The sequence below is a fragment of the Symphalangus syndactylus genome, chromosome 18 (genome assembly GCF_028878055.3).
Source record: "Symphalangus syndactylus isolate Jambi chromosome 18, NHGRI_mSymSyn1-v2.1_pri, whole genome shotgun sequence".
In the NCBI taxonomy this organism is placed as follows: domain Eukaryota; kingdom Metazoa; phylum Chordata; class Mammalia; order Primates; family Hylobatidae; genus Symphalangus; species Symphalangus syndactylus.
In genome coordinates, this window is record NC_072440.2 from 76,413,502 (window position 1) to 76,547,385 (window position 133,884).

General features: G+C 42.1%; 2 long non-coding RNA genes across 2 annotated transcripts; one reads left to right on the forward strand and one right to left on the reverse strand.

Annotated features, from left to right (window-relative positions):
* The first annotated feature begins 50,412 nt into the window (after positions 1 to 50,412).
* On the forward strand, positions 50,413 to 101,062 carry LOC134733598 (uncharacterized). The gene is made up of 3 exons (XR_010117228.1): positions 50,413 to 50,499; positions 100,642 to 100,756; positions 101,042 to 101,062. It is a non-coding gene; the product is annotated as an uncharacterized lncRNA (long non-coding RNA).
* LOC134733599 (uncharacterized) lies at positions 86,085 to 100,674 on the reverse strand. Its single transcript, XR_010117229.1, has 2 exons — positions 99,768 to 100,674; positions 86,085 to 86,392 (listed from the first exon to the last, which is right to left on the reverse strand). It is a non-coding gene; the product is annotated as an uncharacterized lncRNA (long non-coding RNA).
* Positions 101,063 to 133,884: the final 32,822 nt, after the last annotated feature.

The window sequence follows — 133,884 nt, forward strand, 5'->3', positions numbered from 1 at the left end:
AGCCTCATTGCAGCGAACAAGGAATTCTGATCTCCTTTCCAGGAACTGTCCCTGGGCAGTTTGGAAATCTCTCTTGCTCATTTCACTGAACACTTAATGATCCCACGTGACCGCAAGAGTTCTTTATTTCTTCTTGCTGAGCTGTACTACAACTTTTAAAAGACATATGCAAAATAGTCATTAAGTCCTGATTATGTAGATATGCAATTGTTTTTCCAGATATATTCTGTTTCCCTCTGTCTTGGCTTCTGTTTGTCTCTGGCCTCTGTGTATCTTTGTCTTTATTTCTGACTCCTGTCTATTTCTGTCTTTATTTTTATTTTATTTTATTTTATTTTTTTTTGAGATGGAGTCTCTCTGTTTCGCCCAGGCTGGACTGCGGTGGCGCTGTCTCGGCTCACTGCAAGCTCCGCCTCCCGAGTTCACGCCATTCTCCCGCGTCAGCCTCCGGAGTAGCTGGGACTACAGGCGGCCACCGCCGAGCCCGGGTAAATTTTGTATTTTTAGTAGAGATAGGGTTTCACCGTGGTAGCCAGGATGGTCTCGATCTCCTGACCTGGTGATCCGCCTGCCTAGGCCTCCCAATTCTGTCTTTATTCCTTGCTTCTTTGTCTGCCTCTTTTGTCTCTCTCTCTGTCTCTCATATACATAAAAACAATACACATGGGGGGGTGTATACATAAGTATTTTTTTAGACATGACTTGGCTTCTTGTTATACCAACACTCCTCCCCCTATGGTTTTTTTTTTTTTTTTTTGAGATGTAATCCCGCTCTGTCGCCCAGACTGGAGGGCAGTGGCGCAATCTCGGCTCACTGCAAGCTCCGCCTCCCGGGTTCACGCCATTCTCCTGCCTCAGCCTCTCCGAGTAGCTGGGACTACAGGCGCCCGCCACCACGCCCGGCTAATTTTTTTTTTTTTGTATTTTTAGTAGAGACGGGGTTTCACCGTGGCCTCGATCTCCTGACCTCGTGATCCGCCCGCCTCGGCCTCCCAAAGTGCTGGGATTACAAGCGTGAGCCAGCCACCGCACCTGGCCTCCTCCCCCTATGTTATGAGGAACTGGGATTTGATCACACACACACACACACACTTACCTGTTCACGTAAGCCTCCCTTGAATTGGGTCTAGTGGAAGATGCAGGGCCCCCAAATCACTCCTTGCCGGTAAGTAAGCACTGTAAAAATGCCAGTGTTTATTTGTAAAAGTGTTCCATTTGGGAGGATTTTTCCCCCTTGAAAACCTACTTAAAATTACCCATTTGTGTTTCACCCTTGGTCTCCTTCTGCAACTCAGCCCTACCCAGGGTTAGTCACCTTTCGTTTCTGGTTTTCAATTATCTTTGGTGGTTTCATTCCCATCCACAACTTTAGCTGCTACCTAGCAATTTAAATCAGGGTGTTTGGCTTCTGAGATTTTCGAGAGAATAGTACGACTGATAATAAGCATTGGTTGACAGGCCCCATCTTCTGTCTACATTGTTTAATGGTGGGAAGGATGAAATATAAACAGCAAGCTAAATCATAGTATCTTCTTTCAGGTAATTCTTCCGTTAATTCCACTGAGAGGGGAAAACCTGTGGTCTTCATCTGAGGAAAGGACATTTGATGCCAGTATTTTTTATCAAATTTGTCCAAAGTAGATTCGAAGCTGATTTTCAAGATATCAAACCAATATACAAGAAACTGTCATGGTTGGGTTTTTTTTTGTGGGTTAAAAAAAAAATAGCCGAACAACTCTTTGACCTATACAATCTGTCTTTGAAAAATGGTTTCCACATGTGTGACATATTTGGACTGCCTTGTAAAAACACAATTTTTATTTGACAGTTTTAATATTTCGAACACTCCATGTTGACGTTTTTATCAGATGCGTTGTTTTTGTTGGCAGTGGGAGTTTGCAAACTGATGAAGAAAATCAGGAAGGAAATTAACTTGAAGCTGCTGAATATTTGCGACCAGAAGGTAAACGAAGGAGGTACCAAGTCTAGAAATAATTACCATCACTGCCACAATCTTCCATTAGTGCTGGCAAAAGACCCAGGGTCTGACAGTTAAATTAAAGCTTGCAACCCAGTGACAAATTAGCAGAAGAAAGCTTGAATTCTGGCAACATCACAGTGCATGCCATTTACTGTAGAACCTGACAACTTTGCTCCATTCATAAGATTCACTGGGGGATAAGACCGCTTAAAAAATGTTGAAAACAAATTCATCTATAGCAGGCAGTGTTTACAAAGCAATGGCTCAACCTGTTCGCCATTAGAGTAGAAGCTTGCTCAATGGAATTTTTCTTTTGTTATGCAGCACTGAATGATGACTGGAATCTGGAGTTTGAAGTCAGGCAAACTTGAATGTAAAGCCCAGCTGCAACACATGTTAGCTGTGTGTCCTTGGACTAGTGACTTAACCTTTCTGACACTTAGTTTCCTTACCTTCAAAATATATATAACAATATCACCTACCTAAATCAGGTTATTGACGAGAAAATAAAATAACGCATTTAATGTGCGTAACACGATGCCTGGCACATCACAGTGATAACTGTCTAAGTTGTTCTTACTGCTGTTCAAGCAGATGGTGGAAGAAGAGATTAATTGCAATAGAGGTATTTGGGAGCCATCTTAGAAAACGTAATGGCTCATGCCTGTAATTGCAGCTACTCAGGAGGCTGAGGCAGGAGCATCACTTTAGCCCAGCAGTTCTAGGCTGCAGTAAGCTATGATCATGCCACTGCACTCTGGGCTGGGTGACTGAGTGAGACTCCTTCTCAAATAAATAAATAAATAAATAAATAAATAAATAAATAAAATAAAATAAGCAAGAGTACTAGTACTAGCATGTTTATTGCAATATTATTGAGAATGGCTAAGAAAAGCAAGAAGCAAACCCTATGTTTTTACCTGATCAAGATAGTTGAATGGAGAGGTTTTCTCATTCTGTGGAATATTATACAGCTTTCATAGTAATTATTAATAGTTATAACCTATAATCTGAGCAAGTTGCATTATATTTATATATATATCTGGGCAAGTTGTATACTGTAATGAGACTACTATAGTCCATTTTTTAAAAAAAGTAGGAAAAAAACCCTTTATTTATATGACCATATGTGTTTTCATATAGTTGTATAAACATAGAGAAAGATCACACATAACGGCCTTGTTTCTTTGGTGAATGAGTGTCAGGGATTGAGCAAGGAGGGAGAAACTTGCCTTTTTCTCTGTAAACCTCTGTTTTTGACTTGTTGCCACAAGCATGCATTTTGTAGCTTGGAATAAAAATCTAATAAAGTATATAAAAAAGATACTTTCCTGCTGAAGAAGGATACAGTAAAAGAAGGGGAGAGTGAAACTGAAGGAAAATTGTTGGAGCCTTAAGCATAGAAGAGGAGAATGACAGAAGCTTTTGTTCATTTATGTGCTGTACTGGCTTAAATTCTGCTAAGGGGAAATTTTTCTTCCTTCTTGTGCAGTGAACAGGGGTATTACAAAGTCAGTTTATGTGTCTTAGCTTGGCATAGAAACTCACTTGCACGAGGTGGTCCCTGCCCACAGGTCCAGCCTCATCTACCACCTTCTCCTTACGTATTGGTATTGTTGAGCTGCTTGCCTGGCAACCCTCTCACTGCCCTCCCCACAGGCATGCACACACAGGCACACACGTGCAAGCACGCACACACAGCCATGCACATACAGTCATGCACACACAGGTATGCACACACAACCATGCACACACAGCCATGCACACAGAGTCATATACACACAGGCATGCACACACAGGCACACACACAGGTATGCACACACAGGCACACATAGCCATGCACACACAGGTATTCACACTCAGCCATGCACACAGAGGCATGCACACATAGGCACACACATAGGCATGCACACACAGCCATGCACACACAGGCATGCACACAGATGATGTACATTCACATGTGCACTTTATGCCATTCCTCACCTCTGTGTTCTTCCTTTATTCCACAACACTCTTCCCACTCCTCATTGTCTGATTAATTTTCATTCTCTAACATTCAATTTGGGAAATACTCCCTCACCCAAGACTGGGATAAGCACCCCTTATATATGCTTCCTTAAAATCCTGGGCAGTGTAGCCCAGGCCTTCCATATGGCCTTGAAATAATTTGCACAGGTACTGTCTGCCCCTCAAGATGAATTTCATCTCCATCTCTTGCTGAAATCATTTTAAGTGGGTTTATGTCCCCTACAAGCAAGAGTTGTCATATAATTCCTCCCCAGATGCTGGAATTTCAGTGAATTTTGTTTGACTTTTGTTTCAGAGGAGGAAAGAGAGGCTCAGAACAATTGAGTGAACTGCTCAAGGTCACATGGTGAGGGATGGATAGAATAAAACTTCAAACCCCTATCTTTAACCTCCTACCTTGAGACTTCTCTGCCCATATTGTAAATTGCAGAAATAGACACAATCCTGATGACATTAACTGGCGACTCTGCTACTACTATCTAGGTGTGCTTCGTATTGGAGTACAGGTTGCCTCAAAAGCTCTCAGTTGCTGTATATCCTGATAACTGGATCTCAGTAAGACTATAATATTCTAATGACCATATGAATGAGTGAGGACGTTTTCAGCTGCAATTAACTAGAAAATCTAACGTCAACATATATAGTTATCCCTCGGTATACAGAAGGGACCTTTCAACTGACAAATTTGTCAATACTCCTATCCACCTGGGGCCCAAAAGGCTTTGAAAAAGGAGCCTGATCTGACCTTCTCCCGTGATTGATATTTCTGTAAAATAAAGTCAAAAAATAACACAGTAGAAACCCAAGAGAGGGCTTCCTTAGGGCCCATTTCCCCCTATCAGCCACCTCTCCAAATGCCTGGAGTCCCAACCAACTTGCTCTGACTTATACATTTCTTCTAGAGATACGAGAGCCCAATCAAAATAATTTTTAACAAGAATCATATTAAATTATTGAGTATTATTATGTACGAGGTATTGTGCAAGGCTATGTATCCAAGATCTCATTTAAATTCTCAAAACTGCCTTGTGAGGTAGGTTTTGTTACTAATTCTTGGTATATATATGAGGAAGTTGAGGCTCAGAGAGGAGAAGTAACTTGCCCACAGTCACACAGCCTGTAAGTGGTATAGTCAGACCTGGAAGCTTCTTAGTAAGGATCTGGAGCCATTGAGCCACACTCCCATGAGAGAGCCTATAGGTTGGAGGAAGGACTTTACCGCAGAAGCAATGGGAAGCCACTGAAGGATTTTGAGCAGAGAATACCATGACCATTCTGAAGTGACATTTGAGTCAGATGAGAAGGCTCTAAACTATACAGTGGGTAGGCTTGTCCAGGCTACTACAGGAGTTTCTCTGAGAGCCACCTTGAATGCACCCTTGATGCAACCAAAGAAGCATCCCTTTAATCTGCTTCACACCTTGGATTTCATTTGAATGAATGAAACATTTCATCATTTTTAGAAGAGAAAATTAGGAAACCATTAATCTAATGAGGGTTGAAAAACTACAGTCTATGAGCCACTTTCAGGCTGCTGCCTGTTTTTGTAAATACGGTTTTGTTGAGACACAGCCTCGCCCACTCGTGTATACATTATCCATCGTTCCTTTTGCTGTAAGTAGCAAAACGTGAAATATTTACTCTCTGGCTCTCCCCAGAAAAGGTTTGTAGACCACTGATCTAGATTAGGGTTTCCTCATTCCCAGCATTATTGGTATTTTGGGGTGGATAATTCTTGGTTGTCCGAGTCTGATCTGTGTGTTGTAGGATGTTGTATTAGTCTGTTCTCACACTGCTGTAAAGACATACCTGAGACTGGATAATTTATAAACAAAGGAGGTTTAACTAACAGTTCTGCGGCTTAACAGGAAGCATGACTAGGAGGCCTCAGGAAACTTACAATTGTGGCAGAAGGCGAAGGGGAAGAAAGGCACATCTTCACGAAGTAGCAGGAGAGGGAGAAAGAAGGGAAAAGTGCCAATTATCAAACAACCAGATCTCATGAGAGCTCACTCACTGCTCACGAACAGAGTGGGGGAAACCGTTCCCATGATCCAATCACCTCCCACCAAGTTCCTCCCTTGACATTTGAGGATTACAATTAGAGTTGAGATTTGGGTGGGGACACAGCCAAACCATATCAGATGTTTAGCAGCATCCCTGGCCTCTACCCACTATATGCCAGTAGCACCCTCCCACAGTTGTGACAGCTAACACCCCCAGTTGAGAACCATTGATCTAGACATTTGTGTTCTTTCCACATCCGGTATTCTAGACATTTATGGTTTTTGTACTCATTTTAGTGCGTGTGGTAGTGTTTATTTATTAGTTTTTATTGTGCACCAACTGTGTGCCATTATGGCATTGTCATTTTCTCTGAACAGATCTTGTTTGCTCTTCAAACAACTCCAAATATATCACCTCAGTAATGTGTTTTTAAAACAACCCCCTCTTTTGCCGGGTGCAGTGGCTCACACCTGTAATCCCAGCACTTTGGGAGGCTGAGGCAGGTGGACCACCTGAGGTCAGGAGTTCGAGACCAGCCTGGCCAACATGGCGAAACCCAGTCTCTACTAAAAATACAAAAATATACCAGGTGTGGTGGAGCATGCCTGCAGTTCCAGTTACTCAGGGGACTGAGGCAAGAGAATCACTTGAACCCAGGAGGTGGAGGTTGCAGTGAGCCTAGATTGTGTCAGTGCACTCCAGTGTGGGTAACTCCATCTCAAAACAACAAAAAACAAAAACAATCCCCTCTCATTTTTAGAGAGTACATGCTCATTGCAGAACACATTTTTGGCCTCATTTAAGGTGGTGGACAGTGACCTGGGGCATGGGAAAGAGGAGGAGGCTTGCTATTGAGGTACCAGTTCAGCTGCTTTGACAACTTGGCATTAATTGGGCAAGTCAATTAACTTTCTCTGAACTTTAGTTTTCTCACCTCTAAAATGGGGACAAGAATAGCTCAGTGAGTGGTTGTGACAATCAAATGAGATAACATCATAGTAAGAGTGGAAATATAAAACATTCCATGGATATTATTTTTATATGTACTCCCAAACTGTTTAGCAACATTTGAGCAAAAACATCAACCTGATAGAAATTTGATTGTACATGCAGAATAGGAGACGTATCTCTCTGAAGCACCGAAGTTCTGAGAAAAGTTTATGAAACAAATAACAACATTTTCTCAAGTCTCTTTCTGGTAAAGAAATATCACTATGTGACTAATGCATACAGGGGTATGGAGTAAAAGAAAGTTGAAATTATGCTACATTTTATGACTTGGTTATTACATAAACTCTTGGGAGCTGGAATATTACTGTGAGGTTAGACAAGAAAATGATGCTTGATTATGGTATTTCCAGGCCTGTCGTGTCAGTACAATAATTAAGAAAAAAAGTGCAAGTTGAGACTGTAATACTTTCCATTTTCACAATTTCTTCTGTAAATTCTAAGAATTTAGAGATCTTCTGTACCTGTAACATTATCAAGTACTAAAATCCTTGTCTCAAAATCTATTTTATTGTACTAATAGCTATAGAGTTGTCTACGGTTTAGATATTTCCTTGAGCCCCAAAAATTTCACAATGGTGTAATCAGGGAGGTATGTAAGCTAATTATGTATGGTTGAATTTTGATTCAGAATCAGCTTTCTAGCCGAGCGTGGTAGCAGGCACCTGTAGTCCCAGCTACTCGGGAGGCTGAGGTGGGAAAACAGTTTGAACCTGGGAGGCGGAGGTTGTAGTGAGCGGAGACTGCACCATTGCACTCCAGCCTGGGCGACAGAAGGAGATTCCGTCTCAAATTTTAAAAAAAGAATCAGCTTTTTTTTTTTTTTGAAATGGAGTCTAGCTCCGTCTCCAGGCTGGAGTTCAGTGGCGTGATCTCGGCTCACTGCATCCTCACCTCCCAGGTTCAAGGGATTCTCCTGCCCTAGCCTCCCGAGTAGCTGGGATTACAGGCATACACCGCCACACCCAGCTAATTTTTGTATTTTTAGTGGAGACCGGGTTTCACTGTGTTGGCCAGGCTGGTCTCAATCTCCTGACCTCGTGATTTGTCCGCCTCGGCCTCCCAAAGTGCTGGGATTACAGGCGTGAGCCACCATGCCCAGCCAAGGATCAGCTTTCTAATGAGAGCTTTTACAATGACGTTTTGTGACTCTATGTGGGTAGAACTTTTTCTTATATGTATATTTACGCATGTGCACACATGGAAATGTGAAGGGTGTTATATGTGAGAAGCTTTCCAGGGAAAATGTGAAAGGTCTCCATCTGAATGCTGAAACTAGGCTGGGCGTGGTGGCTCATGCCTGTAATCTCAACACTTTGGGAGGCTGAGGTAGGCAGATCACCTGAGGTCAGGAGTTTGAGACCAGCCTAACCGAAATGGAGAAGCCCCATCTCTACTAAAAATACAAAATTAGCCAGGCATGGTGGTGCAGGGTGGTAATCCCAGCTACTTGGGAGGCTCAGGCAGGAGAATCGCTTGAACCAGGAAGGTAGAGGTTGCGGTGAGCCAAGATTGCGCCATTGCACTCCAGCCTGGGCAACAAGAGCAAAACTCTGTCTCAAAAAAAAAAAAAAAGCTGAAACTATCAAAAACCTTTCTAACCAGTGTGTATATCCTGGCTGGAAGTCAAAAGTCAGGGTTGCAGTCTACTTTTTGCAATCACCCTCTCTATGCCTTTGGGAGAGTTACTCCTCTCTGGGCCTCAGTTTTCCCACCGGTAAAATGAGCACACTGGATAGAACTGAGATCCCTGCTCTTCTCCATCTAGTTCCTCCTTCTCTGACCTCCAGCCCCACTTGAGTTTAGGCCAATTAAACATGTTCAACTCTAAATACTTTCTCTTTTGCTTCTCCCATACTAACCCATCATCTCCTGCTGATTTTGCTTTTAATGGCATCACCGCCGTTATAGGAAAATTTTCCAAAGAAGTCAAATCATGACTCCCATTCTGATATAAAGTAAATATGTGTATACTGGCTTGAAGAGTGGTCCCCCCAAAATTGTGTCCACCTGAAACCTGTGAATGTGACCTTATTTAGGGATAGGGTTGCTGCAGATGTAATCAAATTACAAGACGAGGTCTTACCAGATTATAGTGGGCCTTGAATCCGATATCCTTTTGGAGACAGACACATAGAATGCCATGTGAAGATGGAGGCAGAAATGAGAGAGGTGTGTCTACAAGCCAAAAATTGCTGGAAACCTCCAGAAGCGAGGAAGAGGCAAGGCAGGAGGCTCTGTAGAGCCTTTAGAGAGCATGGTTCTGCAGATACCTGGGTTTCAGACCTGCAGATACCTGGATTTTATCTTCCAGAACTGCAACATTTATACATTTCTATTGTCTTAGGCCACCCACCTTTTAGTAATTTGTTACAGCAGCCTCAGCAAACTAATATGCATGTTAAAGATTTTATTTAACCCATGAATTAAATGAGGAAACCAAGCAATAAACAGTTCAAAGGAAAAGCTAAAGAAACACAGATTTATAAGAAGGAAAGGAAGGTTGAAATGAACATACCAATAGATACACAACTGTTTTTTTCATGGCGAGAGGGAGAAGTTCTTCCTTTATGGATGTAATTCATTTGCATATCTGTGGATCAGAATTACTTCCATTGACATCGGTTATTTACAACTGACACAGTTGAAAAATAACCTCTATAAAATCAAATAACCAGGAAGAAGTGATCTTGAAAGCACGCAGTTTTCCAGTGCAGCACAAGTGTTCCCTTCTCCATTTTCTGGTAATTCAAGCTTAGAAGCTCAGGGTCGTTTTTCACTTCCCTTCTCTGCAGTGCTTCTTTTTTTTTATTTTTTATTATTTATTTTTATTTTTTTAGATGGAGTCTTGCTCTGTCCCCCAGGCTGGAGTGCAGTGGTGCGACCTTGGCTCACTGCAACCTCTGCCTCCCAGGTTCACGCCATTCTCCTGCCTCAGCCTCCTGAGTAGCTGGGACTACAGGCGCCGGCCACCCCCCCACCCCCAGCTAATTTTTTGTATGTTTAGTAGAGACGGGGTTTCACCGTGTTAGCCAGGATGGTCTCGATTTCCTGACCTCGTGAGACTTATTCACTACCACAGAACAGCAACAGGGTAACAGCCCCCAGGGATTCGATTATCTCCCACCAGGTCCCTCCCACAACATGTGGGAATTATGGGAGCTACAATTCAAGATGAGATTTGGGTGGGGACATAGCCAAACTCTATCAATAACTTAATTCAATCTTACCTACTTTTTCTGAGGACCTGCTATGGTGGCTTCTAGTATCATGCCAGGCATTGGAGATACGGTAATTATAGACCAGGAGCTCCATGCCCCATTGATAACACATGGTACGGACCACACTATATGGGCTGATTTGCTTTTTTTTTTCTTTAGGCTTCTAAATAGATCCTTCTTTCCTTTACATTGTTTGGGTTTTATCATTGTATTGGATCCCTCTTGAAGACCACTGTACATCCTCCAAACTCCACTTCTTATTCCAGATGTTCTTTCAGGGACCAATTCAGGGCAAGGCCAACCATATTCAACTGGGCATCCTCCACCCTGGACCCTCGGGTATATCTCCAGCTTCCCAGCTCAGGGCTTCTCTGACACCATGGTGGTAATGGGGGTGGACTGCTGGAACTGACTGACATTCATCTGGGAATGTAGGTGTGTGTGTGTGTGTGTGTGTGTGTGTGTGTGTGTGTTCCATGTACTACTCACGGACAATGGGGCTGAGCAGGTAAATGCCTCAGGCAGAGAGTTCTGAGATGCATTTACTCACATTTGCATTTTCACAAATGCAATTCATTAACATTTGCAAACTGAGCGTCTGTCACCCTGGGCAGTGACCCCTCATTGTACATGTATGGATTGCTTTCTCTTTTCCCTTGTTCTGCTTCCCTGGACCCTCTCACTCTAACTTGCCACAGTCACTTCTTTAACGAACTACTGCATGCAGGCCCTTGTCACGGACACTGCTCTCAGGAGACCCAGGCTAAGCCAATGTGCCACCTCACCCCATAATGCTTTCCTCCATGACATCACCCTTCCATGAAACCTCAGGCCTGACTTGTCTTGTGCAGATTTTTCCTTCTTTGCCTGACTAGTGTTGGAGGATTTGCCTTCTTGGGCTGCTCACACTCTGGGCCAGGCCACGTTTTTATTCTTTTAATAATAATGGATAAGGCCAGGTGCAGTGGCTCACACCTGTAATTCTAGCACGTTGGGAGGCCGAGGCAGGCGGATCACCTGAGGTCAGGAGTTGGAGACCAGCCTGGCCAACATGGCGAAACCCTGTCTCCACTAAACGTATAAAAAATTAGCTGGGCGTGGTTGTGGGTGCCTGTAGTCCCAGCTACTTGGGAGGCTGAGGCAAGAGAATCACTTGAACCCAGGAGGCAGAGTTTGTAGTGAGCCAAAAGTACACCACTGCCCTCCAGCCTGGGCAACAGACAAGACTCCATGTCAAAAAAAAAAAAAATGAATTGAAAATAGAAACCATGAAGAGATTGGAGCTAGTGGAAGGATTTTATCAGACATTTATTTCACAGTTGTATGAAAGGCATTATTAGACATTTATTTCCAATATCTATTAGAAATTATTTATTTGTAATTTCTAATACATAACGATTTCTAATTTCTAATAATTTTTTTGAATTTCTAATAAATTAATAATTATTTCTAATTTCTAATAAATAATTTCTAATGGATAAATAGATATTAGAAATAAACACCTAATAATGCCTTTCTAATAATTTCTGATAATTTATTTCTCTAGACAGTAGAATGAGGTCTTCATTGTTGGTCAGATCCTTCAGGTGCCTCTGGGGACCTGTTCCCACACCAAACAGAGAAGGTCGGGCTGCTTATTCTCATGGCCCAATAATGAGATGCAGATGAACAGGGAAAGGGGGGAGTTTCTATTTCTGTAACCAGTTACAGAGGATAGGCCTGGAAAATACTGCCAGACCAACTCAAAATTACAAAGTTTTCCAGAGCTTATATACCTACTAAGCTGTGTGTCCACGTGTAAGTGTGCATTCACCTAAAGACCTAAGTGATTACCTTCTTCTAGTCTAACTAAGGTCTGAGTCCTGAAGACCCTCTGGAGCCTCAGTAAATTTACTTAATCTAAATGGGTCCAGGTGCTGGGTGATTACACTTATCTTGTCTGCTGCTAAATCATGGAGGTTTGGGGAGTCCCTTCAGACCCTCAGTAAACTTGTTTGTGGAGGCCTGGGGAGTTTCTTCACATCCCCAATAAAACTTGTTCAATCCTAAATGGGTCCTGTTAAGAATTCCTTCGTTATCTTGTCATGCTTCAAGGCTCAGGAAAGGCCCTGGGCACAACTCTGGGTGGGCTTTTGTCACATTACAGCCTTTGTATAAGGGCACTGATTCTCCCAGCTTTTAATATTTAAGTTAATCACTCAGTCAGTGCTGAACAGGCCACTAAGGCTGCCTGTTCAGCCGTTCGGGAAACCTGGCCTGCCACAGGCCTGCCGTAGGAAAGTGGTGGTGGTGGTTGTTGGGGGGCATTTATACCTTTTTATTGTTTCTTTCGGGCAGAAATAAGAGGCCTTAGTGACTCCGATTGTAGGGCTAGGTTAGTTTCCTATTGCTGCTGCAAAGGATGACCACAAGCTAATGACTCAAAACAACACTATGTATTACCTTACAGTTCTGGAGGTCAGGAGCCCTTAAACTGAGATGGCAGGGCTACATTCCTTCTGGAGGCTCTAGAGGAGGGTGGATTTCCTTGTTTTTCCCAGCTTCTAGGAGGCTGCCTGCGCTCCTTGGCTTGGAGCCCCTTCCTCCGTCTGCAAAGTGCATCACTCCAATCTCTGCTCCTGTTGCCACATCTCTTCTGACTCTGGTCTCTACCTCCCTTTTATAAGGACCCTTTTTGCTTACAGTGGGCCAAAATATATAATCCAGGCTAATCTCTGTAATTTAATCCCATCTTAAAAGTACCTTTTGCCAAGTGAAGTAACATATTCACAGGTTCTGGGAATTACGATATGGACACCTTTGGAGGAGGTTATTATTTAGCCCCTCACAAGTGTTCTTTAACCTTATTTTTGAGATTAGTGGTAGATATCTATCTATACGTCTATCTGTCTGTCTGTCTGTCTATCTATCTATCTATCTATCATCTATCTATCATCTATCTATCTATCTATCTATCTATCTATCTATCTATCTATCTATCTATCTTGAGTAGGGTCTGGGTAGAATAAGGCTGAGATCTGCTGGGCTGCATTCCCAGGAAGTTAAGGCATTCTGAGTCACAGGATGAGACAGGAGGTCGGCGCAAGATACAGGTCACAAAGACCTTGCTGAAAAAACTGGTTGCAGTAAAGAAGCCGGCTAAAACCCACGAAACCAAGATGGCAACGAGAGTGACCTCGGTCATCCTCACTGCTACATTCCTACCAGCGCCATGACAGTTTACAAACGCCACGGCAACGTCAGGAGGTTACCCTATATGGTTTTCAAAGGAGAGGCATGAATAATCCATTTCCGGTTTAGCATATCATCAAGAAATTACCATAAAAATGGGCAACCAGGAACCCTCAGTGCTGCTCTGTCTATGGAGTAGCCATTCTTTATTCCTTTACTTTCCTAATCAACTTGCTTTCACTTTACAGACTCACCCTGAATTCTTTCTTTCTCGTGTGAGATCCAAGAACCTTCTCTTGGGGTCTGGATAGGGATCCCTTTCTAGTAACATATCTATTATGAACCCCAAATAGCTGAGGCAAGTCTCAGTCAATTTAGGAAGTTTATTTTGCCAATTTAAGGACATGCCTGTGACACAGCTTCAGGAGGTTCTGATGACATGTGCCCAAGGTGGTTGGTATACGGCTCGCTTTTATACATTTTAGGGAGACATGAGACATCAGTCAATATGTGTAAGGTGTATAATACACATATTGTACAACTCCAAGTGGGGGCTTCCAAGTTAGAAGTAGATAAGAGACAAAAGGTTGCATTCTTTTGAGTCCTTGATCAGCCTTCCACCAAATACACAGTTTAGTGTGGCTCAGTGAATCTGCATTTTTACATAAACAGTAGGGCAGAGGAAGCAATTGGATAGGCATTTGTCTCAGGTGAGTCTCAGGGGGACGACTTTGAGTTCTGTCTGTTGTTTGTCCACAAGGAATTTCCTGTGGGCAAATTGTGAGGGAGGTAGGTAGCTTCATATCTTTGTAGCTATCTTATTTAGGAATAAAATGGGAGGCAGTTTCACGCTAAGCAGTTGCCAGCTTGATTTTTCCCTGTGGCTTAGTGATTTGGGGATCCCAAGATTTATTTTTCCTCTCTCTCTCCATCTATCTATTTATCTACCTACTTACCTATGTCAACTGAGAAAAATGACAAAACAATCTCAATCATTTTAGGAGTTGCCAAAGTTAAGGACATGCGCCCAGGAGACAGGTCTATGCCTTTCTCTGAAGACGATTTTGAGGGCTCCAAATTTAAAGGCGGAAAGGGCAGGATATTGAGAAGTACACAATTTCCATGTAAGAAGAGAGTGGGGAAAAATAGTTACTTACGCCTTTGTCTGGCTCTGTGAATGTGCATTTTTTAAAAAGTAAGATGACATAGACAAAAATGGGGTGGAGGAAAAATACACAATCTACATTTTTTACACAAGATAACATAGACGAAATGGGGCAAGGAAACAATCAGATATGCATTTGTGTCTGGTGGGCAGGGGGTGACTGTCCCTCTAAAGATAAGCTATCAATTTACATTGCCATGGTTAAATTTTAACAGAAACAACTCAGGGTAAAGATCTGGGAGCTCACTAGGTGTTTCCTTGTGGGCAAAATATGGGGAGGCATGTAGCTTTCATCTTGTAGCCGTCTTGTTGAGGAAGCAAAAGGGGAGGCAAGTGACCCAGTTGCCAGCTTGACTTTTCCCTTGAGCTTAGTGATTTTGGGAACCCAAGATTTATTTTCCTTTCACACCTACATACTTACCCATTTTACTGACTAAGATTCTTAAATAATGAGGGACTTTTGTACCTGCAACAATTACCCAGAAAAATGAAACATTAAGCAAAGAACCTTCAGACAATGAAAAATTCTTCCTTATTACAGAGGAGCCAGATAATCTTAGAAATAGCACATAAACTCTGGAACACTCTGTTCAAAAGTAATGCTCTTTCCAGGAGGAAATAGTATTATATGAGGGTCTCAGGGAATCTCTGGGCCTCACATGATCAATTGCTGCTCATCAAATTGGGTCAAACATGAGGCTTCTGTTCAAAGATACTGGCCTCATCTAACTCCTGTTCAGCCGCTAATTGACAAAATTAGGTTGAGATCTTAACATTTAGCCTTTTTCTTTTCCAGTCTTGTGGGTGGGCATTTTCCATTTTTTGTGTGTTTGCCAAAAGCAAAAAGTCACGTTTATAATCACCTGTGACTTAGGAGGAGATTTAGTATTTCCTATCAAAGAACACTTATTCTTACAGAACACCATGCACACCCACTGCATTTTGTGGAAATCTCTGCACACGATCAGATTCCCATCCTACAGTTCCTTTTCTTTCTGTTGAATTGTCCCAATGATTACATGCAAGATGATGATCTCAGTAGCTTGTGTTCTGTAGGTGGTGTGACGTAGGGACCTCAGATTTTCTTCCTATGTTTCAGTGCCATAGAGACCTCAGATTTTCTTCCTATGCTTCAGTGCCATAGTTTCTAGAGATACTGTAAGTTTTTTTATTCTATATGTCCTCTGGCCCTGTGGCCACTTATTTACTAATCAACCTGAGTATGTTATATAATTAATTTTTCAAATGATAGCTAGAAGCAAGTGGATGGTGAAGACAGACAGGGCAACTCTTCTCCAAGCAGGGATAAGGTGGAGATTGCCACGTTCATGGATGTCTTATGGTGATAAGAAAGGCAGGATGTTAAGATTATAGCCAAGAGGCCAGGCATGGTGGCACATGCCTGTAATCCTAGCACTTTGGGAGGCTAAGGTGGGCAGATGGCTTCAGCCCAAGGGTTCAAGACCAGCCTGGCCAACATAGTAAAATCCCTTCTCTACAAAACATAGAAAAATTAGCCAGATGTGGTGGCATGCACCTGAGGTCCCAGGTACTTGGGAGGCTGAGCCTGGGAGGTCGAGGTTGCTGTGAGCTGTAATCATACCACTGCACTCCACCCTGGGCTGTTGCCCAGGAGTGAAACCCTGTCTCAAAAAAAAGATTATAGCCAAGGAACAGAAAATTCTGGAGGGAACTCACTCCTGTCCTCTGGTGTTTGCTGCAACTGTATCTTTTTGGACTTAGTGTACCAGGACAAACCAGGATAAAGGTCAGTTATTAGGGGGAGGAATATTGCAAATGCGTACTCCCAGGACTTAGTCCAGCAGGTGCTAAGGGTTTGTGTCTATGTATGCACATGTCAACTAAGCATTTGAAAAAGGCAATCAATAGAAGCAGAAATTTTGATTTTGGCAACAAGCTGCTTCCAAACCCTAGCTGGTCTTGCACATGCCCCAGCTGTTCTTAATGGCTCATCTTCTCCACCCTGGATATTGTACAGAAAAATGGCCCTGTCTCTTCCCATCTTTCTACTTCCACATCAGATAGATCTACTCTTCGTGTCATCCCTTTGATCCGAAACATTAAATAACTCCTCAATTCTCACATCTCCTATTGAATAAGGCTTAGCCTTCTTAAATAGGACTTTATTTCTTGTCTTTACTCTTACTTTTGCCCTGGAAGTTTCAGCTGTTGAGGACGACTTTTCTTTGCCTGTCTCCACGACTCTGGTTAAACCTCTCCCCACCTTTTTTTTTTTTTTTAACTGAGAACTTGACTTTTCATAATTTGTCTGTAAATTCCTACCTGTTCTATAAAGGACATTTCAGTGCTTTCTGCTTCTAAAAGTCTCCCAGAATTTTTATCAGCCAGACGAAACCTTTTTCTCCTTAAAACTTTTCTTCTTAGACATCGTTTCTGAGAAACGTTTGACTTATCACAGACTGTAACTTTTTAAAAAGTGATTAGTTCACATGTCATAGACTCCTTAAAGGATTGACTTACTATGAATAACTTCAATTTTATAATTTTGTATGTCAGAATCAGCAATTCCTAGTCCACTTAGAACGATTCAATTAGCTACAATGACCTATTTTGTAGAAAAAAAAACTGTAGCAATTCCTAAAAAAAAATTTTTTTTAAAAAAGCTCATTTAAACCATGGACTTGTGCTCCCTGATAAATTAAGAAACAAAACTCCAGAGAATTTTGCCCCATCATATTTCAGAATGTGCTTAGATCTGTGAGGTCCATGTATGGGCTACAGCCCTCATTTGCCCTACATTAAGAACTCTGCTTCAATAGGTTAATCATCTTGCATCTTACATTATTTGAAGTGAATTACATTTAGTATTACCAATAGAAGCCTGCCAATGGAATTAATATGAAACTTGATTCAATAACTGTATTTTTAAATGGATCTGCTGTCAGAAAGAAAAGGGACTATCTGTGAGCCTTGAAAAGGTCAGGATATTATAAATGTCATTTTGCTTGGATGTAAGTGAAATATGCATTTTGGCTCTGTACTGACCAGAAATGCTTAAATCCAAGTCACCCAAGGTTTGAACTATTCTCTTTTGATGGCATGAAAATAACTACCCTGGATCAGTAGTGAACCATTTAGTGTATCAGACTCAGTGCACTGATAAATACCTTCTAGCCTCTTTTGGTCTATTTCTTATTAAACAAGACCAAGCTTGTAGCTACTCAATATCAAATCAACTGTCTGGGGGTTTCTTTGTGGTTGTTTCATAAAGCTGTTAACACAGCCGTGGACCAAGTAACTAATTAATTGACAAAATTAATTGATCTAATTTGTCATTATTACGTGAGAGAAAGCAACCACATGCAAGCAATAGAGGTTTACATAATAGCGGTTCTCAGGACTTTGGTTTATAAAGCTGAACTGACTCTCTCCCTTGGATCTCAATCTGTGGCCTCTGTCTTTTTTCTGCTACGCCACCTTCTGTTGACTCATACACTGTAATTTTCTTTGTCATTTCCGTCTCTAACATTGCTACCCATCGCCTCAAACCTAGAGGATTATAGTATTTTCCAATTAAGCTTCCACCTTCGAGTTTCTCCTCCATGCAAACAAATTTCTTTTAAAAAGATTACTTTTGGTTTACATAAATAATGCATACTCTCGTTATTAAAAGTAAAAACCTTATGGATGTGGTTAAAAATCCCTTTTATAGCCTTCTTATCCTTACAGTACTATTTCTTTCTCCACTTCTCCAAAGGCAGCAGTTGTGTATGTGAACTTCCAGACATGATTCTAATTTTTTTTTTTTTTTTTTTAGCAGAGTCTAACTCTTGTCACCCAGGCTGGAGTGCAAAGGCGCAATCTTGGCTCACTGCAACCTCCGCTTCTCGGGTTCAATCAATTCTCCTGCCTCAGCCTCCAGAGGAGCTGGGATTACAGGCATGTGCCACCACGCCTGACTAATTTTTGTATTTTTAGTAAGAGATGGGGTTTCTCCCTGTTAGCCAGGCTGGTCTCGAACTCCTGACCTCAGGTGACCCACCTGCCTCGGCCTCCCAAAGTGCTGAGATTACAGGCATGAGCCACCATGCCCGGCCGATTCTTTGTATTTGTAAAAACACATGCCAATAGAAAATATGTAGAATAGAAAATGTGTTGAAATGTGTGTGCCTGCATGTGTGTACGTGTAAATAGTATCATGATTTATTTATTTAGCAACATGCTTTTAAAAAAATATTTTACTGTGATAAGAACACTCAACATGAGATCTCTTAAAAAATGTCAAAGCACACAGGATTGTTGGTTGTGTACAGTGTCGTACAGCAGATCTCTAGAACGTATTCATTCCGCTTAACTGAAACTTTACAATTGCTTATTAACAATTCTCCATTTCCCTTTCCCTCAGACCCTGGCAGCCACCATTCCACTTTTTTTTTTTTTTTTTTTTTATTATACTTTAGGGTTTTAGGGTACATGTGCACAATGTGCAGGTTTGTTACATATGTATCCATGTGCCATGTTGATTTCCTGCACCCATTAACTCGTCATTTAGCATTAGGTGTATCTCCTAATGCTGTCCCTCCCCCCTCCCCCCACCCCACAACAGTCCCCAGAGTGTGATGTTCCCCTTCCTGTGTCCATGAGTTCTCATTGTTCAATTCCCACCTATGAGTGAGAACATGCGGTGTTTGGTTTTTTGTCCTTGCGATAGTTTACTGAGAATGATGTTTTCCAGTTTCATCCATGTCCCTACAAAGGACACGAACTCATCATTTTTGATGGCTGCATAGTATTCCATGGTGTATATGTGCCACATTTTCTTAATCCAGTCTATCGTTGTTGGACATTTGGGTTGGTTCCAAGTCTTTGCTATTGTGAATAGTGCCGCAATAAACATACGTGTGCATGTGTCTTTATAGCAGCATGATTTATAGTCCTTTGGGTATATACCCAGTAATGGGATGGCTGGGTCAAATGGTATTTCTAGTTCTAGATCCCTGAGGAATCGCCACACTGACTTCCACAATGGTTGAACTAGTTTACAGTCCCACCAACAGTGTAAAAGTGTTCCTATTTCTCCACATCCTCTCCAGCACCTGTTGTTTCCTGATTTTTTAATGATGGCCATTCTAACTGGTGTGAGATGGTATCTCACTGTGGTTTTGATTTGCATTTCTCTGATGGCCAGTGATGATGAGCATTTCTTCATGTGTTTTTTGGCTGCATAAATGTCTTCTTTTGAGAAGTGTCTGTTCATGTCCTCTGCCCACTTTTTGATGGGGTTGTTTGTTTTTTTCTTGTAAATTTGTTTGAGTTCATTGTAGATTCTGGATATTAGCCCTTTGTCAGATGAGTAGGTTGCAAAAATTTTCTCCCATTCTGTAGGTTGCCTGTTCACTCTGATGATAGTTTCTTTTGCTGTGCAGAAGCTCTTTAGTTTAATGAGATCCCATTTGTCAATTTTGGCTTTTGTTGCCATTGCTTTTGGTGTTTGAGACATGAAGTCCTTGCCCACGCCTATGTCCTGAATGGTATTGCCTAGGTTTTCTTGTAGGATTTTAATGGTTTTAGGTCTAACATATAAGTCTTTAATCCATCTTGAATTAATTTTTGTAAAAGGTGTAAGGAAGGGATCCAGTTTCAGCTTTCTACATATGGCTAGCCAGTTTTCCCAGCACCATTTATTAAATAGGGAATCCTTTCCCCATTTCTTGTTTTTGTCAGGTTTGTCAAAGATCAGATAGTTGTAGCTATGCGGCATCATTTCTGAGGGCTCTGTTCTGTTCCATTGATCTATGTCTCTGTTGTGGTACCAGTACCATGCTGTTTTGGTTACTGTAGCCTTGTAGTAGAGTTTAAAGTCAGGTAGCGTGATGCCTCCAGCTTTGTTCCTTTGGCTTAGGATTGACTTGGCGATGCGGGCTCTTTTTTGGTTCCATATGAACTTTAAAGTAGTTTTTTCCAATTCTGTGAAGAAAGTCATTGGTAGCTTGATGGGGATGGCATTGAATCTATAAATTACCTTGGGCAATATGGCCATTTTCACGATATTGATTCTTCCAACCCATGAGCATGGAATGTTCTTCCATTTGTTTGTATCCTCTTTTATTTCATTGAGCAGTGGTTTGTAGTTCTCCTTGAAGAGGTCTTTCACATCCCTTGTAAGTTGGATTCCTAGGTATTTTATTCTCTTTGAAGCAATTGTGAATGGGAGTTCACTCATGATTTGGCTCTCTGTTTGTCTGTTATTGGTGTACAAGAATACTTGTGATTTTTGTACATTAATTTTGTATCCTGAGACTTTGCTGAAGTTGCTAATCAGCTTAAGGAGATTTTGGGCTGAGACAATGGGGTTTTCTAGATATACAATCATGTCATCTGCAAACTGGGACAATTTGACTTCCTCTTTTCCTAATTGAATACCCTTTATTTCCTTCTCCTGCCTGATTGCTCTGGCCAGAACTTCCAGCACTATGTTGAATAGGAGCGGTGAGAGAGGGCATCCCTGTCTTGTGCCAGTTTTCAGAGGGAATGCTTCCAGTTTTTGCCCATTCAGTATGATATTGGCTGTGGGTTTGTCGTAGATAGCTCTTATTATTTTGAGATACGTCCCATCAATACCTAATTTATTAAGAGTTTTTAGCATGAAGGGTTGTTGAATTTTGTCAAAGGCCTTTTCTGCATCTATTGAGATAATCATGTGGTTTTTGTCTTTGGTTCTGTTTATATGCTGGATTACATTTATTGATTTGCGTATGTTGAACCAGCCTTGCATCCCAGGGATGAAGCCCACTTGATCATGGTGGATAAGCTTTTTGATGTGCTGCTGGATTCGGTTTGCCAGTATTTTATTGAGGATTTTTGCATCAATGTTCATCAAGGATATTGGTCTGAAATTCTCTTTTTTGGTTAAGTCTCTGCCAGGTTTTGGTATCAGGACGATGCTGGCTTCGTAAAATGTGTTAGGGAGGATTCCCTCTTTTTCTATCAATTGGAATAGTTTCAGAAGGAATGGTACCAGTTCCTCCTTGTACCTCTGGTAGAATTCAGCTGTGAATCCATCAGGTCCTGGACTCTTTTTGGTTGGTAAGCTATTGATTATTGCCACAATTTCAGAACCTGTTATTGGTCTATTCAGAGATTCAACTTCTTCCTGGTTTAGTCTTGGGAGGGTGTATTTGTCGAGGAATTTATCCATTTCTTCTAGATTTTCTAGTTTATTTGCATAGAGGTGTTTGTAGTATTCTCTGATGGTAGATTGTATTTCTGTGGGATCGGTGGTGATATCCCCTTTTGCGTTTTTTATTGCATCTATTTGATTCTTCTCTCTTTTCTTCTTTATTAGTCTTGCTAGCGGTCCATCAATTTTGTTGATCTTTTCAAAAAACCAGCTCCTGGATTCATTAATTTTTTGAAGGGTTTTTTGTGTCTCTATTTCCTTCAGTTCTGCTCTGATTTTAGTTATTTCTAGCCTTCTGCTAGCTTTTGAATGTGTTTGCTCTTGCTTTTCTAGTTCTTTTAATTGTGATGTTAGGGTGTCAATTTTGGATCTTTCCTGCTTTCTCTTGTGGGCATTTAGTGCTATAAATTTCCCTCTACACACTGCTTTGAACGTGTCCCAGAGATTCTGGTATGTTGTGTCTTTGTTCTTGTTGGTTTCAAAGAACATCTTTATTTCTGCCTTCATTTCATTATGTACCCAATAGTCATTCAGGAGCAGGTTGTTCAGTTTCCATGTAGTTGAGCGGTTTTGAGTGAGTTTCTTAATCCTGAGTTCTAGTTTGATTGCACTGTGGTCTGAGAGACAGTTTGTTATAATTTCTGTTCTTTTACATTTGCTGAGGAGAGCTTTACTTCCAACTATGTGGTCAATTTTGGAATAGGTGTGGTGTGGTGCTGAAAAAAATGTATATTCTGTTGACTTGGGGTGGAGAGTTCTGTAGATGTCTATTAGGTCCACTTTATGTAGAGCTGAGTTCAATTCCTGGATATCCTTGTTAACTTTCTGTCTCGTTGATCTGTCTAATGCTGACAGTGGGGTGTTAAAATCTCCCATTATTATTGTGTGGGAGTTTAAGTCCCTTTGTAGGTCACTGAGGACTTGCTTTATGAATCTGGGTGCTCCTGTGTTGGGTGCATATATATTTAGGATAGTTAGCTCTTCTTGTTGAATTGATCCCTTTACCATTATGTAATGGCCTTCTTTGTCTCTTTTGATCTTTGTTGGTTTAAAGTCTATTTTATCAGAGACTAGGATTGCAACCCCTGCCTTTTTTTGATTTCCAGTTGCTTGATAGATCTTCCTCCATCCCTTTATTTTGAGTCTATGTGTGTCTCTGCACGTGAGATGGGTTTCCTGAATACAGCACACTGATGGGTCCTGACTCCTTATCCAGTTTGCCAGTCTGTGTCTTTTGATTGGAGCATTTAGCCCATTTACATTTAATGTTAATATTGTTATGTGTGAATCTGATCCTGTCATTATGATGTTAGTTGGTTATTTTGCTCATTAGTTGCTATAGTTTCTTCCTAGCCTCGATGGTCTTTACAATTTGGCATGTTTTTGCAGTGGCTGGTACTGGTTGTTCCTTTCCATGTTTAGTGCTTCCTTCAGGAGCTCTTTTAGGGCAGGCCTGGTGGTAACAAAATCACTCAGCGTTTGCTTGTCTGTAAAGTATTTTATTTCTCCTTCACTTATGAAGCTTAGTTTGGCGGGATAGGAGATTCTGGGTTGAAAATTCTTTTCTTTAAGAATGGTGAATATCGGCCCCCACTCTCTTCTGGCTTGTAGAGTTTCTGCTGAGAGATCAGCTGTTAGTCTGATGGGCTTCCCTTTGTGGGTAACCCGACCTTTCTCTCTGGCTGCCCTTAACATTTTTTCCTTCATTTCAACTTTGGTGAATCTGACAATTATGTGTCTTGGAGTTGCCCTTCTCGAGGAGTATCTTTGTGGCGTTCTCTGTATTTCCTGAATCTGAATGCTGGCCTGCCTTGCTAGATTGGGGAAGTTCTCCTGGATAATATCTTGCAGAGTGTTTTCCAACTTGGTTCCATTCTCCCCATCATTTTCAGGTACACCAATCAGACGTAGGTTTGGTCTTTTCACATAGTCCCAAATTTCTTGGAGGCTTTGTTCATTTCTTTTTATTCTTTTTTCTCTAAACTTCCCTTCTCTCTTCATTTCATTCATTTCATCTTCCATCAGCGATACCCTTTCTTCCAGTTGATCGCATCTGCTACTGAGGCTTCTGCAATCTTCGCGTAGTTCTCGAAACTTGGCTTTCAGCTCCATCAGCTCCTTGAAGCCCTTCTCTCCATTGGTTATTCTAGTTATCCATTCTTCTAATTTTTTTTCAAAGTTTTTAACTTCTTTGCTATTGTTTTGAATTTCCTCTCGTAGCTCAGAGTAGTTTGATCGTCTGAAGCCTTCTTCTCTCAACTCATCAAAGTCATCCTCCATCCAGCTTTGTTCCGTTGCTGGTGAGGAACTGCGTTCTTTTGGAGGACGAGAGGTGCTCTGTTTTTTAGAGTTTCCAGTTTTTGTGCTCTGTTTTTTCCCCATCTTTGTGGTTTTATCTACTTTTTGTCTTTGATGATGGTGATGTACAGATGGGTTTTTGGTGTGGATGTCCTTTCTGTTTGTTAGTTTTCCTTCTACCAGACAGGACCCTCAGCTGCAGGTCTGTTGGAGTTTACTAGAGGTCCACTCCAGACCCTGTTTGGCTGGGTGTCAGCAGCGGTGGCTGCAGAGCAGCGGATTTTCGTGAGACCACAAATTCAGCTGTCTGATAGTTCCTCTGAAAGTTTTGTCTCAGAGGAGTACCCGGTTGAATGAGGTGTCAGTCTGTCCCTACTGGGGGGGTGCCTCCCAGTTAGGCTGCTCAGGGGTGAGGGACCCACTTTAGGAGGTAGTCTGTCCGTTCTCAGATCTCCAGCTGCATGCTGGGGGAACCGCTACTCTCTTCAAAGCTGTCAGTCAGACAGGGACATTTAAGTCTGTGGAGGTTCTTGCTGAGTTTTTGTTTGTCTGTGCCCTGCCCCCAGAGGTGGAGCCTACAGAGGCAGGCAGGCCTCCTTGAGCTGTGGTGGGCTCTACCCAGTTCGAGCTTCCTGGCTGCTTTGTTTACCTAAGCAAGCCTGGGCAATGGCGGGCGCCCCTCCCCCAGCCTCGCTGCCGCCTTGCAGCGTGATCTCAGACTGCTGTGCTAGCAATCAGCGAGACTCCGTGGGCATAGAACCCTCCGAGCCAGGTGCGGGACACAATCTCCTAGTGTGCCATTTTCCAGGCCCGTTGGAAAAGCGCAGTATTAGGATGGGACTGACCCGATATTCCAGGTGCCGTCTGTTTCCCCTTTCTTTGACTAGGAAAGGGAACTCCCTGACCCCTTGCGCTTCCCGAGTGAGGCAATGCCTCGCCCTGCTTCGGCTCACGCACAGTGCGCTTCACCGACTGTCCTGCACCCACTGTTAGGCACTCCCTAGTGAGATGAAACCGGTACCTCAAGCAGAATTGCAGAAATCACCCGTCTTCTGTGTCGCTGGGGCTGGGAGCTGGAGACGGGAGCTCCATTCCACTTTTTAACTCAGTGATTTTACTATTTTATTTTATTATTATTATTATCATTATTTTTAAAATTTTGAGAAGGAGTCTCACTCTGTTGCCCAGGCTGGAGTGCAATGGCGTGATCTCGGCTCACTGAAACCTCTGTGCCTCCCGGGTTCAAGCAATTCTCCTGCTTCAGCCTCCTGAGTAGCTGGGATTACAGGCATGTGCCACCACGCTCGAGTAATTTTTGTATTTTTAGTAGAGATGGGGTTTTGCCATGTTGGCCAGGCTGGTCTTAAACTCCTGACCTCAGGTGATCCTACCCCCTCTGCCTCTCGAAGTGCTGGGATTAGAGGTGTGAGCCACCACGCTTGGCCACTATTTTAAATATTTCATATATATAAGATCTTGCAGTATGTGTCTTTCTGTGACTGGCTTATTTCACTTAGCATAATGTCCTCAAGGTTCAGTTCATGGTGTTACATATTGCAGAATTTCCTTGCCTTTGAAGGCTGAATAATATTTCATTGTTCTGTATCCATTCATCTGCTGATGGACACTTAGGTTGTCTCTATTCATTTTGGCTATTGTGAATAGTGCTGCAATAAACCCGAGAGTGCTAACATCGCTTCAAGTTCCTGATTTCAATTCTTTTGGAAGAAACTCCTGAAAGAATAAGTGGGGGAAAAGCTTCATGACATTGGTCTTGGCAATGATTTTATGGATTTGACAGCAATAGCATAGGCAACAAAAGCAAAAATAGACAAATAAGTCTACAACAATCTAAAAAACTTCTGTACAGCAAAGAAAATTTCAACAGAGTAGAAAAAGCAACTTCAGGAAAGTGAGAAAATATCTGGAGAACATATATCTGATAAAGGGTTGACTTCTGAAATCTATAAGGATCCATAGCAAGAAATAAAAAATTAATAATCCCATTAAAAATGATCTAAAGACCTGAATAGACATTTCTCCAAAGAAAACATAAAAGTGGCCAACACGTATATGAAAAAACGCTCCAAGCCACTAGTCATCAGGGAAATGAAAATCAAAACCACAATGAGATATAACCTAAAACCTGTAAAAATAGCTATTATTAAAAAATTTTTAAAAACAAAAGACAGGCCGGGCATGGTGGCTCATGCCTGTAATCCCAGCACTTTGGGAGGCCAAGGCGGGTGCATCACCTGAGGTCAGGAGTTTAAGACCAGCCTGGCCAACATGGTGAAACCCCGTCTCTATTAAAAATAGAAAAATTAGCCAGGCATGGTGGCCAGCGCCTGTAATCCCAGCTCTTTGGGAGGCTGAGGCAGGAGAATCTCCTGAGCATGGGAGGGGGTGGTTTCAGTGAGCCGAGATCATGCCACCACACTCCAGCCTGGGTGACAGAATGAGACTCTGTCTCCAAAAAAAATAAAAAGAAAACAACCAAACAAACAAAAAAACATCCACCAAAGACAAAAAGTGTTAGTGAAGATTTGGAGAAATAGGAACCCTGGTACACTGTTGGTATAATGATATGTCTTTGCTTTTTTTTTTTTTTTTTTGAGACGGAGTCTCACTCTGTCGCCCAGGCTGGAGTGCAGTGACGCAATCTCGGCTCACTGCTAGCTCCGCCTCCGGGGTTCACGCCATTCTCCTGCCTCAGCCTCTCCGAGTAGCTGGGAGTACAGGCGCCCGCCACCACGCCTGGCTAATTTTTTTTTGTATTTTTAGTAGAGACGGGGTTTCACCGTGGTCTCGATCTCCTGACCTCGTGATCCACCCGCCTCGGCCTCCCACAGTGCTGGGATTACAAGCCTGAGCCACCACGCCCGGCCATGTCTTTGCTTTTTAATGCTTGATTCAGTTCATTCATCTTTCCCTTATGGTACTATGTCTATTGCACCAGGGTAAAAATTTTATCAGCTATACTTTTGTCTAGGTAAATGGTTTGATTAAGATGTTTTGACAATATTTTTAGTGAGGTTTGGAGCTAGAGTTGGCTCAATGAGAAATGGTGTGGTCACTATGGAAAACAGCATGGTGGTTCCTCAGAAAATTAAAAATAAAACTATCATGTGGCAACATGCCTTTTTCACTCAGTATTTTGCCTTGAAGATCTTTCCATATTCTTTCATATAGACTGACTTCATTCTTTTTATCTGCTGCATAGTACTCCATAGTACAAAATTTTCAAAGCTTCTTAGGCCATTTTCCTGTTGATGGGCATTTAAGATATTTCAATTATTAAAAGCAATGTAATTTATTTTGGCATCTTCTAAAACATCCCTCGAGGCACACTCCTTTATAAAATTCTTGGGGGCTTGCACTATGAAGTCCAAATGGCATTTGAGAGGAGGTGTCTCTGATCTGGGCCTCGTCTTTTTTTTTTTTTTTTATTTCTCACTGCCTCCCAACACATCTACCACACTACATGACCACCACCAAGCCAGTGTTTCCAACCTTTAAATACTCCTTGAGCTATGGCTCATTCTACATGAAACTCAGTCTTTTTATGGTGATCCTATCCTTATCATTGTCATCAATTACCTCTAAAGGGTACTTATTACATCCCAGTCTAAGTGTTTTACAAGTATCCAATTTTTCCTACCACTCTATGCTTGTTTCCATTTCACAGATAAGGAAACCAAGGCACAGAGTGGTTACACAACTTGCCCCAAATCATCTACCTTATGAGTGAAGCAGCCAGGATTCAAATTCAGAACCTCTGGTTCTAGAGTCAGTGTTCTTAATCATTCATCCGCACATTCTGTCTTCTAAAAATTGTATGCCGGCTGGGCGCAATAGCTTACGCCTGTAATCCCAGCACTTTGGGAGCCAAAGGCAGGTGAATCAGGAGTTCAAGACCAGCCTGGCCAACATGGCAAAACCCCGTCTCTACTAACAATACAAAAATTAGCTGGGCTTGGTGGCACATGCCTGTAATCCCAGATATGTGGGAGGCTGAGGCAGGAGAATTGCTTGAACCCAGGAGGCAGAGGCTGCAGTGAGCGGAGATTGCACCACTGTACTCTATCCTGGGCAATAGAGTGAGACTCCATCTCAAAATAATAATAATTATAATAATAACAATAAATAAAGACAGATCAGCCTTCCCTGATCACCACTCCAGATCTTTACGTTTATCCTCCAATTCAACAAATATTTTAGGGTCCCCCACTAAGTGTCACACTTTATGTTAGTTTCTGGGGATATATTGATGAATGAAATGGTGTAGTTCATGAAATGGTGTAGTTTGTTAGCCTTGTCAGGCTAATAAATATGAACTTCTGATGCACTGCCACCCGCATCCTTAGAGGCCCCAGATGCATGCTAGTTTATCTTCTTATGCATGTGTTTTGCATCCTCATATAAACTATAGATGCCTTTGGGGGAATTGTTGTTTTTGCTCTTCGGTATCTCTTTTAACCTTTAGCTCATCACAGTTGCTTAATTAGCATTTAATGATGGTGATGCTTAATAGACTTTGTCCTGTGTTGACTGTTTAAGTGTTACCCACGAGAATTTTTTTGAGATATGGTGCCAGGTACAGCTAAGCCTACAGACTTGTCCGTGAATCTAACTCCCACCTCCATGTCCAGAGAACCACTTGATTTACTGCTAATACCCACTTTTTGAAGACTTTGATGTCCGCACTGAGGAAGTAGGACTTCAGTATCTAAAGACCATTTGAAGGACCTCATCTGAGGCCTTAAGTTCTTTCAAAGCAGATGAATGAGTCTTGGGGGGATCAACTGATATAATATGGCTTCAGGGAGCACGAGGGCTTTAGAGAAGTGTGCAGGGCCAGCCAGTCCTGGCTCTTAGACCTGGAGCATCTCACACGAAAAGAAAGGAAGATTAAAAGAGTGCGTGTTCATCAGAGGAGCCATATGTCTATCCACTTTGCCTTCTGTAAGACTGTTCTTGCTAAACTCACATTTCTATTGCCCACATTTAATATTTAATGCCCTCATATATTCTAAGTAAAAATATTTGTATCTTTAGGATGCATGGCTTGGAAGAGCAACATCCCTGGTACCAGTTACCAGGTACTGTATTTTTATTTTCTCTGTTGCACCTAACAGATACTGAGAAGAGAATCAGAGAGAATCAAGTAGAAGTAACAATAACAACATCAAGAACAGAAATGACCAAGGAAGTAGAAAGACTTAAGTTTGAGGTTCGGAATTATATGTTCCACATCTTTTGCCATAAAGGGCAGGAAATATAACATGGGAATGAATTTGTTAAAATTGTGTCTTGTTAGTTTACACACCCGACAATACCTGCATCAGTTTTTTGTTCCTTTTGCCTCAATTCAGTTCCAGCACTGAGACCTAAACACAGCACATTTACTTGTTTTGAAAAGTTTTATTTTTCTTTAACTGGAATATTCTTCTTTTATAGGCTTGTCCTACATCATTACTCACAGAAGATAATCTTCTCTGATTCCAGTATGTTGTATTTGTACAGTATTGAGAGGGTATAAACACATCCTTGTCAGATTTCATAGTCTCTGCTTTACAGATGAAGGAACAGAAAATCAGGAAAACTGATTGCTTAAGTTAGCAATAGAATTAATATTAAAATCTGGGTCTTCAAACCCTTGTGCAATCATCAGTTTTCTGCCACAGTGCTTTCCTTCTCTGCATTGGGGATATCTTTAAAAATTAATATCAACATAACCAGAGAGGTCTGTATATTATTTAATATCATATCCCACCAGTTCCACATAGGCTGGACTTTAATAATTCCAAACGTCTCTTGGTTTCCCCAAACATTCGGTGGTCTTTCTGCCTCCTAGTTTTGCATACGTGGTTCTCTCTTTCCTTCCTACTTAGCCCTACATGTGTGGTGAGAACCTCTTCCTTCCAGACTCAGTTTAAATGTCACTTCCTCTGGGAAGCCTTCCATGCTTTCATTGGCAACTCCAGATTTTTTAGATAATTATGTCCTTTAATATTAATCTAAAATGTATAGATTTTCCAAAATAGTAGATTTTAGATGCTCCTAACACACACACACACACACACACACACACGCACACACACACACACACACACACGCTATTTGTGATGATGGATATATTAATTGGCTTGATGTAGTACCCATTTCACTATGTATATGTACATCAAAACATGTTGTACACCTTTAATACATACAATACAAAAATAAATTTTTTAAAAAGAAAAAAATGTATAGCGCTCCAATCCAGTAGGAGGCTGGAAATCCAATATCTTTATCCTGTATCTCCAGGGATTTTTCCCAGAACCTGGGATGGGAGGAGCTTACACTGTCCTGGTTGTTTCTTGCTTTGTGTCACTCCCTTGGATGAATTTCTTACCTCTTCCTTCCTACCTCCTACAAACTACTCTCTTCTCTCCACTCCCCTGACCCAGACTGGCATGGTATTCAAAGTACTGCTGACTGACACAGGGTGTCCTGTCTAGCAGATATTTATCTACTTATTTAACTAGATAATTTTTGCTAATAGTTGGAGATGACACATGAAGCAAAGTAGGCAAGAACTTGTGATGAAATATTAGACATCGTGATCCCAACAATCCATCAGACATTTCCTGGCATTGGTAATTTCTCACTGGCTCTATCTGTGCTGAGGATTTAGCTTTCTGCATCTTCCCCACCTCCCTGGATGTCTCCTATCCTCTTCATTTGCCAGCCTTGAACTCCTAGCATTCTTGTGCCTTTCAAATGCAGAGTGTTCTAAATTTCCACTCTCCCCAAACTAGTACCCCAAACTAATCCCTACACTACTTTACATATCTAAATATTTCATTCAGGTGGCCTGCTGAAAAAGGGCCCCCCACTCCAGGTCTGTCTCTTTAGCACCACAAGACATCTGATGTGTGGGCATTATTATTATTATTATTTTTTTTTGAGATGGAGTCTCATTCTGTCATCCTGGCTGGAGTGCAGTGGCAGGATCTCAGCTTACTGCAACCTCTGCCCCCCGGGTTCAAGCTATTCTCCTGCCTCAGCCTCCCAAGTAGCTGAGATTACAGGCACCTGCCACCACGCCTGGCTAATTTTTGTATTTTCAGTAGAGACAAGGTTTCACCATGTTGGCCGGGCTAGTCTAGAACTCCTAACCTCAAGTGTTCCACCCGCCTTGGTCTCCCAAAGTGCTGGGATTACAGACGTGAGCCACCACACCCAGTCTGCATTATTGGTTTTTACTAGTAGCGTTGCCAATGGGTGAGAAAATAGGATTGGTAGAAGGGAGACAGTCAAGGATGCTTTTTTCTTTTCTTTCCATATATTTATTTATGGTTTGCATTTTATTTTATGAGTATGTATTGGTTTACTAATTTCTCATAAAATCTGTTAAAGCAAAAAGGTTTAAAGTGCTCTTTATAAACAAATTATATATTTTTTCCCGATTTCTTTGGACAAGAGCCATTCTTTAAATAGGAGTTTCTTTCACAGTGACCTTCTAAGCAGAAGAGGAACAGCACCAGGATTGATTCTCTTCCTGTCCAGAGAAAAGCAGGCCCTTTGTTTACGCCAGTTTTCCCAGCTACCACATGAGAAGTCAGAGACTATATCTTAATTATCTTTCTAGTGAAAGAAAAAAATTGTGCTTCAATGGAAAATTATCCATTGTCTAAAGCATGCTCTTCTAGGTTATTGAATGCTAGCCCTTCAATATGTCAAGCCATTTGACAACTCTGTAAGTCATAGATAACTGATAGCAAAGTAAAATAATTCCTGACTGTAGAAATGAAAAAATTCGGTGGAGTAGAGGTTCAATTCTGTACAGTGGAGGTTTCCCACTGTAGAAGGGGCCAGTTTTGCCCCCAGTTGCATATTCAACTTGTAACTCTCCCAGGGTTCTTCTTGCCCGCTGCCCAGATAGAGCCTATTTTTTGAGACAAGGGAAATGCAATGAAGGGTTTAATATGTGTAGAGTGGAATGAACAGGAGACTGGAGTTTTATTATTACTCAAATCAGCCTCTCTGACAATTTGGAGGCTAGGGTTTTTTTAAAGATAGTTTGGCAGGCAGGGGGCTAGAGAACGTGGAATGCTGTTTGGCTGGGTTGGGGAAGAAACCATACAGGGTCAGCCGGGTGCGGTGGCTCACGCCTGTAATCCCAGCACTTTGGGGGGCCGAGGCGGGCGGATCACGAGGTCAGGAGATCGAGACCATCTTGGCTAACATGGTGAAACCCCATCTCTACTAAAAATACAAAAAATTAGCCGGGCGCAGTGGCGGGCGCCTGTAGTCCCAGCTACTCGGGAGGCTGAGGCAGGAGAATGGCGTGAACCCAGGAGGCAGAGGTTGCAGTGAGCCGAGATAGCGCCACTGCAGTCCGGCCTGGGCAAAGAGCGAGACTCCGTCTCAAAAAAAAAAAAGAAACCATGCAGGGTCAAAGCTGTCCCTCTTGTGCTGAGTCAGTTTCTGGGGTGGGGGTTGGGGGACACAAGACCAGATGAGCCAGTTTATGAGTCTGAGTGGCACCAGCTTGTCCATCAGAACTCAGGGTCTGAAAAATATCTCGAACACCAATCTTAGGTTTTGTAAAGAAATGCTGTCTGGCTGGGAGCAGTGGTTCACACCTATAGTCCCAGCACTTTGGGAGGCCGAGGCGAGTGGATCACCTGAGGTTGGGAGTTCGAGACCAGCCTGACCAACATGGAGAAACTCCATCTCTACTAAAAATACAAAATTAGCTGTGCGTGGTGGCACATGTCTGTTATCCCATCTACTCAGGAGACTGAGGCAGGAGAATTGCTTGAACCCAGGAGGCAGAGGTTGCAGTGAGCCAAGATCGCGCCATTGCACTTCAGCCTGGGCAACAAGAGCAAAACTCCGTCAAAAAAAAAAAAAAATCTTAGGAGGTGTTATTGGACCAAGCACGACCGTGAGAGGCTTTCTCCAGCAGTCTTCTGCTACCAACGCTCTTCCACTCCTTAACTGCCCGGGTGAACACCATCAGGACCACTGGATAAATGCATTTGCAGCCTTCCCTCCTTTATCCAACAGTTTCTCACCCCTCATAATGTCAGACAGATGGAGAGGTTTCCAATTCAGACTTGTTTGGTGGCTATATTCATTTAAATAAACTCTGACCTTCACATCTCTGTCCCAAACCTCTTGAATTTCACATACCTGAAAGTAGTAACACTTGTCTTTCATCTTTCCCTGCCTTTATTTTGTTTCTCCAAAGGCTATGACAGTGTCCAAGGTCTGCAGGCAGATTATTAAATAGGTGAGTCTTAAGATGATGATCCATGAAAGGAAGGACAATTATATGCACCCCATCTCTTCTGAGCCATCTTTCTCTGCAGAACCTGGGCAGAGACTCTGGGGGAGGTGAGAGGTTTGAACTTTTCTGTCCCAATCAACCAGTGATTTCATTTTATTGCTAAACCTCCTGCAGGATTTATATTCCTTTCTCTCTGGGTGTAAGCATATATCTCAACTGCTTGGGAGATTGAGGTGCGAGGATTGCTTGATCCCAGGAATTCGAGGCTACAGTGAGCTATGATTGCACCTGTGATCAGCCACTGCACCCCAGCCTGGATAACACGACAAGATTCCATCTATAAATTAAAAAAAATTATACCACAACTGACTCTAACCCCTTTGTATACAGGGTTTTCCTATGATTTATATAGATTCTTAGGTCTGAGCATGTCATGGTCACTCCATAAATGTATGTTTGTTTTTTGATAGCTGACTATTGGTAGGAATTAGAACATCTCTTTAAGATATCCAGTTGTTTTAAATATACTAGTGCTTGTTATAATAGGATTCAAGCTGCAGTATGTGAAACCCCTTCTTCTAGTTAGGGAGCTCAATCAAGAGATGACAGTTGATGACTGAATTCATTTATTCATTCTGCAAACATTTATTTTCTCCTTGGTTTGAGGGGGACTGTGCTTGTCATGAGAATGAGCTGGGCGTGATAAGAAGAAATACTTCCCTTCAAAGGATACATAGTAAGATACGTGAGCAAAGCCTTTAAAAAAGTGATAAATCTGAAATGAATTGAAGTGCCAAGTTACTGCTCAAACAAGGAAGCAAATAATTGTTCATGACATGAAGAAACACAGGCAGGAAACTCGCCATTCCGGCTGGGTGCAGTGGCTCAAGCCTGTAATCCCAGCACTTTGGGAGAGGCTGAGGCAGGTGGATCACTTGAGATCAGGAGTTCGAGACCGGCCTAGTCAACATGGTGAAACCCTGTCTCTACTAAAAATACAAAAAAAAAAAGAAAGAAAAAGAAATCCAGGTGTGGTGGCGCATGCCTGTAATCCCAGCTACTCAGAAGGCTGAGGCAGGAGATTCGCTTGAATGTGGGAGGGAGAGGTTGCAGTGAGCTGAGATTGTGCCACTGCTCTCCAGCCTGGGCAACAGAGCAAGACTCTGTCTCAAAACAAAACTCATCATTCCTAGCATAGTGATAGCTCAGGCTAGGTTTGTCTGGGAGTAACAGTGTAACTATATCTTAAAACAAGATAGAAGTTCAATTCTTACTTTCATGAAACAGTCCAGTGGCAGGCAGTCTACAGCTGTGAAGGATGCTTCATGAACATAACTCTTTCTGTCTTTCTACACCATCATCCTCAGCAATGGCTTCCACCTCATTATTTAACATGGCTGCTGATGTCCAGCCATCAAGACTGCATTCCAGTTAGCAAGAAGGGGCCCAAATCAGGGAAACACACAGAGAAATCAGGGAAACATGCAGAGCAGAAAACTGATCAGAGAGAAGGAACTGGAGGGAAGAAGGGGCTGAAAGCAGTTAAAGTCAGAGAAAAGATCCAGGAAATCAGAGAGGCAGGAAGCATGGAGCAAATAAGAAATCTTAGTATTAGAAATATCTTTATATAGGCATATTACAAAAAAAAGTTCACTTTGGTCATTATGAGGTGGGGAAGGGCCAATGATAGTTAAAAGAAAAGGACGCCACAAAAATTATTTTCTTTGCAGAAAAAGAAAAACCTGGGCACTATTCCTAAATCATCTCCATCAGCAGCCAGGCCTTTCAAAACAAATTTGGACTATATTATGTCTCCTTCTCCCCGGCTCTGCTGAGCTCACCCTTGTCCAAACCACCATGACGTCTCATTGAGATTATTGCAACAGCCTCCTGAATGATTTCACTACTTTTGCACCCATCTCCTGTAGTATATCCTTCACACACATAGAAGCCGTACTGATTTTTTAAAAGACATAAATCGGCCAGGCGTTGTGGCTCACACTTGTAAACCCAGCACTTTGGGAGGCCGAGGCAGGTGGATCACTAGGTCAGGAGTTCGAGACCAGCCTGACCAACATGGTGAAACCCTGTCTCTACTAAAAATACAAAAATTAGCCGGGTGTAGTGGTGCGCGCCTATAATCCCAGCTACTCAGGAGGCTGAGACAGGAGAATCACTTGAACCTGGGAGGCAGAAGTTACAGTGAGCAGAGATCATGCTCAAATAAAACCCCATAAATCACACCAATATTATCCACTTGCTTAAAACCCTCCTATGGCTTCCTGTATCCCCTAGAAATAAAATGAAAACTCGTTACCATGCCTTGCAAGGTGAATCTCTACCTCCTGACTGTTTTTATTTCTACTCTTCCATTTACTTACTAAGTTTCTAAAATCTAAAGTTCCTACCTCAGGGCCTTTTGCATGAACTGTGCTCTCTTCCTGGAATGCTTTCAGCATTTTGTGTAGCTGGTTTCTTCCTGTCATTCAGATCGTAGATTAAATTTCACTTTCTCATCATTAGCAAGTAACCACTATCTAACTATTTCATTCTATTTTAATATAATTGAAAAAAACCACTCTTCTTTATTTTTTTGTTTTCTCCTTCTTCTTTGTTTATCTTCTGTTTTCCATAAAGATGGCAGTTCCTTGAGAGCAAGGATCTTATCTCTTGTTCGTCTCTATATTCTTGCTTAGAGCCTAGTACTTCCCTTGGTGTATATTAGGTGCTCAATAAATATTTGTGGGTCAAATAGACCTGTGTCCCCTCCACCTTAGATTGGAGGCTAGGTGTGATGGTTAATTTTATGTGTCAACTTGACTGGGTCATGGAATGCCCAGATATCTGGTTAAACATTATTTCTGGATGTTTCTGGGAGGGTGTTTCTGGATGAGATTAACATTTGATTTGGTAGACTGAGTGAAGAAGCTCTGTCATCACCAATGTGGGTGGGTGTTGTCCAATCCAGTGAGGGCTTGAATAGAACAAAAACATGAAGGGCGGATTAGCCATCCCTGCCTGACTGCTTGAGCTGATACTTTGGTCTTCTCTTGCCCTCAGTGCCCCTGGTTCTCAGGCAGACAAACCATGACTGGAATCTATACCATTGGCTTTCTGCCTCTCAGGCATTGGAACTATACCATGGGCTTTCTGGGTCTTCTGTTTACAGATAGCTGGTTATGGGACTTCCCAGCCTCTGTAATCCCCTGAACTACCTTACAATAAATCTTTTTAAAATATATCTTCTATTATTTATCTTTCTCTGAAGAACCCTGACTAATACACCCATCTTCCTTTGGGAAATAAGGGGTGTTTTTGCACAGACTATGGTTCTTTAAAGCTATTGCAAATGGAACGTGGACTGAGGCATGTGACTTATAGAGATACTGGTTCCTAGGGTTACTCACATTCAGCTGTTTCTGCCTAAGTGACAATTATTCCCTCCCAGTCTAGTCAAAGCTATTGATCTCTGAGTGTGAAGCAGGTTCCACAGCCCCAAGGCAGCTGTAATTAACTGCTTGAGCCTTGAAAAGGTTTTCTGAGCTAAATCATAGCAACTAACGTTTGTAAACAGTAGTTAGATGGAAGAAAAGGTAAAATTATATATGTCACCTTGTTTTCTATTGTACACATTTTAAGGTTCAAAGGAATTATATTAAAATGAATATCCCAGTGTTCCCATTCGCACCTGCCTTGAAAAAAGCAAAGAAAAACACTTAAAATATAGTAAGACAAGTGGGTACTTCTCTTTATAAACTAAGACCAGGGATGTTTGAGGAGTAAAATAATCACGCCAGTGAGGCCCATTTTTCACCTGTCAACCATGCTCAAATGAGTACCCAGTGAGACATCCTATAGAAAATAGTATAGAAATCTTATTCTCACGATAATTTGGAAGACACACACTGCCAGCCCTATTTTCCAGAAGAGGGAAAAGTGAAGCTCAGAAGTAACACACAGTCAAGTCATTCATTCATTCATTCACTCATTCATTCATTCATTCAAGAAATATATATTAAGTATCTACTATATAGCAGAGGCTGTGCCAGGCACTGAGTTTTCCATGATGAGTAAAACAGATGACTTTAAAACATTTATTCTTGTCCAGGCGTGATGGCTTACACCTGTAATCCCAGCACTTTGGGAGGCTGAGCCGGGGTGGATCACTTGAGGTCAGAAGTTTGAGACTAGCCTGGCCAACAGAATGAAACCCCATCTCTACGAAAAATATAAACATTATCTGAGTGTGGTGGCTGGTGCCTGTAGTCCCAGCTACTCTGGGGGCTGAGGCATGAGGATCACTTGAACCCAGGAGGCAGAGGTTGCAGTGAGCCGAGATCATGTCACTGCACTCCAGCCTGGGTGACAGAGCGAGACTCTATCTCAAAAAAAAAAAAAAAAAAAAATCTGAATTATCTCAGACATACTAACAAAATGTGAAAAGAAAAAGTATAACTATCCAGGAACCTAATAAATAGGCAAATAAATAAAATATTACTGATACAATTGAAGGCCCTTGGGTATCCCAAGAAAAAGTATAAGTATCCAGGAACCCAGTAAATAGGCAAATAAGTAAAATATTACCAACAAAGTTGAAGTCCCTTGGGTATTCCCATTCCCATTCCCATTCCCTCCCCTTTCCCTTAGGGATAAACATTACTGTAACTTGGGTGTTTATCATCCTTGGGCATTTCTTGGATTATAGTTAATTTTTATCTTCTTTTTGCACGCCTACATCTTTGAAACATCCTGCCGTGAATACGTATTTCTTTCAAGAAATAAAAGCTGTAAGAGTTATTATTTTTTTACACCCAACAGAGATAGTGGAAATCAGCACTGAAAACAAAACAAAAAACAAACAGGCCTTTCAGGAGCTTGCCACCAGTGGCCCTCCTTTGTCCTGTTGGGTCCTTTGACGCCAGCGGCCCCAGCTGTCTCTCCTGACACCTCTCCCAAGACCTAGATAACCCCCGGCCAGAAAGGACTCCTTTTCAGGTCCTCTTGTCTCCTAAAAATATTTAAAACACAATGTTTATTGACGCCTGGAGCTGGGATTGTCAGGTTCCTGATGGGAACTTGTCCTTGATCTCTTGCTACCTCGTGGACACCCATGTTCTTCTGGTCGACACCGACCAAGGGCAAAGAAGATCAAATATTCAATCCCAGCAGCAGGGAAGAAAGTCATCCGAATGCATTTCCAATACAAAAGCTGAAATTAAAGTGAAACTTCACCTTGCATTTTTTATGATGTGTGTCTTAGTCAACTTCTGTATTCGCAAAGACAAAAGGAATTAATATTTAATACAGCTACAGTGGAAGGAGAGGGGAATAATCCATTCTCTGCAGTGTTTTTGAACCTTCAATTGTCTTAAAATATCAGCCTTTAATCTCTTGATTATGAGATAGATATGTCACTCTTCTATTTCTCATTGCTGTTGGGCAAGAACTATTTTATTCTTGGACTCAGGCAGACCTCCAGCTCTGTCATTTATGTACTATGTGATCAGGGGCTTCAGTTTTCTCTTCTAAGAAACAGGATAACAATACCTACCTCACAGGGGTGCAATAAGGATTCAGCGAAATAGTCTTGGGTCGTCAGATTGAAAAAAAAAAGACTCTGAACCCTACAAATCCAGACTATTGACAATTTGCCTCCTGGGGAATGGGGATGGGGAGACTATTTATGTTATAGGAAGGGTAAAAGAAATCTCTTTCATGTAGACAGGCTGGTGTAGAAGAGAAAAGGAAGAGTTTGAAGTGTTAAAGTTTCTACTTGACCTTCTGTGCTGCTTGGAGACTGAAGCTCAGGACATTTGAGACTTGGCCTTAACAGAGATATTTTTTGTGTTTATGAATATGAAGATAGGCCCAAGTCTAGATTGCTCTGCAAAATATGAGAGGGCCTGAGGGTGAAGGAATCTCAGAGAACAGAGAACAGAGGAGGTAGTCTTACAGAAAAGAAACAGCTGACCAACAAGGCAATGTGGAGCCCAGCCAAGAGAAGGCTGAGTTGAGCTGAGATTTTAACCCCAGTCCTTATGGACCCCTGGTGTCTGTTTTTTTCCACTGCAGTCTTACCTTTGTGAAACTAAAATATCTGAGGCAGGTCTCAATCAATTCCGAAAGTTTATTTTGCTGAGGTTAGGGATGCACTGTGACACAGCCTCAGGATGTCCTGACGACATGTGCCCAAGGTGGTCAGGGTACAGCTTGCTTTTATACATTTTAGGGAGACATGAGACATCAATCAATATGTGTAAGGTGTGCATTGGTTTGGTCCGATAAGATAGGTGGGACAATTGGAAGGGGAGGGGCTTCCAAGTCATAGGTAGATAAGAGACAAATGGTTGCATTTTTTTAAGTCCTTGACCAGCCTTTCACTGAATATGCTATTTAGTAAGTGAATCTGCATTTTTACATAAACAATAGGGCAGAGGAAGCAATCAGATATGCATTTGTCTTAGGTGTGCAGAGGCATGACTTTCTGTCCTGCACCTGGGAAGATCAGCTATCAATTTACATTGCCAGGGTGAAATTCACAGAAATGTCTTAGGATAAAGATTTTGAGGCCCACAAGGAATTTCCCTGTGGATAAATTGTAAGGGAGATATGGAGCTCTTTTATATTTCTAGCTATCTTATTTAGGAATAAAATGGGAGGCAGGTTTGCCTGACACAGTTTCCAGCCTGACTTTTTCCTTGGTTTAGTGATTTGGGGGCTGCAAGATCTATTTTCCTTTTGTACCTTCTATACACACACATACACACACACACACACACACACACACACACACCCTATCTTGCATCCAGTGTCCCACTGCCTGCAATTTTTTGAAACGCAATTTGAATTTTATGTCTTTCGTATTGCTCATCCCTCTGTCTGGGGAGGGCTCATCTCTTTCTCACAGGTCTCCCTCTGTTAAAATTTCAGCCAGCTTGAAGCCCGGCTCAAATGCCAGCTGCCTTCTGAAGCTTCCCTGCTCCTGGGCTACGTCTACCCTTCCCCCATCTGCTCCTGCTCTCCTGTGGCCAGCGTACACTGTTCACATACTTAGTACTATCAGGGCCAAGAGAAAACTTCCCCTTCACTCTCTGAAGGTTTGCTGAAAATCATGAATAAGAGGCAGATTAACAATACAAAAGCACAACAAGTTTACTTTATCATAGTTTTATGTGACATGGGAGCCTTCAGAATGAAGACCCAAAAATACGGGGGAAATTATCCACTGTTTGTTTGTTTGTTTGTTTGAGATGGAGTCTCTCTCTGTCACCTAGACTGGAGTGCAGTGGCACGATCTCGGCTCACTGCAACCTCCGCTTCCCAGGTTCAAACGATTCTTTTGCCTCAGCCTCCCGAGTAGCTGGGACTACAGGCTTGCACCACCATGCCTGGCTAATTTTTGTATTTTTTTAGTAGAGACGGAGTTTCATCATATTAGCCAGCATGGTCTCGAACTCCTGACCTCATCATCTGCCCGCCTTGGCCTCCCAAAGTGCTGGGATTACAGGTGTGAGCCACCACGTCCGGCCTGAAGTTGCCCACTTTTATGCTTAGGTTCTGCAAAGGATAGACAGCTATTTAAAAATATGATTGAATAAAAAGACCATGATCAAATGTTAGTATACTGGGTGGGGAAACCCAGAAAGGCCTGTCTGTCTAGCTTCTTCTCAGCCTATATGAATATGCATTTCTTCCTTCTGGGTGCAGGGCAGGGCCCTCTCTGGAATGAGGATCTTAAGACCCACAGTCAAACAAGGAATGTCAGGTAATTTATTCATGTCCAGTTCTTACGTAGACAAAGGAAAAATTTGAGTAATATTTTTAGGTTTTATGACTGGCTTTGAAGAAAAGGGGTTCTGGTTTCTATGATTTGCCTTGGGGAAGGGGAATTTCCTCTTTATGGATAGCCTCGGAGGAGAATGGGAAAGACAGACAGCAGGGCAGGAGAAGAGCAGAGAGAAACTTGTGCTTCTAAGGCCTTCCTTTTGGGGCACTGTTTCTGAGCTCCTACACTACACACCTCTATTATGTTGGCCTCCTACTTCCCAGGATTACTTCTTTGAGCCTTGGTGGTTTTTTTTTTCTTTTCTTTACTATTTTTTTTTTTTTTTTGAGATGGAGTTTTGCTCTTGTTGCCCAGGCTGGAGTGCAATGGCGTGATCTCGGCTCACTGCAACCTCCGCCTCCCGGGTTCAAGCAGTTCTCCTGCCTCAGCCTCCCAAGTAGCTGGGATTACAGGCATGCGCCACCCTGCCCGGCTTATTTTATATTTTTAATAGAGACAGGGTTTCTCCATGTTAGTGAGGCTGGTCTTGAACTCCCGACCTCAGGTGATCCGTCCACCTCGGCCTCCCAAAGTGCTAGGATTACAGGCATGAGCCACCGGGCCTGGCCGAGCCTTGGTCGTTTTCTTACAGTAGGATGTGGACTTCCTGAGGAGGGAAATGGATCATAATCATGTCTGCATTATTAATTCTAGCATGGGGCCTGGAACACACAGTTAATTGAATGAATGAACAATTTCATTCAATAACTATTTGGTGTTTTTTTTTTTTTAAGATGGAGTCCCACTCTGTTGCCCAGGCTGGAGTGCAGTGGCACAATCTTGGCTCACGGCAACCTCTGCCTCCCAGGTTCAAGAGATTCTCGTGCCTCAGCCTCCGGAGTAGCTGGGATTACAGGTGCGTGCCACCACACCCGGCTGCTTTATGTATTTTTAGCAGAGGCGGGGTTTCACCATGTTGCCCAGGCTGGTCTCGAACTCCTGATTTCAAGCGATCCGCCTGCCTTGGCCTCCCAAAGTGCTAGGATTACAGGCGTAAGCCACCGCGACTGGGTAACGAATATTTGTTGAGCATTTATTCAGTGCCAGGTGCTGTGGTAGGTGGTATGGTTATTGCAGTGAACAGGGACAAAAATCCTTGCTCTAATGGAGCTTACAGTCTAGTGACAAGTGATGGGCAAACATAATAAATGAATTAAAATTACTTAGTATGTTAGAAGATCATCAGGGATCTTCTGATCCCTGGATCCGTAGGAAAAATAATGGTTGAGAGTAAGGCAGATTCAAGAGCCAGGGCTATGGCCTCCAACTTGAAATAGGGTGATCAGGGGAGATGCCATTCTGAACAAAGACTCAAAGGAGGTGCAGGAGGAAGGTATATGAATATGTGGGGAACAGCATTCCATTCAGAAAGAACAGACAGCACCAAAGCCCTGAGGCAGGAAAAGGCCTGGGATATCTAGCAAGGGGAAGGGTGTGGCTGGGACAGTGACCAAGGGTGAGACTGGTTGAGGAGGTTAGAGGGGTCATGGAGGAGGGAACAGGTACAGGGACTCAGGTCCTATAAATCCTTGTAGGCCATTGTGTGGTTCTAGGCTTTTACCCAAAGTGAAATTGGGAGGGTCTGGGGACTTTCGGGGAGAGGCACAAAATGATCTGACTTATATTTTCCCAGGATCATGCTGGCTCTTGTATGGAGAATATCGTGGATGAATGAATGACCAGATGAGCAAATAAATAAATGAATACCTTCCGGGAGGTGAGGTCAGGTTACTTTTCTTTTCCTTTTGAAATAAAGAGGCCTGGCTGGGTGCAATGGCTCACGCCTGTAATCCCAGCACTTTGGGAGGCCGAGGCAGGTGGATCACCTGAGGTCAGGAGTTTGAGACCAGCCTGGCCAACATGGTGGAACCCCATCTGTACTAAAAATACAAAAATTAGCTGGGCGTGGTGGTGGGCACCTGCAATTCCAGCTACTTGGGAGGCTGAGGCAGGAGAATCACAGTGAGCTGAGATCGTGTCACTGCACTCCAGCCTGGGCGACAAGGGCAAAACTCCGTCTCAAAAAAAAAAAAAAAAAAGGAAACAAAGAGGCAAGATTTTAAAAATAGTCTTGACTAGAGACCACCAAGGAAGTCTTTTCTGAGGGTTATGCTGGCTTCTGAGAAATATCAGTTCTTCTTGGCCCAAATAAAAAGGCTTCTCCCCAACCCTACAATTTTATGTTAAAATCTAGATGAGATGTGGGATCATCACTCTCTTTGGTATTCTCATTCATTTTCTCTCTCTCTCTCTCATGCCCACACACCATGGCATAATGGAACTGTACTAGACTTTTCTCTTTAAAGCTGGGTTTCTGTTGCATTTTTTTTTGTTTGAAACAGTCTCATTCTGTCATCCAGGCTGGAGTGCAGTGGCATGATCTTGGCTCATTGCAACCTCCACCTTCTGGGTTTAAGTAATTCTCATGCCTCAGTCTCCTGAGTAGCTGGGACTACAGATGCCCACCACCATGCCTGGCTAAATTTTGTATTTTTGGTAGAGACGGGGTTTCGCCATGTTAGTCAGGCTGGTCTCAAACTCCTGATCTCAAAGTGATCCACCTTCTCCACCTCCCAAAGTGCTGTGATTACAGGCGTGAGCCACTGCACCCAGCCTAAAGCTGGGTTTCAGTCCTACCTTTGGCCCTAAGCAGTTTGATGAAACCTCTCTGCATCTCAGTTTCCTCCTTCATAACGCGGAGCTAATGAGGTCTACTTCACCTCATAGGTTTGTGTGAGAAACAAATAGATTACTAAAAGTGTTCCAGAACCTTCCTGGTCATAAAGATATGGTAAAGAAAAGCTTGTTAAAATTACAAATTCCTGGCCCTCATCCCACCACAGCTTGTTTGAAATCTTCAGGAGAGGAACCCAGAAATAAGTTTTTTTGTTGTTTGTTTTTTAACAAGCTTGCAGGTGGATTCTGTGACAGGTCAGGTCTCACTAACGCAGGCCTCCATAACAATAGTTTCAGCACTGACTGTGTGGTTAAGTTAAATATTAAAAGCTGAGAGGCCAGGTGTGGTGGCTCATGCCTGTAATCCCAGCTCTTTGGGAGGCTAAGGCGGGTGGATCACTTGAGGTCAGGAGTTCGCGACCAGCCTGGCCAACATGGCGAAACCTGGTCTGTACTAAAAATACAAAAATTAGGCAGGCTTGATGACGCATGCCTGTAGTCTCAGCTACTCAGGAGGCTGAGGCAAGAGAATCGCACGAACCTGGGAGCAGAGGATGCAGTGAGCCGAGATTGCTCCACTGCACTCCAACCTGGGGGACAGAGCAAGACTCCGTCTCAAGAAAAAACAAAAAAATGCTGAGAGAGTCAGTGCCCTTATATAAAGGCTGGAATATAACAAAAGCCCACCCAGAGTTGTGCCTCAGTCTTTCCCGCGCCTTGAAGCATGACAATATAACAAAGGATTTCTTAACACGACCCATTTAGGATTAAACAAGTTTTTATTTGGGGCCTGAAGAAACTCCGCAGGCCTCCACAAACTAGTTTATTGGGGGTCTGAAGGAACTCTCCAAACCTCCGTGATTTAGCAGGAGACAGATAAGGGTAATCACCCCAGCACTTGGACCCACTTAGATTAAGTAAATTTACTGAGGCTCCAGAGGAAGGTCTTAAGGACTCAGATTAGTTATAGATTAAAAGAAGTTAATCACTGATGTCTTTAGATGAATGCACACGGACACATAGCCATATATATAGCTTAGAAGGTAAATGAGCTCCGGGAAACTTAGTTCATCTGCATCTCGTTATTGGGCCACGAGAATAAGCAGCTCCACCCTCGGTAGCCAAGCCAGTTTGATACATACTGAACCATTACATAGGAAAGAGATTTGTAAACTGCTAAGTGATTGTCAAATGCTAACTTCTGTAATTGTTGTCATTTTCGCCTCCTATCATGAACCTGCATTCTTCGTAGGTGGAATTCAGAGCCAGCTGATAGGTGACATGTGCAAGAGACCCCACACTTAGAAGGAAAACATGCTTGGTTTTGTTATTGGTGGAAGAGATCCGAGTTACCCCAAGTTACAGCCTATCCTTTTGGGTCGGGGCGGTAGAATTTCAATCCATTCTCAGAAGAAAGACTTAGACTGAGGGGCATAAGGCAGAAAAAGAGATCGAAGCAAGCTCCAGAACAGGAATGGAAGTTTATTTTAAAAGGCCTTAGAATAGGAAAGAAAGGAAGGTGCGCTTGGAAGAGACCCAAGCGGGAAGCTGCAGGTTAAACAGAGATAAAAGGACTTTGTTTTGTTTGAGACATAGTCTCGCTCTGTCGCCAGGGTGGAGTGCAGTAGCCCCACCTCGGGTCACTGCAACCTCCGCCTCCCAGGTCCAAGCAATTCTCCTGCCTCAGCCTCCCCAGTAGCTGAGACTACAGTCCCACGTCACCAGACCCAGCCAATTTTTGTATTATTAGTAGAGACCAGTTTTCATCATGTTGGCCAGGCTGGTCTTGAACTCCTGACCTCGTGATCCACCCGCTTCAACCTCCCAAAGTGCCGGCTGGGATTACAGGTCAGAGCCAGGGCGCCTGGCTCATCCTAGCACTTTTACAAGCTCGTGTCTTTCCCATAATTCCTCCCTTGGGATTTCCGCATGCGCAGTGCTTTCTGTACCCTTTGGAATTGAACATGCGCAGTGTGTTTTGGGAGTTATACGCATGCCCATCTGAGACTTTCTTCCCTTTTTCAGTGGAGTGTATGGGAGATCGTACTTCGCTGTTTTTGTCTTTTTTTTTTTTGAGACGGAGTCTCGCTCTGTGGCACGGGCTGGAGGAAAGTGGCGGGATGTAAGCTCACTGCAACTTCCCGGGTTCACTCCTGCCTCAGCCTCCCCAGTAGCTAGGATTACAGGTAGCGCGCACAACCACACTCGGCTAATTTTTGTATTTTTATTAGAGACGGGTTTTTATCATGTTGGCCAGGCTGGTCTTGAACTCCTGACCTCATGAACAGCCCGCCTTGGCCTCCCAAAGTGCTGGGATTACAGGCGTGAGCCACTGCGCTCGGCCGATTTTAGGACTTTTAGAAGTTTCCTTCTAGCCTGTAATTCCTCCTTTAAGGTGGGCTTTCCGCATGCGCAGTACTTTCTGTACGCTTTGGGATTGAACACGCGCAGTTGTGTTTGGGAGTTATACGCACGCCCATCTGAGGCTTTCTTCCCTTTTCCGGTGCCGAATTTGTCCTTTTTTTTTTTTTTTTTTTTTGACGGAGTCTTGCTCTGGCCCAGGCTAGAGTACAGTGGCGGGATCTCAGCTCACTGCAACCTCCGCCTCCGGGGTTCAAGCAATTCTCCTGCCTCAGCCTCCCCAGTAGATGGGATCCCAGGTTCAAGCAATTCTCCTGCCTCAGCTCCCCCAGTAGCTGGGATTACAGGCGCGCGTCACCACACCCAGCTAATTTTTGTAGTTTTGGTAGAGACGGGGTTTCATCATGTTGGCCAGGCTGGTCTTGAACTCAGGTGATCTGTCCGCCTCAACATCCCAAAACTTCGATTACAGGCGCGAGCCACCACACCCCGCGGATCCTAGGACTTTGGTAAGCTCCCCTGTTTCCCCTAATTCCTCCCTTTGGGCGAGCTTTCCGCATGCGCAGTGCTTTCCATACCCTTTAGAATTGAACATGCGCAGTGTGTTTAGGGAGTTATACGCATGCCCATCTGAGGCTTTCTCCCCTTTTCCGGTGGAGTGTATGGGAGATCTTCGCAGTTTTTGTCTCTCTTTGTTTTTTGAGACGGGGTCTTGCCCTGTGGGCCAGGCTGAAGTCCAGTGGCGGGATGGCGCGATGTCAGCTCACTGCAACCTCTGCCTCCCGGGTTCAAGCAATTCTGCCTCAACCTCCCTAGTAGCTGGGATTATAGGCCCGCGCCACGACGCCAGGCTAATTTTTTGTATTTTTAGTAGAGACTGGGTTTCATCATATTGGCCAGTCTGGTAGTGAAATCCTGATCTCGTGATCCGCCCGCCTCGGAATACAGGCGTATTGGGAATACAGGTGTATTGGGAATACAGGCGTGAGCCACCGCGCCCAACCGATCCTAGGACTTTATTAAGTTCGCCTCTTTGCGGTAGTTCCTCCCTTACGGTGGGCTTTCCGCATGCGTAGTGCTTTCTATACCCTTTGGAACGGAGCATGCGCAGTGTGTTTAGGGAGTTACAAGCATTCCCGTATGAGGCTTTCTTCTCTTTTCCGGTGGAGTGTATGGGAGATCATACTTCGACTTTCTTATTGCTCTTTTTTGAGACGGGGTCTCACTCTGTAGCCCAGGCTGGAGTATAGTGGCGGGATCTCAGCTCCCTGCAACCTTTTGCTCCCGGGTTCAAGCAATTCTCCTGCCTCAGCCTCCCCAGTAGCTGGGATTACAGGCACGCGCCACCACCCAGTTAATTTTTGTATTTTTAGTAGAGACGGGGTTTCATCATGTTGGCCAGGCTTGTTTGAACTCCTGACCTCGTGATCCGCCTGCCTCAGCCTCCCAGAGTGCTGGGATTACAGGCGTTGAGCCACCGCGTCGGCCGATCCTAGGACTTTTTTTTTTATAAGCTTGCCGCTTTCCTGTAATTCCTCCCTTAGCGTGGGCCTTCCGCATGCGCAGTGCTTTCTGTAGCCTTTGGAACTGCACATGCGCAGTGTGTTTAGGGAGTTATACGCATGTCCATCTGAGGCTTTCTTCCCTTCTCCGGTGGAGCGTAGGGGAGATCATACTTCGCCTTTTTTTTTTTTTTTTTTTTACTTAGACGGAGCCTCGCTCTGTGGCCCAGGCTGGGTTAGAGTGGAGGGATCTCAGCTCACTGCAACCTCTGCCTCCCGGGTTCAAACAATTCTCCTGCCTCAGACCCCCTAGTAGCTGGGATTACAGGCGCGCGCCACTATGCCAGGCTAATTTTTTGTGTTTTTGGTAGAGACGGGGGTTTCACCATGTTGGTAAGGCTAGTCTTGAACTCCCGTACTCAAGTGATCCGCCCGCCTTGGCCTCCCAAAGGCCATTTTTGTCTGTTAACACGCATGCCCAGGAAATTGCTTCTCCTTGGGTAGAAGCCTGCATTCAATTAATATTTTAATGTTAACAGGTGTGGACCATCAGGAAATGGCGTCTTCCTTGCGCTGCTGAGTTATTTTTAGAGAGGCAATGTGGTAATTGCCGAACCAACACCTGACATTTCCAGTGGAGGGTCGGAGAGCCCTCTCCTGTCCTGCTCTCATGCCTAACTACCTGTAACAGTTTAACGCTCTGCTGTCTCCATTTTCAAATTCTTAATAAATATTTAACAAGGATCCCCACGTTTCCATTTACTGCAAATTATTTAATTGGTCCTAGATATAAGGAAAGACACATTACAATGAAGCCAGTTGAAAATTGGAATTTCTTATGCCTGCGTATAGCACTTGATAGAATTACGAACCGTGTCCCCATAGATTAACTCGGTAGTATTTTACATGAACCTTGTGAAATGGGTATTTTCATATCCAGCGTTCAGATGAAGAAATTAGGCCTAGGAACGCTTGAGTGACATTCCCAAGGAGTGCAAAACAAGCTGGTGGTAAAGCTTAGAACCTTTTTCCTATAGGAAGTAATGATTGGGTAATTTACAGATACTTGGGTCCCTCTGAATTAGACCCTCCAAAAAAGAAACTCGGGAATTAGCATTTAAAATAAGCATCCCATGTGCTTTTCTTTTTTAATCATCAATGAAGTTTGGAAAATTTTGGTTTACAGTAATTACCAAACTCATTCATTCCCAAATTGACTGCAGAACTTCTTTAAAAATTCAGATTGCATGGCTTTGCTCTGAGATGCTGAATCTGCATCCCTAAGGCAAGGGAAACTTTTCAGTCCATTGGGCAGGCCATCTGGATGTTCTTCCTGGGTTTGAAAGTACTGATATCGATGATTGATTTGGACTCTGGCCTGTCAATCACTCAATGACAGCCATCTACCCCTATTCTTTCTGATCATAAAGACTTACAATTTGTCTCCGGGCAACTGGCCTCTGGAGGGTCTCCTAAAAAAGACAAAGATAGAATCCATATGCTCGTGGAAAAATTTGTCATCCTAAAGATCAAGAAAAGAGTAGAAGCAGTGAGATCTGTTGATGCCCTTCTTTTCAGAATCTTATATTCTTTATGCTAACCCTTTCTACAAAGCTGGATCCAAGACAAGTAACTATTTCACCTTTTTTTTTTTTTTGGAGACAGATTCTTGCGCTGTTGCCAGGCTGGAGTGCAGGAGTACGATCTCAGCTTACTGCAACCTCCGGCCTCTGGATTCAAGCGATTCTCCTGCCTCAGCCTCCCGAATAGCTGGGACTATAGCCACCATGCCCAGCTAATTTTTTGTATTTTTAGTAGAGATAGGGTTTCACCATGTTGGCCAAGATGGTCTTAAACTCCTGACCTCGTGATCTGTCTGCCTCGGCCTCCCAAAGTGCTGGGATTACAGGCGCGAGCCACTTTGCCCGGCCTCTATGTCACTTTTGAAGATCCCAAGTTGGCCAACTTTTACAGACAGAGGAGGGATCTAATTCCTTTCAGTCTTCCAGGAATCCAGGGAAGGGGAATATAAGGAATTCACAGGGATGTTCTAAAACAGTCAGCTTCCCTAAAGGAAGGACAGTAGGAAAGACTGAAGCAAATAGGACATAGAAAAGACAATAGCAAATGTCTGAAGGCAAAATATCTCCAACCTGGGGATCAGGTTAAAATGCAGATTCTGGCTCAGCAGGCCTGGAATGGGACCAAGATACTGAATTTCTAACAAGCTTCCAGGGTGCTTAAGCTGCTGGTGAACAAATCACCCTTAGAAGAATGAGATCTTAAAGCATTTCATCTCAAGATGACTGACAAGTCCCTGGCAGTGAATGGGGGGTAAAAAAAATCTCAAACATTCCTCTTGTCCAGATAATAAATTCCATGTCGTTTGTAATATTAAAACACTATATAACCTTAATGCATAGTAGCCCATCCTGTTAGCACCTACATAAACAGTCCTGATTAGCTGTGTAAATAACAACTAGTGTTTATTTTAAAATATTCCTAACATGCATGGAAACAAAACGAAGCATCAAGGAAAACAATCCCTGCACTAATTCTTTGTGATTCTTTGGTCTCGTGGTCTGGGGTTGTGGGAACAAACATTTCAAAAAACAAAAGAAAATCTCCATGTATATGTGGCAAGAAGTTGTGGGGAATAGGGAGAAAGACTCGAGTTAGAGGCTAAAGTGAAGTTTGCTCTCATAATTTATTTTTATCCAGACTGTCTGGTTAATTGGCTCTCAGATGGACATGCTTGGATCTGAGCCTGGAAAGAAGTCAGCTTTGAAGGTCCTGACTCCCAGGGTGATGGTAAGAATTATGCAGCTAGAGTAAGTAAAGTGCCTTAGCTTATTAATTCATTCTTTGAACATTCAGCCAGTATTTACTGAGTGCCTATTACGTGCTAAGTAGTAGCACACAGCAAATAAGGCAGATGAAATTCTCGCCTTCGTGATAACATAAAGTCTAGCATGGTAGACAGACATGAATCAATGAAACGGGTGAATGAATAGGATAATGTGGGTGCAGTGGGCATCCTGCTCAGATCCTCTTGGTTGGTGTATTTTTCCCTCAGTTTTGCCCAACAGCTCACATTCACATCCTTGTGCAAAGATGTGCCATTGGACAATTGGGATTGCCTAAAAGTTTTAGTCCTGGACTCCAGGCAGCCCTCAGTTGAGTGACTCACTGATGCAAGAATACAATAGACAAGCTCCCTTTCACAAGGCAGGACAGACTCTGTGGAGCCCTTTATGTGTCAGAGCTCCCAGAAGGAGAAAGGAGGCTGGACGTCATCTGAACTACATCTTTGCCTGGCTTTTCTTGTGTCCTGTCCTACCTCCCTCGGCGCCTTATGAGTTTCTGTTGAGAGCATTCCCTTAGTAAGCCAATTAATTGCGCAAGAATCCTCAGGCTCTACTTCTAGAGAATCCGGTCTGAGATACAAAATAATTCTGGATAGTAATTAGGGATATAAGGAAATAAGGGAGGTGTGACTGCAGATGACCAGGAAAGAAGATCGGGGTCAAGGATGACCATTTGGAGGAGGAGGCATTTGAGCTGAGAACTGAATGAGATCTGAACGGCAAGGGAGACCTGGGGGAGAAGCATTTCAGGCAGAGAGAATTGCTACTATAGAGACGTCTGGAAGAAATGAAGTGGGCATGTTTTAAGGCCTAGAAGACAGCCAGAGCATGAAGTGCAATAGATGCTGGGAGGAGGGAAGGAGACATGGTCAGAGGGGCGGCAACAGTGCCCTACTTTGTGAGCTTGGGAAAGGATTTAGATTGCATTCCAAATGTGATAAGGATCCGTTGTAAGGGGGTGAGATCTGACTGGGTTTCAATAAGATCACTCTGGATGCTCTCTGGGGCATAGATTATAATTCATTGCCTGGAAATAATAGTTGCTAAATAAATAATAGCTCAATCAGCAACTCAATTACCACCTTTCAGAAGTGTCTCAGCAAAGATTCGTACATTAGGAAGTAAATTTGACATGACTGTCCAAGGGCTATTTGAAATAAATTACAGTTCCCTGATTCAGTGACCTCTCGTGCTAGTACTCCTGTGCCACCTGACTCGTCTGCTAGGACTTTTTGTTATTATTGTTGTTTCACATTTTGGAAAAACTGAAAAGGCATAGATTTGAACACATCATTATTTCTTTGAAAGATTGTTTTGTTTTGTTGACTTTTAATATAGAAAGATGAGACAGTCTTTTGGAAACTGGGCATGCACCTGTCTTAGAATGAGAGGCAGGAACCTACTACAGCAGAGAGCATCTTTGAAAGTAGTAAAGTCCTGGCAGTGAGTGTGATAGATAAGGTCTTAGTACGGGTACTGGTGGTCTGAGTTCTAGTCTTGACTCTTACAGAAATGAGTGACTTTGGGGAAGTGATATGGTTTGGCTGTGTCCCCATCCAAACCTCAGCTTAAATTGTAATAATCCCCATGTGTCAAGGGTGGGGCCAGGTTGAGATAATTGAATCATGGGGGCAATTTTCCCCATACTGTTCTCATGGTAGTGAATAAGTCTCATGAAATCTGATGGTTTTATACATGAGAGTTCCCCTGCACAAGCTCTCTTGCCTGCTGCCACGTAAGACGTGACTCTGCTCCTCATTTGCCTTCTGCCATGATTTTGAGTCCTCCCCAGCCATGTGGAACCATGAGTCCATTAAACCTCTTTCTTTTATAAATTACCCAGTCTCAGGTATGTCTTTATTAGCAGTGTGAAAATGGACTAATACAGGAAGTGACTTGTCCTCTCTGGGCATTCATAGCTGTCCCATGATGTTTGTTTCTCTCATGGACACCTTGTTACACCACTGTCCAGAAATGGGCTTTCTGCTTTGTTTAGTCCATTTCACTTTCCATCCTAGGTGATGTGATTGGTAGATTCTTCTGTGATTTAGCATAAACAGAACAATTTGCAAAGCACCAATATTTGACACAACCAAAGTGTCATGTAGTATGAGCTTCCTTTTTGCCTCTTTAAGCAAGCATTCAGTTTCCAGGCAACTGGCTCATCCTTGCTCTCTAACAAAAGATTATTGTTTTAAACAACTTCTGTGGTGTTTTCTAACTCCAAAAGGAATGTATTTATATTATACAAAAAATTGTAAAATCCAAGCAAGCCAAACACTGGTAAAAATAATGGCTACTTATCAAGCACTTCCTATGTGCCAGAAACTGAATTAAGCATATACTTATATAATTTTATTCTCACCACAGTATTACAAGATAGAGACCAGCATTATCTTAATTTTAGAGAAAAGGAAACAGGTTGACTGGGGTCAAATAGCTTGCTTAATTAGGCAGCTTTTAGGTAACAAAACTAAGTTGAATGCATGTTGTCCTACCCTAAAACTCGAGCTCTTGACACTCAAACAGCATCCCACCACTTGGATGAATTGTCATGAATATTTGTTACATAATCTGCTATATTTTGTGGTATATGCAGTATGCATATGCATACGTGTGATTTTGTCCAATTTCATTATCCATTGCATATATCTCATTTCCAACCCAAGGCACAGATATGTATGTATATATGATCTCACATACACACATGCACAGTGGGATATAATCACCATGAGGACGAGGACCATGGCTGTCTTGTCCAACCTCATATCCCTAGCACCTAGAACAGAGCACAAAGTGCAGCAAGCTCTCAATGGATATTTGTTGAATAAATGCACTTAATAAACAGAAGCTCAGTCAGCAGCTTTTACCTATAAATATATAAATGTTTTGTAATCTGCTTCTTCCCATGAAGCATAAATACAACGTTCACCACTTTAGCAATACCTCATTTTTAATGGCTACACACATTATAAAAGGTTATTTTTTGGCCAGGCGTGGTGGCTGATGCCTGTAATCCCAGCACTTTGGGAGGCTGAGGTGGGTGGATCACGAGGTCAGGAGATCGAGACCATCCTGGCTAACATGGTGAAACCTCGTCTCTGCTAAAAATACAAAAAAATTAGCCGAGCATGGTGGTGGGTGCCTGTAGTCCCAGCTACTCAGGAGGCTGAGGCAGGAGAATGGCGTGAACCCAGGAGGCAGAGCTTGCAGTGAGCCAAGATCGTGCCACTGCACTTCAGCCCGGGAGACAGAGTGAGACTCCATCCCCCACCCCCCATCCCCCCAAAAAAGATTATTTTCAGTCCTTGCTTTTTATTACGCCCTGAGAGCTATCTTGAAACAGTCTTTCCTTGGCTTCAGGAATGCTACTCTTTGCTGGTTTTTCTGTGATCTTTCTAGTTACTTCAGTATCCTTTGCCGACTTATCTTTCACCTTCCTCTCCAGCACTCCTATGCTAAAGTTTCTCAGGGCTTGGACCTGGGCACTTGTACACCCCACCCACCTACACTTCGTAGGTAAGACCATACACCCCTTTGTCTTCAATCAGGACCCCACTGTCTTCCAGACACATGCTAGGCGCTCCGTACCTGTTATATAATTTGGATATATAAATTACATCTCTCACCTATTCTTCACAATAGTGCTTTGAGGTAGGCACCATCAAACTTGGAAGCATAGAGAGGCTGCATGACTTTGCCAAAGTTACACAGCTGTGAAACAGAAGGGCTAGGATTTAAAGTCGAATATGTCTTATGAACAAAACAGAAGCTCTTTCCTCTATATTCTTCAGAGCGCCGAACACAGAACATCTCTTGCTCCTTAATCACTGCTAGTGGAAGAGCAGTAAATCCTACTTTTTAATCCCCAGGGACTATTTCTGTGAGCCATTTCTTCTGACTAAATATATTCTCTCTCATATTCTCCATTTTCCATCCTCTTTTCCCTTTCCTTCTAAGTCTTTCTCTTCCTTTTGAATCCCCAAACCTGACAGTTAGAGATTGCCACTCAAACAGAATTTAGGTTTTCATGGAAATAGTGTCTATGTTATAACTGAATTTTGGCTGTCCAGCAAGACCCTGAACTTAAGCCGGTCAAATTGTGGTAGAACATTCTCAGCTAAAACCAGGTTCTTGTCACATGACTAGGAAAGATTAGACTTGTGGACACATAGAAGGATGAGGAGTAGAATTTACTGGGTGAAAAGGAAAAAGGAAAAATAACTCTCAGCAAAACAAGAGAGAGTCCTGCTAGCAGGCCTCCTGCCTCACAGATTGAATCGCAGATTACCACACAGGAACTGAACAGGCCACGCTCCTCCCACTGCAAACAGCACAAACTTCCCCTGGCTACACCCACTTCCCTCAGGGCACAGGTGGGCATTTAGAGGGAATCAGTAGAGAAAGGGCGGGCTTCATCTGGGACCAGCAGTCTGGTTTTTCAGCCTTCAGGATCTTGTAAGCTTGGAGGTGGGGTTTTGCCAGGGACCCTTGGCTGTCTCCTGTCTCTATCAAAATCACCACACTCTGCTGGATCAAATAGTTAAAACACAGGCAGCCAGCTTTAAAGAAGTCATTTGTCACTGCTCACTCACTATGTGCTTCATCTGGGGAGCTGGGAAGGACACTGAGAGGCTTCGTGGTAACAGCACCACAGTACTGCCACTTCTCTTCTCTACTTCCACGCCTGGCACCTTATTCCTGTGTGCATGCAACTCCCTAGCCCAGATTCATGGAGAGGAGCATGACTGTGGCGGTAGAGGCTAGGCACAGGATTCTAGGAGCCACATAGAAGTTACCCCACGTGGAACAGAAAACCAAACACTGCATGTTCTCACTCATAAATGGAAGTTGAACAATGAGAACACATGGACACAGGGAGGGGAACATCACACACCGGGGGGTTGGGGGTTAGGGGAGGGAGAGCATTAGGAAAAATATCTAATGCATGCAGGTCTTAAAACCTACCTGAAGGGTTGATAGGTGCAGCAAACCACCATGACACATGTATACCTGTGTAACAAACCTGCATGTTCTGCACATGTATCCCAGAACTTAAAGTAAAAAAAAAAAAAGAAAAAAAAGTTACCCTGTGTAAGCTTCCAAAACCATCCAAAGCAATGTAGTGAGATGTCATTAGTGCCTTTCTTTGGGGCAAATGGACCTCACAGGGTGATTCTGAACGTGGAGAAACAATGTGCCTGTATTAGTCAGTTCTCATGCTGCTAATGAAGACATATCAAGACTGGGTAATTTAGGGAGAAAAGAGGTTTAATGGACTCACAGTTCTACATGGCTGGGGAGGCCTCACAGTCATGGCAGAAGATGAAGGAGGAGCAAAGCCATGTCTTACATGGTGGCAGGCAAGAGTGCATGTGCAGGGGAACTGCCCTTTATAAAACCATCAGATCTCATGTAACATTCACTATCATGAGAACAGCACAGGAAAAACCTGCCCCCATGATTCAGTTACCTCCCACCGGGTTACTCCCCTGACACGTGGGGATTATGGGAGCTGCAATTCAAGATGAGATTTGGGTGAAAACAGCCAAACCATATCAGTGCCCAAGCACATTTTAGCACTGGTGTGGTAATGTCTCAGATGAGGACTCAAATCTCAGAAAGCCTACAGTGTACGAAATGGTGGAGTCCAGCCTGTCCAATAGAACTTCCTGAGAGGGTGGGAATGTTTTATATGTATGTTGTCCACTGCACTTGCCACTAGCCACTTGCGTCAAGGCCTCCTGAGCCCTTGAAATGTAACTGGTGCAAGTAAAGAACTGAATTTTACATCTAATTTAATTGTAATGAAATTAACTGGCCATATGTGCAGTTGTTTCAAGGAAAACAGAGACATGAAAAAGAATACTTGGAGAGTAGGTGGAAGGTACAAAAAATTATATAGATCTAGAGGGTGGAGTCAGGGAGCAAGACACATAAATTCCTACCCTCTTAAAGCTCCTAGTCTAAGGGAAGGGCAGATATTAATCAACTAATTCTACAAATAATTAACTACAGTTACAACAATACAACAACAGAAAAGTATGGCATGCTATGAGAGCACATGAGGGTTATTTTGCCTGGTGTAGGAGGGCCAGTGTTTGTCCCATGGGACAGTGTTCATCTATTCTATTGCTGAATCTCTGTATTGTCCATCGTACCTATTTATCTTTCTTTCTCTCTGTTATGGGTTGAATTAAGTCTCCTCAAAATTCACATACCCTGGGATTTCACTGTCTCAGAACCCAGTATCTCAGAATGTGACTGTATTTGGAGAGAGGGTCTTTAAAGAGGTCATTAAGTTAAAATGAGGTCAGATGGATGGGCTTTAATCCAATGACTGCATGGACCATGTCCTCATAGGGAGGAGAGATTAGGATACAGACACACAGACACACATAGAGAAAGAACCATGTGAAGACACAGGGAGGAGATGGCCATTGACAAGCCAAGGAGAGAGGCCTCAGAGGAAAACAACCCTTCTGACCCTTTGATCTCAGATTTCCATCTTCCAGAACTGTGAGAAATAAATTTCTGTTGTTTAAACCACCCAGTCTGTGTTACTTTGTGACAGAAGCCCTAGCAAAGTAATACACTATTCGTCCAACCATCCATCCACCCACCTGCCCACCCACCCATTCATCCATCTACCCACCCATCCACCCACCCATCCATCCATCCACCCATCCACCCACCCATCCATCTGCCCACCTATCCATCCATCCATCCATCCATCCATCCATCCATCCATCCATCCATCCATCCATGCATGTACCCATTCATCTAGTCACTTTTATTTATTTTAATTATGCCATGAACTTCAAACATTGCTTAAGAGGACCATGTTATTGTATTGTCTTCCACATATTATTATTAACCTAAAATTAACACTAATAATGATTACTGTTTCTCACCTCCCAGCTTGTGCTAGACTCTTTATACTTATTTTCTAATTTAAACCTCCTAGTCAGCTCACACTTGTTAAGTAAAATATTCAAAATCTTAAAATCAGTAAGTAGAAAAGCAAGCCTTGAATCCAGGTCTCTCTGCCTTTCAAAGTGTTTGATAGTTTATCTCAAAGAGGCCAGGAGCTTATGTTCCTTCCTGCTTTCTCAGCTTCATCCAAAAATAGCCCAGCCAGGGATGGGACAAGAGTAATTAATGCGTGGTCTCTCTTTGAATGAAGGGAAAGAATCCCTTGCTTTGCAAATCCTCTTGGCCCTTTATATAATAAAATACCCTCTTCCTGTGTACACACCACTGCTCTTATGAAGAGATATGGAACATGAAGAAGGGCATGGCTTTGGAGCCAGGTAGAACTAGGTTCAAATCCCAGATCTACAATTTACTACCTGGTAACCTCAGGCAAGTTAGCAAACCTTCTAATTTTTTTCAATAATGGAATGACAATAATGGAGTCTATCCTCAACTATATCCAAGTTTTGACAAATACTTTTGAATATTGAATGCTGAGCTTGCCGTGTGCTTGACAGTGGTGACACAGCAGAGAGCATGACACACATGGTCCCTGCCTGTGTGGAGCTCATAAGCTAAGGGAAAAAGCAGATATTAATCAAATAATCATACAAATAGTTAACTATACTCATAATAAGTGCAAGAAAGGAAAAGTATGGTATGCTACAAGAGCACATTGTGAGGGTATTTGAAGAGCTGACATTTACCCAGGGATCCAGAGAATGAGGAGTTGTTAACCAAGTCAAGAGGTGCATGAAATGCCTCCCATACAGAGAAAGCATCAGGTTTGAATGTCTAGGTGTTGGGTGTGTTTGAGAAGCCTAAGATAGTCAGTGTGGCTGGATGAGAGAAGATGGCCAGGGTGGGGGACTGGTGAGGGTGTGGCATAGAGCAATGCTTGGACATTGGGTGAGTGCAGGAAGAAACAGAATCCAAAGCTGGGTTAAAAGTTTTCATTGTACTCAAATTACAAAAACAATACTATCAAAGACAATGGTGATGGCTAACTTTTGTAGAGCCTTCACGATGTACTAGGCTCTTTTCTAAGAGCTTTACGTATATAATCTTATGTATTTATCCTCACAACACACAGCAAGATGTGCACTGCTATTATTTTAATTGTGAAGATGAAGAATATTTAGCTGGGCAGATTTAGAAACTTTACTAAGATCACTGCTGGTCAGTTTCAGAGCAGGTGCTTGAACTCAGGCTGGTGTGGCTCCAAATTCAAGCTTTTTACCACGGCTTTATATTGTCTTTTTGGAATGAAGAATCACCACGATTCCTAACACTATCTATACTAATATTACTTCTACTTCTCCTGTTCCTCCTTCCCTCCCTCCTCTCCTCCTTCTTCTCTTCCTTCTTCTACTGCGACTTGTACTACTTCTATTTCTACAGTTTCTACTACAGGTTAGGCATCTGTACTCCAAAAATCCAGAATTTGACATGCTCCAAAATTCAGGACTTTTTGAATGCTGATATGAAACCGCAGGTGACCTCACATGATGGGTCATAGTCAAAACTTTGTTTCATGCACAAAATTATTTAAAATATTATACAAAATTACTTTCAGTCTATACGTATAAGTAATATTTAAAACATAAATGAACCGGGCACTGTGGCTCACGCCTGTAATCCCAGCACTTTGGAAGGCCGAGGCGGGTGGATCACGAGGTCAGGAGATTGAGACTTTCCTGGCTAACACGGAGAAACTTCTTCTCTACTAAAAATATAAAAAAATTAGCCGGGCATGGTGGCAGGCACCTGTAGTCCCAGCTACTCAGGAGGCTGAGAGAGGAGAATGGCGTGAACCCGGGAGGCGGAGCTTGCAGTGAGCCAAGATCGCGTCACTGTACTCCAGCCTGGGCAATAGAGTGAGACTGCGTCTCAAAAAAAAATAAAAATAAAATAAAAATAAATAAATACATACATAAATAAATAAAACATAAATGAATTTTGTGTTTAGCTTTGGGTCCTGTCCCTAAGATATCTCATTATGTAAAGGTAAATACTCCAAACTCTGAAAAAATCTGAAATCCAGGGGCAGGATGCGGTGGCTCCTGCCTCTAATCCCAGCACTTTGGGAGGCTGAGGCAGACGGATCAGGAGGTCAGGACATCAAGACCATCCTGGCTAACACGGTGAAACCCTGTCTCTACTAAAAATACAAAAAATTCGCCAGGCGTGGTGGTGCGTGGCTGTATTCCCAACTACTCGGGAGGCTGAGGCAGGAGAATTGCTTCAATCTGGGAGGCGGGGGTTGCAGTGAGCCAAGATCGTGCCACTGCACTGTAGCCTGGGCGACAGAGCAAGACTTTGACTCAAAAAAAAAAAAAAAATTTGAAATCCAAAATACTTCTGGTCCCATGCATTTCCGATACGAGATACTCAACTTGTATTATGTCTATTATGTCTACTATTTTGACCACTCCTACCATATCTACTACTACTATTTGTCCTGTTTCTACTACACCTACAGCTATTTACCAAGGTCATGACTTTTTCCCCAGTGCTTACAAGAGTTGAACTTTTAGTCACTGGCCACAGATATAAACCTGACTTCCACACGAAAGACCTAGATGAGACATTGGGACAGAAGACATTCTCAAATTGACATTTACTAGCATAAACCTTACTAAGCTAAATGCAAGGCGGTATCTTAACATGTAATATTGTATTTTCAATACTAAAGCGAGAAGGATGACTGTTTATTTTACATGGCTTTGTTCTTGTCCTAACTACCATGTCCTGTTTAAAGGTTGCTGTTCTGCAAAGCACATTATCCTTAAGTCTAAAGAGCCAGGGTATTTATTCCCAGACGTGATGTTTTCTACCTGTCTTTTCCTTCATCTTTCCAAATAGTTACAGGGCTTTAATGCTTCATTTCAAAAAAAGAAGCAGTCCATGATTTTTCTTTCTCCAAAAGCCTGTGCTCAGTACAGGAGCCCGGGAGAGAGAAAATGCTGTCACAATACAGTTATCTTTGTGACTAGGAGATTGGAAGGTGCCATTGCAGACGTTAAATGATATAAGATGAGTCCTTACTCTGATTCATACATATGATTAGGATATTACAAAGCATCAAAAATTCCCATCTGAGGTGGGAAAGTGAGGAGCCTGTGATCCCTACTAGTTTCGTAACGTATCACTTATAATACTCAGTATATATTTTGGAAGTTTTTAAAACAAAATTTTTATTAAAAATAAAAATACAAAAAATACAAATATTTTGAAAACATAAATGAAGTTAAAGTCTCCCTCCCACCTCACTTTTCTCATTATCCTCCCAGAAACCTCTATTAATGGTTTCTTATCTATTTCTTTAGTAGATTTTCTGCACATGCACAAGCATGTATATGTAAATACATCCTTTTTTTTTTTTTACACAAAAGGGCTAAACTAAGCACATTATTCTGCATCTTGCATTTTTCACTTACTATTTCCATGTAAGTAATTCAGATCTACCTTAATCTCTTTTTTCTTACAAAAAGGTGCATACTATCCTATACAAAACGGGACAGTTTTGACCCACTTTAAAAATTCAACAACTCTCCTATTAATGGATATTTGGGTTGTTTTCAGTCTTTCGCTTTTATGAATGATGTTGTCATGAACTTGTTTGTGCATGTATATCTTTCTGCATTTCTGTAAGGATAAAGGGTAGGCTAAATTCCTGGTAGATGATAGGACATATGCCTTACAATTCACACAGTAGCAGCTAAATTGCATTCCCAGAGGCTGCACCGATACACTGGAAACGAAGTGTATCTGAGACAAGTCTCAATTTAGAAAATCTATTTTGCCACGACTAAGGACACATCCGTGCCTCAGGAGGTCCTGCCAACATGTGTCCAACGTGGTCGGGCTACAGCTTGCTTTTATACATTTTAGGGAGACATAATACATTAATCAATACATGTAAGATTTACACTGGTGGCCAGGTGTGGTGGCTCACGGCTGTAATCCTAGCACTTTGGGAGGCCAAGGCGGGCAGATCACCAGAGGTCAGGAGTTCAAGACCAGCCTGGCCAACATGGCGAAACCCCATCTCTACTAAAAAATACAAAAATTAGCCGGGCATGGTGGTGGGAGCCTGTAGTCCTGGCTACTCAGGAGGCTGAGGCAGGGAGAATTGCTTGGACCTGGGAGGCTGAGGTTGCAGTGAGCCAAGGTCGCACCACTGCACTCCAATCTGGGAGACAAGTGAGAAACTCCGTCTCAAAAACAAACAAACAAAAAAGATTTACACTGGTTTGATCTGGAAGGGTAGGACAACTCAAGGTAGGGGGGAGGGATGTGGGGAGGATTCCACGTCATAGGTTGATTTAAACATATTCTGATTGGCAGTTGTTTGAAAGAGTTATTATCAGATCAGACTTAAGGTCTGTGTTGATGTTAATGCTGGATGGGCTATAATGAGGAGCGTCCAACTTCCACTTCCCATTATGGCCTGAACCACTCTTTCAGGTTAAACTTCAGAGTGCCCTGGCTGAAGAGGAAGTCCATGCAGATGGTTGCTGGGGGCCTTTCAATTTTATTTTTGGTTTACAACACATTCACCATTTCCTCATGCTCCCACTAACATTGTACATTATAAATATTTTAATGTTTTCCAGCCTGTTGGGTGAAACTTGGGGTCTCTTTGCTTTAGTTTGCATTTTTTCATTATGAGAGAGGTTAGCCATCTTTTTAAATGTAAATGAGCCATTTGACTTTTCTCCCCATCCCATACCCTACTACTTGTTCATGTCCTTTGCTGATTTTTCTACCTGGATCTTGGCCATTTTCTTATTTCTTTGAAAGTCATTCAGTGAAAGAAATATATCCTTTTTCTGTCACTGGTGTTGCAAAAGTATTTTTTTTCAGCTAATTATTTTTCTTTTGCTTGAATAGAAAGGCATTTATTCTGATTGATCCAAATTACCATAATAGTTTCTAAAGGATAGCTAATCCTTTGGATTTTTTACTCAATATTCTCTTAGTTATTTAATGAATTCATTCAACACATATGTATTGACCACTTACCATGCACCAGGCATTGTTTTTGTTGCCAAGAATCAAGAAGTGAAAAAATAATCACGAATCTTTGTCCTCTAAGAGGTAGTGAGATGAGATAACCAAAAAGCAAGAAGAGTAAACTATTGAATTTTAGACGATGATAAATGCTAAGGAGAAAAGAAAGCAAATGAAGGAACAGGTATGCCAGGAGGTGGGGGCGGTGATGGTGGGTAGGTGGTGGTGAGAACTAAACTCTGACCTTTTTCTTCTCTTGCCCAAATTCCTATCTAAGCAGCCTGAGAGTCATACCCTACAAACCATAAAGTCTTATCAGAGGGGTTTTATTTCACTATGTATAATGTGGCTCACTTTCTTTTATATTTTGAGATGGAGTTTCCTTCTTGTCGTCCAGGCTGGAGTGCAACGGTGTGATCTCGGCTCAGTGCCACCTCTGCCTCCTTGGTTCAAGCGATTCTCCTGCCTCAGCCTTCTGAGTAGCTGGGATTACAGGTGCCCACCACTATGCCCAGCTAATTTTTTTATTTTTAGTAGAGATGGGGTTTTGCCACGTTGGGCAGGCTGGTCTCAAATTCCTGACCTCAGATGATCCACCCATCTCGGCCTCCCAGAGTGCTGGGCTTACAAGCATGAGCCAGCATGCCTGGCCGAATGTGGCTCAGTTTTCAACCTGACTGTGGCATAACAACATATGACAGATTAAGAGGGAAATATATATATATGATATATTATATGTATATATACACATATACACATATATGATATATGATACATATATGAGAAATACGTATTAAGATATACGTGTATATATATCTTTTTAAAGGTAGGGTCTCACTATGTTGCCCAGGCTGGTCTTGAACTCCTGGATCAAGTAATCTTCTCATCTTGGTCTCCCCAAGTGCTGGGACTACAGGTGTGAGCCACTGTGCTTGGCCTGGAAATAAAAATATTTTAATGCCAAATCTATGTTTTTTTAGCCATATCTTGAAATAGTCCTACAAAGCTGACTGGTGGGGGCGGGGGAGGGGGTGAAATCTACATTCTTTGAGAATCCCCCTCCTTTTCTTTCCTTTTGCTGATCCAGGAGAGAATCTACTCTGATAAGAAACATTTGCAGGTTATTCTCTCTGAAGCCTGCTACCTGGAGGCTTCACCTGCGTGATGAAACCTTGGTCTCCACAGCCCCTTATCATAACCCAGACATTCCTTTCTATTGATTCTAGGTCTTTAGATAATTATTTAACACTTTTAACCAATTGTCAATTAGAAAATCTTTAAATCTACCTACGACCGGAAGCTCCCCACTTCCAGTTATTCCATCTTCCCAGACGAAACCAATGTACATCTTACATGTGTTGATTGATGCCTTATGTCTCCCTAAAATGTATAAAGCCAAGCTGTATCCTGATCACCTTGGGCACAGGTTCTCAGGATCTCCTGAGGGCTGTGTCGTGGGCCATTGGTCACTCACATTTGGTTCAGAAAAAAATCCCTTCAAACTATTTTATAGAGTTGGACTCTTTTCATCAACAGCGGCAATTGCAAATTTTGAATTTTAAAGGCCAATCTCACTGTAAAGATTTGTTACATGCAAAATGATATTTTAGTTTGCAATGAACATTTAATTTACGATGAACAATCTGAGTAATATGAAATACCGTGTTTACTGCTGAACAGTACAAGCTTAATTACATGGCTAGAGCAAGACTCTGTCTCAGAAACAAAAGAAAACAAAACAAAAAACCACAATGTAAGTACGGTGCAAAATTGAGGTGCCCTGGAAGTATTCTGCAAAAGTGCTGTGGGAGCCAGAGAAAGAGGGATGAGCTTCTTCTTGGACAGTCAAATAAGGCCTTACAGGGGATGTGCCTTTGGGGCTTTGGATGATGACTTAGTATTCCCCAGAGAGGAAGGAAGGGAAGGACATTCCCAGCCCATAAAAGTGGGCAAAGGTTATGCACCTTTCGCGTATGTGCTTTTCTCTGTTTGGCATGTCCTTTATCCTAAGTAATATAACTCAGAAGCAGCAAATCAAATACTGCATGTTCTGACTTATAAATGGAAGCTAAATAATGAGTACACATGGATAGAAAGATGAAAATAACAGACACTGAGGACTCCAAAAATGGGGAGGGTGGGAGTTGGCAAGGATTGAAAAACTACCTACTGGGCACAATGTGTACTATTTGTGTGATGGGTTCAATAGAAGCCCAAACCTCACCACTATGCAATATACCCATGTAACAAACCTGCGCTAGTACCCCCATGAATCTAAAACAAAAAATAAAATAATCTAAAAGAAAAATAAAATATAAAAACAAAATAAAATAATCTAAAAGAAAAATAAAATAGAAAACAAAAGATGCATAAATATGACAGAGAGTAGTATGTTTGAAATAGGGTAAGGTTAGAAGGGTTGGAGTGGCAGTGCGTTGGGGAGAGTGTCAGTGAGTTGGGAATAAGATGGGGACCTAGATTAAAGGCCAATTTGGAAACTTGCTAGAATAAAGAAATGGACCTAATTAACTGGGTGGCAGAGAAACCCAGAAAGCTACTAAGAGTGACATGGTCAGATCTGGGCTTCAGAGAAACCACATGGACATTGGTGGAGGCAGGAGAGGTAGGTGTGTGTGCTCTTTCCTCTGCCTGGAATGTCCTTAGTGAAATAACTCACAAATAGCACATCAAATACCGCACGTTCTCGCTTATAAGTGGAAGCTAAATTAGGGACACCCGTGGACACAACGACAGAAATAATAGACCCTGGGGGCTCCAAAAGGGGGAAAGTAGGAATTGGTGAGGGTTGAAAAATTACCTACTGGGTACAATGTGAACTATTTTGGTAATGGCTTCAATGGAAGCCCAAACCTCATCATTATGCAATAGAGATAAATGACATTGTCTTTGGGATCAGGCTTCCCTGGGCTGGGATCTCGCCTCCACCATTGACCAGCATGTGGGACTTTGGGAGAGCCATTTCCTTTCCCTAAGCCCTGCTTCCTCCTCTGCAAAGTGAATATGATAATCCCACATACACCACTGATTTATTGTGAGGATTAAATAAATTAATCCATGTGATGTGATTAGAGTATCAGGATGTAGTTGAAGCTCAATCAATAATTATTCTTTTTAGAGTGCACAGGGGTAGAAAGTGGCTTAAGATTGAAGGCAGGATGCCAATTTTTATTTATTTGTTTATTTAAGACAGAGTCTCACTCTGTTACCCAGGCTGCAGTGCAGTGGTATGATCTTGGCTCACTGCAACCTCTGCCTCCTGGGTTCAAGTGATTCTCGTGCCTCGGCCTCCCGAGTAGCTGAGATTACAGGCACACACCACCACACCTGGCTAATTTTTGTATTTTTAGTAGAGATGGGGTTTCACCATGTTAACCAGGCTGATCTCGAACTCCTGACCTCAACTGATCCACCCACCCCAGCCTCCCAAAGTGCTGGGATTACAGGCATGAGTCACTGCACCCGGTCAAATTCTTATTTTTTTTTAGTAGAGACGGGGTTTCATGGTGTTGGCCAGGCTGGTCGCGAACTCCTGACCTCAAGTGATCCACCAGCCTTGGCCTCCCAAACTGCTGGGATTACAGATGTGAACCAGGGATGCCAACTGAAAGGAGGTAATGAAACTTGACAGGAACATGATCTGGCATAGTGATTGGGTGATGGAGAGAAGATGAATTAGTTCCGATCTGAATTGAATTGACTCAGGAAGTTTAAATTCTCCAGACTCCTGGCAGCAAAAGATCCAGTTCTCCAAACAGAGGAGCCACCCCTGGATTTCCTACCCCTCTGATGTCTAGACAGTGCCACGGAGGAAGATTCCACCAGCTACAACCTCCTTGACAGTATGACCCCACCATGTGAGAGCATTTTGTTCAGAAAAAGTTAATTAAATGTGGATCCACCATAGGAAATTATGTCTTAATCTCATTCTGCTTTCTGTTTCCCTATTCCTTTCCAGTTTGATTTCTGTTCTGAGAAAGAGGGGTTACAAATGACCTGCTTCGAGACCCAATAACAATTTAATAGAGTGGAGATTCATTAAAACAGTGCTGATGGTGACTGAAGTATCTGGAAGAGAGAAATGGCCCAGAGGATTTCAATTCTCTGCCAGTTTTCTGATCTCAATTTAGGAGGCAGAATTAAGTTCTGGAAAGCTCAGAACAGAACAAAATAATGGAACGATTGGCTTTTAATCACTGGTAGAATCATGGGAAGTTGGTAGACTCCTAGCCTTATCATTTTATTCTCCCTTTTAAAGGGAAGTTTCTGCATTAGTAGCACACAGCCTGACGTGAATGCTATCTTCTTTCATTTAAAAAACATATTCATGGCCAGGCATGGTAACTCACGCCTGTAATCCCAGCACTTTGGGAGGCCAAGGCAGGCGGATCACCTGAGGTCAGGAGTTCAAGACCAGCCTGGCCAAGATGACGAAAACCCATCTCTACTAAAAATACAAAAATTAGCCCGGTGTGGTGGTGTGCGCCTGTAATCCCAGCTACTCAGGAGGCTGAGGCAGGAAAATTGCTTGAACCTGGGAGGCGGAGGTTGTAGTGAGCCGAAATCGCGCCATTGCGCTCCAGCCTGGGCGAAAAGAGTGAAACTCCATCTCAAAATAATAATAATAATAATAAATAATAAACATATTCAAAGATATTTTAAAAATATTAGCTGTGTGCCATGACTGTGCCAGGTATTGGGAATACAAATCTAGACCGGGCATTCATGGAGCTTACTTTTAGAGAAATCCAGACAATCAAGAAAGTACTAGGCAAACTGTGACAATTACTAAAAAACAATGAGCCAACTTCTTGCTTAGCTAAAGGAAATGAATCCCAATTTTGAACACCATTCTCAGAGTTGCTTGTCTTTTTTGCTGGACTGTAAGCACACGAAGCAGCCAGACAGTTTCACGTCCATCTCTGGCCATTTTTGAAGCTGACTTAAGTTGATTAAGAGGCACGAGTTGATGGCCCAAAGTTATTTCCTTTCTTATGCATCCAGGAAGTCAGTGCTCAGGAGAAGAAAATAGAAACCTGGCCAGGCGCGGTGGCTCACGCCTGTAATCCCAGCACTTTGGGAGGCTGAGGCAGGTGGATCGCGAGGTCAGGAGACGGAGACCATCCTGGCTAACACGGTGAAACCCCGTCTCTACTAAAAGTAGAAAAAATTGGCCGGGTGCCTGTAGTCCCAGCTACTCGGGAGGCCGAGGCAGGACAACGGCATGAACCTGGGAGTTGGAGCTTGCAGTGAGCCGAGATCGCTCCACTGCACTCCAGCCTGGGCAACAGTGCAAGACCCCATCTCAAAAAAAAAAAAAAAAAAAGAGAAATCTTCTTTGATTTAGTTTTTCTGTGGCTAGATGAAGTTTAGTATTTTAGGACATTCCAGAAGAACTTTAATAACAGTGTTAAAGGAGAGATTAGGAATGTGGGTCCTGAAGTCAGATTTCTCAGGTCCGGATAGTGTCTGTACCACTGACTACCTGGGTGATCTTTAACCTTTCCACGTTTCTGTTTCAAAACATGATAATAGTACCTATTCTTTAGGGCTGTTATGAGAATTAAACAAGACGATGATGCACATGAAGTCTTAGCAAAGTGTCTGATACGTATGACACACTTAAGAACATAATATTGCCGATAAAAAGAGGCAGGAGTGTTATATTACTGAGCTGGTTTCTGAGCAGCAGCAACTGGCAGCAAGAGGTAGTCGTTTCATATGCAGCTTGGCTAACTCCTAGCAATACGAGCCTGGGCAGTTCAATGCCCTTCTCTAAGCCCCAGGTTCCTCCTCTGCAAAGTAGGGATTAATGATGACTATCTTTCTGGGGCTGTAGTTAGAATATAAACAAATAAGCCAGGCATGGTGGCTTACGCCTGTAATCCCAGCACTTTGGGAGGTCAAGGTGGGTGGGTCATGAGGTCAGGAGTTGGAAAGCAGCCTGGACAAGATGGTGAAACTCCATCTCTAATAAAAAAAATGCAAAAATTAGCTGGGTGTGGTGGCGCATGCCGGTAATCCCAGCTACTCAGGAGGCTGAGGCAGGAGAATCTCTTGAACCCGGGAGGCGGAGGTTGCAGTGAGCCGAGATCATGCTACTGCACTCTAACCTGGATGACAAAGCAAGACACCATCTCAAAAAAAATAAAAAATAAAAATAAAATAAAACAATAATAATAATAAAAAAGAATATAAACAAATACATGTAAAACATCTAGCATAGTAGCCAGTCCATATCATGGTCGTTGATACACGGTGTCATCATCATTATCATCATTCTTTGGATTGGTTGTTGTTTTTGCTACTTGGCTGGCTTTTGTTATTTTGATCTATTGCAAGCTTTGTTGCCTGGAAGCAGAGCTTGCAATAGAAAATCTTATGCCAGTGTTTTATTAAGGGCATGCTCTCTGGACAAATGAGTAATGCATTAAGGGAAGCAGATGAGGCAGGACAGGAAGGGATGTAAAGAAGTGGTTTCAGGTGAAGTTTGGACTAAGCCTGATCACTTTGGAGCATGAATTATAGCACAGGGTTTGTCCTACCCAGAAGTCTGGTAGCTGGTTTTAATATGCTCATATCCATCAGACATAGGTTACTGGCCACTCTTAGGAGAAGGACATAATTCCCCAGGCACAACTGGGTAGAAGACTCCTATCAATAGCAAGTGATCCTACAGAGAAGAATGCAGTAGGGTCTATGGATAAGGAGCTGGAAGATGGATGCACTGACCTTGTGTTGAGGATCTGGGCAAGGCACTGGCAGCATCTACTGCACTCTTTTTTTTTTTTTAAGCTAGAGTCTCTCTCTGTCGCCCAGGCTGGAGTGCAGTGGCGTGATCTCGGCTCACTACAACCTCCGCCTCCCAGGTTCAAGTGACTCTCCTGCCTCAGCCTCCTGAGTAGCTGGAACAACAGGAGCTCACTGCTACACCTGGCTAATTTTTTGTATTTTTAGTAGAGACGGGTTTTCACCATGTTGCCCAGGTTGGTGTCGAACTCCGGAGCTCAGGCGATCCACCTGCCTCGACCTCCCAAAGTGCTGGGATTACAGGCGTGAGCCACCGCGCCTGGCTACTGCACTCTTTTAATGCAGTTTGATTTTCCCTTGGGAGACCCTTACCTTACTTTCAACCAGACCCCAACCCTGGAGGCTTGTGACCTGGGACCTGGACAAACAGAGTTTGTCCTAGTTTGTCCAAACTTCAAGATATGAGAGAGGTGATGCCTATGTGGTCAACAAATTAGGAAACCGTGTTGAAGAACAAATGTTGCCTATTAGAGGGACTCTTTTAAATGTTCATGATGCTCACAGTCTTTGCCAATTTGAACGTCCTTGGAAGCTCCAGTCTGGCTGTAAGGAGGTGATGAGGAGCTCTGCATGTTAGAGGCAATGAAGATTTTCCTGTCCACAGTTATTGGTTGAGGGATGATCATGTAACCTAATGAGAATCAGGGAGATACAAGGAAACTTTGCTAATAATATTGAGAAAGAGCTGCAAAGTCATTTCTGAAAGTATTGCTAGCAATTATTAGCCAGTGGGCAAACATGGGGCCTGAGACAGAAGCCAGCCAAATAGACAGCAGAGACAAGAGAAAGAGAGAAATAAGAGGGTCCCCAAATAAGTCCCTGGATCAAGACGTGCCTGAAGTTTACCCTTACACTTTCAATTGTTTTCTCTTTTGCTGAATTCATTGAGCTGAGAGTTTTGGGTACCTGCAACAGAGTCCTGACTGATATTATTTCTTTTCTTTTTTTTTTTGAGATGGAGTCTTGCTCTGTCACCCAAGCTGGAGTGCAGTGGCTCCATCTTGGCTCACTGCAACCTCTGCCTCCCAGGTTCAAGTGATTCTCTTGCCTTAGCCTCCCAAGTAGCTGGGATTACAGGCACCCACCACCACGCCCAGCTAATTTTTTATTTTTGGTAGAGACGGAGTTTCACCATGTTGGTCAGGCTGGTCTCGTACTCCTGACCTCAGGCGATCCACCTGCTTTGGCCTCCCAAAGTGCTAGGATTACAGGGTTGAGGCACTGCACCTGGCCTAATATTATTTCTATAATGAACTCAGAAGCATTACGTAAATTAGAAGCAGTCAATTAATTTATAGAATCATTGTTGTTATGTACATAGAGTCCTCTTTTGACGGAGTGAGCAGAGGCATCCAAGCCAGGGCAGCTTTTCTAATTGGGTTTTTATTGTCTCAGATAGAGAAGTACATTAGGCGGCTCCAAGGACACTAAAGCTGCCCCTAGCCCCCAAAAAAATGTTTTCCCAGCCAGTTTTCCCTGACAGCAGAGGTCTAGGTTCTAGCAAAGTGACCTTCAAACAAAATGGCCATTGAAAGGCTGACAGCCCAAACCAGTCCAGAGAAAGAGATGAAATCACTGCTCAAGGAAAGGCAGGCAAAAGTGGAGTGGGGTAGACAAATCGACAGCATCTTTATGGACAGAAGCTGTTCGTTAACAAAATAAAACCATTTTAATCCACACAAACACACTTACTGATAAGGTAAAAAAAAATGCATTGGTCTTGGTTATTATTAGCATTATGTAAAAGGTTTATTGTATTTTCGTTTACATTTCTTACTCTTCTTAAGAAAACTTTATTTTCTATACTAATACAGTATACACTTGTGACAGAGAGAGGCAGAGAAATTCTAGGCAGACAGGGGCAAGTCCCCAGCAAAACCCCATTTTCCAGCTGAAAAGCCTGAAACATGTGGCAGAAAGTGAGAAATTCCATCCCTGTGTACCTGCTCGCTCCCAATTGTTTCTTTCTGAATAATGTCTTTTTACCAATCGGATGTTGCCTTTTCCAAAACTACCTATGGCCTGCCCCACCCCCATCTTTTGCCTATAAAGACCTCAGACTCAGTTGGCAGAGAGAGAGAGAAGCAGCTGGACAGTGAAGAGAGGCAACTTGACTTCAGAGATGGTGGCTGGATCGGCAGAGAAGTGGCTTGACTTCAGAGGAGAGCGACCTGCCCTTCCTGTCCCTTCTCCAGCTCCCCTGTCCTCTGAGCGCTGCTTTCATTGCTCAGTGAATGCTTGCATTCACCATCCTTCAATTTGGCTGCATGACCTCATTCCTCCTGGGCGCTAGACAAGAATTCAGGACACACCAAGTATGGATACCCAAAAAAGCTTTCACGCTGGCCCTTTGCCCTTGCTGACAGAGGGCAGCCACCCCACGTGATGAGACAAAGGGCCCACTGAGCTGATCATGCACTACTGTCTGCAGACAGCAGAGCTAAAAGAGCATTGTACTCACCCTCTGGGGCCTTGGGGTTGCAGGCACCCCTACCTGTATGCTGCTGTGGGGCCTGCACGGAGTTTACTCCTGCCAGTGCTAAAGCAGTTGGCCAGTTCCTGTGCTTGTTCGCCTACGCACTCCCTCCCGTGAGGGGTTGAGTGGGGCAGGGTGAGTAAACAGGGCACCCCATCACGAGTCCCGTGAAGAGGTTAAGAAAACATCCTGCATCACTTATGTTGCCCACTGGCCTCAAATTGCAAGATCTCAAAGCTTTACGCATGCAGTCACAAAAGAGACACCCACAAAAATCTGTGGACACACAAAAAAGGTGTTTTAGTGAGCCATTAACAAATTTCCATTAGAATGAGCTCAGTTGGTAGCCTTTCCAGACAAAAGAACATCTTTTCTGTGAATCAGTTTTAAAACGTTTGTAATGCTTTTTCTCTTAGTTGAAGGATTTTTCCGGCTTAAGAATGGGGATGCCAAAGGCAATTTGGGAGGATGTTTGGAGAAATGAGAAGTCTAAAGCCACAAGGGGAAGACTTTTGAGGAGGGAGAGCCAAAACCAGTGGAGTGATAGATAAGAAGCCTAGCCAAGAAATGACAGGAAGGAAAAAGGAACCTGTGGGTGAGCCAGTGTAGAGAAGGGGAGGAACAAAAGGGTGAATATGGGTTCCAGTTATTTGGAGCCTGCCTGCCTGGCTGATTGGAGCAAACTGGCTGACCATGGCCAGCATGTGGTACTCCAGGCTGGGGCTGGTATAGCCAAGATATATATTAATAATTTCTTCCAGCAGCATTTTCCAAAGTGCAGTTTAGGGACCCCCTACCTTAGCATGTTCTTAGACCTTACCTACTGCCACTTAATCAGCATCTCTGTGCATGGAACTGGGGTTTGGATTTTTTTTTTTTTAACTTTATTGAGGTGTAATTTGCATATAGTAACTTTGCATATTTGAAGTATACAATTTAATGTATTTGGACAGTATCATTATTATCATGCACCTGTAAAATTATTGCCACAATCAAGATCATGAGCATATGCAGAACTCTCAGAAGTTGCCTTGTGTCCTATCCTCAGAAAACTATGAATCTGCTCTCTCTCTGTATCAGTTCATAATTTGCTAGAACGTTGTGTACATAGATTAATATAATATTAACATATATTCTATTGTCTGATTTATTTCAATTAGCATAGTTATGGTTAGCATCTATTGAAATTCACATACATTGTTGTATGTTATAATAGTGGATAAACTTTTCTGCTGAGGTGTCTCCCATGTTATGGACACACCACGCTTTGTGGTGCACTCTGAGTTCCGAGCACTCTGAGCTCTCCTTTAGCTGTATTCCACAAATTTTGTTATGTTTTATTTTGTTTGATTCAGTTCAAAATACTCTGTAGTTTCTTTGAGCAATTTTGTTTTATTTAGAAGTTTGTTAGTTTTCCAAATATGTGGAGATGTTCCAGGTATCTTTTTTGTTACTAATTTCTTTTTGTTACACAATTTAATTCAGTTGTGATCAGATAATATACTTTTCATCAAATCTATTCATCAAAAACATCTATCTACTTTTTATGGCCAGGGTACAGTGTATTTTGGTAAATGTTCTGTGTGTACTTGAAAAGAATGTATATTCTGCTCTTGTTGGCTGGAGTGTCCTATAAATGTCAATTTAGTCAAGTTGGTTCAAAGGGTTATTTCACTTATTCTATTCTATATCCTTGCTGATTTTGTGTCTACATATTTTATCAATTGTTTAGTGAGAGCTTTTGAACATTTTTGTTACATCTGAGAACTTCTCCTTTATGTTTTGTCAGCTTTTTATTCATGTATTTTGAAGCTTTGTTATCACCTGCATCCACATTTGGAATTTTTATAACTTCTTGTTCAATTGACTTCTTTATCACAATGAGTTTACCCTTCTTTTTCTCTGGTAATATTCTTTGTTAATATTGTTACAGCTACTCAGGGATTTTTTGGGTTAGTGTTAACCTTGTATATTTTTTCATTTTTTTCACTTTTATCCTATTTGAGTATATATATATATATATATATATATATATATTTTTTTTTTTTTTTTTTTTTTTTTTTGAGACAGAGTTTTGCTCTTGTTGCCCAGACTGGAGTGCAATGGTGTGATCTCAGCTCACCTCCGCCTTCTGAGTTCAAGCAATTCTCCTGCCTCAGCCTCCCGAGTAGCTGGGATTACAGACATGTACCACCATGCCTGGATAATTTTTTGTATTTTCAGTAGAGATGGGATTTCTCCATGTTGGTCAGGCTGGTCTCAAACTCCTGACCTCAGGTGATCCGCCTGCCTTGGCCTCCCAAAGTACTGGGATTACATGGGTGAGCCACCACACCCAGCCAAGTATTTAGATTAAGGTGAATTTTTGTAGGCAGGTTTCAGTGAGATTTTGCCTCTTTAGCTAATCTGACGATCTGTGTCTTTTAACTGGGGTACTTAACCCATTTACATTTAATATGATCATTTACATAGTTGGAGTCAGATCTTCCATATTGCTATTAGTGTCCCATTTATTTCCTCTTTTTCCTATTATTCTGCCTTCTTTTGGTTTAACTGAGTTTTATTTATGATTCCATTTGTCTCTTTGTTAGCTCGTTAGTGATATCATTTTGGGTTTCCTTTTTAATGGTTGCCTTCAGTTTATAGTATACATTTTTAATGTATCATAGCCTACCTTCAGGTAATAGTATACCATCTCCATATAATATAAGAATCTAGGCTGGGCACAGTGGCTTACACCTGTAATCCCAGCATTTGGGAAGCTGAGACAGGAGGATTGCTTAAGGCCAGGAGTTTGAGACCAGCCTGGCCAACATGGTGAAACCCCATCTCTACTAAAAAATACAAAAATTAGCCAGATATGGTAGTGCATGCCTGTAATCCCAGCTACTCAGGAGACTGAGGAAGGAGAATTGCTTGAACTCCAGAGGTGAAGGTTGCAATGAGCCAAAATTGCGGCACTGCACTTGTCTGAGCAACAGAGCAAGACTCTGTTGCAAAAAAAACAAAAAAAAATCTAACTACAGAATATTTCCATCTCCCTTTGTGCTACTTTTGTCATATATTATAATTCTACATATGTTATAAACCCCATAATAAATTCTCATTATTTTAATTGTCTTTAAAGAGATTTTAAAAAATAAGAAAAGCAAAAGATAAGAAAAATAAGAGAAAATAAGTATAGAAAGATAAAGAAAATAAAGATAAAGAAATAAAGAAAAATCAGATAAGAAAAGCATCAGAAATGGTAAATGTATAGAGGTGAGGGCAAATGTATAAATATAAATGCCTATACATTTACCATTTCTGATGTTCTTCACTCTTTTGTGTAGATTCAAATTCTTCTGCTATCACGTTTATTCTGCCTAAAAAAATTATTTAACATTTCTTTATCTACAACATTTCTTGTAGTATAGATCTGGTAAATTCTTTCAGCCTTTGTATCTGTAAAAAGATCGTTTATTTTTGAAATACAGTTTCACTGCGTTTAGAATTCAAGGTTAACAAATTTTGTTGTTGTTGTACTTTAAGAATAAGCTATTCTTGTTGCTCATGCAGTCAGTCCTTCCTGTTAAGCTCTGGGGGACCTGTGTTTAGATGGCCTGGGAGGCAGGAGCCACTGGACATGCAGGGACCAAAGGAAAGATTGTGAATTTAGATATGCCATTATCAATACCTACCACTGCATATTCAGCTGATGCACAGAAAGACTCCTTATCATCTGCTTCACAGTGAAGACTACCTCTTGCGAAATGGCTAATTAAATTGCAATTGAACCACATGCTCTCTAGGCTATAGGGCCCATTCGTAGACCTTTATTTACCCACCAAACTCAGATATCATTCTGGAACAACCAATCTGTACCCATTATCCCAGTGTCTCCACAGGTCTTAATCACACAAAGACAACAGTTGATAAGGCAACTTGTCTTATTCCAATGTATTAACATCAAAAACACATTAGAATTTAATTTGCAGCTTATTAAAAATGTATTTGATTGTAAGATCCATGAAAGTAAGGATTTTGTCTGTTTTATCTACTGTCATATCTTCAGAAGCTAGAGTGGTGCTTACCACATAGTAGATGCTTAGCTAATTGTTGCGTGACAGATTTTTTAAAGTTACACAATAGTTCATGCTAATTGTTGCAAGTCAAATAACATGGAGTGATATAAAAAGAAATTCAATAACTAGTGTCCCTGAACTCCAAATTCCACTGCTACCCAATTAGATAGCCAATGTTTACTTTTGATATTATTTATCTTTTCTCATTTTTTCACAATGCTCAGACAAAAATATGAAAAATACACATTTTCATTGTTCATTCTCTTACTTATTCATTTCTTCTTTTCTCCCTTTCTCCTTTCTTTGCTTTTTTATTTAATACATTAAGGATGTCTATCTATGCTGATGAATCTCACCCCTGCTTGTACATTGGAATCACGTGGGGGATTTTCAAACAATTCCAGTAATTGAGCACATCAAAGACCAATTGAATCACTTTGGGCAGAGGCATTTTTCAAAGCTCTTTAGATGAGTCTTATGTATAGCCAGGGTTGAGAGCCCCTACTCTGGACCAAATATACACAGACATAAGTCATCCATTTTAATACCTGCATAATAATTCATAGTAAGCATACACCAGGATGTATTTACCTGCTTCTGTATTCATGTTCATTTAAGTAGTGCCTGATTTCTTTCCTTTATGATCTGTAGTTTGGAGCAGATGATTTCATTACTAAACTATTTTCTCCAAGGGTCATCATACCTTTTATCGTTTTATGATCTCTCATTTTGAAAAATTTATGCCTTTGGCCTTAAATTGCATTCTGTCTGACGGTACTATTACCAATCATGCTTTCAATCGTTGTTTTTGCATTTTCCCAGTGCATCTTTACCTGTTCATTTATTCAGAAACTTTTGTTGTCACTTGTTTTTCGCATAAACAGCATATAGCTGGAATTTTTAAAAAGCCCTTATCTGAAAATCTTTGCCTTCTTATAACAGTATTTGCATTGTAAATAAGAATCCAAAAGTACCATAAAAGTCTTCAAGCCTCAAATTAATGGAATCACGGTGGGGGTTTAGGCACCACGCCAGCTTGACCGGGGAGCAGGATGACCACCCCTCCCCACTCTCCCAACCCTCTCAGTTCTCTGCATATGCCGCTGTCTCATAACGCACTAATTAACTGCAAATGCAAATCGCAAATGTAAACTGTTTCTTTCTTAATTTTATCACTTTTTCCCTCCTAATTTACAGGAGGCTTAAATTATTAGCACTTGTCTAAACAATGCAGCTTCCCCTGGTATCTCTGAGGAGGTGTTGCCGATAACTTTCAAATGGTGTTACCCCTGAAAGCACAAGTCCAAAGCACTCGCTTCATCATGGGCCGTGTTAAGAAAGCATTTGAATAGTTCAGAGTGACCCACAGCTCCGACACATTTATAAAAGTGCAAATAAAGAAGAAAATCAGAAACTTCTTTTCTTGTCTGGGACTCTTAAAACTCTGTATTCCCTAGATACTTGACATGTCACATCCATAGGAATGGGAAAGGATGCAGAAGTGGTCTCCTAGATGAGCTGGAGCTTCAAAATCTCTCCAGGATCTCCTTTTATCATATCCTCAGCAGCAAATTAAGCATCTGTGGGGAAATTATGAACTCCCTGCCTTATCTTTCAGCAGCTCTGCACAGTAACATTTATTAAATACTTAGTGACAGACACTATAGTAAGCACCTGAACACATTATTTTATCATTGCCAGAACTCTGTTAGGTAAGCCCTGATAGTTTCCCATTCTATAGATGAGGAAACTGAGGCTCAGAGAAGTGACATCACTTGCCCAAGGTGACCCAGCAAGGCAGACAAGGAGCAGAGATTTCACCCCAGGTCTGCGTGAGCTCATCCCTTTACTCCCTATGATAACCTAATGCAACACGATGTGAACGACCTGTCATGATCTTGAAACCATCCCTGAAAAAACTTTATAAAATCGATGAAGTGGGTTGGATGTGGTGGCTCATGCTTGTAATCCCAGCACTTTGGGAGGCTGAGGCAGGTGGATCACCTGAGGTCAGAGTTTGAGATCAGCCTGGCCAATATGGTGAAACTCCATCTTTACTAAAGAAACAAAAATTAGCCGGGCATGGTAGTGCACACCTGTAATCCCAGCTACTCAGGAGGCTGAGGCAGGAGAATCGTTTGAACCCAGGAGGCGGAGGTTGCAGTGAGCTGAGATCGTGCCACTGCACTCCAGCCTGGGTGACAGAGCCAGACTCTATCTCAAAAAACAAACAAATAAATAAAATAATAAAACTGATTAAGTGGAAAAAACAAAATTCAACCAGGCTTGTGTCACAGTCAGCAGTAATCATTAAGCCAGCTTGCCCTTTGGTCCGCTTCCTTGTTGTTGGTCACTGTTTACTATCTGAAGGTAGCAGACCTTGTCACAAGATCCTTTGTTTCTTTTCTGTTCTATAGATAAAATGTAAGAAATTGTAAAAAGATAAGCTTTTTCTTTCGAGTTTCTCCTTTTGGTTCCATTTAATAAAACTACCCGCACCAGCTGGCTTGAAGGGCCCAGCAAAAAGATGACTCATAGAAGAATACAGTTTCCATATCCTGATAATTTCATCCCCGTTACCCCAACCAATTGACAACTACAATTTTCTACCTCCTTGCCCTTCATGATCCCCTTAAAAATCTTTGCCCAGAAATTCTTGAGCAAATGGATCTGAGACTTGAGAATTCCTTCCATTTCCTTGCTTCAGGTGGCCTTGAGATTATTAAACCCTTCTCTGCTGCAAATCCTACTGTCTCAGTGTATTGGTCTATTACTGAACGGTGGGCATATCAACCTGTTAGTCCTATAACAATCTGGCCCCTGCCAACTTCTCCTGTCTAATCTGGGCCCCCAGCTCCCCTTGCAACCTGTACTCCAACAATACCTCATGTCCCCTTAATATGCTTTGCTGTTTGACCCTCCTGTTCCCTTGCTTACACTGTTCACACTGCCTGTAAGTGATCATTTTACTTCAGGAAGAAGTATGTTGCAGTACTCAGGCACTTTACAGCATCTTGTGCCTCTATATCTCTCCTCCCTAGAGAACTCCCTCTAGAGTGTGAGCTCTCTGAGGGCAGGGACTGGATCTCACTCACCTCTGTATCCTAAACACCCAGCATTGTGCCTGGCACACAGCAAATGCCCAATAATAAATTGGATGCTCTCCCCCAAACTTTTTCTTTCTCTCCACTACGAAAAAAACGACCAACCCCTTCTGATCTGTCACTTCATTCTTCAGACATACAGGAGAGGCACATTTATTTCTATCACCATATTGGTTTTCACTTATATTGTTGGCCTTCAACACTGAGTTGTCTGTAACACCTGCAAAGCTTTGGGCATGCTTGGGCTTCCTCTCTAGAAATTAAGGAGACCAGCAGGGCACACATATGTTTCCCTGGAGCTGATTCCATCTGATTGCTCTGCTTCCAGAAGGTTTAATCGTATGCAAATGGCAAGTGGATGGATAGCTTCTGTCAGTCCCATCTTGAGTGAAGTGGTAGGAATGAGAGTGATCCACCACTGATATTGTGCTAGATGCCAAGCATTGGGACTTCAAGTAATGATGACGACATATCATAGCATGCCTTCACAATGCTTGCAGCAGGGCTTGCAAACTCAAATGTCCAAAGGGACAAACTTAAGTGAGAGAGATAGCCCAGGGTGAGACTGTGGCAAACAGGAGAATGTGACTGTGTTTTGAGGGGGCAGCCTCCTCTCGCCCCAGCCAGCTAGTGCCATGTGAGGGTTCTAGTCTGTTGCTGCTAGACCTTTCGACTTTTCAGTACTACTGAGAAATCTGGATCTGTATAGAAAATCTGAGTTTTAGCAATGGCTAATAATTCTAAATTTTAAAAAATCATGGTCCAAATAAAACACATCTTTTGGCATGATCTGGTCTGATTTTGCCAGTTTTCAATTTCTTGTTCAGATTTTCACACAGACCTAAGGGGTAAAACCAATCTGGGTTTGAACTTTCATTCCATCACATGTTTTCTGGGTCATCTTGGGCAGGTTGTTGGATATCTCTGAGCATTAATTTCTTTATCTATAAAATGGAACCTCACTCTAAACCTTCTCACTCAAAGCTCATGTAAGTTCAACAAGAGCAGGGACTTGGCCTGTTTTACGTGTTGCACTATCCTTCGCACCTACAACAGTGTCTTGGACACAGTGGAGACTCAATGATATTACTAGAAAGACTGAATGTTACATTATCTTGTCTTTAGTGTGAGGGCTGTGACAAGAAGAACCCCAGGTAGTGTCAAAACAGGATATGAACAAAACAGCCCATTATCAGTTAGGATTCATTCACTTGCCAATGATAGAAACCCAACTCAAAACAAAAAAAAAGGACATTCACTGGCTCAGATAAGCCTCCAGGCTTCAGGCATGGCTGAATCCAGGGGCTCAAAATTGCCTTTCTCATCTATTTTCCTCTGTACTGGCTTTAGTCTCAGAGAGGATCACCCTGCGTGGCAGCAAGATGACACCTGGCAGACTGATTTTAGATTTTCCCAGGTATAAACACTCCTGCCCTTTCCCGTAACAGTCCCAGTTAAATTCTCATTGGCTCTTATTGGGTCACATGTGCATCCCTCACTCAATCCCTGTGGCTGGAAGAATGACATGCTTGATTCGCTGGGCCTGAGTCACACCCGTCCCTGATTCAATCAGTCCCTCCAAACCACACAAATTTAGTACCAAGGAGGGAGTGACTCCCTAAAGAAAGTAGAGAGAATAAATGCTAGTGACAAAAACAGTGTCTGCTGTGGAGGCCACATCTGTACACTTCAGGTCTGTAAACAATCCCATGTTACCTTGCCTTTAGAGAGGTCTTGTATTTCTCCCTTCATAAAGATGGAGATAGCTACAGAGGGCTAGGTACCAGTGCACACCTCCCACCATGCAGCAAGCTCAGGGCTGCTTTGGCTCAAGGCTAATGAGGCATAGGGTATTTGCAAATCCTCTCCAGAGAGGTTGCAAAACACAGAAGAAATTTAATAGTATCATCAAGTAATCACACCACACACTGGACTTTTTTTAATGCACTCCTTCTTTCCTTTGATGCTGTTCTGATGGATAATGCCCATGGTGTTTGCTGCGACCTAAATCCCTCACAAGATTGCTGGAGAGGAAAACTGCACCATAAGAGAACAGCGGTCCTGAATATCAAATGTAAGGGGCCAATTATTCCTCTTCCTTGAGACCTCATCCACCCAGCTTGCATATTCATGGGATCTCAAATGCAGATGAGATGGCAGCTGCTGATTAAAATCAGCTCACTTTGTTGTGGGGAGATTTGGGGACTCCGGGGAGGCCTCTTGAAGCTGCTCGGTGGTGAAATGTCCTCTTCAGGGGTTGTTCTGTTCCCTCCCAGTGTGGTCCTGTGGAATAATAAAAAATCTCGGTCTTTCAGCTTGGAGAAGCAGATGCTTGCCCTCTGGCTGGGTTGTGTGGGGTTTGAAAGTCTGCATATAAGCTTGAGAAGGGCAGAGCCATATTTTATCTGCTGCAGAACTGTCTTAAATTAGATCTTTCCCCTTTTCAAAGACATGGGAAAGGGAATGGAATAGAAAAGGGGTCTGTGGCAATTTGACTTGGAAGGTTGCTGGAGCCATGGTGTTTATTCTCTGGGATGATCTAGGGCAGTGTTTCTCCAACTTTAATATACACACAGCTCACCTGAATGTCTTGTTAATGCACAGGTGAGGTTTTAGCAGGCTGGGGTGGGGGCTGATGTTGCATATCTTTCATGCTCCCAGGTGGTGCCAACACTGATGATCTACAGGCCGCTCCTTAAGTACAAGGGTGTAGAGCAATGTTTCCCAAGCTTGGATGTACATTAGAATCACTTGGAAAGCTTTTACGTGTCAGAATGCCCAAACCACACCAAGATTAATTAACTTAGAATCTCTGGGTGGCACCCAGGAATCAGTTGTTTTTTTTTTTTTTTTTTTTGAAATAGAGTCTCGCTCTGCCACCCAAGCTGGAGTACAATGGCACAATCTCGGCTCACTGAAACCTCTGCCTCCTGGGCTCAAGTGATCCTCCCACCTTAGCCTCCCAGTAGCTAGGACTACAGGTGTTTACCACTACACCCAGCTAATTTTTGTATTTTTTGTAGAGACAGGGTTTTGCCATGTTGCCCAGGCTGGTCTCAAACTTCTGAGTTCAGGTGATCTGCCCACCTTGGCTTCCCAAAGTGCTGGGATTACAGGCTTGACCATGCTCAGCCAGGGATCAGCATTTTTGTAAAATTTCTCAGATAATTCTTATGTGCAGTTACGTTTGAGAATCAGTGATGTGGTAGCTGTCAACCTTGGCTGCTATACCTTATAACTGCCTGGGAAATCTAAGAAGTACCAATGTCCAGCCCTACCCAAGACCAAATCTCTTGAGATGTGTGTGCTGTGGGGATTAACTTGAGCCTTTCTACATTCTAAAAGCTTCAGAGCTGATTATCTGACGCCAAGGTTGGGAATCAGTTGCAGAAAGAATCAGCCTATGTGGTTCTCTCCAACCATGAGACCTGGTAAATTTTCACTGTTGTCATTAAGGTCATTAGCATCACTTTTGGACTTAGCTTTGTACCTTCCAAGGCTCGTCTGCAGAACCCAAACCTCTACACTACTTGTTTTGCTTCTACTTCCTAATTACATAAGCGATACATGTTTATTGTTGGAACTTAGGAAATGCAGAAAAGTTCACCAGATCAAATGTACCCTAACCTTACCTACAGATTTAACTTCTGTTCCCACAGCACTCCCTGAATAGAACCGCTGCTTCCATTTTGGCTTATATTATTCGTTTTAAAAATTTTGTTTTATTGTGGTAAGATACATAACATGAGATCTAGCCCTCTTAACAAAATTTTAAGTGTACAATCCATCATTTTTGACTATAGGTATGATGCTGTACCGCAAATCTCTGAGCTTTTAATCTTGTTTTAACTGAAACTTTATGGCTGTTGATGAGTAGTGCCCTATTTCCCCTTTCCCCTAATCCCTGGTAACCACCATTCCACTCTTTGATTTTATGAATTTGACTCTTATACACACCTCAAATAAATGAAATATTTTGTATATGATGTTCTGTGACTGGTTTATTTCACACAGCATAAAGTTCTCAAAGTTCTTCCATATTGCTATGTATTGCAAAATTTCCTCCTTTTCAATGCGGAATAGTATTCCACTGTATGTATATACCGTATTTTCTTTATTCATTCATGTGTTGATGGACATTTATTTCCACATTCTACATAGTGTTGCAATCAATGTGGGAATGCTAATATCTCTTTAAGATCCTGATTTCAATTCCTTGGGATAAATATCAAGATGAGGAATTGCTGGATCTTATGGGGGTTCTATTTTTTTTGGCTTATATTCTTCTTTTTTTTTTTATTTTGCAAGCCTTCCCTCTTTCTAATATATCAAACTTACTTCTACACATCATATCTTTCTCATAAGATATATATTAATAACTACAGATTATTATGATTCATTTAACCATTTTTCTACTCTTGATAAATATTTAGATTTTTCATAATTTTATTTTTTTATTTTTTTTGAGGTGGAGTCTCACTCTGTCACCCAGGCTGGAGTGCAGTGGCATGATCTCGGCTCGCTGCAACCTCTGCCTCTTGAGTTCAAGCGATTCTCCTGCTTCAGCCTCCTGAGTAGCTGGGACTACAGACGCGTGCCACCACACCCGGCTGATTTTTTATATTTTTAGTAGAGACAGGGTTTCACCATGTTAACCAGGATGGTCTCGATCTCTTGACCTTATAATCTGCCCACCTCGGCCTCCCAAAGTGCTGGATTACAGGCTTGAGCTACCGCGCCCGGCCGATTGTTCATAATTTTAATATAATTTCTTTAAGAAAACTCCTTAGATGTGGAGTTACTGGTTCAGAGGGCAAGAATATTTCTTTAGGAAAATGGACTTATGCTGTTGTATTAGGGCTTCATAATCATAATCTATTTTTATTTATTTATTTATTTTGAGATGGAATCTCGCTCTGTCATCCAGGCTGGAGTGCAGTGGCACAATCTCGGCTCACTGCAACCTCTGTCTCCTGGGTTCAAGTGATTCTCCTGTCTCAGCCTCCCGACTAACTGGGATTATAGGAACCCACCACCATGCCCGGGTAACTTTTGTATTTTTAGTAGAGTCAGGCTTTCACTGTGTTGGTCAGGCTGGTCTCAAACTCCTGACCTCAAGTGATCCACCCACTTCGGCCTTCCAAAGTGCTGAGATTACAGGCATGAGCCACCGCGCCCAGCCTACAATCCATTTTAAATATCCAGGGCCTTTGCACATAGTATCATCTGATTGTTGAACAAATGAGTGAATGAAACTGAGTCATTGCAACCCCGGCATTTAACAAGGCAACTGACCAATAGGAAGTATTTAACAAGTGTTCCTAAAATGAATGAAGGAAGGAGTAAATGCTGAACAAAACATGAAAAATGTAGTTGTCCATGGCTGGGATATGTCAGGAGCCTACTCTAGAATATAATTCACTTTCCCCCCATTGCAAGCAGCCAAGCCCAATTACCTACAACTACTTCCCAAAGTGAGGGTTAACGTCGTACTCACTCTTGGTAAGGTATCAGGAAATTAATTGCTCTGTTTCTCAAGACCTTTTCTGTGCAATAATAATTAAAAAAAAACTCTATCCACCACAGCAATTATCTATAATTACTAATGAAAACAGGTGTCTTAAATGCCTTTTCACATTGAGACATGAATGGTTCATTATCATAGCAGGCTACTATCAATATGCAATTTTCAGTGGGATGTTGAGATCAAACATAATGTGGAAGATAGCGGGGGCACACAAAGAGAACAGGGGCTTCCTGGATGCTACCCATTAGAAGAAATTTGCCAGAGGGGCAGAGGTTGACAAGCATTAAATAAGAAGCAGAGAGCTTCTTGGGGATGCAGAATATTGCGTGGCTGAAAGAGGTATAAAATATCAGTGTAGAGGAGATAAAAATCTCTTATTCCAAAATCTTTTTCATGGAGTGAAATGAGCTCAATCAAGCCATTGTCTCTGATCTCAGTTTCTGTATCTGTTGAGAATCAAAAGGAAAGCCTAAATTTATTAGGCTACAGAAGTCCTTTTGTATAAAAGATACAGAGTTGTCATGGGGAAGTCACCGAAAAAATGTAAAAATGGGTTAGCATCGTGTCTGGTATGTGCCCAGAGGTCAAGATGATTCAATTCTCCTATTTCTCCCTTAAAGGTCTCTTTAGCTCCCAATTTCTGTGAACTTGTGATAATAAAGGTGGACCAGGTATAACAGGTATCTAAGTACTGCGGAAGTTAGAACTCTGCACTTTTTTCCCTACACTTCCTGTTGCAATGCGTACTGGGAGACTTGTGAGCAGATGCAAGAGCAACTTCTGAACTTGGCCAGGATGGCTCAAGACAGAGGCTCAGCCGGGCGCAGTGGCTCATGCCTGTAATCCCAGCACTTTGGGAGGCCGAGGTGGGTGGATCACTTGAGGTCAGGAGTTCGAGACCAGCCTGGCCAACATGGTGAAACCCCATCTCTACTAAAAATACAAAAAGTAGCCTGGCGTGGTGGCGGGTGCCTGTAATTTCAGCTACTCGGGAGGCTGAGGCAGGAGAATCACTTGAACCTGGGAGGGGGACGGTGCGGTGAGCCAAGACCATGCCATTGCACTCCAGTCTGGGCAACAAGAGTGAAACTCCATCTCAAAATAAATAAATAAATAAATAACTAAGACAAAGGACAAAATAAGACAAAGGCCCCATGTGTTCAGGGAATTAGCACATTTATTTTGGGGCATTGCAGACTCTGCATCTTAGTTTTAGCTGGAAATGGTGAGATGTGATCAATATTTCCTCTAATTTTGTTTCTTAGGGATACCGTATTATAGTTCATAAGATGCAGCATGTAGTATTCATCCTACTGACAATACAGCCAGTAAAATGTCCCCCTGAACTTTGTGATTTCCATTACATGCGAGGAGCTGTTGTGCTATCAAAGCTGTTCAGCTATCCTAATGCTCTTCTGCTCGTAGGTTCCATAACCTCATGCATTTGAGAAATACCACATAGTCCCTCTCTCTCCTGAGAAATTCACAATGGAAATTGACATATTAATGCAATGAGAGTCCTACGGCAGAGAAACACGATTAACACGCAACTCCTTTAATATGAAAGAACACTTTACATTCCACCAAACGAGCGTTCTGCAGAGCATGTTTTAAGAAACATTGGTTTACAGCTTTTTTTTTTTAATTTTTATTTTTTGGTTTCCCTAACGAGTTTTCAGTTCTTGTGCATTTCTATGAGTATATTCATAAGAAATTGAGCCACGGAGGGAAATTTGTTGTAGGTGCATCCAACAGTCTGGTGTGGATTTAGCCTTTCTTCTCTGTAGCCCGTGAGTCTGGCAGGTTTCCAATCATAGAATCCTTCTTCTGCCTCCATCGCAAGGTTGCTAGATAAAAAAATTAAGACACCCAGTTGAATTGTAATTGTGTATAAGGAATGAATCTTTTTTTTTTTTTTTTTTTTTTTTTTTTGAGACAGAGTCTTGCTCTGTTACCCAGGCTGGAGTGCAGCGGCATGATCTTGGCTCACTGTAACCTCAGCCTCCCGGGTTCAAGAGATTCTCCAGCCTCAGCTTCCTGAGCAGCTGGGACTACAGGTGCCTGCCACCACGCCCATCTAATTTTTGTATTTTTAGTAGAGATGGGGTTTCACTGTGTTGGCCAGGCTGGTCTCGAGCTCTTGACCTCAGGTGATCTGCCTGCCTTAGCCTCCCAAAGTGCTGGGATTACAGGCATGAGCCACCGTGCCTGGCCAGGAATGAATCATTTTTTAGTCCATACTTACACTGCATTTTTGTTTACTAAGCCACCGTATCATTACGGTGGATGTGCACTCCAAGGCTGGCCAGTCATAGAACCCAATTTCTCTGATTCATAATACCTGTTCCAGAGGTTTCTGTCCTACCCAAGCTAGGTTAATCAGACAATTTCCCCTGCAATTCCTGATTAGGTGCTGGAAGGAAAAAGGATTTACTTTTCATATCACAAAGCCGCAAGACTGTTAGTCAGTGACTGAGGACAACCATCTTCCCCTCAATGTGGAGAAAAGTTGTCCCTGGAAGGTGAGGACGAGGCCGTCACTTACAGAGAAGCAAACCAGGAGTTAAAAAGAGACAGAGCTCTCACAGTCTCAATGATGCCCCTGGATCCAGTCCTGCCTAAAACTAGTCCTATCTTTAATTTGCCAGCTCTACCAGCCAATACAGCTGTCTTTTGCTTTTTTTTTCTTAAGCTAATTTGAATTGCAACCAATATGGAAACATTATCTGGCACCTCTTTTCTGCTGTCACATTCCTACACATAATTTAACACTTATTTACCATCTACTCTATTCCAGGGCTTGTGCAAGCAATTCCCCTAGTCCATCACCTGGCACGTAGGGCCACCCAGGTCACTACCTTGACCTGTATGGCACCGCAGACTCATGGAGCCAGCACTTCCTCCAGGGGCCCTTCCACCCTCAGCTCCCCACATCTCGCCGTTCTGAAGTCTGGATGTGAGCAGAGTCCTGAAGGATCAGCACGCTTTGGCACAAACCCCAAGTAAAAGTAGCGGAAGTGATTTTGCTGTAAACCCTCTCCCTCCTGATAGCTATCAATGGAATATGGAGAGGTTCCTGCCCACAGCTTGTTTCTCACTTAGAATGCTTCACAGTGGAGTAGCTCTTTGACAGCAGCACGGGAATGAAGTTATGGGAATCTCTCTGGGGTATTGTAATGGATGCGGGGCCAAGTCTTCCTAGTTGGAGGTGCTGCAAGTTATGTAAGAAATGCCGAGTGCCTTGTGGGAGGAGGCCACTGATTCTCTCAAAGATAGTCACTGGAAAAAGCCAAACGCTTCTAATATTCTGGGACTAATAACTGCCAAAGGGTTCATTGAGTGCACATTTCTGTCCCTAGTGTACATATGATATTCAAAAAGATGTTAAGGCCAGGCACGGCCGCCCATGCTTTTAATCCCAGCACTTTGGAGGCTGGCTGAGGCGGGCAGTTCACCTGAGGTCAGGAGTTCAAGACCAGCCTGGCCAACATGGTGAAAACCCATCTCTACTAAAAATACAAAAATTAGCCATGCGTGGTGTTGGGCACCTGTGATCCCAGCTACTCGGAAGGCTGAGGCAGGAGAGTCGCTTGAACCCTGGAGGTGGAGGTTGCAGTGAGCTGAGATTGTGCCACTGCGCTCTAGCCTGGGTGACAGAGACCCTGTCTCAAAAAAAAAAAAAAGTTGTTAAGAATAAATAACACGGAAACAGTGTTTTTGTTCTGGGACTGACATGGCCCTGACATAGCCTCTTCTCTCCTCCTTTTTGCTTTTTTTTTTTTTTTTTCCTAATTTAGTGCATTTGGACAGATCTTCTCTTTTTTCATGTATCTTATGAACCAACTGTTATGAATTATCTGTGAGCTATTTTTGTGGATGAGGATTAGGATTTTTTCACCTCTGTATCCCTAGAACCTAGCATGGAACCGGGAGCAATAACATTTGTACAGCAATACATTCTTTAAAACAACAATTTCTCAAATCTCTGTTCCTGCATTGGAAGTTTGTTGGAGGTGTCTGGCCTCATACGTGTATATAGTGCGGAAAACTATTGTTTCTTGGTATTCATTCCCCTCTCCCGTCTTTCTACCATCCCTGAATTTTGATAGAAGATTCTTCAGGTGCTGATACCAATATTTAGCTCCATGATTAGAACGTGTGATCCTGCTCAGCCAATCAGCAGCTTACAGCTTCCTGGCTATGGTGATTGGTTCCAGGGTAACCACATGACTTAAGCCAGTCCAATTACAGTGAATCTCAGGTGAGAATCTCCAGGTGGGAATGCTGGACCATAGAAGCTCTTTTCTTCTGAATGCTGTGTTGGGTAGATACTAAGCCTTAGACTCCTGTACACGGTTTGCTAGTGAGAGAAGCCAAATGGAGCTAAGAGATTTGCAGAAAAGCAGAGCTGCAAAACTGCTATCCCAATGTATTTTCAATCCACATTTGAAATTCACTCTAATTCTGGACTTCTCTGTTGCAGAAGTCAATGAATTCTCTCTCTTGTTTATGTTAAAGAAAGTTTGTTTATCTTTTCATTACTTGGAACATGAAGTTTTGACTGATACACAGAGTTCCTCTTTATTCCCCATTAACCTTTTCCTGAGAGAGCTACTGCTGAATATTAAGTCAATCTTTCCAGTTGATGTGATTGACTTTAGCTGAAGGTGCAGTCTGCCTTTTCATCTTCTAGGAATATCCCCTACCTTTTCTGTAATCCAGCCTGTCAGCATTTATTGAACACCTACTCTGTTCTAAGCCCTCAGCCAGATGCTCTGAGACATCCCAATAATAACAAAGATCATGTCTGTAAGGTGCTGGAAATATAGTAAAATGCAATGGCCTAAGAAATCCAGGCTCAGCTGGATGTGGTGGCTCGTGCCTGCAATCCCAACACTTTGGGAGGCCGAGGTGGGAGGCTTGCTTGAGACGAGGAGTTTAAGACCAGCCTGGGAAACACAGAGAGACCCTGTCTCTAGAAAATATATACTTACTTATATATATATAATTAGCCAGGCATGGTGTAACATGCCTATAATCCTAGCTATCTGGGAGACTGAGGTGGGAGGATGACCTAAGCCCAGGAGTTTGAGGCTGCAATGAGCTGATTGTGCCACTGCACTCCATTCTGGGTGACAGAGCGAGAATGTCTCTGAAAAAAAAAAAAAAAAATAGAAAAAACAGAAAAAAGAAAAAAAAAATCCATGTTTGCTTTGACTCCAGTTTGCTGTGTGATCTTGGGCTAATCACTACCCCTCTCTGGGCTTTAGCTTCCCATCTACAAAATGAGGGCAGTGGTTGACAGTTCTCTAGAATCCTTTATAGCATTCACATCCCACATCTCTGTGTGCAAATAATTTAAATAAACTCGATACTGTGTCTGGTCAAAATAGATATCTTCGGGCTTATTTATGTCACCAAAATTTGTTAAGAGTGTATATATTCTAGGAGCTAGAGAGAACGTGGTGAACAAAACAGAACAACACCTGCTTTCTTGGAGCTTACATTGTGGTAGGGAAGGCAAATAATAATTATCTTTGTAAACTATAAATTGATCTTCATTATTCCCAGACTCTGTATTTGTGAATTTGCTTCCTTGCTAAAATTTATTTGTAACCCCCAAATCAATACTCGTGGCACTTTCACAATCATTCACAGACATGTGCAGAGCCCTGAAAAATGTTAATCTGGTGATGAAAACATTCCTAGCTTAGGGGAAACAGGGCAACACTCTGCCATCTTGTTTCAGCTGTCATACGATAAACAAATATCTTTTTTTGTAGTCTATTTAGTGCTATATTTGTCACATTTGTGTGCTTTTTCTTGGTGACTTTGCTGTTTAAAACTGTTCCCCAAATAAATTGTAGAAGTGCTACCTTGTGTTCCAAAGGCTGTGACATGCCTGAAGAAGGACATACATGTGTTGGATAAGTGTTGCTCAGGAATGTGTTACTGTACTCTTGACTGTGAGCTCAGTGTTAGTGAATCAGTATATGTTACATAAGATGCCTTTAAACACAAATATACAAAAAACAAGGTTATGCATTGATTGACTGACAAAAATGTTGTGGTCAGAGGCTCACAGGAACCCAACTCTGTATTTCTTTTAGGAGCCATGGCTCGGGATTGGCTAATTGGGAGTTGGTGGTGACTTTACTGAAAATAACAAGAAGTGACTATGTACAATGTCACTTTCTTGTTATTGATAAATAAGCCTGAAACTATCTATTTTGACCAGACATAGCATCAAGCTTACTTACATTATTTGCACCCGGAGATGTGGGATGTGAATGCTAGAAAGGATTTTAGAGAATTGTCAACCACTGCTCTCATTCTGTAGATGGGAATCTAAAACCCAGAGAGAGATAGTGATTAGACCAAGATCACACAGCAAACTGGGGGCAAAGCAAGCATGGATTTGGTAAGAGCTGTAGAAAAATGCAAATCACGGAGGCAGAAAAGGAAGTTTATATTTTATTATTTTCAACCTTTAGTTTAATTTTATTTTGTCTCTGTCGCCCAGGCTAGAGTGCAGCGGCACAGTTATAGCTCACTACGGCCTTCGATTACTAATATCAGGTGATCGGAAGTCTGTAGTTTAAAAGGATGTCAGAAAAGTGTGTCCATGCAGAGGAAAGGGCAAAAATGAAAACTCTGGTGGGAGTGTGTTTTCATGTTTGAGGAGCTGCCTGAGGCTGCGGTGGCTGGAGAGGAGTGAGCCAGGGGGACAGTGGGAGAAGATGAGATTGATGAGATGGTGAATCTTGAATGACAGACCTGCACAGTCACATTCATCTCCTTCCTGGGTAGAGGTTGCTGGGAGTTTGAGAGGTTCTTTCTTGTTGCAAAGGTCCTTGAACTTGAGCAGTAAATTATCCTCAAAGTTCCATTAGCGCACCTTGGCGTGGTTCTCTCCTCAGATGCCCTGTGCCATGTTCCTCCTGAGAAGTGGCTATAAATAACCTGAGATTCTGCTCCCATCAGGGAAACAGTGCCTGGCGTTGTCTCCCGGACACATTAATAACCACCCTCTTCTCGCCCCCAAATTACTCTTGTTATGAGGCAGCTTTGCCACGGGTGTCTTCTAATTATCATTTAATCCCAGCACTCAAATGTCCTGTTATTCACCAGGCTGAGCTTCTCCTTAGTGATGTCAAAGGGACATTGGGTTTGGTTGAAATTCCAGGCAAATACCTTTTTCAGACAAATGCATTGCATGGGAATTTGTAGATTGTATTTTTGGTCTAATTATCTGAATTCATCTTTATGATGGATACTTGATTATATATAATTTGGGCAAATTTTGTGCAAAATCTCACATTCAAGTAGAATGCAAGAGATTTGAATTCAAGTTTTTCCACCTCCTTAGGGGAGAGGAAGGAAGAGGGAATTAACACTTGTTGAAGAATATTCTGTTTATTCACTTATTCTTCATTCATTATTTCAATATTTATTGCACACTTACTATATGCCAGGCACTGTTTTAAGTGCTGGGAATAGACTAGAGTACCAAATGGTACACTCCCAAGAAAGTTACAGTCACCCCTCAGTACTGGAGGGGATTGATTCCAGGACCCCAGGAGATATCAAAATCCACAAATGCTCTAGTCCTTTATCTAAAATGACATTGTCTTTGCATGTAAACTATGTATATTCCATATACTTTAAATCATCTCTAGATTACTTATAAAACCTAATACAAGGTAAATGCTACACAAGTCCTTTTATACTGTATTTTAAAAATTTATATTATTTTTTGTTGTTATATTCTTGTTTTTATTTTTTATTTTTCAGAATATTTTTGATCTGTGATTGGTTGAATCTGAGGAGGGAGAACCCACAGATATGGAGGCCTGATTGTCTGTTTATTTATTTTATTTTATTTTATTTTTTATTTTTTTGAGACAGAGTCTCACTCTGTCGCCCAGGCTGGAGTGCAATCGCGCGATCTAGGCTCACTGCAAGCACTGCCTCCCGGGTTCACGCCATGCTCGTGCCTCAGCCTCCCTAGTAGCTGGGATTACAGGTGGCCGCCACCACACCTGGCTAATTTCTTGTATTTTGTTTAGTAGAGACAGTGTTTCGCCGTGTTAGCCAGGATGGTCTCGATCTCCTGACCTCATGATCTGCCCACCTTGACCTCCCAAGCTGATTGTTTATTAATCAATTAAGTGAAAAGTGGAATGATACACTAGTTAAGGCATGGAACTCTGGAGTCAGACTGTTCAAATTCCAACCAACCCTGGCGCCTACTAGTTGTATGAACTTGGGCAAGTCATTTAACCTTCCTGTGCCTCAGTTTCATCTGTTAAATGGGAAATAATAAAAATACCCGAGTCACCACTTATTTAGCAGAATGACTTAATATTTAACATGTTTAGTACAAAACTGATTGATGGTGTTTGGTGAGAGAAATAAATAAACACACGTCCTGAAGGAGGAATTGAGGGAGACCTGAAAGGGTGGAATGGGAAACTGGCTTTGTCTGGTTAGGCTAAGTGCTTTGCATAGCTCGTGTCATCTATATCTGTCTAATCTCAGGTCCGACGATATTTTCTCTCTTTTGTTTTTCCTAACAAATGAGGAAACTGAGAGCCAGCAGTGTAAGGTTGTTTGCCGCTGAGCATATAGAGTAAGATCTAAGTAGCAGTGTGAGGAACTGAACCTAGATAAGATTTGATTCCCAAAGTCCTACCTCCCCAGGCCAAACTGCACTGTGGGGCTGACAGATAGATAGTTATTTTACCTGTAAATACAAAATACCTTTCCCCTTCCCTCCATCTAAGTAAATGGGACAAAGGGCTACAGGAAGAGAACAAGGGAGTATTAGTCTAGTGGGTAGCCTTAAAGCTCAGTGGGGCCAATACTCACTTTTTGCTCCACTATGACAAATGGCCACAATATGTTTGCTCGCACTTTGGGTGGAGTGGGGAACTTGCTACCTCCCCAGGCAGTCCATCTTATTTGCAGACCTCTGGGTTTCTCTGAGATGCTTGTTGTACAACTTCTCTCTCTTGCTCATTTTTAAACCAACTTGATTGCTTGTTCATTCAAAATTGTTTCCTCTCATGTAAACTCCATGTATCCTTGTTTTCCTGGTATATAAAGGAACTGCCAAATGTTCTCAAATTTAGGTGGAAGAATGTGCTCTCTTTCCTCTTTTTTTTTTTTGGAAAGCTCTGAGGGAGGGTATACCATCTTTATTCATTATCAAAAAACGCTTCTATATGGAAGTCAGGATTAATGTTTATAAGCCCAGAAAAAATGTTGTGTTCATGATACGGAAAAAATGTTGTGTTCATGATACAGTTTTGTACAGGTAGATTACTTTGGGGATAATAATAGTTAAAATTTATGAAGTGCTTATAACCAAGCACTGTACTAACAGTCTACATAGGTTATTTGCTCATTTAATTCTCCCAACAACCCTAAAGACTTTGATTATCTCTGACTAGTAGATTTGGAAATTAGGGCCGAGATAAGTCAGGTTCCTGGTCTTAGTTAATACTAATTTTATACCAGAAATCTGATGTTTGAAGTTAATAGAAAGTCCAACTCAAGTTGCCTTGAACGCCAAAAGGGATTTATTGATTTGGGTAAATGAATATTCCACAAGGAGATATGGCCTCAAATGGGATTTAATCCAAGGCACAAGGATGTTTCCCATCTCTTCTCTCCACCTTCTTCTTTTCTTCCTCACTCTAAGGGTAATGCCCCTCATGATTCAAAATGGCTGCCAGGAGCTTGCAGGAGTCCTTTGTATTTCCCACATCTTCTTTTAGGTGCAACCTGGGGCATTAAGAAAACAAATGGGCCGAGCACGGTGTCTCTTTGGGAGGCCGAAGCAGGTGGATCACCTGAGGTCAGGAGTTCGAGACCAGCCTGACCAACATGGTGAAACCATGTCTCTGCTAAAAATACAAAAATTAGCTAGGTGTGGTGGCACACGCCTATAATCCCAGCTACTCGGTAGGCTGAGACAGGAGAATTGCTTGAACCTGGGAAGCGGAGGTTGCAGTGAGACAAGATTGAGCCACTGCACTCCAGCCTCCGTCAAAAAAAGAAAAGAAAGAAAAAGAAAAAAAAAGGAAACAAATGTGAGAGCTCTTGTGTCACAGAGATTTTACTGTGATTTTTTTCATTAATTTATAAGAGTATTTATAGCAAAAATAAATACGGACTTATAGCATACAAGTCCTCTGTTTCCTTATCCCCATGCCGTTCCCTGTAGTTATCTCAGGTAGGCATGAAAGATGTTTTTTTTAATCTTTAGCAAATAGATCTCCTATCTCATTGGCTCACATTTTATTAGGTTTGAACCAATCAGAATGGCTTCCTGAAGTATGTGGCTTGGTTTAAGCCAATCAGAGCCCACCCCTGGAGGTGAGGAAGAGACTCTGTATGTAAGAGGCAGAAGATGCCCAGCCAAAACCTGTGCTTTTTATTACCAAGAGGAAAAAGGAATAGATGCTATTTTTTTTTATACTTTTTACTTCCCCCCCAAAATAGAGTAAGCATATTCTCCCAGAACACTCAAAGTTGTGGTCTTGCGCTACTTTAGAGGACCTGGTGCATGCTAGATTTTAATAGGATTTTATTTGTAATCCTTTACAGCCATGACTGGTTTATTTTGGGTCACAATGAGATGAGGATCATCATCTGGTTTGGATTCTGATGTTTCTGGGCCTCCCCAGTTGGAAAATTTTATGCAGCCCCTGTAATAGTGGAAAATATGCTCAATTGTAAGGAGTTAATTGGCGCTAACTAAAGCACAGTGAACAATTTGGTGGTGATTCACAGGGAAAGGATGGTTAAGGTTTAACAATGAAGCCACAAGAAATTTTCTTTAGAATTCAGTTGCACGATTTTTTTTTTTTTTAAATAGCAACTCAGTTATTCAAAATCGTTGTGCCTGGCTCACAAGCCAGGAAATGCTCAAATGAAAGCACGTGTTTTGGTTCTGGAGTTCCAATCTAATCTTTTCTCTCTGCTATGGTAGTGGTGTTTTAGACCTGGTGAGCACTTAGGCTTTAAGGCACATGGACACAAGATCGAATCGCTGCTCTACCTTTTTGGTAGGTGGGTCTCTGTCCTCTCACCTGTAAAATGGAAGTGGTTAGTGGTAGCTACTGCAGAGAATTGTGGTAAAACTTAAAACGGATCATGTAAAGCACAGTGCCTAGCGTAGAGTGAGATAGAGCGTTCAATAGTAGTTGCTAACATTGGAAGTGGTAATAGAAGATGGTGGAAAAATATCTGACATCTTAGTCAAGTAATCTACCCTCTCGATGCCTCAGTTTCTTTACTTATTGAATGGGGAAACGAATAGTCCTACTTTATGGAGTTGCTGGGAAGAGCAAGTGAATTAAAACACATCATTCAATGCTTGGCACACAGCAGGTGTTCAGAAAGCAGGTTGTGGTCCAGTGGTTCTCAATCAGGGGTGATTTTGTCCCCCAGGGGTCATTTGGCAATGTCTGGAGACATTTTTTGTTGTCACAACGAATGGAGGGTGCCACTGGCATCTAGAGTGTAGAGGCCAGCAATGTGGCTCAATATCCCACAGTGCACAGAACAGGCTGCACAACAAAGGATTATCTGGCCCAATAGATCAATAGCGCCTGAGGCTGAGAAACTCTGATACAGTCAACAGCCTGAGCATGGTCATCTTTTGCTCCTTTTGTGGCTTTTGTAACTTCTGCTTCCCACAGAGAATTGCTCCCTTGGGACAGAGGCCAATTATTAGAAGTGAAGAGAGCTAGCCTGGCCGTATGAAGTGGGTCTGGCTATTCTCACTTAAAAAAAAAAACTGTTTAAAAATACGACTTAAAAAAAAATCTCATTATTCTAAAGCACCCAAGGCTCCACCACCCCCTGGGCTAGTCTTTTCAAAGCCAACCTGGGTTTAAATAGCAGCGTCATCCGTTGTGACCTTGAGCAAGTTGTTACTGTTTTTATCCTCACTTTACTCAACTGCGAAATGGCGATATTAATACATTTACCCCCAGGGTTGTTTGAGGGGATGAAAAGAGTTAAGGTAACAAAAGCACTTGCCATAAAGCCTGACGCCATAGAAGGTGCATGAAGACCACTGCCATGTGTTGGTGGTTGCTGCCTCTGAAATGGCATGTGACACCTGCCCTTCCCACCTAGGTAGAAGCTTAAAAATACAAACGGAACGTAGACAGGAAGGCATTTCCTCCAAGGTCAAAAGAAATCACAAATGGAAGGATGTGGTTAATATTAATTCTTGGGCTGATGAGGAACCACCGGGGAGACTCCCTCTGGTGAGGATTTCATGAATTTCAGGAGAGCAGATACAGCTCCCTGCAGAGCCTGAGCTCCTCGCCCTTGGTTTCTCTGAAGAGATTAACACCAGACCTCTCATTCTGGAGAAGCCTGCATCTTATTTTCCGACTACTTCATTTATTCCACGACAACTGATTTTCTATTTTCTAGCACAAAAAACACAAAGCTGAAGCAAAATGCATTCCCAACTCTTTGTCATTTTTTTTTTTTTTTTCAGATGAAGTCTCGCTCTGTTGCCCAGGCTGGAGTGCAGTACCGAGATCTCGGCTCACTGCAACCTCCGCCTCCCGGCTTCAAGCATTTCTCCTGCCTCAGCCTCCCCGGTGGCTAGGACTACAGGCACCTGCCACCAGGCCTGGCTAGTTTTTGTGTTTTCAGTAGAGACGGGGTTTCACCATGCTGGACAGGCTGGTCTTGAACTACTGACCTTGTGATCTGCCCACCTCGGCCTCCCAAAGTGCTGGGATTACAGGCGTGAGCCACCACACCCGGCCTCAGCTCTAATATTAACACTTCCTTGTAAACACGATCTAAAATACTTCCCACTTCTACAGTAATTTCCTAACAGATCACCCTGTTTTATTGTCTTCATAACCTGTAATGGTTAATTTTATGTGTCAACTTGACTGACCTAAGGGGTGTCCAGATAGCTGGCAAAAAATTATTACTATTAGAGTTTTTTTTTCTTAAATATAAAAGCAACCTATTAGTTTTCTGGAAGATCTTATACTTACACTCTAGACTTTGCACAAACCATGACGAATATATTTTTTGTTTGTTTTTAATTGTACATATTTATGGGGTAGAGTGTGCTGTTTCAATACCTGTATACATTGTGCAATGAATAAATCAGGGTATTTACCATATCCATCACCTAATACATTTATCATTTCTTATATAAAATACTGTTAACCATAGTCATCCTACTGTGCAATAGCACACCAGAACTTTTTCCTCTTATCTAACTTTGTACCCATTGACCTACATCTCTCCATTTCCCTAACCTCCTACACTCCCAGTCTCTGGCAACAATTATTTTACTTTCTACTTGTAAGAGATCAGCATTTTAAGATTCTACATATGAGAGAGATTGTGTGGTATTCGTCTTTCTGTGCCTGGCTTATTTCACTTAACATAATGACCTCCAGATTCATCCACATTGCTGCAAATGACAGGAATTTTCTCTCTTTTTTATGTGGCCAAATAGTATTTTATTGCCTAAATGTACTATATGTTCCTTATCCATTCATTCATTGTTGGACACAGGTTGATTCTTTATCTTGGCTTTTGTGAAAAGTGTTGCAATTAACATGGGAGTAAAAAAAAAAAAGAAAACCACAAAAAACAAAAAACTGAAAAACTAAGAGCAAGAGCTTTGGAGTCTGTCAGAATGGGGTACAAATTCTGGTTGTACTATGAATTAACTGGTACTTTACCCTTCTGAGGCTAAGGTTTTCTTATCAATAAGATATATAGATAAACATACATATATTACATACAATATATCTAGATATATAGATCAGATACATATTATTATGTATATTTAATACTGCACCATGCTATTGATTGAGTTAAATAAGATAATACGCTTAGTCAGGTAGTAGGAACTTAGCAGATGCTCAAAGAGGTGTTAAGTGTTAAGCCAGAATTTGCAATGGAGACTGCCTGACTCTAAATCTCATACCTTTTACACTTAACACTTTCATGTCCATGGGGTTGCTACTTCCTCCCTGTAAAATTGTGCCATGAACACTTGAGCATCACTGGTGGAAACAGCATTGGGAGTGTGCGGAGTGATGCCCCTGGGAGGTAACAAAATCACAGTGCTCAAGATCAAGGACTCTGGGGTCAAATCCCAGTTTTATGCTGGGTGGTCTTGGTCAGGTTGTTTAACTTCCTTGGACCTCAGTTTACTGGACCATAAAATGGATATCATAATGAACTGACATCATAGTTCATAGTTTCGTGCAGATAACTGAATTAAATGCAGTCATTCAAATATTTCTTCAAGGTCTTCTATGTGTCAGTTACTCTTCAAGTGTAAATACAATGTCCCCTCTTCAAGAGCCCTCCCATGACCACTGTATTGAAAATAAACACACCTCTCTGTTGTTACAGTTTATATAATGACCATCTAACATTGCACCACATTGTACTGTATATAATTATCTTATTTTCTCTGCATCCCACACCCTATCTACCTTTAGGCATAAGAATGCTTTCAAGGAGGCCAGAGACCTCACCTGTCTTGTTCTCTGCTGTATCTCCAGCATCTTGCACAGCACCTGGCAGAGTGTAGGTGCTCAAAAAATATTTGCGGAATGAATAAAGGGAGAAAACATTGGAAATCAGTATGCTGCAGTAAAAACGGCAAAGGCAAGCTCTGGAATCAGACAGACCAAGGTTAAAATCCCTATAGGAGTTGCTAAGCTGGTAGGGTGTAAACCCAATACTGTCCATGGCCATTGATTCCATTCGAACCTGCCTGTCAATAAAGCCAACCTATGGGGTGAAAGTGACAGAGACGCTCTCAGTTGATGCTGCTCAAGCCCCAAAACCTCCATCCCTGACGTTGGAATACTTCTTGAATTTTCATTTCATCAGTCAATGAATACAGCAAATCTCCCTATTGAGTTCAGTTGCTTATTTTGATTTAAGCAAGTTAACTTACACCACTTGTAGTCCAAAGAGACTGGATTGAAACACATGTGCGTTTTGCTGTCCCTGGGAAATAGGGGTGAGGCAACAGAACAGAAAGGATAGCTCATTCAGCGCAAGAGTATTCAGCATGCTTATTTTTTGTGAGTCCCACAATCACACTTCAACTCAGCACTGATTGAAAACACAGCTGTGAGCTTGATCTATCCCTGCTCTGCCCTCTAGGGGCTGTGTGATTTTGAGTGACTCACTTACCCTGTCTGAGCCTTAGCTCCTCACCTATACAACGAACAGGATGTTATCTGTCCTATAGGAGCTTTCTGATGATTCCATGTCAGGATGGTTGTGAAAGTTCAGTGCCTGGTGCATGGCAAGTCCTCATCCCCTTGCACCTAGTTAGTCATCTCATGTTACAGTTTTCTGGGACTGCTGTGACAAATGACCACAAGCTCAGTGGCTTTAGACAACAGAAATATATTATCCCACAGTTCTGGAAGCCAGAAGTCAGAAAACAAGGCGTCAGCAGGGCCATGCTACCTCTGAAGGCTCAAGGGCAGAATTCTTGCCTCCTCCAGCTTCTGGGGGCTCCAGGTGTCCCTTGGCTTATGGCAGCATCACTCCAACCTCTGCCCCCGTCTTCACATGGCTCTTTTTGGTGTGTGTCTTTGTCTCTTATGAGGATATCCATTGGGCTTAGGGTCCAAAATCCAATATGACCTCACCTCACTCTTTACCTTAATCATGTTAGCAAAGACCCTATTTTCAAGCAAGGACATATTCTGAGGTCCTGGATGGACATAAATTTGAGGGGCAACATTTGACCCAGTATACCCCATGAATGAAAAGTCCTGCCGTCATGTCGAATATCCTCTTATCGTTTATTCTGTGAGTTTATTATCCTCTCTGAGTGACTGATCTGCTCACATGGATGAGTTCCCATGAATCATACTCACTCTTTAGAGGACTCTCCCTTTTCAACAAGAGTTGAGTTCATGGGTGATTCAGCCTTCCACAACCTTGCAAAGGAGATTCTGTCCCCGGAAACCCCACCTTTGAGTGTGTTCATAGAAACAGCACAGTAGTTAGAATCAGATATTTCATGCATTTTAACTGTGTGCTCTTTTCTTAGAAGAGTCATTTAAATGTTGAGGTCTTCAATTCCTTGCACTCTAAAATGGAGATTCTGGTAATAAATTCTGGCTGACCAAACAAGATTGTAAAGAGGACCAAATGCTTCGTAAATGGTTTGTAGACTGCAACAAAACTTTGTAAACTGTTAAGGCTGGGTTCAGGCAAAGGCGGGGGTGCATATTTTGTGGGTCTATATATGGATTTCTTGGCTCTCACACAGTTTTTAAATATCTTAATTTAAAATTCTTTAGGCTGGGTTCCCATTCTCCAACTCATCATGTACTACATTACTCTGTTTTTCTCATTCACCTTTTTGCTTGGATTCTGGAGCCACTACTGTTGATGGCCCCTGGAGAAGAAACTGTCTTGTCTGGGACCAATAACCTTTACTCTTTGAGCATCATCACCAGAACCTGCACCCAACAGCACGAAGTGGCTCCTGCTTCTGCTCCAGCCAGGAGGGGAAACACAGATGCAAAGTTACAATATAGAAAAATAACACACAGCTTGTCGCCACTGAGTTCCCCATTGATTTTGCTTCCCAAAGATTCCTGAGGAATCTGGACACCCGGGTAGAAGGTCTGTTTAGAAGCCACAAGTGATTGATGCCAACGAATACGTTCAGGGCTACTGTCCTCCTTTGGTCAGCCTGCATTTTAGTGGTTGGGGATGAAAGCCACAGTGTTGGAAAGAGACAGCAAATGAGATGGCGAGAACCTGGTAAGAGCAGAAGATAGTGAGGAAATATATTTTAACAAAAATGGGGATAGCAGTAATAAGTATTAATGACCACCTACTTGAACCAGGCACTGTGATTGACACTTTACATGCATTTTTCTCACTTAATGCTCACTATGGGAGCATCATTACCCTAAATTTAAGGATGAGGAATGTCTTACTTTGGGCTCCCCAAACTTGGGTTCAGAAGAAAATCCTAAGATAAGGATTCAAGTCAGGTATTTTAGAGATGATTCCAGGAAAAATCAGTAGGGGAGTGGAGAATGAGACAGTAAAGAAGAGGCAGAAATAAAGAGTATATTTTAAAACTCATTGCAATTGAGAGCACCTGAAGCTTAATTCCACTGGGAAAATTTCTGAGAAACAGTGTAGGCCCTAAACCTCAGAGCTATCCCTGTGATAGGAAAGAGAGCTGGGGTATTTATATATCAACTCACGATAGTCCTTGGCTGAGGGCTGCACTTCTAGCCTGCCAGATGGGTGGACAAATTGCTTTGGTGCCAAAGAAAGTCCTCAGGCATTGAATTTGGAGTTGCAAATTAGGTTGGTCTGCATTGAAGTTATAAGAGTGAGGGAATACGAGGGAGCACCAAGAATGTCTGCTATAAGGAGGTTTATGTGTGTGTGTGTGTGTGTGTATATGCATGTATGCACATGCATATGTCTGTATACATACACACAGTGTGTATACGTATACACTGGACATGAGTTGAAAGGATTTAAGCGCTGGACTGAAAGTAAGACTGTTGCTTTTGGAGTCTTTGTCATGAAGGCAGACATATGCACATGTATGTTGATCACAGTATTCTATTCACAATAGTAAAGACATGGAATCCACCTAAAATGTCCATCAACAGTGGACTGGATAAAGAAAATATGGTACATAGACACCATGGAATACTATGCAACCATAAAAAAGAGTAGGATCATGTTGTTTGCAGCAACATGGATGAAGTTGGTGGCCATTATCCTAAGCGAATTAACACAAGAACAGAAAACCAAACACGGCATGTTCTCATTTATAAGTGCCCAAACACTGAGTACACATGGACAAAAAGAAGTGAATGATAGACACCAGGGCCATCTTGAGGGTGGAAGGTGGGAGGAGGATGAGGATTCAAAAACAGTCTATTGGGTTCCATGCTTATTACCTGGGTGACAAAATAATCTGTACACCAAACCCCTGTGATATGCGATTTACCCATGTAGATTGCACACATACCCCTTGAACCTAAAATAAAAGTTGGAAAGTCAAATCAAAGCAAATCATGATTTTATTCAAAATAATAGCAAAAAATATTAGATTAAAAGCCCTTAAATTTCCGGTGAGACTTATCACATGACATGCTAACATCAACAGAATGTATTGGTTAGGGCCAAGCATAGTGGTTCACACCTGTAATCCTAGAACTTTGGGAGGGCCAAAGCAGGAGGCTTGCTTGAGTTCAGGAGTTCAAGATCAGCTTGGAAAACACAGTGAGATCCTGTCTTTATATATATATAAAATTTAGCCGGGTGTGGTGGTACACGCCTGTGGTCCCAGCTACTTGGGAGGCTGAGGTAAGAGGATCTCTTGAGCTTGGGAGGTCAAGGCTACAGTGAGCTGTGATCATGCCACTGCACTCCAGGCTGGGTGCCAGAGTGAGACTCTTATTTCAAAAAAATAGAAAAATACTGCATTTGTTGCTGGACCTTATCCTCACTAGATAATCTCTTCTGACCCTCATCATGATGCCAAAGACCTCAGAGAACATTGGGACTCATGTTCAGAACAGGCCCCTCGAGTGATCACCTTCCAATCGTCAAAGTTCTGGCTTTGCAATTAACTCATTGAAGGCATTCTGTTTCTCAATATGAATCTACATCCTTTTCTTATCATCTCTTTACATATTTCTCATCCAATAGTGTTTTTTTAATCCAAAAAAGATTGTGTTATTAAAGTTTTGTGTGGAGCTGTGATTGCCATTCTTAGAACTGAAGATGCAATCAAGGGGAGAGAATTGATGCCTCATAATTCAATGAATGGATGTGCTTCTGTGGTAATTTCTTCAGTAATTACTTGTGTAAACTATGTGTTTCTGTAATTGAAATGCTACAGTGTGGGGCAATTTATCAAAATCCATAATTTATTACAGTTTTTCATCTCGTTTCTTGGTTTCTCTGCTTGTCCTCATTAGAATGTTGCCTCCTGACCAACACTTCAGTCCATCGTAACCATTTAGACTAGGAAGCAAAAACAGACATCACCTTTGGAAAAAAGGTTCTGATGAACTTAGTTGAAAGTTTAAAATCCATTTTCCAAAGGACACAATGGTTATTTTTCTTTGCTGTATGTATTTTATGACAAGCTCTAAGATGTGATTTATGAAATGGCTTTGAAGAGATTGTCTACTTCAAGTGTTTGGATAATAATACCATTTTTCTTTTACTGTTACCAAGTATTCTGTATGTCTCATGTTTATACAAGCCCGAGAAAAGAGGCAGGGACTAGAAAGTGTATTTTACCAGCAGAGGACACGCAATTACAGAGCAATTTGAGAGAAAACATGTCTCCTGACCTGAGCTATTGCTTTGAGGCCATGGGACCATGAGAGGGGACAGCTTTTTAGTCCCATTCCAAGCCCCTGCTAACGCCACCCCAGTAAATTCAGGAGCTGTCCTTGGTTTTCACTACTCTTTCTAGTAGATCACAGAAAACAAGCAAAGCAGTCTGTGGTGTTTGAAGAACCCTAAACTCAAAAACAATTGAAAGAAAGTTTAGAGAAACTTCAACAGTCTAACATATTTTTAAAACAAAATTTACTTATTTTATCGTCATCAAAATTAAACACAAAAAAGATGAAAAAAGTAGAAAACACCATTTTTCTCCTCTGTCCAAAAGATAATTTACTAGTGGTAAAATATTTTGACATAGTTTCTTTTAGTATTTTTTCTCTGCATAATTTTTATGTTACTTAATATTGTTTCATATTGCATAACTTTAAAATTTCCCCGTGGCATTCAACATAATCAGAAACATAGGTTTAAAGTTTTCTTGAGGTTTCTGAGATATAATTTACATATGGTACAATTCATCCTTTTTGGTGCATAGTTTTATGAATTTTGACAAACGTGTACCATAATCAAGATACAGAATAGTCCCATGGCCGCCAAAATTTCCCTCGTAAACCTTTGTGATTAACTCTCGTCTTCATCCTCAGTGCCTGGTAACCACGAATCTTTCTTCTGTTCCTCTAGGAATACATCAGTTAATGACTGCATAATACCACAATAAGTAGTTACACCATAATTTTCCAAATCATTACACCCCTATAAAATATTTCGTTTATTCCAATTTTTTCTTTTTAAAATTTTTTTCTTTTTCTTTTTTTTTTTTGAGGTGAAGTTTCATTCTTGTCACCTAGGCTGGAGTGCAATGTTGTAATCTCGGCTCACTGCAACCTCCGCCTCCCAAGTTTAAGTGATTCTTCTGCCTCAGCCTTCTGAGCAGCCGGGATTACAGGCACCTGCCACCACGCCTGGCTAATTTTTGTATTTTTAATAGAGATGGGGTTTCACCGTGTTGGCCAGGCTGGTCTTCAACTCCTGACCTCAAAGTGATTTGCCCCTCTAGGCCTCCCAAAGTGCTGGGATTACAGGCATGAGCCACCACACCTGGCCCTTAAATTATTTTTTCTAGTATAAATTATACTATGTTAAACATTTTTGTGCATATATGTTTTCCAGGATTTTAGGTCATTACCTTATTATGAGATTCCAGAAGTGGAGCTGGTATGGCAGACTTATGAAACATGTTAAACTTGACTCAAGAACCAGACACCAAATTAAGATCCTTGATGCTGAAAGTCCAGAGAAACTAGTAGAGGAGAAAGACTGTGGAATTTGGAGTAGCAGGACAACATTAGTGTTGGATCCCAGCATTTCTGATCACGCCACTATTCTGTTTAGCCATTAATAACTTCTCAATGACCTCAGAAAAGACGTAACTGTTTGACAGTTAAAATCTTTTATTATCTAACTATGTCTATTTCCACCTCCACATCCTGATCTATATCTGTAGCTATATCTATGGTATATTCTATGTGCCTTGTACTTGCACATGGTGCAAGCTTCTCTCATGGTTCCTGTCTTTGTACATTTTTGTTCTTCTTTCTGAAACACCTTCTTCCCCTTCCAGTGTCTTCTTCTTTGCTAGTCGCTTTAATCATTCTGCAATGCCGAGATGTGCTGGGTGCCCTCGCTTTGTGTGTTCACAGTTCTTTATGCTTATGTCTATGTTAGGGCTCACTTGTTTGTTCTTATACTCCACAATGATATATTGAGAGTCTACAATGTTCTGGGTACTATAGACATGGCAGCCAATGAGAGAGATAAAATTCCTGTCAAAGGAGAAATGCCATTCTCACTGGGGAGGAGAGGATGCTGCAGTAGAGATCTAAATAATGAAAAGTAGCCACAGGGATATGCAGAGGAAAAGTTATTTAGGCAGATAGAAAAACAAACGCAGGCCAGGTGCGCTGGCTTACGCCTGTAATCCCAGCACTTTGGGAGTCCGAGACCGGCAGATCACAAGGTCAGGAATTCGAGACCAGCCTGGCCAACATAGTGAAACCCTGTCTCTACTAAAAATACAAAAATTACCTGGGTGTGGTGGCACGCGCCTGTAGTCCCAGCTACTCGGGAGGCTGAGGCAGGAGATTTGCTTGATCCTGGGAAGCGGAGGTTGCAGTGAGCCGAGACTGCACCATTGAACTCCAGCCTAGGTGACAGAGTGAGACTTCGTTTCAAAAAATAAATAAATAAAAATAAAAATAAAATAAAAAAAATGCAAAGTCCCTGAAGGATGAAAGTTCTTGGCCTATTGGAGGAACAGTACAAAGGCTCAGTGCCTGGGGTCTGGTGAGTAAGAAGAAAAGTTATAGGAAGTGAAGCTGTAGTTAGCAGATCCAGAGTATTTTAGGTCTTGCAGGCCGTGAACCAGAGTGGGCATTTTATTGCAAATATGATGGAACAATTAGAGCTTTTTGATTAAGAGAGTTGTAAGATATGATTTGTGTCCTAAGAACATTATTCTGGCTTCTGGGTGCAGCAGAGGGGAAATTATGGAATAAAGACTACCAAGAAGGAGGCCAGGACAGCCTCATGGGCATGAAACAACAGGGGGCCTAGACCGGGGGCAGCAAACTTTTTCTGCAAGGAGCCAAACAGTAAGAATTTTAGACTTTGTGAGCCAAATGGTTTCTGTCACAACCACTCAATCCTGCCATTATAGTGTAAACACAGCTGTCGAGAATAAGTAAATGAACGAGGGTGATTGTTTTCCAAGAGCAGGTTGCTGGCTGGCTTTGGCTCAATGAGCACAGTTTGTGGGTCCCTGGCTTAGGCTGTAAGAGTTATAATGAAGGGAGTAATAAGTGGCCAGATTGAGCATATATTTTGGACATGGAGTGGGTTTTCTCCGAGAAATCAAGATTTCTATTTTTGACCTAAGAAATTTAAGATGCTCATCAGATGTCTACATGAAGATTTTGACTTAGGAATTGGAGAGTTGAGTGGGAAGCAGAATTTTATTTATTTATTTTTTAAGACGGAGTCTCGCTCTGTTACCCAGGCTGGAGTGCAGTGGCACAATCTCTGCCCTCTGCAACCTCTGCCTCCTGAGTTCAACCAATTCTCCTGCCTCAGCCTCCAGAGTAGCTGGGATTACAGGCACGCACAACCATACTGAGCTAATTTTTGTATTTTCAGTAGAGAGGGAGGTTTTACCACGTTGGTCAGGCTGATTTCCAACTCCTGACCTCAAGTGATCCACCTGCCTCGGCCTCTGAAAGTGCTGGGATTACAAACAGGAGCCACTGCGCCCGGCCGGGAAGCAGAATATTGTGGAAAGGTTGGCAAGCAATATTAGTTCTGGGATCATCAACATATAGGTGATATTAAAATAATAAGAATAGATGTGGTCATCTAGGGAAAGATTTTAGAAGGCAAAGATAAGGGGAGAGGAGAAAGGAAAGGAAAAGAGAAGAGGGGAGAAGACAGGTCACGCTAATGACTACACCTTGGAACATTTCAGCACTTAGAGGTTGATATATGAGGAAGATCCAGCAAAAAAGACTGAAGGAGAGTTCCCCTGAAGAAGACTGTGGCATCTTTAAAGTCAGGGGCACAGCGTTTTCACACAGGGAGATGTGGTCAAATGTGTCAAAGATTGCTGACAATTCTTGTAAGAAGAGGGTTGAAAATTAATAATTAATTTTGGCAACTTGGAAGTTATTAGCCATCTTGATAAGAATAGATTCTGTGGGCCGGGTGTGGTGGCTCACGCCTGTAATCCCAGCACTTTGGGAGGCTGAGGCGGGTGGATCACGAGGTCAGGAGGTCGAGACCATCCTGGCTAACACGGTGAAACCTTGTCTCTACTAAAAATACAAAAAATTAGCAGGGCGCCGTGGCAGGCGCCTGTAGTCCTAGCTACTCAGGAGGCTGAGGCAGGAGAATGGCGTGAATCCAGGAGGCGGAGTTTGCAGTGAGCCGAGATCACACCACTGCACTCCAGCCTGGGTGATAGAGCAAGACTCTGTCTCAAAAAAATAAGAAAATTGAAAGTTACCGTAGCATGCATATAGACTTACAGAAATAATCCACAAAGAGGGGGAAATTGATGCAGAAGAGACGGGGGACAATTGAAGCAGTGAAATCCTTGAAGAAGAAGGGGCTTTGCATAAATGGAGGGGTTGGCCTTAGATAGACAGTCCAGCCAATGCAACAGGGAAGGTAACAATTAGTCCCCACAGAGGCTTGTGTATTTGGGGGTGAGGGTGGAGTGATGAAGAGGTCCTTATACGAGAGGATGGTCATCAATTTTCTAAGGATTGGAGAAGCATTGGAGGTAGGGAGAGAAGACACCAAGTAGTCATCTTGGAAAAATAGAAAGGCAAACTTTCTAGGGAAACAGCGGAACTTTTCAGCAGGACTGTGTTCATAAGGGTAAGGAGAGGCCAGGAAGCTTAGTGTATGTTTTCTCCAATCATTCTGAGCTGCCTAGGCCTCAGGCGCAGAATAGGTGAAGTACTGGGTTTAATCTAGACGTGGCTTGCCTGGGGAAACAAAACGGAGAGGAGATAAGAGCGTTAAAGGTGTCCCCAAGTAAGATGACATAGTGCTTGACTCTGAATCTAAACTGTGTGGGGAAGAAAGTAACAGCAGACAAGAGATGATGAGTAATGAGGTAGTCATGGGGGACCATGGATTAGATGTCTCATTGGTGGAGAAGAATGATCAGATGAAGGGGCCTCACAAGGGTGAGCGGGAAAAATAAGAGGGTGTAATTGGAGAAAGAAATGTTTAGGTTTGAGATCTTGGATCTGATGCACTCAAAGTCCTACAGAGTAATGAGGTAAGTAAGAGGCTGAGGTGGGGCAGAAAATCAGACTTTTGGAGGTAGGGGGCAAAAGACCTGAGAAGCGAGGGGATTGGATGGATAATTTATGTGGATATTAGAGTCACGAGGATGGAAGACAGGAATAGCAGTGGACAGGAAGGCAGTGATCCAGGTGCTGGAATCTTCAGGGAATGAAAGAGTGAGTGTCTGGGAGATCAGCAGAAGACTCTGAAAGCAGGATTGTGGATGGTGAAGGTTTGGCATGGCCTTGCAAGAAACTGAAATGTTGGAAGCAGGAAGGAAAACAAATTGTCAAGAGGCAGCCAAGTGAAGCAAGGGGGACACTTTCTCAACTTTTGGCACATGAGGTAAAAACAATAACTGCTCTCAGAGGATAGTCATATTTTAGTTAGCATACACACACACACACACACACACACACACACACACACACACACCCCTAGTGTTATTCCATTATACTGGCAAGAAAACTGAGGCTTAGCGAGATTAGGCAACGTGCCCACAGCCACAGGGCAGCAGCTTGGATTCAAGCCCAGGTCAGTCTGAGTCTGGAACTTCTGCTCTGGTTTGGTGTGATTTGTGGCTCTCAACACCATGCTCCATTCAGTTTTGCCAAAGTTTACTTCCTCCAGCTGTGCTTCCTCTGCTCTTATCCCTGTATCCCCCTCTTTCCAAGGTTATCACCTGAGGTTACCCAGAAGCCTGTGGACATTTGCAGCCTGATCCAGGGCTGAGCTTGTCCCAGAATCCTTGAATTTGTTCTTGGGGGTTAACAACCTATACAGGGGATTCACTTCTCCTCCATCCCATTTTCTATTCAGAGCAGGGATAAGTTGCTAATGACAACTGGTTTTTATTCTCTTCGTGCTGACAGGGAGATAATGAGTCATATTGGCCCAGGTTATGAAATGAAGCCCTGGAAGGGAGTTATCATCAGACTCTTGAGAGGGGAGAGCAGAAAAGGGGATTTAAATTCAAGCGTTAACTGCCGATTTGGTTGGCATTCAATCTCCTTAAGTCTTTCTTCTTCTTCGTGTCATCACTAAATGAGACAAAGCAGGCAGCTGGTAAATGGGAGAAAGGTATGGAACTGCTCGAGTACTGTGATAATTCATCTTTAATAGCTTTCATTTAGGCTCTGTGCCACACACTGAACATGAATTGTTCTAAATCCTTATAATAATTTTAAGAGGTGAGTATTCCCTGCCCGCCCCCACCATTTCACAGGTAAGCAATTCAGTCCTGGTGGGATTACGCATCTTACTTGAGATTGCTCATACATGTCTGACTTCAAAATCGGTCCCCTCTCCACCTCATGGTGATCGCTCCTCAGGGACCCTGCTAATTTGCCTTGACTTTGTTTAGCAGCTAGAGGGAGAAAGGGAGGCCAAACCAGAAGGTCAAATAAAATTTCTTTGTGATCTTCTTTTTCATATCATGGACTCTAGTACTTGGCTGCCTAGGTTTAAAGATCACCTACCGGCTGTGTGACCTCAAAAAGATTACTTGACCTCTCTGAACTGCGTTTTCCCCATCTGTAAGATTGGGGGAGTTATTGTGAAAATTAAACAATTTAAATATGGTGAGCACTTAAGATATGTGTCTGGCACATAGGAAGTATTAGCTGTTACTTTTATTGTGGCTGCTGTTGTTTTTATTATTGCTGGTGTGATGGCATTTGTGTTAAAAGCTAATCATTTTTGGTGCCCTTACTGGGGTCCCAGGTTTGACTGGGACAAGCGATTTACATGTGGTAACTTAATTAACTCTCATCAGTTAGGATACTTTTGGATACAATAATTGAAATTGCAACCCCAGCTGACTTAAATGAGAGGTTATTCATTACTGCCTTCAACAGGAAACTCACAGGTAAGGCAAGTTTCAGTGGAGGTTGATTCAGGGCATCAATGATGATACAAGGCTCCAGGAAGCTCTTTTTATCTTTCTTCTCTGCTTTACTCAGTGTTGTCTTTACCCATAGGCTAGTCATGAAGTGGGTGAAATAGTCCCAGGCATCATGTGGAAATCAGACAACATTCAGAAATGGAAAAGAGATTCCTGGAGAAAACTTTTCCCAGAAGTCTCTAGCAAGCTCCTGTTCTTGTCCCATTGGCTGAAGTTGTGTCACATGCCCATTCCTGAACCAATGGAGGGGATGGGATTTTCTCCAGACCAATCAGGTCACCGTTGGAGCTGAGGGTCGGGTTGGCCTCCCGCAAGCGTCTGCCGACCTGGGAATGGTGCTGCCTGAAGGAAATCATGCTTCTTCTGTAAGGAAGGAAGAAAGGGAAGTGGTTCTGGGTGGGCAAAAACAAGGTGCCTAGGGTACGCTATAGGTAGGTGGTGTTGTCACAGTGAACCCAAATATCCCAGTAAGGGCACAAAAAAATGATTAGCTCTTATCACGGATGCCATCATACTTATTGTCATTGCTACCAACAATGGTAGAAACAACAGCAGCCACTATAAAAGCAATAGCTAACACTTCCTATGTGCCAGACACAGTCTTAAGTGCTTACCATATTTAAATTTAGTCCACAGAAGAACCCTATAAAACAGAAGTTCTAATCATCTCAATCTTACATATGGGGAAAATGAAGTTCAGGGAGATCAAGTAATCTCCCTAAGGACACAGAGCTGGTAGGTGATTATTTATTTATTTGTTTGTTTGTTTATTTATTTATTTATTTTTGGAGACGGAGTCTCACTCTGTCACCCAGGCTGGAGTGCAGTGCCACAATCTTGGCTCACTGCAACCTCTGCCTCCCGGGTTCAGGTGATTCTCCTGCTTCAGCCTCCTGAGTAGCTGGGACTACAGGTGTGCACCACCACGCCTGGCTAATTTCTTTGTATTTTTAGTACAGACGGGATTTCACCATGTTGGCCAGGCTGGCCTCGAACTCCTGACCTCAAGTGATCTACCCATCTTGGTCTCCCAAAGTGTTGGGATTACAGGTGTGAGCCACTGCACCCAGTTGGAAGGTGATATTTAAACACAGGCAGCCAAGCACTAGACTCCCAAAAGTCTGTAGTAAGCTTCTGCTCGTCTCATTGGCTGCAGTATGTCACATGCCCATTCCTGAACCAATCAAGAGAATAGAATTTCCTCCAGATCAATAAGGTTACCTGGAGCTGTGGGTGGGGTTGGCCTCTCACAAGCATCTGCCTACCAGGGAATGGTGCTGCCTGAAGAAAATCATGCTTCTATGAGGAAGAAAGAAAGGGAAGTAGATATGGGTGGGGAAACACAGGATGCCCTATAGGTTGGTGGTGTTTTTTCTGTTTAACAAAGAAGGAAACTGTTGGTGGAAAAAAACAAACACTGTCACATATTGCAAGGAGGTTTATTCTGAGCCAGTATGCATGACTGCAGCCCAGGGAAAACACAAACCGAAGCAGCCTTGAGTAAGTGGTCCCAAGGCAGTTGGACTGTAACTTTGTGTTACACATTTCAGGGAAGCAGAAGTTACAAGCAAAGTCATAAATCAAGGCATGGAGATTATGCATTGGCCCCAGAATGGTGGGATATCTTGAAGTGGAGGTTTACAGGTCATAGGTGGGTTTGGAGATCCTTTAATTTGCAAATGATTAAAGGAACAAAGCTTTGTCTAAACACTTGGAGTCAGCAGAAAGGAATGTTTAAGTTACGATAAAGTCAGCTAATCATCATGGCATGCTATGCCAGGGTTGGGTTGCAAGAGCAAGACGCAGTACAATCCAGACTGACCTTTTGGGGTGTGTGACTTAACTTTTGCCTGGCATGGATTTAGGTCCTGTTTATAATTTGATATCTATTGCCACAAATAATCCATTCTATCAGACTTATGATTGCTTTTTGAACATTCACTCCGGTTAATTGTTGTGTCCAAACTGCAAAACAGAGGGGATGTCATGAGGCATGTTTGACCTCCTATTCTGTCATGGTGGGAACTCAGTTTTTCAGGTTTTCTCTGGGTTCCCCTTGGCCAAGAGGGAGTCTGTTTAGTCAGCTGGGGAGCTTAGGATTTTATATTTTATTTACAAAACTGGAGGTCTAAAAAGTTAAGTAAGTTTCACAGGGTCATCAAATCAGAAGTGAAACTTGCCCCTGACTGTGTCTTATCATCATATTCTTTAGGGCCATACTAAAACTTTATGGGGTATGGAAAGGAGCTGTGACCACTTTTATTGAGCATATGCTAATAAGTGCTCGGCACTACATAGGCACATTACAAGAATCTTATTTAATTCCTTTATCAACTCAATTCATTAGGCATTTTAGGTCTATGTTATAGTGGGGGGATTAACTGGTGCTGGAACAGGGGACATGGCCTGCTGCAGGTCACTCATCTAACAAGAGGCAAAGCCAAAATCTAAACCCAGAATCTGTCTGGCTCCAAAGCCAATTTTTTTTCTATGACCTCCAAAAAAATGCCTTTCTTCTTCTTGGGGATTCATATGAGGAAAAGTCATACTTTTAATGAGGATCCTGATGAATTTCAATTCAGTAACCCAGTTTTTAAAACAATTTTTATTTTAGAATAAGACACGTTCAGAGTACATGCTCCAGTGAACTTTTTTTCTTAATTTTTTTTCAACTCCAAGTTCTGTGACCTCTTCTCTGCACTTTCCTTCACTGAGAACTTTTAAAATAAAACATCTTAATTGGCTGCTCTGATGCTCTTTGGGTTGCAGGGAGTCAGAAGTGTGGAAATGGACTCTTTAGGTTATATGATGGTGTGTCTCCTCTTTTCCTGAGCAAGGGGAAAGGTGAGGGGATTATGATCACATAAAACCCATTCATGCTTGGGTCTATGATCTTACTGGGCAAGCTCTCAGAAGCCTCTTCTCTTCATTCCCGGGGATCTAGTTTTAAGACAGGGAAAGGAATTCTGATTAATTGAGGCCCCCCTGAAGTGCCAGGCAGTATACTAGTGTTTAATTTTCCCAACAGCCACATGAAATATTGGTATCCTTTGTGCAAATGAAAAGCCTGTGGTTCACAGAGGTAAAATAACTATCCAAGATGACACAGCCTATTGAGTGAGAGTTTGGAGCTGCCCTGTGTCTGACTCCAAATCTTAGATTTTTCTATCACGTTTCCTGAATTGTAAATTCCATTCCTATAGAGCATCTGCCAAAGTCTTATACTTTTTTGAATTCCTTCCCCATATCCTACATATGGTCATATTAATTTAAGTTCCTTTGGTTGCCAGTAACAGAAACCCGCTCAGGCTTCTTTAAGCAAAAAGGGGGAATTTATTCTAAGATACTGAGGTTTCTTACCGAGCCCAAGAGCAGATCTGAGTGTCAGGGGTGAATAGGGATAAACAGGAACTTGAATTCCGTGTGGACTTTATCTGTTATATGAACTTCTCTGAGTGTGTTTGCTTCATTCTTCTTGCTCATTGCAGACTAGCTTCCTTTACTACCTACACATACAAGAAAAATACTGACTGCTGACACCGCTACCTTATATTTAACTAGACTAGTCACATGACTGCAGAAGATCTTTTCTCTCTCACCTTCTCCTATCCCTTTCTCATTTTCTCTCTCTGCCCCTCTCAACTCTGGGCTCTCAGTGAAGAAGTTAACTAGCCTAACTAAATCTTGTGCATTTATTTCTAGCCCAATTATCTGCGTCTAAAGACTGGGAGTGGTGGTGTACCAAAATGGCGGCTCCCACTAGAACCTTGTAGATGGAGGGAGCGAGGTGTTCTCCAAAAAACGTTAAGAGAGATTCCAGAAGTTGTGGTTGTGCTGGATGGACAACCTAATAGCTCTCCTTTATAAGAAAATTTATAATAATATTTACTCATGATGAGGATCCAGCGAATTTCATGTAAAACCCTTAGAACACTGTTTGTTGAAGTAAACACTTCATAAAACCTGGGGCAGGTTATAGTATTAGGTACTCAACAAGCTTTGTTTGTTCCTTTCTTTGAGCCTAGATGTGGAAAAGAATGGGTTGCCATTGGGGCGGAGAAAAAGTCAGTGTATGAGGTCAAAGGGGAAAGGGCATTTCCTTCTTCTTAGAACTAAAATTGGTGCTGATTTGTCTCTAAAAAAAGTCATTCGGTTACAGGAATCTCAAGTATCTGGGGACTTTTTCTCCTTCCTTTAAAACAGTGTTCTTCACCATGGATGTACGTTTGGATCACCTGAGGTGCTTTAAAAATACGTACGTTTAGGTTCCATCCTCACGGGTGGAGTCCATGCATTAATCAATCTGGGGTAGGGCCCATGCATTACTTTTCCAAAAATATTCTAAGGTGAGTCTAATATGTGTAGAGGGGAGAACCACAGATTTAAAATGAAAAGCAGGCTGGGAGTGATAGTTTATGCCTGTAATCCCAGCACTTTGGGAGGCCGAGGCAGGCAGATGACTTGAGATCAGGGGTTTGAGACCAGCCTGGCCAACATGGTGAAGCCCCGTCTCTACTAAAAAAATACAAAAATTAGCCAGGTGCGATGGTGCACACCTGTAATCCCAGCTACTCAGGAGGCTGAAGCAGGAGAATCGCTTGAACCCAGGAGGCAGAGGTTGCAGTGAGCTGGATCACGCCACTGCACTCTAGCCTGGGCAACAGAGCAAGACTCTGTCCCAAAAAGTAAAAAATAAAATGAGAAGCAGTTGGCTGAGGACCTGAGCCAGTTCCAAGAAGACATGAGACTAAAAAGCTGCATGACCACAGACAGACAGAGAAGGCTTAGTTTGCCAACACTGACAAAGCTCTGGGGTGAAGTCCTCAGGAGGTATTGTGCTAAAGTCATTGATGATTCTCTTCTGGATGAAGACCTGTTTTGATAACTACAAGAGAAATAACTGAAACTCAGGTGGATCTTGTTAGTGTTAAGTACACTCCTACTGGCTCCAGTTTGCTCTCCCCTTTTAATTCACTGTCTCCCATTTGAAATGGTATCAAAGTGTATTAGGCAGAGCTCTCAAAGACCAACAGTGATAGGATAACAGGTTCAAGTGGCTCATTCTGATATACAGCCAAGCTTCAAGAGCGGAAGGAGAACATATGCTTGCTGCACTGGTTTACACCAGGGAGGGCCACCTCGATGTCACCATTTGCTCACTTTCTAGACAATTACAACATCTACCCTGCCCAGGCAAGGTTGATGACCACACTTTGAATTTGTACAACACTTTGCAATATCTAAATTTCCCTCATAAATATCTCAGTGTCCTCCAAAGTGTGGAACGTGAACCACAAGAGATATGGATAGTTTTAGCTGATACATGGAAATTTTTAATAGTTATTTTAATGCATATTAGGGAAAACATAATTAGCAAGTGAAAATGATGATTTTTACAGATATTTCTTATAATAAAGTAGATAATTAAGATTTTTTTCCCACTTATTTTAGTGAATTAGTTTAAAGAAGTATTAATTTCAAGTGGTGGGTGGATGTGGTAAGAAATTGTAGTGTGTTCTGAGGGTGATCAAATTTTGGGATTGTTATTTCAGTATTTCTTTGAGCCACCAACAATCCAGTGTAAATAAAATGTCACTTGTTCTTAGCTCTATTTCATAGGTTAGGAAATTGAGGGTTTGAGATTTTAAATAACTCATCCAGTTTTTTGTTATGGGCTTAAATTCACGTCTTTTTAATGTAACTGCAGCTTTTTTCCACTCCTGGACTCTTCGACAGAAAGTCTAAGACAGAGCCTTTGTTTTCCTAGCAAGTGAGAGATGGCATCCGAGTCATTCACACTGTCTCTACTGTTCCTTTCCAGGATTAATATGTGTAGCTCTGACTACATAACAAAATGGATTAGCTCAGTGGTTCTCAAAGGGTGGTTCCCAGGCTAGCATCATCAGCGCCACATGAAACTTACTAGAAATGCAAATTCTTAGAACTGACCTAAAACCAATGTCTTGGAAACTATGGGGATAGGGCCAGAAACCTCTGTTTTATCAACCCCTGGTATAATTTTGATGCACACTAAAGTTTGAGATAGTTTGAGAGCTATATTGTGGTTCTCATTGCAGTGTTGATACCCTACCACCCCACCCAGGAGATATTTAGCAACGTCTGGAAACATTTTGGGTTGTCCCAACTGGGGCAGAGGGTGCTATGGGCATTTAGTGATTGGAGGCCAGGGATGCTGCTGAGCATCTGGAAAGGCGCAGGACAACTCTGCGTAATAAAGAATTATCCCGCCCACTTTGGGAGGCCAAGGTAGGAGAATTGCTTGAGGCTAGGAGTTCGAAACCAGCCTTGGCAACATAGCAAGACCCTATCTCTAAAAATAAAAAATTAAAAAAGTGGCTGGGCATGGTAGTACTCACCTGTAGTCCCTACTACTCAGGAGGCTGAGGTAGGAGGATTGCTTGAGCCCACGAGTTTGAGGCCGTAGTGAGCTATGCTCACATCACTACACTCCAGTCTGGGTGGCAAAGCAAGACTATTTCAAAAAAATTTTTTGACCCAGCCCAAAATGTTAATTGTCCTGAGGTTGAGAAACACTACACCAAACTAATTAATCTTGGCCTGATTAGCATTGTGGTTCAGCCAATGGAGCTATCTTCAAGAGGCTGAAAGCAGTCTTGAGATCGCTGCTTACTTTTGCCTCTGATTGACTGGGTTGCATACTTTTTATTTGTCAGTGCTCAGACATATATGACCAGTGGGCAAACATCTTCTCCAGTCTACTCTTGGCCATATTTATGATTCCTAAAATGGATATCAAATTATGGTCAGATGGTGATGGTGGAGTCCAGCCCAAGAAACCAGGACAGCCGGGGGCAATGTGTGAGGCTTGTGTTTGTTGCAACTTACCTTACCTCTCTTGGCACTCAGGACTTCAAACTGTGTCCTGGATGCTAAGATTCCACCTTTCAAGAAGAGAATGCATAACCCGGTCCCTGTTAATAAGGCAGTATAGCATAATGGTCAACAGCATCATTTGGGGTGGGAGGGGGTCAAATTCCTTGGCATCAAATCCCAGCTTCACCATTTCTCGACTGTGTGACTCTAGGTAAATTCTGCACTTTCCCGAGCCTCAGTTTCCCCATCTGTAAATCAGTACTACTATTATTATAGTAGTACTTTCCTCTTAATATTGTTATGAGGATCAAAGAGGACAATGCATATAGAGCTCCTAAAACAGTCCAAGAGCCATGGAAAACGCTTGCCATCTGCTACTTTTAATTACTATTTGATATGGTTTGGATGTGCATCTGCACCTAGATCTCATATTGAATTGTAATCCCCAGTGTTGGAGGTGGGTCCTCGTGGGAGGTGACTAGATCATGGATCATGGGGGTGCTTTCTCATAAATGGCTTAGCACTATCCCCCTTGGTGTGGTCCTCACAATAGTGAGTGAGTTCTTGTGAGATCTGATCGTTCAAAAGTGCGTAGCACCTCCTCCATCGCTCTCTTTTGCTCCTGCTTTTCCATGTGACATGCCTGCTCCTCTATCACTTTCCACCATGTTTGTAAGTTTCCTGAGGCCTCCCCAGAAGCAGATGCTGCTATGCTTCCTGTACACTCTGCAGAACTATGAACCAATTGTTTCTTTTCTTATAAATTACCCAGTCTCAGGTATTTCTTTGTAGCAATGCAAAAATGGCCAAATACACTATTAACACTCTGTATTGTCTCTTTGGGTCTTCCATCATTTATTTTATTTTATTTTATTTATTTATTTGAGATGGAGTCTTGCTCTGTTGCCCAGGCTGCAGTGCAGTGGCAGGATCTCTGCTCAGCTGCAACCTCCACCTCCCAGGTTCAAGTGGTTCTCATGCCTCAGCCTCCTGAGTAGCTGGGACTACACATGCCTGCCACCATGCCTGGCTAATTTTTGTATTTTTTTAGTAGAGATCGGGTTTCACCATGTTGGCCAGGCTGGTCTCAAACTCCTGACGTCAGGTGATCTGCCCGCCTTGGCCTCCCACAGTGCTGGGATTACAGGTGTGAGCTACCGAGCCTGGCCTGGGTCTTCCATTTTTTTAAATGACCAGTCTATCCCCTTAATGCTCAAGAAGAACCCTTGATACCCAGTTCTTTGGGGAGCACTGGTCTCCACATTCCTCCCCAAAACTGATACTCCATGTTGCTTAACCATAATTAGCTCTTTCGCTGTCCATACCTGTAATATAACATGGGCTGAATTGCATCATATTCCCCCTGTTTCTAGGACTTCATTCTGACCCTGGAAGGTGGATGCTGTTACCAATGGGGATGAGGCAGGTGTCTGGCTGTAAACTAGCTGCCCTAAATCCTAAAGAACTAATTTAAAGTGATGGGTTATTAGCATCAGGGAAGACATTTTCAAGGAAGGGATGGCTGTGGCCTACATTATAAGGCTCTCACTGCAGCTTTTATAAGGTCAGCCTAGACCAGGTTAATATGGCTTTCAAAATAATAAAGAGGGAGAATCAGAATCTGTCTGCTCTTATTAAGTCTAACCCTTGCCTGAATATTAAAATATGTAGAAATAGGCACAGGTGGAATGACAGCTGGCCTCCAGGTCAAGCTAGGGAAAAGGAAATCAGGGTGGGACTCCTCACTGATGGTCGAGGAAGCAAATGAGGTCAACATCATTAATAGCAAAGCATCCCCAATTTGTTTCCAGATGATCAAATCACTGAGGGGGAGGGGCTGATGGGGGAAACTCTGAACATGTCATTAGGATGAAAACTGTTCAAAGTTCTTTTTCTTCCATGTTAACTCAGAAATATGCCAAAGGTCTCCCAACAGGCTTCCAGCTTATACCATCCTCTACCTGATGTAAAAACATCACAATGGAAAATCTTCTCCAAGTCAAAACCAAACAAAAGGGGAAACCTCACACAGATACCAGTGCAGCCCTCTTGCTAACAATGATGTCCTCTTATGTGGGATTACAGGAAAGCACTTTGAACAGTCTTAGGATTCCATGGCTGGTGGGGACAGAGTGTGGGGAATTCGAACTTTCCGGGAAGTGCCTGTCAAGTTCGTTGTTGTTTTAGATACTCTGGACCACAGAGTATCTTTCAGGGTATGTGTGGGCTTCATGCAAAAATAATAAAGTTAACAGTTAAATAATGAAGTTAACTTCAGGAGGAGCTATTTCTTAAGTGTTGTTATGACCCTACAGCACTGATGGATAGTGACTTCCATTTCAAAGGTTTGTTAAGTTTTTCAGGGACAAGTGATATTTTGGTGACTCATCCTAATAACAGTTGTAGGGGAAAATTTGCTAAAGGTTAAGAGCATTGAACGTAAGACACATGAAACAGTTACATGGCAAAGAATCTAATACATCAAGTCCTATGCTAGGAAAAAGGGCAGTGACTCTCAACCTTGGTTTTGTATTAGGATTATCTGTCACATTCAAAAGCTATCTACTTTTAAAAACCCACTCTAATGCCAAACGCTTGACTAATGAAGTCAGAACCCCTGGGGTTTCTTCAAGGCATCTGCATTTCTTAAACCTCCCCAGGTGATTTCATTGTGAATTCAGGGTGAAGAACCACTGACCTAAAGTGACAGAGTTGAATAGGATAAAATTGGCTCCCTCAAGAAAACAAGCAGAGTCAATTGTGTAAGTAAATATGTGTGATACAGGGCATTAGATGCAAATAGTAATGTGTACTGTATAAAGTATAGGGGTTTTGGAGAAAATAGAATGACTAATTTTCCTTGGGAGGATGAGAGAATGTTTACGGGAAGAGATGATGTCAGAATAATTTTGAAGAAGATACAGGATTTGACCAACATGGTGAGCAGGGAAGAAGATTCAAGAGAGAAGAAAGCTCACATGCTCTGCACCTAATTAGAGAAAGATCAGGAAGATGCTGGAAATTTTCCACCCAGTAATGATCAGGTGTGGAACAGTTTGTACAGAATGATCACACCTAACCTGGAAGCTGCTCTTCACTGATGAGACATCAGTGGCTAATCATTGGAGCTCAGAGAATTGAAACTGAGAGGTGGAGGGCAGAACATGCACAGAGGTGACCTTCTTAGGTTAACAGGAGAGTATTCTGAGTGTTCTCATGACAATGAAATGATAAATGTTTAAGGTAATGGATGTGCTAATTACAATGATTTGATCATTGCGCAATGTATGCATGTGTCAGAACATCACACTGTACCCCATAAATATGTGCAATTATTATATGTCAGTAAAAAACAAGATGTGACAGGGCATTGGAAAACAGCTAATCTCTTGCGCTGGTAATATCTTTCAAAGCATTTATTATTACTTAGTCAACTTCTTGTGGCTTCAGTCCAGCAGGACACAGACCCCTTCCCCTCCACATACATATGCCTTCACTCTTCTTCTGGCTCTTCTGCTGAAGAATTTTGTCTTTGTGACGATGGACTGCTTCAGGGGCTTTCTCTCCCCTAGAACTTCCTTTTTTTTTGAGACAGAGTTTCACTCTTTTTGCCCAGGCTGGAGTGCAATGGCGCGATCTCGGCTCACTGCAACCTCCGCCTCCTGGGTTCAAGCGATTCTCCGGCCCCAGCCTCCCAAGTAGCTGGGATTACAGGCGCCTGCCACCAAGCCCGGCTAATTTTTTTTTTGTATTTTTAGTAGAGACGGGGTTTCACCATGTTGGCCAGGGTGGTCTCGATCTCGCGACCTCGTGATCCGCCCTCCTCGGCCTCCCAAAGTGCTGGGATTACAGGCGTGAGCCACTGCGCCAAGCCCCCTAGAACTTTTTAGTTGCCCAATCACCATCAATGATGGCAGCTCTAGCTTTGTTTTGGTACCATTGATCTGTGTGTTCACTGACCAAGGTTTCTAAGATTAGCAGTGGGGCAGAAGCTGCTGTTTCCTCTTGATGTGGGGTGCCTCATGCCAACCTTCCCACATCACATGGGTGACATTTGTTGTGATGCCTGTCACCAGCATTATCCCAGCATCCAGTTACTCCTGGTTCTTGCAGATATGGCTCTTGCTGTGGTTCTCATGGCCCTGGAGTTTCTGGGCCTTCTTCCATCTGGATAGGTGCCATGGACTGAGACAAAAAAGAGAGCTTACTGTTTTTGAGGTTGCAGTAAATTTTCATGAAGTGGTGTTGATGTGGTTTGACTGTGTCCCCACCCAAATCTCAACTGGAATTGTAGTTCACATAATCCCCAAGTGTCGTGGGGTGTGGGGACCCGGCAGGAGGTAATTGAATCATGGGGGCAGTTACCTTCATGCTGTTCTCATGATAGTGAGTGAGTTCTCACAAAATCGATGGTTTCATAAGGGACTCTTCCCCCTTTTGCATGTCACTTTTCTCTCCTGCCACCATGTGAAGAAGGATGTGTATTCTTTCTCTTCTGTCATGATTGTAAGTTTTCTGAGGCCTCCCCAGCCCTGTGAAACTGTGAGTCAATTAAATCTCTTTCCTTTATAAATTACCCAGTCTTGGGTATTTCTTCATAGCAGTGTGAGAATGGACTCGTACCTATGTTATAACTGATAAAAACAAAGATAGCTACAGCTTTAGCTACTGAAATATAATTTATAAAGACATGGTGCTTGGTGCAGATTTTGAAGATGTGATGGGCATTTTGGCAATGGCATTTATGTTTGGAAATACTTCTTGAAGCACTAGTGAAGCCATCTACCCATCACCCACTGAGTTGTGAACAGGCTCATTCATCAATTTACATCTCATCAATTGCTACGGTTCATGGTGGAATTAGCCATAATAATGCTACAACAAATGCTGCAACTACAATAATTAAAAGAAATTATTGAGGCTTCCGATGCCTTCAATATGTTAACTATTCTAAGAAATCTTTGGTTATTTTCTGCCATTTACACTGTTTGTTTTATTTGATGAGCATTATTCTTAATACTCATCAAATGTTTTACTTGCATCTTTGTTTACTCATGTAATTAGGATATTTTGAAAAATTTAGAGGTTTTTTTCTTTCTCTTTTTGTGATAAATAATAATTGCTATAATGTGAATTTGTCTCCACAAAAGCATATATTGGAAACTCAATCCCTAGTGCAACAGTTCTAGGAGGTGGGGCCTAATAAGAGGCAATCAGTCCATGAGTGCTCTGCCCTCATGAAGGGATTATTGTGGAAGTGGGTTTCCTATGAAAGTTCAGCCCCTTTTTTTCTCTCTCTTATCCTCTCTTAGCCTTCCACCTCCCACCATGGAATGATGCAGCAAGAAGGCCCTTGCCACAGGCTGGCCCTTTGATCTTGGACTTCCTAACCTCGAGCTGTGAGAAATAAATTTCTGTTCATTATAAATTGAGCAGTGTGTTGTCTTCTGTTACAGCAACATAATCTGGACTAAGAGTGTTATTTCAATACATCTTTAGAGGAAGAGGAAAGAAAGATGCTACCTTAGGAAAAGAAGGGTGTAGAGTGGGGATCATCCTGGGGAGAGAGAGGAAGAAGCAGCTGAAGTCCCATTTCTGTCATTTCAGGTGGGTTGGGAAGGAACGAGTTAGCAGCTCGATGGAGCAGGTTAATAAAACACATGCATCTTTTTTTTTTTATTTTTTTATTTTTATTTTTTATTATACTTTAGGGTTTTAGGGTACATGTGCACAATGTGCAGGTTTGTTACATATGTATCCATGTGCCATGTTGATTTCCTGCACCCATTAACTCGTCATTTAGCATTAGGTGTATCTCCTAATGCTGTCCCGCCCCCCTCCCCCCACCCCACAACAGTCCCCGGAGTGAAAACACATGCATCTTAATCAAACTCTCGGATGAAGTGCAGGGAGGGGAAATCAGCAAGATAGATTGAGGAAAAAGATGATAGCAAAAAAAGAGGTTTTTCTGGTCCTGTTTCCTATTTGGCATCTGAGAGGAGAGGGATTTGTAAGATGTCTCCCATGTGTCAACAAAAGGTTTTTGAGCAGCCTACCATGCAATTGAAAGGCGGCACACTGTTGTAAGGTCTAGCTAGTCTGAGATAGCATCTTGAGCCTCCTTTGGCTCTTGTGGAATGGAATGGAAAGAGCCAGAATTTTTCTGAACCACTGAGAGCATTTGGAGGTTAGCTGAGAATGCCTAGGAAGTTTGCCTTAGGGGTTGCTGCACCAGAGTCTAAGTGATCTACGGTAGTGTGTTGCAGGGCAGCTTCCCTGGCCTAGGAGCTAAGTGGGAGTGGTCAGCGTCAGAGGGATATAGAGCCTGGGGAGAAGCAGGGAGAGACATATCACAGGTCCTGACTGGGCTGGTAGAGCACAGAGCGTAATTCACCAGACACTGGCTTCCTCCTTGACTGCCAGCAGCTGCTCAGCAACCCGGCAATAAGGGGCATTGCCATGGAGACCAGAAGAGCAGGGATTCTGTAAATGGTGCCTGCCTGGGTGGAAACATGGAGGACATTTATTCTCCACCTTGCATGGTGGTAAGAGGCCAAAGCCCTGTTCACACTCACTAACCTTCCATTAGCTCTGTCGTTTATCTGGATTGAGGATTAGCTTAGACAAGACACCTCCTCTGCAGAAGGGGATGTCTCCATGCAGAACTTTGAAAGGTTTTTGAGTAGCCTGCCATGTAATTGGGAGGTAGTATAGAATCTGAGGTCCTTCTCTTTTCTGCCACGATAATGCCATGTACTTCCACCTCCAGATTCCCATCCAGATACTCAATGAACAGGACGTATAAGGAAAAGGGGAGAAAACTGGGAACGCTGGAAAGAAACTGAGTTGCCTTCAGGGATGGTTTAAAGTATTGGATCATACTGAGTTAACTTGATTAAACTAAATTTGAATTCTCACCACTACCCCTCGGGACAAGGATTTGTGAGGATTTTCAGGCTAATTCAGGAAATACAAGTGGTGCACTTTCTTTGAAACCTGGTTATCACGTGCACATTTGTGACCTAACCATATTCGTTTCCTAGGATGGCCACCAGAAATCACCACAAATTGGATGGCTTAGAATAATGATTTGTTCTCTCATGGTTTACGAGGCCAGAAGTCTGAAATCAAGGTATCTTCAGGGTGGTTCCTTTTGGACCCGCTGAAGGAGAGTCAATTTCGTGCTTGTCTCTTAGCTTGCGATGGTTACCAGCAATCCTGTGACCCTGGGCTTGTAGATGCATCACTCCACTCTGCTTTTTTCTTTGTGGCCTTCTTCTCTATGTGTGTCTCTGCATGTCCTCCTCTCTTCTTAGAAAGATACCAGCTACTGGATTTAAGGCTTACCAGTATGACCCCAACTGAACTAATTATATTTGCAGACATTCTAAATTTGTGGATAGACATGACTATGTGGGGGATACCATCAAATCACCACATCAGCAATACATATTTATTTCCTACTCATTACCCTGTAAATTCCATGAGGACAGTGAACAGATCAGTTTTATTGACTATATTTGAAACTCACACAGACTGTGTCCCAGCATGTATTTATTGAAGTAAATGAAAGAATGGATGTGTGTGATCAGTTATGACTTTGTCTCCTTCCCTGTAAATTTTTTTTTTGTTTTGAGATGGAGTCTCGCTCTGTTTCCCAGGCTGGAGTGCAGTGGCACAGTCTTGTCTCACTGCAACCTCTGCCTCGGGTTCAAGTGATTCTCCTGCCTCAGCCTCCCGAGTAGCTGGGATTACAGGTGCCTGCCACCACGCCCAGCAAATTTTTGTATTTTTAGTAGCGATGGGATTTCACCATGTTGGCCAGGCTGGTCTTGAACTCCTGACCTCAAGCAATCCACCCGCCTCAGCCTCCCAAAGTGCTGGGATTACAGGCGTAAGCCACTGCTCCCAGCCGCCTGCCCTATAATTCTTCCACTCATCCCACAAACCTTTTCAGTTCATCTTGGACCAAAATACTGTCTTCGGTCCTGATTACCAAGGACCTGAATCTCCAACTTCTTTCCTTCTTCTATAGGGGTTTTCTCCACAAATGTGGTTTTAATCTTATGAAAAAAATTTAAAAACATGTTCTTTCTGCTTCTAGGTCCAGGATGATTATGAACCTTCATTCGGCCTCGCCTCATATTTGTTGATGAAGACAGGAATCCTGCCTGTGTGCAAACATGGAGGCTATTTATTTTCCATCCTGCTTCACTGTAAGAAGCCAAAGCCTTGTTCATACCTACTGACCCTCCACTAGCTCTGTGGTTTATCTGGGTTGAAGATTAGCTTGGACAAGACACTTCCTCTGCAGAAGGGGATGTCTCCATGCAGAACATGCAGAACTTTGAAAGGTTTTTGAGCAGCCTACCATGCAATTGAAAGGTAAGATAAGTCACAGGCAACTGATGGAAAATGGAAAGACATAGGTTATTCAGTCTTTGGAGTGGTATCCATCTCTTTGGGATGTATAGGTTATACACCCCAAATAATTTACAGAGAAGTACAAGGGTCTTATTTCTACTTATGAATGACTTTATGTGGGTGCAACTACAATCTGGCTTAATTAATTGATTTATTAGTAGTTACTCTTGATTTATAAAAATTAGTCATGTTTGGTCTTTAGCCAAGATACATGGCTAATGTAGTAATGAATGTCCAAACTGGACCATGTGCGAAATTTTGCTTTCTCTAGTTACCTGTGCCTGGAGAAATAATTGGTCTATGCAGGAAGAGACATTTGCCACCTAGTGGCAAATACACAAATTGCAGGCATAGTTCTAACACATAGTTACTAATAGTTTCTACTACAGTGGTTCCCAAGCTAAAGTACGTAGATGATAAGGGTCCTTGATTGCAGAGATGCCAATTCTTAGTCTATTATCTTTATTTTACAAAAAAAACCCAGAAAATTCACATTTATCAACAATAAACTACACAGAATAACTAAAGCGTCATTTATCATTATTTCTATAAGCTGGAATTATAAAACAAAAATAATGGCTACTAGTTAGTAAGAAAATATTATTTTTTAATGGTCATTTCTAAGCCTGGAAAAAACTGCAAGGAAAGCATTATTATCTACTCGTTTCAAGTGAGAAAAGTGAGTCACTGTTTTCAGCACAATGTGAAAACACTGGTTGTGATGAACCAGTAAGAAAATGTTTGGCAGTTACAATTTTACTAGATGTTAAGATTATGAGGATGAATGAATTATTACTTATTATGGATGTTTCTCTACCACAGTAGAGTTTGTTAATGTGATATAGTAAAATAGATCATTTTGGGATCAGACAGATGTGGATTCAAATCTCGACTCAGCCACTAGTTAGTTTTGTGATCTTGGGAATATTACTTCACTTATCTGAATGAGCCTCAGTTTGTTTGTTTGTTTTTTGAGCCAGAGTCTCACTCTTATTGCACAGGCTGGTGTGTAGTGGCACAATCTCGTCTCACTGCAACCTCTGCGTCCTGGGTTCAAGCGATTCTCCTTCCTCAGCCTCCCATGTAGCTGGGATTACAAGTGCCTGCCACCATGCTTCGCTAATTTTTTTTGTATTTTTAGTAGAGATGGGATTTCACCATGTTGGCCAGCCTAGTCTCGAACTCCTGACCTCAGGTAATCTGCCCACCTTGGCCTCCCAAAGTGCTGGGATTACAGGTGTGAGCCACTGAGCCTGCTCTCAGCTTTTTACTAATAAATATTAATAAGATCTGGCATCATCTCAGCACTTACTGTGTGCCAGCCACCATTGTAAGGTGCGGTGGAGGCTACTATTATTCCCATTTCACAGATGAGGAAAATGAGGCTTAGAGAGGTCACTTGCCCTAAATCACATGGGTAATCAATAGAGAACCAGGATTTGAATCTTGGCTCACAACAGTATCACATAAAAATAGACAAAATGACACCTATCTTAAAAAGTAGTTGGTCAAAATTAAATGTCATAATATATTGTTTCTGACACATAGTGGGTCATTAATAAGTGATATTCCCCATTTTCTCATTGCAATCTCTTAAAACAAGGAGTCCATGCAGAGGGACCTAATAATTTTAAAAATATAGTTTTTACTGGTGAAAATACTTGAGATCCATGGGCAAATTCAAATTCAGAAACTGAAGGAAACTTTTAAGATACCTTAGGAATAATATTACTTTATGTGGGCTCCATGCCTAAGGCTTTACATGGGTATTCTAAGATAATCTTTGCAGCAATTATGTGAGGCACGCACTGTTATCATCACCATTCCTACTGAGAATTGTGCAGGACATGTCTGCCTTATTCAGGTTCATCTAGTAAGGGCTGGGAAATGCAGGCAGGCTTTGAATCCAGGCAGTCTGAGTCCAGAGTTCTGGCTCTAACCAGTAAGCCTCTAAGCCTCATCATAGCTCTTAATATGCCTTATTTTTAACTAATTTTTTTTTTTTTTTTTTTTTTTTTGCATTTCTGACTGAAGCCAGCTGTGGGCTTGCTGCCGGAATTGTCATCATTATTCAAGAAGATTCTACCCCACTCATGGGTGCAGCATCCTATTTAAAGGTAACATCATAAGTTCAAGACAGGTTATGCAAATATTTCCACAGCACCTCCATTGTGTGATTACCCTCCTGCCACTGCCTGATTTCATATTCCTATTCACGAAAGCTAATTTTGAGCCAAGGAGGGTCGTATGCACAAAATCCTGGAAATCATATGAGAAATCCCTTTTCCTCACAGGTTCATAGCAATTAAATCCTTGATAATGAATTGCTCATCAGTTCTGCAGGAGATGGAAGTGATTGCCTCTACAGGTAGCAATCATTTTGTGCAGTTGCCACAATTATCAATCCCCTTCAGGATGACTGGAATTTAGCAATAGGAACCAGAAGAGTGGAAGGTTTTTCAAGATATGGAGTAATATTAGCAACCTGCCAATGAGAAATTATGTCTTTCTCCTTATGAAAGTTTCTTAGCAAGTGAACAGTGGTTAGAAAATACATCCACATTCCTGAGTCTCTTCTCTTAAAGAGTTTAATGCGTTGTATATACCCAAAAGGCTTAATGGATTTTGAAATCTACAACAAATTTTATCTTTTCACCGTTCCCATTAATTTATATGCTGACACATGTACATCTCTGACATGTGTTCAAGTAATTTTTAATGCTGGCGATGCTCTTGGAAGTATACACTTCCCACCCCACCCTGGAAAGATAATTTAACAACATGCATAAAAAGCCTTAAAATGTTTAAACTCTTTGTCCTTGTCATTTCTCTTTTGGAAATCTATCCTAAGATAAAATTCAGACATTAAGAAAAAAAAGATTTAAGTACTCAGTGTTATTTCCAATAGCAAAATATTAGAAAACACTTCAAAGCTCAATAAAAGGAGAAGAGTTAAATAAATTATGGTTCATTAAATGATGGTGCATTATGCAGCTATTAAAAGTCATGTGTTTGAAGAGTAGTTAATGACACATGGAAAATGTTCATTAGAGAATGTCAAGTGGAAAAAATAAACACAATCATAGTTGAATAATAAGTGTAATGTAATTTCTTAAGCATCCATTATGTAACTCTAAAAGGTAGGTGCATTTATTCCCATATTACAGAAAAGGAAACAAAGGCTCAGAGAATTTAGATGAGAGTTAGAGACCAAGAGAAAGAGAGAGAGAAAAAATGCTAGATGGAAAGACATAAAATTTATTGGTGGTTACCATGGAGAAGTGGGAACCAGAAACAATTCTGTTTTCTTTATGTTTGGTGGTAGTTTCCACCATAAGTATGCATTACAGTTGCAATCAGAAAAGAAGAAATATCATTAAAATAGTCTGTGCACCTAAGGCACGGACAGCTTTGGAAAATAACTTTTTTTTGAGCTGGGCTACATGAAGCAGGATTTACTACCCGAGTTCTAGCCTTCAAACAAGCAAACTTGAGCACAATCTTGCTTGGCTGCTCTGGCCTCTGGGTAGAGGTTGTTCAGACACAGATATGCCCGACCTGAATCAGGGCTGGCAGTCTCTGTACAGCTGTCTCCTCTCACTGTGTTTGATTTCCTGTTGCAAAACAAAGCGTCTGGTAAATTCAACCACACTCAGAGTTTTGGCACTAATTGCAGCATTTTTTAAAAGCGTGGTCCAGGAAACCCCGGAATTGGAATCACCTGGGTTCCTTCTTAATAACATCAACTCTTGGGCCTTTCAGACCCCCCAAAACAAGATGGGGCTGGGAAGTCTGCATCTGGAACAAGAGTTCCAGGTGATTCCTGTCTACACTGTTAGACAATCACTGCTCCAGGGTACTCTACCACTAAAAGAAAGAAAAGAAAGAAGCCAATGCTTCATCCAGTGAGAAATTCTATAGGGCAGATATCTGGGGACCCAAAATGCCTCTAATCACATCAGGTCAGCAACTTCCTACTAATATCCTGACTCTGTTCCTCGCCATTTGGGATGACCTTGACTTTGGGAAATTACTTTCACTCTCTGAGTCTCATTGTTCTTATCTCTGAAATGGGAGTAATAACAATAGTAGTAATATAATAAATATTATTATTATGTTTGGATCTACCCTATAGAACAAAAGCCAAAGTTACTCTTGCCTGAAATGTAAGTGTGCAACGATCAATGAGTCCTCAAGCCAGAATTTATATATATATATATGGTGGTTGTTGCTGTTGTTGTTTTGAGACAGGATCTAGTTCTGTTACCCAGCAGGCAGTGCAATGGTACAATCATAGCTCACTGCAGCTTCGACCTTCCAGACTCAAGTGATCCTCCTGCTTCAGCCTCCCAAGTAGCTGGGACTACAGGCACACACCACCACGCCTGGCTAATTTTTCATTAATAAAATTTTTAATAGAGGTGGGGTCTTGCTGTGTTTCCCAGGCTGGTCTCAAACTCCTGGCCTCAAGGGCTCCTGCTGCCTCAGCCTCCCAAAGTGCTAGGATTATAGCACCATGCCCAGTGTCTCAAGCCAGATCTTTAAGATGGTGTGCAGATTCTATATGACCCCCTTTCTCTTTTCCCGTAAGCTGTCTGACACCTTCTTCTAATCCCCTTTCTCTCACTTCATGCAGGCACTCCATCCTCTTTGTTTTTGCTTAAACATGCCAGGCACACTCTCAACATAAGGCACTTGAATTGGCTGCTCCCTCTGCCTGGATATCCGCATGTCTAATTCCATCATGTCTTTTGCTCAAGTTATCTTTTCCATGCAACCGTCGTCTTAGAAATTTCAACCCCTTCCTCCTCATCACGCTCCTAGTCTCTCCTCCCCTGCTTTTCTTAAATTTCTATTGCACTTTCACCTGCTAATATGCTATATAATTACCTCTGTATCATCCTTATTGTTGTTGCCCCCACCTCCCACACATCTCTGTTGGGATGAAAACCACACAAATCTAGGAGTTGTTGTCTTTTTGTTGTTGTCCTCTGATGTCCTCAAGCCCCTTGAACTGTGCCTGGCATGTGGCAGATACTCAGGATATAGTTGTCGAATAAATGCCTGGGTGAAGGAATGAAAAAAGAACTTGACAAATCTCCACTCCCTCATTTACCAGGGAGATTGATAGTTACTTAAGGCAGAATGACTTGAATGTTCAAGGATTTACTTATTTGCTTCTTGTTTTATCTGGGGTTTAGCTAATTCTTTAGAAATCCCTATTAATCTCCTCTATTCTTCTTGCCAAAAAAGGCTTTGTGTCTCTGAGAGGGACCTAGATATAGGTATGGACGACAGAGACAGGTACAAATATAGTTACAGATGACTGTTCACCAGTAGGCCAATGGGCAACGATTTTTCATGAATATTGTTTATGAAAAACAACAACAGTCGAATGCCTCAGAAAAAGATGGGTCAACACCTCCCTTCCCAAAGACATGGGGGGGACAAAGCTTTCTGCAACCGACCCAGACCCAGGAGGCCATGATTTGTTCTGTTAAGACAAGCTTTAACAATCACAGTTATCTCACCCAAGAAGCCTCTTGACCTCATGAGGTTAACATAATTTCCCAAGTAAGTAAAACCATTTCTGAATCTCTGCCCTTTCCAGGTCCCCCTGAAGAACCTCAGAAAACAGAACTACTGACTCGGAAATAAAAATGTGAATAAAGGGGAAGTATTGTAGACTGTGAACCCCTCCACATCTCAGCAGTGGGTGTGGTTGGCATTTTAATTACTGCTATTGCTATTATTTGCCCTCACCAATACACTTGAAGATCTTGGTAACTGTTGCTACTTCTTTGCTCTGAAGACCTTCCAATTTGCTCCAAATTGGACTGAGTGATATGATTAGCCCACATCAGCCACTTGTTAATCCGGGTAAAAGACCAGCTTTCTTTCTCCGTTACCCCAGGTCTCCGTGGAGGTGATCAATGAGAATATACGAAGCCCCCAGAAGGGCACCATCCCCAGGAGAGAGGACCAGAGGGCAGAGCCACAAAAAGCTGCTTTACACTGCTTGGACTTCCTTATGCCAGGCCCACTTGACTTTAATGATTGTTTTTGCCATTCTGCACAGCAAGGTGCAATCTATCTCTTCTGATATTTCAGAACAGGATGTTCCCCTCTCGTGCTTGGGTCTTTTTCAAATAACCATACGGGAATTCGTTAGCAATTGCTTGCAGTGAGACAAACAAGAAAGCAGAAAGAGGAAAAAATGGATGAGCTATGGAGCATTCAAACCACACCAAGCAGCCTCTCTCTAATTCCTGGCACGTAGTCACAGATAAGAGGGAGCTGAAAGAATCCCATTTCCTTTGGGGCCTGAGGCTGTTATCTACAAAGATAGGGCAGTGGGATGGAAGTGGGGTCCCAACTGAGGATGACCTTAGATCAAGGTTCTGATACTTTTCATCAACGTGAACTTGAGTAATTTGTTTAACCTTTCTGTGACTCAGTTTCTTGAATCACAGACGAGAACAATAATAATTCTTATAGAGATGATGTGAGTACTAGAGGTAATTACTTTAAGATGTTGATATATAGTGGGTACAGAATACATTATTATTGCATGGAGCAATGCCAGTTGAAATCCTCTGAGGGCTGGTGGTTCATATGTTGGGAACAGAACTCAAATTCCTCTGTTTCTTAGTCCTTTATATTACTGGTTATTTTTCTCCCTTAGACAAAGATCTCCGGTGATGGTGATGATTTCCATAATCTTGTCACCTTAATTGCTGCTGTCACTGTAAGTATTGAAATTAATTTTGATTTCTTTTTGTTTCTGCTTAGCACTTGGAATGTGACTAATGGGATTATTTTTGGCTTTGGCTTGGAGCAGTGTTCCCAGGAGCTTGAGCAATGCTGGCCCGCGTTTTCCAAGTGAGGCTGCTTTCTTTACAGGGACTGTATGGGTTTTGGAAATCTCCGAAAAGAAAATCAGTTAGTTGTGGTCATTTCAGTTAAATGATGCATAAATGGTGTATGCTTTCTGCTTGTAAATTCTCTCTTGTATATCTTAATGAAACCTTACGTGTTGATCTTACTGCAACTTGGGTATTGCAATATAATGCTTTATGTGAATTATGCAACTCCTCATCAAAACTCCAAGGGCTAAAGGTCAAGGTCTTTGCTTTACAAATCAGAAAACTAACTAGTAAGCAGCAAGACCAGGATTCAAACCTGAATATGTTGCACTGTAAAGCCAATGCTCATTTTGACAAACTAGGCTGCTTCTGCAAATTTGCTCTGATGATTTTTAATATCTACTTTGTGGGTATTTGATTAAGGAATATATGCCACCTGAGGGGGAGGTTTCCTTCTTTTTGATAATTTATATTGTGCTTGGATTTCCAGGTTTATTCTAACTTTCCTTCCCTGTTTATTCTATCGTGGGCTCTTTCCGACATGTAAAGCTACATCCCTTATTCCATTCTTGCCCTTCTGCAATTCATTATTCCCATAGTAGCTTTACTGTGAACATCTGGAAAACATAAATCTCATTATATTACATCTACGCCTTAAAATCTTCAATGACTTTCCATTTCATTTAGGATGAATCTGTGGTGGGTTAAATATAGTTACAATTTTTTTTGTCACTCCTTCCATCAAGAATGCTGCCCCTGTGACTTATTTCGATCAGTACAATGTAGCCCAAAAAAGGGGTAGTGGCCCATCTAAAGCTGGGCCTTAAGATATCTGCAGCTCTCAGTTTTGCCTCTTTGGAATGTTCCTTCTTAGAATCCAGCTGCCATGCTGGGAGGAAGCCCAAGCTAGCCATGTCTTAAACATTCCAACTCCATCCAATATCCAGGTGAATGCATAAGCATAACAGAGCCCAGGTAATGCTAACAAAAGAACCACCTAAGCAATTCATAGAATCATGAAAAAATAATATATTATTATTGTTGTTAGCCC